This window comes from Hippoglossus stenolepis, chromosome 10, assembly GCF_022539355.2.
Source record: "Hippoglossus stenolepis isolate QCI-W04-F060 chromosome 10, HSTE1.2, whole genome shotgun sequence".
Classification (NCBI taxonomy): Eukaryota; Metazoa; Chordata; class Actinopteri; order Pleuronectiformes; family Pleuronectidae; genus Hippoglossus; species Hippoglossus stenolepis.
This window is the reverse complement of record NC_061492.1, coordinates 18,589,855-18,715,901: the sequence shown is the minus strand read 5'-3', so window position 1 is coordinate 18,715,901 and position 126,047 is coordinate 18,589,855. Positions and strand designations below refer to the sequence as shown.

The following is a 126,047-nucleotide window of genomic DNA, read 5'->3' as shown; positions in this document are numbered from 1 at the left end:
AGCTTCACATTTTTAGCAAACTTTGTGTTTTAACTAGAAAGAACATGTGACCTTGTGAGCACAGTTCTGGTTTGCCATGGGTCTTGAAAGTATGTAAGACTTTCCCTTATGGCGAGCCATTTTCATTTCCAACATATACTTCCCCTTGCAGTCAGCACAGTCTGTACAATTGTGGTGTATAAAAATGACACCATACAGTCCTATTTAGCAGAGGCACTATAGTGCAAATGTCAGTAACAAAATAATTTGCAGCAAGTCCATGCAAAACCTTTATATATGAATGTTTTCAAAATACAACAAACAATGTTTCATACTATGATACAATGATGTAATGTAACATACTTGGGGCTGTATCTAAATAAGATTTTCATTATCCCTTAATTTTTGATCAATCAATGATGGTGAGATGTCTTGAATTGTTGGTACATAGTCCCAAACCCAAAGATATCCCGTGAGTTTATTCTGATTTTAAACAAGGTCAACAACAAATGTCTGCCACTCTTTAATACTAGTGAAGTGTTAACTTTAGTAAAAGCTAGGATACCTCTCTGCCATATATTCTGCTGCTTGTAGAAGTTCATCATCAGTGAGCTCAGAAAGTCTTTGTGCCTGTGGTTTCATTTTATTTGGCAAAATATCTTCACATATTTTCCCTCCTTCGTTCCATTTGTCATGCTCTGGTTATCCCTCCTGGCACAGTGCTACTTTGCTAAAAAAATTATTTATCTGCAGAATTTATTCACAAAGATTGCTGATTTAATTTGTTGTTTTTTCCCTTTTTAAAATTTTTTATTTTCCAGAACTAACTTTGACACTAAGAAGAAAAATGAAGACCTGTCAAATGAAGGTGTTTAATATAAACACTTCTTTAACCCTTTATTTAATTTTTTGCATATTTTAATTGTCACAAACTTTTATTCATTTTGGTAGCTGTGATTTGATGACTAAGTGTCCAGAGGTCAGATTTGTGAAGACGTCAGTGAAACAACTTCCTCATCAGCTGGTTTGTGCTCACTTTTACACACTTAGTGCTCATAAGGAAAATGAACTGCTTCTCCTCCCAGTGTTGTGTAAGCTGAAATCAAGTTAGTTCAATGAATGTTTAACAAATGCATAAGCATGTTAACATTTAACCTCCATAGTCTACATTTAGTTTTCGAGGTCATATTCTTTGTCCTCACACCTATATTTCTGCTTGCAATCTGTTCCCATTGCATTCCTATGAATCAGCAGTTTGCATGTCTGAAATTTCAGCACATTTTATCTGGCAGACAGACTGAACATGTGCATGAGTCGCCCTCACTGGGCTCAAGTTAAGGTGCAGACTGAACACTCACAGTTCATAGACGTGACCCACAAAAGATTAAACGTGTCACTTTCTTTTTCTTTTTTCCACACAGCAAACAAACCTCAAGCTGTTAAAACAGTCGTAACTGTGGAAGGGTGTAGGAGGGGAGGGGATTCAGATTTCATACTGGCTGCAATGGAGGAATTACTGTATCACAAGGTGTGTTTCCATCCAGCTGTTTTTATGACCAAAGTCATAAAAACCAGTGTGGAAATGCTGTAAATTTGAAAAAAAGATAATATTGCACAAAAAACACATTTGGAAAAGTGGAATGGAAACAGATTCAGCAAATGAATAATGACGTGCAGGAATCGAGGAGCTTAAATGTCCCTCTCAAAAACGTCCGGAATGTGTAGATGAGGGGACTGAAGATTTCTTGACTTACTACTGTGCTTCGGGGTCTACTTGAGGTTTGATTGACACATCTCGATGGACCCTCTTCCTCTATAGTGGAACATTGTTACTTGACTGGAAATTGGCGACGCTCACTGCTTATCGCAATAAATCCACTAATATTCACATAGCTGTAGTGGGTGGAAATGTGCATACATTTAGTTTTTGCACAGGTCATTGGCAAAGATATGTCTTTCCTGTGTATATTCAATTAGCCCAAAATAGCCAATATAACACATGTATAACCTTTTCTTCCTTTTGATATATATATATATATATATATATATATATATGTGTGTGTGTGTGTTGCTTTGCCCCAAGCTATATACCTAAGAGTAAACAAGGACTTAAATGTGCACCTTACTGAATCAAGGTCCCATTGTGCCCTTTTATTTATTTAGATTTTTTACAGAAAAATACTAGATCCATCAATGGCCTGAACTTGGCTAGTTTTATGTTATTCAAAGAATGGTCGATCAATTCCCAGTAGATCAAAATATATTTATTTCTTAGTATTCATCCCTTTAGTTTACCCCCATGCGTACAGCAATCATTACAGATGCTGTCACAAGAACTGGCAAATGTAAAAACGTACAGTTATCCACTCGACTTGAGGTTTTTTCTCTTTAATTTCCTGTCATGATTTGAACACAAACTGGCTCACCACTACTGTCATCCTAAAGCCCAGTGGAAGAGCTGTGTTGTTGCAGCAGACAAAAGAATGGCCTCCCCTTGTGCCGGTAATTACACTGCAGAACTGTCACAGACCTGTTATTATTAAAAGAGCCAAGCATCCTCTAGTACTTTAGGGCTTATGTGAATTTTGCCAACCCCTGCACATTTCACCCCCACTCCCCTCCTTCACTTCTAGCACATTTGAAGAAAGAATAATTTGTGTGTGTGTGTGTGTGTGTGTGTGTGTGTGTGTGTGTGTGTGTGTGTGTGTGTGTGTGTGTGTGTGTGTGTGTGTGTGTGTGTGTGTGTGTGTGTGTGTGTGTGTGTGTGGGGGTGAATTGTCCCAGCACACATGGCCAAGTGTTTGTAAAGACACAAGGGACACTTCAGTTTCTGTTGTGGCCTTTCGAGCACACATTTGGTCGGGAATGATTTAAGTGTTTTCTGCCTCCGCTTGATTTCAGCACTAAAACTTGCTTGTAAGCCGATGTACAGTATGTCATGTTCAAGGTGGTTGGAGACAAATATCTCCTATGGCTTCAGCACATCATGATACAGATTTTCTTTGTGCATCTTCGGATGTTTGAAAAGACAAACAAGAGACGGCAATCGTTGAATAACCTGGTTCTTTTTAATCCCAAATTCCATCGTGTTTAAGAACTAGCTGTTTAGGGATGCAGCATTTGCCTTCCTGTTTCCATTCTAAAGTAAGCATCAGTTGGAACTACCGAGCCCTCGGGTTAAAGGCAACTCTCCAGGGTGCCGTGTCGTTTCGGCTCATCAGTGCCGCACGAGATGCGATCGTCCGGCAGGAAGGATGCAGTGCAAGAAATTGAGCTTGCACACAACACACTTCCTGTCTTCCTTTAGATGAATCAGATTAGACTCTTTTATAACAGCCAATTAATGGCATGTTTTTCCATCGTTTTACTCAGTTGTCGTGTTTTTTTTCTTTCCTTGTCCTCAGGTGGTGTCCGATGCTGCAGGCCAGGGGGTCACTATAACGGGCAGCAAGTTTTTCAACAATTGGAATTGGCCAAATGCTGTCATCTTTGCTGCCACAGTCATCACCACGATCGGTAAGAGCTTTTAGAGGTTCAGGAGTAACGCATCTAGTTCTGCTCAGATAAGGGGCTCTTCTTTTAAATTTGGTTTTGACAAATGTTTTCTGAACATTCATGTGAAAATAAGATTTCGCAATTTTGCTCTAATAGGCACAAATATGCGCTGGGCTGTCAGGCATTCGTTTAACACTGTTTTACTGTGATAAACAATATTACACTTGAATGCTGAAGAACCTTCTCCTGAAGCCCTTCTAAAATGTCTATGTGCATGAAATTATTGAATTATCTATATATAGCTGTAACAACCTCTTTTTTTTATTTAAAGGATATGGCAACATTGCCCCCAAAACGTCAGCAGGCCGTGTATTTTGCATCTTCTATGGGCTGTTCGGTGTGCCGCTGTGTCTCACCTGGATCAGTGAGCTGGGAAAGTTCTTTGGTGGCAGAGCCAAGCACTTGGGCCAGTACCTGACCAAGAAAGGGTTTTCACTGGTATGTTGATGATGACATTTTTTTATTTCTGGCAAACTTATTTTTACCTCTGGTATAAAATGTTGAGCTCAAGTAACCGTTTCTCTTTCCTTTTTCCAGAGAAAGGCTCAGTTTACCTGCACAGCCATTTTCCTCCTCTGGGGCGTGCTGGTCCATTTAGTGCTTCCACCTTTTGTGTTTATGTCCCAGGAGGGTTGGACATACATTGAAGGCTTGTACTTCTCTTTTGTCACCTTGACTACAATCGGCTTTGGAGACCTAGTAGCAGGTGAGTTGAGACATAGAAAACCTGTAGATAAAAGCAGCTTCCTTCTGATGGCCTTGAACAGACTTATTGAATCAGTCATGTAATCACATTTAAATCATGCACAAATAACAAGGGAATTATAGTTAATCTCTTTATTAAACCAGTCAGATGATAGCAGGCCAGATTTCAAATGACTCAAAACAAATGTCTTTGCTCTACAGGTGTGGAACCAAATAAAGAATACCCAACTCTGTACCGTTACTTTGTGGAGGTGTGGATTTATCTTGGGTTGGCCTGGCTGTCTTTGTTCTTCAACTGGAAAGTGCGGATGGTCATCGAAGCTCACAAGGCACTGAAGAAACGCCGTAAGCTGCGCAAGCTCTCTTTAGACGAGCTCCGTCACTACAAAGAGTCTCACAAGGCCGCCCTTCGTCTGCCACCCACTCCCAACGATGTCAACATCTTCAGCTTTCTGTCCAAGAAGCAGGAAGGCTACAACGACCTGATAAAACAGATCGGCAGCAAGAAAAAGGACAGAATTTCTGGCAGTGTCGGTAACGCCATTGATAAATCCAAAGACATCAACCGCTCCAAGAGTTGCAATGATGCTCCCATGTATAACACCATCCTCAGTCTGGACCGTTCGCCTCGACAGAAGAGACGCTACAGTTTCAGTGACCGCGTCACCGTTGCCTTTTCAAAGTCCAAGAACTACCTCCTGGGCTCAGACAACGGTTTGCTGCTAACAGAAGATCAGGTGGAGGGCGACCTAGAGCTGGACCAGGACCAAATGTACGAGAACCAACTTGATAAGGACGTCGATATTGAGAAACGAGGAGTGGGAGAATGTGGAACGGGTGGTCGAAGGACGTGGGACTCAAAAGAGTACCACCCCCTGACGTTCCAAAATGCAAACATTACTTTTATTGACGAGGAGAATTTCCTCAGCAATAACCTGGAGGAGGAGGAGGAGGAGGAGGGCGATGATGATGGTGATGGTGATTCCAAAGCAAAACTATCGATCACGACATGTGACGAAAACATTGAAACGAATTCCAAGGAGGAGCATAGCTCTGAATCCGAAGGCTCCGTGTTCACTAGTGACGGTTCAGAACACAGCCACTCGTACGAGACACTTGTAGAGGAATATGCAAAGGAAGAAAATGTAGACTCTTAAAACTTAAGTCAACACAACGTACTGTTCATCTGTCGTTGACTAGTTTGGCATTGAAGTATATGAATTCTAATGTGAGCCATTTGAATGGATATCAGATGTCCCATTGCAACTTCAGGGGGTCTGATAATGACACTGCCAAGATCAAATTTCAAATCGATGATTTCTTGAATATTCACGTCATATTGCCTGATTGTTTTTTTTTTAAGTTGAGCTTCCTGTAAACTCTTGAACAACTGATGTCTAACATCTTCATTACAGAACACGACATGTAATCCCATGAGTATTAACCATCTGCTCTATTTCTGTGTTTTATACAGTTTGAGAAATGATACGCTACACATTTTAGTGCTATTGACCACCAGTGCTTTTTTTTTTTTTTTTTTTACTCAATGGCTGATAAGGAATTATATGTGGAAATGTATTTTTTTTCCCGTAGTTTCTTAAATACATATTCACCATATTGGTGTTTTTAATATTTATTCAAATGAAGGACAATGTAGCTTTTTATTTAAAAGAGAAAAATCGACATGGGTTTATATGTCTCCGATTGCACAATTCCACCAAAAAAGGACGGTTCAATGTCCACTCCATTACAGATTGTCTTAAAACCTGAGCCAAACATTTGTCCTTGAAGTAAATGTTCTAGAATGGTTAATGTGCCAATCCCCATTTTTTTCCCTTTGAGATTTATTTGTATTTAGTGAAGTCCTTGATAACTTGTTGTGTCTGTGATTGCTGTTTTTTGACTGTATGGGACAGATTTGTGACTGCACTAGAGGTCATCAGTTATGCGAAGGTCACATGTGAGGAAAATTAGAAACTCATCATTTCATTAAGTTTTATGGTTAAATCTGAATGATTCCACCAGAAACATGGTTTAAACTGAGGTTTTGTTTTTTCTTTCTTCTTTCCAAACTTGTCGACATACTTTGCACTCTCGTTTGCTGATTGTCAAATCTGTAGCGTCTAGCTTCTTTTACCACGGTAGTGCACGATGTCAATGAAATGACAATATTCCCCCTTCTCTCCCTCTCTCTCTCTAGCACCCTTTCATTTCATTGTGTTTGCCATGTAAACGTTGGCTGGAAGCCCATCGATGGGTGGCCACAAACACAGCTCAGCTGGCCTTGCTACTTGTTTGCCTTCGGGGGGCTCACACTGGCATGTATGACTGAAGTGCCGCCCACGACTGGTAGCCAAGGTTAACCTGTAACCGATCAATGGTCCTTTTGACGTACGTTTTGTCATAAGACAACATCGGCAGTATTGGCGCTGTCAATTATTGTATTACCCTTTTTCGTTTCGCGTGAATACAACTGTACTCTCAACACACCAAAATCGAACGTCCGTTGCATTTCAGTCTTTTTTTCAGACCCTGCTAACCCACTGCCTTTTTTGCGCGTAATAAACTTGCACACAATAACTTTTTAACATTGTTACTTTGAATGGCAGTGAGGCAGTGTCAGACAAGGACACGCTGAATTTTAACCAGTTTCCTCATTCATACCAGATTCAGTTGGAATTTATATTCTAAATATATTCCAATATTTGTAGATTTCTGTAAACATGTGGCACCGTTTTGACTCCTAACTCTGCCTAAAGTCCACTGCATAGCAGAGGACATGAAGTACAATAAAACATCTGTTGAATGTACTTTGCAGTGACTCACTGAAGAGGTGTAATCTTTCACGCTCAGTGTTTTTCTTTCGCCTCTCCCTTCTCTTTGTGTATTTCATTACAGGGACATCTTTATTTTTGTGGTTTCCATTTCCCCCCTTTTCATTTCAGTTTTTTCTGGATGTCTCAGTGCTGCATTGGGATGCAGCCACGGTACTTTATCTGGACTGAAAGCATGTCTCTAGATCATTGACTAAGAACAGGTTAGGCTGGTTTAACCCATTGTCCCTAGTTGTGTTGTTTTCTTGTTAATGTTGCTCCATTGTGTAAAAACTCCACTATAGTTGTGTTTTTTATGATTAAATTATTCATGTTTGTATATTAATTCCAAACAAAACTGTATATTTCATGTAAAATAAACGTTTAATAAAACTTGATTTTGTGATCATTGCATTATACTAATATTATGAATATGTAATGCATGAAATTTAGTTTGTCAGTGTCTTTCCGAAGCTTTGTAAAGAAACCCTGATGTTAAACATGAGACAAAGATCATGATAACAAAGATCTAGCATCTGCTTGTTAGTGTTGTCACTGTCAGCATGCTGATGTTAGCATTAAGCTCAAAGAACCAGGAGTTGACATTTGAGAGGAGTTTATAAGGCAGCGAGGGAGGGTCTTATAGATGATGCTCTTGAGTTGTGTTATGGGAAAGTAGGATCAACTATGTTTAGAGTTGAACCCTGCGGGACTTAAAGTCAGGATATTGGCCTCTGCTGCATCTGTTTTAGCCATTCTACTGTGAGCGCTGGAGTAAGCTGGAAAAAACTTTATTATATTGGAGCAGATCCAATTTTGTGATACTCCATTACTTTATATAATCAAATGTATAAAGATAACTCAAGGATGTAAATGCTCTATATGCTTACATACATATTATACTGTATATAGAATGACTATTTACCTGCAAGCAGAAAAAAAGTGACTGTACAAGGAACAGTATTTCAGTCTTTGTATATTTAGAATTTAATTGTTTTTTATACTTTTACATGTACTTGTATAATGTTAATCCTACTTGTAGCAGTCTTACAATATTTGTGTTTTAGATGAATCAAAAAAAAGGATAGTGCATTTGATCCAGTTATTCCATCGTTTAAGATATTCCAGTTCTTAATATCTGACTCTACAGGAGATTCTATCCATTTCTAGAACATTGTTCACAATTTACTTCCAGTTGTTGAATGAAGGAAGATTTAAGGTTATAACCAGTTCCTTGTTTTCTGTTTCTGAAACAGAGAATTGAATTGTTAATACACAGGTAGCATGATAACAACTCACCTGCTGGTTTCCTGTAAATATTCTTAACTAAACTATTCATTCAGTTTACGTAGTGAATGAACTTGTTACCCTGGTGACACCGGACATTGCTCATTATGCACACACACTTCAAGGTCATGCTGTCAGGAAAGTAAACCACACTGGAGCAGGACGCACACAAAAACCCAGATATAACAACAACTGATATAAGCAAACTGAATAATGCGTGATATATTTAAAAACACAGTGAATTCCTGCATAATATGTTTTGCTGAGTCTTACCTCAGCAGATGCTCAGTTAATGCCTGGAACAAAGGTAGATTTTAATAAGTGTGGAGTCAAGGTGCTGACATTTACTGATCTGACAAGAGAACACGAGATTGGCATGTGCACTTAAGTCAGGTGTTGTTGTCGCAGATAAAAAATAGATTGCCTGAATGGATTAAGATGATTTCACCTCAGAAACACGTTGAAGTGTTTCAGGTGTTTAGGAAGAAATGAACTAGGCAGCAACATGTTGATATTTTCTTGTAATACCTAAATAGTGTTGCTGCCTTTCAATCTGGTGCCATGTTCAACACTGATTCACAATTTATAAATAGAGAAACTTTTGACTTCACATTTCCAGCATCAATGTTTGACTGGGATTTGTGGCGTTCCAGGACTTCGCCCTTATAAATGTTCAGTGTCGAGGCCTTAACTGATGATGGTTACTGAAGCGGACTGAAGACTTTGAAAATGTGCTGAGCCTGGTGGAAAGCAGAGCGTCTCCTGTTTCTGTGGGATTCCAGACGCAACTTTAATCCACCCTCATGTCTTCAAGTTCCTCACTCCAAAGTTTGATCCTTTATGTAGAGGAGATTATGAGGCTGTTGTTGTTTAATTCTAGGATAGTAAACCTCTTTTATACTGTTTGGGGTATTTTTTGTATGGATGCCATGATTCATGCTCAAATGTAAATTCCAGTACATCGCTATATTTAGAACCAATTCTAAAACAATCAGGGCAAATCATCCACATATTATAAAGAAATCTTGGGTTTGTATTTCAAGATTTTGTTAATAAAATTCAATAATCCACAACAACAAAAAAAGCACAGACCACTGGGGGGTGAAAAAGAATATATATTAGGCCCACTTTCTTTTTAAGGTCATGTCCATATGGACTGTTGTTCTCCCTGGAGGATGATTTAATGTTTCACGTCAAGAAAGGTCAAGGTCACTCGACATGCGTACCTCATGATGCTCTTACTTAGAAGCTGAACACTTTCCTGGCTTTCTATTTACACATAAGGAAGTAAACAAGTCTATATTTGACTGCTGTGACTCAGGAGGCAGTGTGGGTTACCGACTCACTAGGGCGGTGGTTTGTAGTTTGTGACTTGTATCGTAATGTGCTTTGAGTGGTTGAATTCCTCATCAGCTATGTCTCAAGTGTAGCTGGTCTTACCACACACCTGTGTGGTAAGACCAGCTACACTTGTTTGTCTGAGTTGATTTCTTCTTAAAAACATGCTCAGAATGAATATTGTACCAGCTCTGTATTAAAGTGCCTCACCTGAGAATCCTCTTCTTTCCTGTCTGAATTGAACCTTCATCACTGAGAAGAAACTTCTCCAACATTTCCTTAAAGAATTCTGACCATCAACATCTTAAAATATTACTTAGGTTAGGAAATCTCAATACAAACCATAGACTGTACATAGAGATTGACGAAATGACATCAAAACATGTTGATTGCCCCCTGGTGGCTGGTTGCAGTATAAGTCACAAACCTGCCTAGATAGGATGGGACATTGGCCAATTCAAAAAGTCCAAATGTACATTTTTCTGGTAAGTTTGGTTTGAATTACTTATTTTATTGCTATTAAAAACAGGGTCATAAATCACGATCGACGGCTGCACCTGACCCTCATCATTATGTCATCAGTCCAAGATGGCAGCACCCGTACCCAAGATATCTTGGCAACATGTTTGTACATTGGGAGGAAGTAGGGACACATCATCCATTTTTACACTGAAAAAAAAAGAATTGGTTACCAACTTTAAAGAATCACTCAAATGGCCAACTTAAGTTAAGTTTTTTTCTTTCTAATTTAAGTGGTACAAACTTTATTAATCTATGTGTTACCAAGTGAAGAAATTTTTAAGTTGGTCCAACAATTTTGGGTTTCAGTGTATATACAGTCTATGTTCCAGACTTTGTGATTATGGTTGGATCAGATTTGATTGACAAGAGTTTGGCAACAGAAGTTGTTTACCCACCAACTGCAACCAGATTCTGAGTGAAATAAAGTTAAATCCTAATTGGTCCATGGGTATATGTAACAAGGTAACAAAGGTATATTGACTGTATTTATATAGCACTTTTCTGATCTTATCAATCACTCACACACATTCATACAGCACTACTTCCTGCGCTTTTCCTTTTTATTCCATTCATACACTGTTGGCAGAGACGTCAGGGGAAATTTTGATGTTTGGTATCTTGTCCAATCACACTTCGGCATGCGGACAGGAGGAGCCGGGTATCAAACCCCCGACCTTCTGGAAATCTTACTGAAATCTTCAGATAAGATCAATCAAAACTATAAACTCGAGCAGAAAACTCAAAATAAGAATCTGATAGAGGTTTTTCAGGCATTTAGGATTCCAAAATTTGGGAACAGCAAAGTATTCTGGGCCTTTTTGGGACTTTTACTGCAGCTCTAGTTGCTGTAGCTTTTTAAAATGACTTCGCCGTCGGGCACATGATGTTCCTTTGAAAGTTTTAATAAACCATGAAATGTGTCTGAAATAACAGCTTCATTAAAGCTGCGACCACAGAAAGTTGGTCAAATGAAAAAAAAAGAAGAAATCACACAACGGCTCTAGTAGACTGTGAACTTTGGAGCAGTCGTAAAGTGCTGCCTATGTGAGGAAGGTTTTATATTTGAGGATTATTTCTATGACTTACAGGAGGTGCTGTGTGCCAAGCGTCACGTTGAACACTGGACAAGGTGGCACATAAGACTCACCCCCTCATAAAAGACACATTACTATATGAATGTCCTTGTTGTCATCAGAATAACTGGGATTTGATAGAGGCCTCGGGACAGTGGAAATGTAGTGTCTCTCTGTGATGAGCATCAAAAGGACGATTCTCAGCCAGTGTTGTCTGCTGGTCAGCTAAAAAGGGAGATACAGTATAGACTTGTCTCATGGGTGTGAATGCCCTCATACACATTTCATAATGACTACATTCAAAAAGAGAATAAGGGAGTTTTACGTCTTCACTTTAACAATTGAAAATAACACATTTTACGACCTCTGCAGCAGCCATGATCTATGTGTAGTTTCAGGGGGATTTTAAGAGCAAGAATAGACAAGGCTAAAGAGGTCAGGAGACCTTTCCTCTTTTCAGATAATAGAGCTCCTCACGATTTGGTTCTCTTCTTCCTTACTGATAGGATCTGGACACATAACCACATTTCTATGTCTTTTAAGCAATATTTCAATGTGTCCTTTTGTGCAATAAACCAGAACTTCACAGCCTATATTTATATTTTGTGTATTTATTTTATGGTTTTATATATTTTTTTATCTATGTTTACCTGATTTTTTTTTTAGATTTGGTGTATTTATTAATAATGTTGTGTTGCTCTTTCAATTTACCTGTCTGCTTTTTTTTCTATAAAAGCTGAGTCAAGAATTCCAATGTAGCTGCACTGTCTTGTACCTGTGCAAATAGCAATAAACAACTATCTATCTTGAAGCTGAATTCCACAGAAGCATTAACTGGTCACATATTGTTACAGAACAGTGAGAAACTTCCCTGACAGGCAGGGTTCAGAGAACAGATTTTATTTGTCACAGCTCACAAAGTTACGACTGTTAAGAGTTTGACCTTTGGATCTGTATTACCATTTTAAAGTTAACCATAAAGTCATATAAAACCCGTAAACAAAAGAATGCACATATTCTGATTGCAACAGATTAAAATGTATTTCTGGAAGATGCATATTTAACAAATTGGTTATTTTCATGCTATTTTTCAAATACTGAGTTATGAGGAAGTTCCCTTTAAAGTTCAAGTATATATTTATGTTATGCTATACAGTATTCTTAACTACCTACTCTTTGTATAAGATTTCAAAAATAAATCAACAATGTAATCGTGTAAAATATGCAAAGGGTCAGTGATTTCCACTGCATCTGAAAAGCAGAATGGAAAATTACCCTCTACTGTGATGAGCTATTGAAAACATCTGTCAACTATATATACATATACATAGCATATACCAAACACATACACATATAAACTTTGCAACTAATATGAGAGAAATCCAAAATGTTATATTTGGTTTGATTTTATCCTAAAGAAATTCTCTAATCTCTTCCTTATATAAGTGTAAGCCTGGAATCCTAATTTTTCACTTCAGGTGACCTGCAGGATTTTTTAGCCTGCGTGGGCGTATGTTTGAACATTATTTATTTGGAGAGTCCGAGTTATGTAAGTAGTAGTCCTGAAACCAGCGAGCGCGCCGGCCTCCCTCTTTCACACTGCACTACTTCCTCCAAAGTTTGTGTTCCAGATGTTGAGTGTACTTGTGAAGAGATTACAGCGAGGCAGTGTTCAGGACTGGTTGGCAAATACACTTAAACTCAGAACCTACAGAAACCAAATCATTTAAGTTCAATATTACAGTGTCTTACATGGCAATAAATGATGAAGAAAATTCTCTTCTTGATTTGATTTATTTTAATTCCACCATATGAATCTTAGGGGTGCGCTATGTTTCCTCGACTGGCTTTTAAGACGAACATCTTGATCTTGAATACCTGCAGCATAAAACTATTTTCAAAGTGCCCAAGGCCTTAAAGCTGTGACTTACACCCGGTGTACACAAATAAATCACTCCCATCTCTCTTAGTGCATCGACAACATTTCCATCCTGGGACAGAGCGATGCCAGCTCCTTGTCAACAAAGGAAAAGGGGGAACCAGATGGAGAGTAGTTTCTGTGGCCTGTGAAACGGCTGACGTAAAAACACCTCAATGAGCCCAGGATGTGGAAATGTGTGACAGGGCCCAAGGTCCTCTCTGACACCCAATTGTTTCCTGAGTTTCTGTGTCCGGCCTTCCGAAGCGGAAACTGTTGGGCAACCCCCGAAGGTGAGTTTGTATTTGTGTGTTTACATTTGCACACACAGTACAGTAAGTGTGTGTATGTGTGTGTGGGAGCGAGGTGGGATTGTTAGTGAAGATGCAGGAAGTACACTTGCAGAATGCCTGTTGCTTTTTAAAGAGCGTGTAGAAAAGGATGGGGAAAAGACACTGAGCTGTGTGGAACAATGCAGCACACAGCTACTCGTGTTGACCTCAGTCATTTGAGTTTGTTCACAGAGGACAGAAAGTAGTTACCCTGACCCTTGACCTCACCAGACTCCGCCCAATACAATACTTTCTGAGGGGTCAAGAGAGTCACATGATGCTTTTAAAGAATGGTAGTTGGTGCTCTGGGAACATTTTCACTTAACTTTTTTATCTCAGGAGAGTAATAAATCGCCTGCTGTATCCAGGGCAACAAGACCATATTAAATAGTCTATGGCCTTTTCAAAGTAGCCAGGTAGCCAGTCAGTTGTACCAAATCATTTAAAGGACAAATTTTAACTTAAACGTGCTCTGTTGCTGAGGGCATAGTTAGTTTTTGCCAATCATGACTTAACATAGTGTTGCATTCAGATTATCTTGGTACATAAAGATCATAATTATCATAGATTGGTATTAATCCCTCTAGAAAACAAAAGACCAAAATGAAAAGCAATCACAAGACTCAAAACAGACTAAGGCCAAATACCACACAGAGAAATACAGTAAATAATAAAACTTCCCCTGAAGAAGTTATGTGGGGTCATTATGTAATACTAGTCTATGTGTGAGATGTCATGACCTAGATAACATATTTGTGTTATGTGCTCATGAAATCAATCAGTGCTATAATCTATGTTACAATATTGCATTCATGCAGTGTATCCTTGAAACCATATGCAGTAAGACAACAATAAAAATGTATGTAATTGATTAGAAAACAAGGTCAAATCATATTTGTTTTCCAAATCTTCATCTAGCAACAACCAAAATAGTTCTATGAATGCAATTTGAATGAATGAGTTTGGACTTTGGATTGGGATTACAGATAATACTTCAGTGAGCTTAAAGTGCAATGACAAACAGCATAATGTTCTTGTGTTGGAACCATAGGTCGGAACAGAACACTGAAGATGAGGAGTGGTGACACATGTGACATCTGGGAGGAAGAGGAGGCCTTCCACTTGAAAAATGTTTCTCTACCGCCATCTAGCGAAAGAAACTATACCAATACACTTTTTCAAATGACTACTTTTTTAATTCACACTTGTATTTTATATATTGACCGATATTAAAATTATTAATATTATCATTGTACTTATTTATATTATATTTAATAAAAATGTAGTGCTATTGTTGCGGTTATTATTTTAATAATAATCATCATCATCATCATCATCATCATCATCATCATCATCATCATCATCATCATCATCATCATCATCATCATCATCATCATCATCAAATTACAGCATTTTTTGTTCTCATTTGTTGACAAATCTAAACCCAGTCGCTATTATTTTGAAAAGTTCCGCTCACCCTCAACCCGGAAGCAAACGAGTGTTGTGATGCTAACGATGTGTCATCGGAGCTCGGGTGGAAACTGCGCATAACAGGAGAAAGAAGAGCACCAGACTCGTACTGTTACTTCTGCGGGGGGCAGATAGAGACACGTCAGTGTGACTGCCCTTGTGAATTAGCTGTCACCGAGTTAACTCGTGCTAACGGACTCCGGGCTGCGAAGCTGCGTTGGTCGCTCCACCACTGGACTGTTAGCCAGCTGTGCTAACTGGCTGCCTCCCTGTGAGCGGACGGTCCTGACGGGACGAGCAGGGAGACATGTCCTGCAGCTTGTTGGAGTTCTGTCGGCTCCAGGAGCTCAGAACGGTCCGAGACTTTTTGTTCCACAACCAGAGAGACGAGCCGGTGGAGGAGAAGAATGAAGCAGGTACCAGTGCTGCAGATATCATGTGTTATCTCTCTGTTAGTGTTCATGTAAAGTCACTGCAACACAGCTAGCTCCCTCTTTGTACACAGACTGACAACCACTTTACCACAGAACCAATGTAAACAGAGCAACTGCTAATTACACATCTAGCTAAATAATGTTTCAGACTATTGTCAATGTGGCTGAATGTGGCAGGAATCAGTGGTTGTGACTGGATGGTGGATTTGAGTTATTTTTCTGGTTACAGGTTGCAGTTGGTGAAACCTTCCTCTTATTTCATTGCAGCTTCTGTAAATAGGATTCAAAGTAAAGTCTTTCGTGTCTGACATATACCTCAAATGCATCTTATGTGATGTTATAATATACAAGATACTGTACAATGTGATATTAGTGGCTTGTGGGGACTTGACTGATTAACATTAACATATTCAATAGTAAGATCCTGCAAGGTGGGAAAGAGCCGAGGGAAACATCTGCCTTTAATGACAATAATGTCTTTATGTATATAGCAAGTCTTGCAACAAAGTTACAAAGTACTTCACAAATACTCCAGCAGCATGACCTCACAAACTAAACACATTTTTAATTGGATTTCCCTTTTTGTTCCCTTTTTCCTCAACAGATAATCAGATGTCTTGGGAAACGTCTGACTGGGAGTCGTCATGGGACAATGGTGACAACCAAGAGGAGGAAACCACCTCCACCACAAAGGTCTGCCTTTAGCTGTATTTCATTCTAAATTCTTATTTTACCTCTTAAAGGGGACATAGCATGCAAATTCCACTTTGTTAGTGCTTCTACAGGTTAATGTGGGTATCTGGCATGTCTACCAACCCAAAAACTCTGGGAAAAAAACACTCGCGCGTTTTGTTATGGTTCCTCTAAGTCAGAAACGTCATGCTTGAGCGACTCGATTGTGCTTCCTGGGTTTTGTGTCGTAACAAGGAACTGGAAGTCTCCTACATGTCCACAACCCGCCCATGGTCTTGCCCCCCTGCTTGTGTGCTTGTAGTGGATGGGCAGAGGGGGACATTTAATTATGTGATTGGGAAAATTAAAACTCCAGGACAACAGAAGGGGAATACAAAGTATGGGATGCATATTTGATAATTTATATCATATAAAATATGTAATTTATATCGTTTAAAATCAGGGGAGAGGGGGAGGGGAGGCGGCTCATTAGCATTTAAAGGAACAGGCACTCAAAACAGGTCACTCGGTGGAGGGCTGTTTTATACAGGGTAAAAAGGGTGCTGTTTTATATGATCCTTGTGGTATTTTGACCAAAGTATGTTACAGACATTTCATTAAGACCCCAAGGAACCATATCAACTTGTGGTAAAATGGGCATGCTATGTCCCCTTTAAGAATATTCAGCTGCAGGTGTCGTTTGGTTTTTGAGAGTTGTAATTGTCACATACTTACTGTGTGTTTTGTAAGCGCATTTTCTGGTTAACTTAATTTGTTAGAACCACTACAACTAATGGATTGATACTGTTCCATGGGGGGGGTTGTTGTTAACATTGTTTGCAGAGTTTAAGGAAAAAACACTTTCCACTGACTCTCTTCTTTGCTCCGCAGGTGGAGGAGGAGACCAAGGGGCAGACTGCACCCTGGCTGCAGGACTGTGTAGTCGCCCTGTCGCCCTGCTCTGATCTGCTAGTGGTCGCCCGTGAACACAAGGCAGTCTTTCTCTCAGGTCAGATATTCTAATACACACACACACACACACACACACACACACACACACACACACACACACACACACACACACACACACACACACACAACACACACACACACACACACACACACACACCTTTATATCTAAAACCCCTTTTCCATTGGTAAAAATACCCACTAACACACACTAACATATGGCTTTTGTCTGCAATGGGAATGGATACAATCAGCATTTACACCCGGGTCAAATGACTCCACAGTAGACACAGGGTTTTACTAGCTCCGGCTCCGATCGGCAGTGATGGAAACATGACACCCAGGTGAACATACTCATTTCTGTGTCTTCTTTATTTTGGTAGTCTAGACACTGCACCTTTTCAGGCGTGATGATGTGCATCGAACCTCCGGATGTCAGCCTGTAAAATGCCATGAATGTTTGTGTACTTACTGCTTTTTACATCTTGAGAACAACGTGCAAAAACTACTCAGTTTCCGGCTCATTCATGAAGTCAAACTTGACTGACCAGGGGGAAAAAAGCAGGAAGGAAGACCGCTCTATTGGCAATGGGAGAAGAGTCAATGAGCTTTTTTTCAACGGGTTTACCCACATTTTAAAAACCTGCATATATGTACTGCTATTTTCGGTGTAAAAGAGGTGTAAGTGCACTGTGGATTTATACATTGCTGTTAATGCTTATTGGTTTCTTGCAGCAAAGTGGCGCACAGATGACAGTGGCAGAGAGGAGATGACTCTGGGTGTTTCCTGGAGTGGGACCCTCAGTACTGAAGATGGGTGAGACTAAACTCTGTTAATATGAGAGGATGAAAGGATGAAAATGCTGAAAAGAGCATATCTAAGGACGAGTTAAATCGGTAGATGGCTCTACATGGGAAGAGAAAACTAAATAATCTTTACAGCGAGGAAAGAAAAGAAATTTTAGGAGGACATGAGAAAACGGTCAGATTGAATTGCATTGAATACGTGTTATGACCATGTGGAAACAAATGATACATGAGAATGTGTGCACCATCTTTCAAGAGATAGAGAAATGAGTGCTCATTCATGTAGATATAACACTTTACTTTGTGTGTCCTCTTTCTCCAGAGAGTGTGTGAGCAGCTGCATCTGTATCCCCCTGGCAAGTCAGAAGAGGTAAAACATACTTATGTTAGTGATAGAGAAGGTTTCTGTGGAAGTGCAAATGCTTACATGCACATATACTTGTGATTACAATTCATTTTAACAGTGAATGTTTGTTTATGCTTTTCTAGGAGCTCCACAGGGCGGCCTGACTGGACATGTGTTGTCGTGGGTTTCACCTCTGGCCAAGTCCGCTTCTACACAGAGGTACCTCAACAATCAAAAGTACATTCTCAGCCAGTGAAATAAGTGTCTTATGGAACGGTTCAGTGCAGTAAAACTGATTGTGTCTCATCAGAACGGGGTTCTGCTCCTGGCCCAGCTTCTGCACGAGGACCCCGTCCTGAGACTCAAGTGTCGCACATATGAGATCCCTCGTCATCCTGGAGTAACTGAGCAGGTATAAATGTACACACTGGACACTGCTTTCAGAACTGTGTAAAAGGTTATGTTTAAATTTAGGGGGGTTATTCGCTGTTTTAGGGAGAGTTGGATGACACGCTCAATTCTCAAACCTGCACAGCAAAGTTACTGCCATCTGCCAGTTAGCTTAGCTTAGATAGTGTGGCCTGTAGATTGTGTTGTTGCGACACTTCTACACTTTTTTTTATACATGGCTCGAATTACAGGGGAACTAAGGAGAGAAAACGACATGAAGACTGAATGACTACTTGTGGGAGCTCTGAAACATTGTCTACTTTTGTAACGAGTTACAGACTGGGATTTTCTGCACAAGGAGATTCCTGAAATATATAATAATCATAAACAAATATGTCAATGTGTCTTTTTCAGTCATTAAAATACCAGTATCGATCATGTGCCTTAACTAATTAACACTTGGCTTTATCTATTACTGCTGTGGCACTGCACTTAATTCACATGCTTTAAAGTTACAACACCTCTTGAACTGTTGAAGTTGCCACGGCCGCAGTATTTGTGCGTTGTGTGTATGTCACGCAGACAAACGGGCAGACAGATGCCCATTTGCTTTTTGTGGTTAGACTGGAGATTCCTTCTTCAATTATGTGTGATAAACAATTCTACATTTTGATTTTATTTACTGGATATTTCAGGAGCTATCACTTACATCCCACCATATTCTTAAGCCAATGTGTGTTTATTGATTTTTATCCCACCACAGCATGAGGAGTTGAGCATCCTCTACCCCGTCGCTCTGGTCACCATCGATGGCTTCAGCCTCTTTCAGTCTCTGCGTGCCTGCAGGAACCAGGTGGCGAGAGGTAATGTGTGTGTGTGGGTTCATGGAACTGGGTTTTTATGTTTCCACTATGGGATCAGAGTTACAGTTATCCACTTTCAAATGTTACAATATTGTTGCATTGTGTTCACATTAAATGTGTTTTCACTTGCTGGCGGGTGGATAGTGTTTGCCACAAGGCATTCAGGTACTAAGGAGAGTACCTTCACTTCTAACACCATCACACACACGTGTACACCTTTAGTCAGCTTCTAGAGGCTTTTTATCCAAGCTGTGTTACAATTCTATGACACTAGTGCTGCAGTTTTATATTGAGCTAAACGCAACTCATGCCTGCTAGCTCCAAGAAACTAGTCTGTAATGAATACGGAAAAAAACATGTCAATTCTCTTTTATTTTGAAGTTGTTGCTTTGTGGGTCATCACCTGCTCCTTGTTCCTCCAGCTGCTGCAGCAGGTAGTGATGTCATCCAGCCTCCTCCCCTGGCCTATAAGAAGTGGGGTCTGAAGGACATGGACACCATTGTGGACCACAGTAGTGTGGGTAAGAGATTTGTGAAATGCTAACTGATTTTTGTTCACAATATTGGTTGATTGCCGTATGAGAGAAAGACTGGTGGTCATGGCTTATTCCCTCACAGAGTTTCAGTGATGTGAGGGGATTCTGAGTTGGTATTGCAGCATTTTTTCACTGTTGATATTAACTTTTCACAGTATTTTCACAATGAAATCTTGCTGGAGAAGAAGCAAACAAAGGTTTTTCATTGTATAGCATTATAATGAAGTAAAAAGTAAAAATTTACTGTATAGTTGTCATATGCTGGGAAGATTCTGATACTTGAAATAATCGAGTGTATTGTTTTGTTTGTATTGTACCATTTTCCCACTGCTCTGTTCAACCTGTCTCTGTCTGTCTCTTCTTCCTTCTCTTAGGCATCATGCCGCTGTGTGTGTTTGACCAGATGAAGAATGCATCTATCCTGGGGGGATTTACTGCTTCAGTCAAGGGCAACCCACCTGCCATGAGCCAGTATGTCACTGTGGGAGGAGGACCATACACAGGCTTTTATTATTCTGTCGAGGTGTGTATGTGCCACACTCGCGCTGTAATAACATTACATACAAACACCCTTACTTTTAATAAATTTGGCTTTTATCTGTTTCACAGGGAAGCTCCCAGCCTCTTCTCTCTCATGTGGCCATGGCTGTGGCCAGTAAACTCACCTCAGCCCTTTTCAGTGCTGCCAGGTACGTCTATATCTGTCTTTATAAGCGCGCTAACACTTTTCTTCTTTCGTCCTCAAGTCATTTAGACGTATAAAATAATAAAGCCATTTTCAAAAACAATTTCAGGAAAATGTCTGGACTTTGTTGCTTGTCTAAAAGAAGCTTAAAAGTCAAAGAAACAAAGCTAAGTGAGTGATTAATGATGCCAGTGGAGCGAGACAACAATTTTACAACCATTGTCTCCTGTGTGCACTTGATTCCTGTCTGACACACTTAGGGACAGAATCCTGGAATGTGGAGTTTTCAATGGCTCTAACAGCAAAAAGAAGCCCAATAGATATTCTTAATCAAAGCTTATTCTCCTCAGTGTCAGTGTAGCCCATAAAAGGAGGATGTTTGATTTCATCCTCCCTTAAATCTCCTTTCACCTGCTTTCCAATATATCTTTTCCCTCTCCCACCTCTCACATTTACTACTTCTCCCTTAATCTTTTTTTTTTTTTTACTTGTACTCATCATCTTACTTGTCTCCTCTTCCTCTCTCTATCATCCTCCCTGTCTTCCTCTCAGTGGGTGGCTGGGCTGGAAAAAGAACAAGAATGAAGACGATGCTCCTCAGAAACAGAAGCCCAAGGTGGAGCCAGCAACGCCTTTAACAATCAGGTACCAATCATGTTACATGTATTACACAAATGCCGCGATCATCTGTTGTGTCCTATTGATGCTGGTAATACAAAGCTTGCTGATTTAATTCCCTTGACCTGCCCTCTCTCTCTTCCAGATTTGGTCTCCCAGACTCTCGTCGCCACGGAGAGTCTATCTGTCTGTCCCCATGCAACACGCTGGCTGGGGTGACGGACGACTTTGGTCGAGTCTCACTGCTGGACCTGGCCAGGGGCATCGCCATCCGCATGTGGAAAGGTGATGCGAAACAATCAAAGACTAAGATATAATATTAATAATATTAAGGTTTTGAAAAGGCATTTTTGTAAAGAGCTGATTAGGTTAAGAAGTTTGAGCTTTTCTAGTGAAACATATTTCTGCCCATGAACATGTCATTAGCCTTAAATGCTTTCTATCAAACATTCATAGCATCTGTTCCTTCTTTAAAATATTCCACTCCATGCATTTATCTGAATCATAGTTTAACGTGTCCCTTTCATGCAAAGATAACCATTCATTAATTCAACTTAACTGCAGGTTACCGAGATGCCCAGCTGGGATGGCTGCAGGTTCCAGAGGAGCGCAGTGATCGGGAGTTCTCCCCCCCTACCTCCCTTCCAAGACGGCATGCTATGTTCCTCGTGATCTACGCCCCCCGCAGGGGAATCCTGGAGGTGTGGGGGATGCAGCAGGGGCCTCGGGTTGGAGCGTTTACTGTGGGTAAACACTGCAGGTATGAACAATGCACTTTCCAAACAGATCTGTTAACTTTTTCCTACATCTATCTCTTAGTGTCAGTATCACACACATATAATATAATGTAAAATACATTGTGTCTGTGTGTGTACGTTTGTGTACATGTACCTTCAGGCTGCTGTATGCTGGCTACCGTCTGATGGGTGTGAACAGTGTGACCAGTCAGGGCTGGCAGCTCCACACACAGCAGGTCTGTCTGCTGGATCCCGTCACAGGAGCTCTGAGGACTGTGAACATCCCCTTTCACCTGGCACTTAGGTTTGTACACAGACTGACAAACAAACACATACTGTACATTAATATTACAGACGTTGTAGATCAACAGTTTTTTAAAGGAATAGTGCCAACAATCCACTTACACCCCATCTTTCTGTGTCCATTTCAGTGACAAGAAGAGTGAGCGAGCCAAAGATATGCACCTGCTTAAGAGACTGACGGCTTTACTAAAGAGCAGACACGTGGACCCTGGTAAGAGATATGAGAGTGAGAGCTGAATGGGGATAAAGACATCGTAACTAAAGAAAATGTTGTCTGTGTGTTTACTCACCTTTTCTTTATAGATGTTTTGGAGAGCGAAGGCAAAAGTGTGCTGCTGGATATTAAACATCCTGCGATTAAAAAGCAGGTACGCCTAAAGATCAGTACATATGCATTCACACACTAATGACTGTGCTTAGTGTTCAGCAAGTGAAATTTGAACTCCATCCTTTGTGTTTCCTTTCAGGCTCTAGAGTCTCTGCTGTCAAATAAGAATGCTCCTGTCTCCTGTCTCACAAACATCACAAGCACCTTATACGACACTCTGAAGAAACAAGGTAAGAGTCATTTCATTATGTTTGAGATTTATTCTATATAGATATATAGAGATTTAATATATAGAACTATAACTCGTAAACTGGTTGACAAATGATTTGCTCCGGTAAATGCTTGAAATGTTAGTTGAATTCAAAATGTTCTCTGGTTTTAGATAAAGTTATTACGTCATAACAAACTCTTTATTTCTGGTGATTTATTTCTGTATCACAGACACTGAGGACGTGGATCCACTGTTACTCCAGCTCTGCTCTTCACAGTTGAAACTGCTGCAGCTTTACAGTGACATCCAGCAGCTGCACTCTTTTGCAGACACAGAACCCTGCTCTGACAACGTGAACACACACACGCACACACTTGGTCAATGGTATTCACACAAATTGTATAGGGCTGATGATTGACAAGTTTGTTGACAGACTGGCCGCCAGGAGTGCTGGAGAGGTGCCACGCCCACAACATGAGGATAGCCATAGTATCACAAGCAGCCAAACTTTGAAGAGACATTGCTTAATAAGGCGTATTAAATATTGAGGTAATACATTTTTATCTGTCGGACTGTGTCCTGTTGAGCCACAAATCACTGCAGATGTAACCAGTGTTATCCTTGGATCTCAAGACTTTATCTCATGCAGTAGCGCACAATCAAAAATAAAATACCGTCCCATACCAACAGCCTACATTGCGTTCTAGTTCCTTATAAATTTGTGACTTAAATCTTACATAATTTCGTAATTTTGTTCTTGTGGATTTATAACTTTATAACTTCATGTTAATTTCTCATAAATTTGCGACTAATGTTTGCAATTCATAGTTTTTCTTCAGAATATTAACCCACTACCTGGGGTAGCTAGGCTTTTTTTCTTTAGCCACAATGTAATATACTAAATTATAGTAATACAACTAATACAATGTAAATTATGTCAGTATTTTTATTGGTGGTCACCTCATTCTATTTCCTCCCAATTCTTTTATTATCACATATATTTTTGTGATCCCACAGGATTCCCTAGAAGGCATGAATGAGGAACTGTCCCGTGTTGGTCCCACTCTGCAACGCTACGCCCAGTTCACCTCTAGACCCAGTGTGAGTTTTGCCCAGGACTCCCCTGACTCACCCCTCACTGCTCAAGCCTTTCTCTCCCAGATGGAGTGCAGCGAGGACGGGCAGTTGAAGGTGAACCGCGGGGCTGAAGCTGAATGGAATCAGCTAGGTATGACAACATAAGTATCCACATTCTATGCCTTGACTCTTACCCAGTTATCCTTATAGAAATACACACCAAGTAGAGAAACTGATCGAAATAATCTTTACTCTTCAGAAAAATCTGTGACTTTAGGGAAGGAGTGAGGACACCACATGAATTCAACCTGAGGGCTTTGCTCTTTTGTGTCTTTGCAGGAAACTTTCTGTTCTGGGGTTGTCTGTCTGGAAAAAGTCCAATACACAAAGTCTGTGACACACTGCAGCAGGCTGGCATCAGTCCACAGCAGCTACTGGTAAGATGGAGGAAAAGACTGACTGATAGAAAAATGTTTTATAAGTGAATGAAATCATTTTAGAACATTGGAAGTTGGTGAATATACTTTGCACGTTTGGAGGTCTTCTGAAATATCCAATTCCAATCTGCCATAAAAAAAGATGTTGGTAATTTATAGTGATAATCTGTAGATTCAGTTCAGTAGGCTCATCTCCCTCATCAATCAAATGTTATTATACACAATATTATAATAATCACATTAATAAAAAGGTTTAAAATGTAAATATACACTGGTGATATGTATCATTTCTTAAATTTGTATTGGATTGTGCATCTTCACATTGCCTTCTATTTGTCAGGTTGTGCACGTTGTGAATAGTTGAAGGTATCACCCTGAATAAAACAATATAACAATGTGAACAGCTCCAATCCAGAACATGCATCATCATTTTTTTCATTCTAAATTAATGTATTTTTCATGTGTTTTTTTCTTTATTTCATTTGTACCTATCCTGTTTCTCTTCCTGTCAGGCTTTGCTGCTGAGTGTGTGGTTGCTGAGGGAGAAGGAGGTGCTACAGAAAACAGAGGAAACAGTTAGAAACCTTCACACACTACTCATCGCCCTCAGCAACATAAAAGGTTGGGACTGTTTTCTTATCCTGTGTGCGGGACACTCTAAGTCTCAGCTTGGTTTAGGTTACAATTCATTACAACCAATGAAAGGCAATAAAAAGGGATAAGGAGAGAGTTTCTAATTGTTCTTCTTTTCCTTAGGTGCAGTTGAGGAGTCGTGGGACCCCCAGTCCGTCTCCCCCTGGTGGCAGCAAGTCCGCACCACGTGTATCCAGTCCCACAATGCTGCCGCTGCTCTGCTGGCTGCCTTCGTTGCTCACCGCGCTGCCAAGGCTAGCATCACCAACCACGCTGACACCAAGGTACAACACACACACACACACACACAGAGCTCCCTCTGCAGGCAAAAATAGGAAAACTCCCCCTTTAAAATGATCCTGCACTACAACAACAACCAGTCAAACATTTTCAACCATTAACACCATTGTGTATGTGCGTGTCAGTTGCATTCAGAGTGGGAGGCGGTGTCCCTGGAGCTGGAGCAGTGGGTGGTGTGTGTTCGGCAGCTGGAGGACGTGCTCGTGCTGCAGACGCTGCTGTTGGTGCCCCCTCCTCAGGGAGCGGCGGCGGGTGCTGCATCACAGTGTTCCATCAAAACGCTGTTGGAGGGAGGCACTGGTAGGATGTAAACAAGAAATATTTCATGTTGTCGCCAAGAAGCATTAAGCTACCATGCCTGCCCACGGTGCATCGCTGGCCCCTCCACCCACTTTATGCACCTGATGCAATCTGGCAAAATTAGTAAATATAAAGAAAACCTCACACAAAAAACACAGCAACCTCTCACAAAAATGAATTGTAAACCCTAACCCCCTAACCCTAACCCTAACCCTAACATTCTTTTAATGAAATGGAAATATCACTATTTCAAATATTGCTCATTGTTATGTTTTTTTAAGATCAGAGGTCAAATGTGTCTGCCCAACAATAATTTCCTGGATGTGGGGCTGGCTCTTTTTTTTTTCTTTCCTGCCCTCTTTATAATCTCATTATTTCTTTCTAAATTAGCTGAAATTCCTAAATTTCCCTTTTGTTCCTTCACTATTTTGTCTTTTTTCCGTTTACTATTCATATTCCAGTTGTGGCTACAAGACAGATTCTCATATATTTCCTCTTTTTTTTTTCAATGCAAAGGTGGCATAGCCGACAGTGTCTCCAAGTGGGTGTTCAGGCAAAACTTGGCTCCTCAGCGGCTGAAGGAAATTCTCCAGAAGAGAGTAGACAAAGACGCGGATGACCAACTGGAGCAGAAGGAAAGAGAAGAAGGAAACGAGAAGAAGGAGCAGAGCCAAGAGGACACAGACAGGACAGCAGGTCAGGAATAGGAAACATCTGGCAGCTGCAATGAAGTCTTTACAATAACTGGTCAAAGTGTCTCCCCCTGACATATAGAAATTTAGATATTAATGACACATTTGCTCTCACGTTAACCAGCATTAACTGTGCTTTAACTGTTACTTATTTATATCCTGAAGTTAAATCCAAGTCTAACACTGTCCACTCTTTTTTTTTCCAGAGCTGTTGGTGGCGGTGTGGGAGCGGTTCCCACACTCGCTCTCCCCTGACCTGCTCTTCGCCCACTGCTGCTGGGAATATGTCGTTCAGTGGAACAAAGACCCAGAGGTACACAAACAAACAAACAGATAAATAATGTACAGTATATAATCAGACATAATTTGGTCGCGTCTCAATTTTCAAAGGCAATTTTCCGTTAGTCTAAAAACCTTTGCACATCCACAGCGATGTGATTAAATCGCACGAAAGAGTGAATAATTCAGAGGCAAATTTTGATGCACATCACTATTCACATGAAGTGTGACGTGATTAAGCAAATGAATTATAAGGATCGAAAAAATGGGAAAAGAAATATGGAAACAACATCAGGTGATGATGATCTTGTGATCCTTTTGGCAAAAAGAAGAAATACCTACCCACATACCGAGTATTGATAAAGAGAAAAACTTGATGAGTTTAACTACTCGGTCTGTCGCACAGTGTGCAAAGGCCTTTAGGAACAAGGATGACAAAGAACCTCTCACAACTGCTTCTCTTCCTAGGAGGGTCAATGCTTGTGCTCGGCTGTGGAACATTTGAAGTTGATCTCCAGTCCACACATCCAACTAGGTTAGCAGTTCAATGGCTTTTTGTTACCTGTTTGTCAACGCTTCTATTCAAGGTTATAATCAGTGTTTGAGTTTTTTTATCTATAACTGTGAAGGAATTGGTGACATTTTCTTCAGGTTTGCCTCTATAAGCTCTATATTACAAGTATTCTTGCTGATGCTCTTAAAGTGATAGGCTGCCATTGGACTTACCTGTATCATCCCCACAGGTATTTCTACAATGATGTGGAGTACTTTCATTGTCAAACGATTCTCGGCAGCGGCCTACCTCATGGAGAAGGTAAATCATGCATGTACAGTACTGCAGTGAGCCTGTTTATCTGTGGGGGGATGTCATTGAGTCTGTGAGGTACAATATAAAATGTTTGTACTTGTTTTTTTCAGGTGGGGAAAGCACCCAAAGATCGTTTATGTCGAAGGGTAAGTTTGTGTTTCAGTACGGATTCTGAAATATGATAGTATTGATAAGTTTGATAAGTGACAGATTTACGTATTCGTTGATGACGTAATTTCAGATTATGATTCATGAATGACGCGTGTGTCTCTGTGCAGGATGTGGGGATGGGAGATAAAGCCGTGACGTCTTTCCTGGGCTGCTGTGTCCAGCTGCTGCAGATCCTCATGGAGGTGACTGGAGAATTGGTTAAATATCACTCCCCTTTGACTTTTATAAATTACTATGTAAGTAAAAAGAAATCCGAGAAAAGCATGAAGAATGAGCGGCGCCTCGCATAAGCCAGCTCAAAGCATGGTCAGTGAAACGTGGTCAAAACCATCTATCTTTTTTGTGCTTCATTTTAACGTGAAGTGGAAAAAGATCAGAGGTGTTTTTGAGAATGCATTATGAAGTGTGTTGGCTTTATTGACTTGTGGTGAAAGAAAGTGAGATTTATACATTTTAAATGAATCAGTTTTTAATGTAAAGCATATACATGGTACATATTGCCTGGGCCAGCCTGGGAGTGTGTGCAGCGTGTGACGGCTGCGTCGCTGATCTGCTGCGTCTCGCATGCGTCTGTTGTTCACACAGGAAGTGTTGTATTTGTGACATATTCGACAGACATAGACATTGTGGTAAAAGGTCATTTTTTTGCCGTGATCCGCATGTGGAGGAAAGAAGTGAGATCAATGTCATCAATGTCATTGCTACTGTTGCTACTAACTTACACTGCTGCTAATTAAAACAACACTGTTACTGCTACTTCTTAAGATATTAGTACTATCATTACCACTAATAAACTATTCCTATACTTAGCATGTTTTTAATTTGTTTGGCAGCTAGCTTTCTTAAAGATCCCCTCCAGGCATCTTTTTTATCTCCTTCTCCCTCAGTGAAAATAATCCAGAATCTCTAGATAATAGACAAGATGTGTCAGGGTTGACTGGAAAATCCAGTCATTCATTCTCGGTTAATGCAACCTGGAGGTTTTCTCATCCTTTCTGGATACTGAACTCAAACTTGGCTTTCAAACTAGTTGTGATGTCACAAACTTTTCTCATGTGTTAGCATGTTAAACTGAGATTTACGTTGAGCACAGAGAAAGCAGATGAATATGAAAACTGCCTTATAGTTTCAAACTGCACATATCTCACTGCTCTGCACAACCATCCAGCTGAAGTGGCGAAAAGCAAAACCCATTTTTGACTGGAGGAGAATTATTTAAATTTGTGCATCTGCTCTATCAAGTATCTTAACTAAAAGCTGAACTGACAAAGCTTGCAACCACCTGTGATCTTCAAGTCTATCTTCTCACTTTGTCATTCATGCAGGCGGACTCGGCGGTGGAGGAGGAGTCCGTTCCCGAGCTGTCGGTGGAGGAGTCGTGGTGCGGAGCGGAGGGCCCCGCCTCCATAGCCGAGCTGGCCCTGGAGCAGAAAGGCGTCCACTACCCCCTGGTCCAACACCACTGCCTGTTAGCCTCCCTGCTTCACGCTGCCCTGACCTTCAATCTGAAAGTCAAACCACTCAATTTGTTTGACAGCAAGGTGAGGAGACAGCACCAGCACACACACAACTGACCTCTTCTCTGTGACCTCAGTCAAAAAAACTGCCTGAGCCTGAAGGGTGAATTATATTATACTTTTTTTCTTCTTTGTCCTTCTGTCTAGATATTGTTGATTTTGTCTACACTTTGAATTATTACTGAAACTAGAATGCATTCAGTGGTGGGTATACCTCCACCAACGTACCACTGTCAATCAGCACCTGTTTCACACACTCATCGGTATCAGTCCCCTAAATACGCAAGATTTTTTTCATCCCGATCCATGAATTATTGATATTAATAAATAATTCCCTGGTGAAATTCCAGGCTCAGCCCCAAACTTTAGTGGGTTCTTTCTTGGCTCATGTCCCATCGTTCAACCAAGTTTCATTACAAAAATCTGTGACCTCCTCTGCAGATGTAATTAACATGTCACTCATGACCTCATTATAGATATTAGTGTAGCTGTAATGTAATTTATGTGGAAATGCATTTTAAAAACTACCCACAGAAGACCTGCTTCATTTGTGCACCAATGTATTTATGTGTTCAAGGGTAAGAATGCCTTCTTCAGAGATCTGACGACAATCCAGCTGATGCCCAGTGGAGACATGGACCCAGGCCTGGTGTCACTACGACAGGAGGTGCGAGCGAAACTTAAACACATCACACGTCAGTTGCAAAGTTGATCCCTCCTCCCAAAGACATGATTCTGAGAAATATAATGTTCACCCTGAATAAATAATCATGCTCAAACTCACACAGTTCTGCAGGAGTGTGTGTGTGTTCCTGTACTTGCAGTATATCTTAGTGAGAACCATTTTAAGCAGAGACCCTACAGTGTGAGGACATTTTTGAAATATGAGGGCATTGTGGCTGGTCCTCACTTCTTCAAAGGACTGTTTGAGGGTTAAGACTTGTTTTTAGGGTTAGGTTAGAATTAGGTTTACGTTATGAGCTTTTACCCATGGAGTGAGGATATTTTAGTTGGTCCTCACTTTGTGACACACATTCAAACAGCTGTTAGAGGGTTTCGATTTGGTTTCAGGGTGAAGATTAGATTCAGGTAACGGGGGAAGAGGCTGGGGGAGGCTTTATGTTAAGTGATGATTGTCTTTACATTGATTTTTTTGGGGGACCATCCTGCATAATATACATTTAAGTGCAAAGGGTGAGAGGAAAACTACAAAATACATCTCATCCGTTTCCCTCTTTTTGTCTCAGTTCCTCCTGCGGGTGCTCACTGGCTGGGTGCAGGCAATAGATGATACTTCCAGCTCTGCCTCTGGCACTGGGTGCCCCCCTCTACCATCCAGTGGCCCTAAAGCTGACTGGTGGCCCTCGCTGTGTCTGGAGCTGGGCTCCCTGCTGCAGGTCAACCCCGACATCCTGCGGCGGCACCTCGTCTGTGAGCTCTATAACCAGGGTCTGGACCTCCGGGCAGAGGAGGTAAAATACAAATGTTCTGTATTTGCTGCAGACAGAAGCTACGATTAGACTGATAACTCCTGTTTGTTCGTCCAGGTGATGTTAGAAGTGGAGGATAAAGACGTGCTGGGCTCTCAGCTGTTGGTGCTGACTGGACAGAGACTGAGCTTCATGCTGCTGCACAGCCAGAGTCAGACGCAGGCTGCTATGGAGCTTCTGGCCCGCCTTCCCCCCACCCTCTGCACATGGCTCAAGGCTATGGTGAGACACCCAGCTCCATGACCTCTGATGTTTCATCCTGTTACTGTATCCACAGACCCAGCATTTGTCATTATGTTGACCCTTGTCTGAACTAGGATTACCTTGGTAGTCTGCGTTACAGGTGTTACATTGTGTACATGGTTAATAATCAGTTACTAGTTATCAATGCTCAATCTGACACTGCAGTTATAAAGTGAAAGTGTCAGCAACAGTCACATTTACGAGTATAAATGATGACCGTTCTTTGGCACCAAATCCTCATCGGTCAACTCTCCTCTCGTCATGTGTTAGGACTACAGTACATTACTCTGTGATGTGGCTCTGCTGCAGCACGGAGCAGATACTTTAAAACCAAAACATCAGCCTAAGTTTTGATAACTATTACTTTAAATTTTTTAACTAATGAATGTGAGCACTATCACGATACACAAAAGTGCACCAAATGCTCTGTAAAAATAGAACCAGACGAGTGGGCGATGTTGTGTAATTGGTATGTGTCTAAACACTGTACTGTCGACTACAGCAACCCTAGATATCAATTCAAAGCAGTTTTGCACTAATAGCTCTAACTGCCTGTTTAACTATGTATGAGTTATCATTCTTTATTTTGTTTGTACTGCAGGACCCCAGTGAGCTGCGCTGCCCCCTGGTCCCTTTGTCCCAGAGCAGTCGGCTGGTCGGTCGTCTCATTGAAATCCTGCCCGAGAACCACGCCCAGTACAGCCTGGCCCTGCACCTTCTGGAGGCCGTAGAGGCTCTGACCACTGAGGACTGACCCTATGGGGGGAGGAAGGGGGGAGACCGACTCCACCACCACAAATTTACAGATTGTGGTGAAGCTTACTCACGTGCAGTATTTAAGAGACTGTCGACACAGGGAAAGAAGAAATGCGTCCTCATGTTCTTTGGTCATTGTCACAGAGGTTTTGTCATGCAGCTCATGTTAATGTGCTTTTAAGTTTTTTAACCCAGAATTTTTGGGCATTTAACATAAATTAAATTGAGAACTTGTGTAATTGAAGTGTTATTAAGAATGTCTACATGTTTGTCACTTTTGCTTCATTTCACAACAATGCGACTTAAAAATCGGTGTCCTTTGGGTCATATCAGAGTTCTGTGTGACATTTCTCCTTCCTTCTTCCCTCTCACAGACAAGAGATGTATCATAAAGAAATATGGACCTTTATTTTTTATTTATAATATAGAGACAGTACTGTACTAGCTGTGCCTGTACACCGCCTTTTCTGTAGTCCTTACGTCCAGCTGCTCCCACTGGGCTAATCCAACGCAGAATAAAGAGGTTTCTAAAACTGCAGATGTTCGTTCCTCGCTGCTCATTTCATTCAACCCCAACACGTACCACACAAAACTCCATTTGTTAATTATCATACAAAGATATCATCCTTTCTGGACTATATATTCTGTGCTGCTGTCACATAGTGACACTCCGGTCAATTCCTTCTATACATTTACACATTGAAGAAAAAAAAACAGAGTGCGCAGAAAGGCATCCTCCAGACAGTGTTTTCAGTTCCACATCATATATACAGTAAATAACCCTTTACATGTTGTATCAGAGTGCTTCAAATCAAATGTGCAGTCGAGACCTTCATGCCACAGCCAGGTGACCAGGAAATCTTTGTTTTAAAGTTCCCACATGCTGTTCAAACAAAATAACGTGTCTGTCGATTAAAATAGTGACGCCTGAAGCACATAAGGAACAGCATGGTTAGTTATCTGATATTATCAAGCTCTGCCAGTATCGACCCTGTGCCAAGCTGCTCTCTCTCTCTCTTCAGAGTTCAAGCCTGACTGATTCGGAGTCAGGTTTCATGTCGATGGTGACAGTGGAGCGTGAACCCCGGTCTCTGTTCAGCCGTCGGGCAATGTAAACAAAATGCAGCGAAGCGAGACAGTGTTGTTGATGTTTGGAGGTCGTCGTCGTGGTGAGGACGTCTGGCAGGTCAGTGAGCCTGTGAGACGATGGCCTGGCAGCGTGGGCAAAGGCAGTCCGCCGAATCGGCTGTGTAGCGGCGGCACCGCGGGCAACGGGCAGCAGAGGTGGGCACCACAGCGATGCTATAGGGGCTGTCCTCGCGGATTACGCCACCTGACAGGACAGATACACACGTACTGAGCATGTTGGAATCACAGCATTCTCCCCATAGTGGTACAGACGTCAGACATTTAGATTTGTCAAAACAGGAGAAGCACAAGAGCCTGTATCACAAAGCAAGTTCTGCAAAGTTCGGTTGGTTCGCTGAGCCAAACACAAGTCATCCTGTAGAATAGCACTATTAGTCATCTTAATTTGAAAGAGGTCTTGTTTTGAACTCAGCTAACATCTCTCTCTCTCTCTGTACCGTCTCTCCAATCATGGCTGATTACAATTAGTGTCATTAGATAACCAGCTCGGCGTTGATGTTCCTCACCCTCCAGGTTGATGAGGAAGGTGCCGTGGCTCAGTAGTGCGTCTGGGGGCAGGTCGCGGGGCAGCTCACTGGTCAGGGTGACCTGCGCTGTCATCATCAGCTCGGCCAGCTGGGAGGAGGAGGAGGTCGGCTCCTCCTGGAGAGACTGGAAGTGAAGGAGGGTGAGATATTGTATTGTATTTATCGGATGTGTGGGCATACATATGTATTTTCACCGATCTAATTATTATTTAATTTTTTTCATTGATGCATTTATTGGTCCCAAATACTCTGGACCTTATCCCTACACACCAGAGTAAACTCACCTCCATGAGTTCAAACAGCAGACCAGGCTCGATGGCCACAGTGAGGTCGTACTGAGCTGCATTTTTGCCAGGAATGGACGACAGGAACGAGTCTCTGATGGCACACGCTCCCTCCACTACCTCCTCCAGTCCCGGCCGCCGCCACACTGAACTGCTTTTTATCCAGCCGCTCCGGAATAATGTCTCCCCTTCTGCAATGGTCAAAACAAACAGTTTCTTTCTGTCAGGAAGCAGATGCGACACATCCACATGGACGGTACAGTCATGCACAGACGTAGGAGTAACTGCACAACACAAAGCATCAGGCACATACTGTCATGTCCGGGTGCGTGTAGGTACACTTCTTCAGCTAGATGTGGCAGGATGGGGGATATGGATCTGGTAACTCCGTCCAGAACTTCCTCTAAAACAGTCTGACACGATCTTCTGCCCAGCGAGTTCCCTGGGTCGCAGTACAACCTAATTCAGAGATACAGTATGTCTGAGTATGGTGTTTTTTTCCTATCTTGATTCAAGAGCGTGGGCTTTCACTCGAAACCCTGTGCTCCCACACTAAAAAAAGCCTTGCTTGCTTTTGCACTCAGATATCATGCACTCCAGCTCCAGCTCTTCTCCTTGCTCTCCCGCTGCTTCTGTACAAGTCTGCGAGGGCGGGACAGTTTAATTTGTCATCACTACTCCTGGCATTCTATTGGCTGAGGAATCCATGCACAAAAAGGAGAAATCCCTCAGCAGACGTTTCACGCTTGAACAGAAGCAGCGTGAGGACAAGAGTTGAAGCTAGAGTGCAGGCAATCTGAGAGCACAATGAGTACAAGCAGAGCTATTTGAGTGCGTACACAGGGTTTTGTGTGAAAGCATTATAAGATTTGAACAGTCCCGCTCTCAAACTGAAAGACCACACTCGATAGGGAAAAAAACCCATGAGGTTAAAAGATGGTTTAACATTTTAAAGCTATTGGCAGAAAAAGCGTGTGTGGATGTTATGTTGTGGTCAGTTTTCACCTGTCTTTGATGATGCTGAAGTAAAAACTGGAGAGGTCTCTGGTGATGAACGCCTGGAGGACACGGATGACCCTGCCAGCGTCAAACTCACTGTAGGCGTCTGTAACCTGCGCACACAGACACACACACACCAGCAACCGTCAGTCACTGGGTCAAACTGTGGACACACAATAAAATGCTTCTATCCGCACCTTCATGCTGAATTCACGGAGCAGGTGCAGCATGTACTGGTCGATGAAGTGCATCTCTTTGGAGTCCACAGTCTGAGACAGCGGGTCGAAGCCGTGCAGGTTCCCAAGCAGGAACTTCAGAGTGTTTCTTAACTGGGAGAGAGATACAGAGGGACAGAGAGGGAATGAAGAAACAGAGAGAACCACTCGGGGAAAAGAACCCTACAACCTTCACTCCCTGTTGCTGTGGTACCTTGCTGATGCTCTCTCTGGCTGAGTTGAGGGCAGTGGGTCCGATCTGGACCTCAGAGAAGATGTTGGACTCCGCCACCCACCAACGCAACACATCTGCCCCGTAGGCCGGCAGGTCCTTAGGAAGACAAAAGAGAAACACAAGACTGGTCGAATCCATTTTGTTCAATGTTCTTCATCTCTCCCATCGTCATCTCACCTTCCCTCCATTAATGACCACATCAGGATCCACAAAGTTGCCCAGAGACTTGGACATCTTCTCTCCCTTCTCATTGACAGCAAAGCCATGGACCACCAGAGACCTGCACACACACAAACACATCAGCGTCGCATATCAGCAAAATGATTTCACTTACGACGAATGCGTTTTAAAAAAGGTATTTGGTGCATTGTTTGTTTCTTGCCACAACTGTCACTTTAACATCAGGGAACAGCTCATTAACAATGTGTTTGACTAGGTTATATTTTATATTAAGAAAAAGCATTTTCAGCTTTTTGCAAATAAACAAAGTTATAATAATATTGTTACTAAATTAATTTTAGTGACTGAACAGATGCACAGAAGACTTTTAGATGTCAATGAATGAAATTTCAAATGTAAGTGTGAAGTAGAATTAAATTAACGTTAGCTAATTAATACCTGCCAATACATAGGACCGTAATAACACCTAATATTTTAACATGTGTAAAAGTTCAGATAATTGAATTTAGAATTTTTAGGAGCTCATGGAGACCCTGTTATACTTTGTAGGCAGATCATTGTCCACCAGAGTTCAACTCAATACAGCAGATTCAGACTGCTTATTAAAGAGTAAACACTAAAATATCACATCGACATAAGTATTCAAAGCCTTTGCTATGACACCATCTCCACATGGATCACAGTACATATACACAGTCACAGGATGGGCCACTCACTTGTAAGGGGCCTTGTTGCTGACAGCTATACTGGTGAGCAGTGACGACTGAAACCAGCCTCCAATCTGGTCCTTTCCCTCCACGTACGCATCTGCCCTGGAGTCTGACTCTGGAGGAGGAAGCAGAGACATAAGAGATTAATAATTAGTTCTGCACTCGCTCTACACAAAACAGGTGAAGCAAATGGTTAGCATTTGGGAAGAGTGTCTAGAAAAAAAAGAGACGAGGCAATATTAGTGAGGAAATAACCAAAACAGCCTTTTTTTAAAACTCTGAATGGTTATAGGTTCCATACAGACAGCCATCTAACATAGAAGTGGTGCAGCCATGGCATCACGGGCTTTCAACCTCATCCACCGCCAAGCCCTTCACAGAGAAAACTAATAGCAAAGAAGAAGTGCAGAGTTTGGAACATCCCTAGAAACAGAAACAAACTCCTTCAATGTTCTCGCGAGCCAGTTGCTCTGTATAAAACCTGCATGCAAAGGAGAGACAGAGAGAGAGGAGGAGAGTGAACAGAGATTCATGCTGCATTCAGCACTTTTATAATTTCCCGTTCCCATGTCTGGTGTCCTCAGATATTCCTTAAATTACATTCAAATGCTTTTGGTTTTAATTTGATGAATTGCAGCAGGATGTCTGGTTTTAGTAACCGACCATGTAACTGACATCCTAACTAGCGCTGGTACATTAGAACAGTCTTCCAACAATAATCACAACATATCCAAGAGCATCTGAAAGCAAAAAGAGGGAGCAGAAGCAGAGTGAGAAACAGCGGGAGTGAAAGCCGCAGTCGGCCTCAGTAGGTGGATGGTTCAAACAACCTGTGACCAGAGGTTTGCGGAGCTGAGCGGGGAGCCAGCTGAGATGGGACTCAGGCTCCGCAGAGTCTCCCTCCAGCTCCTCTGGAAATGAAAACACAAGCAAAAATATGTCTGCTCTGCCAAATCTGCTGGTGTCATATTGTCTGATGTGTTCAAAACAAGGGGGATCATTTTCTACTGCTCGACAGATCTGCAACATCACGTCTATTTCACTGATCACTCATTGTTTGCAGTCGTATTAGTGTTGAAGAGAAAACACCAGCGCAGTGACCCTGCTGTGCTGAGACTGCACTTCCCTCTAATCCAGGTTTGTGGTCAGCAAACTACAGCTTCTGCTTACAATACACTTTGCACAGAACCTTAATTTAATGGTGGACTATGTAAAGTTGGATTAAGAAGCTTTCTCTACAATAACACTAATTAAAGGAGGCTTGATTCAAGGAGTTTTGAAAGCCTGGAGTCATTAAAGTGAGCAGAGACTTAACTGCTGCGTCATTTAGAACCTCCCTGGTGAGGGTCAGGGGAGAGAAAGTGCAGAGGAGCAGCATGATCACATCAATACACAATCAAAGTAGTCACTTCATTGCAGAATATGAAAATTGTATAACAACAGTTTTGAGTCACACTTTCTTTAGTACGATGGAGTGTTAGGGCCATATTGAAGGACAAAGAAATGTAGATATTTTGAGAATAAGGTTGTAATATAACAAGAATAAAGTAGTCATAATATTTTGGGATAAAAAATAAACAATTCTAGGAAATGTGCTGATGAACCAAAATATGAAATATTTGTTATTTGTGAAACTTGTACTAAAGTATAACTAAACATTTTAACACAGGCGATACACTGATCTTCCGATTTCCTCCTTCTAAAATGACACGTAGCCTAATATTATGAGTTTCGTCTTGTAATATTATGACTTTTTTTATTGAAATCTCAGATTTATTTTCTCTTCAAGTAGCCATGATACTCTGTCCTACTTTAGCGAATGGAATCAACCCTGATTAAATGGAGGAAAGTGCAACAAAAACACAAAGTAAAGAAAATCCGTTGTCCTGTGTGATCTGTGGAACAGGACAGACTGAAGAGATCCCACATGTACCTTCTAGTACAGCAGCCCATGATGCTCCGCTGTCAAACCAGATGTCCAACACGTCCTCTCCACGAACATAGTCACTCACTGGACCTGCTTTACTCTGAGACACAGACACACACAGACACACACACGTGAACTGTAGTTAGAAGCAACAGGATCCATTGTGACGTCCATCAGCATGGCCCCAACTAGCTAGCGTATTAGTGGCTAGGTTAACAGACACATTAGTTCACAGTCTAGCCCTCGGAACAGTCCCTAAATTATCACGGCAAAACAAACAAAGATTAGTGACGACACGTAGATGAAATGGACTGTGCTACTTCTGAGTGTCAGGGCGTTGTTACATGTTTTAAATGAACACCTTTAAGTTGGTTTTCCCCAGCTATTGGTGAAATGGGTTAATTAAGGGGTTTAAATAAATGAATTGTGTTCGGTTAAACTTGTAATGACTATTATTGCTCTTTATGCATACATACAGGGGTTTAAGTTTATTTTGACTGAAGTTCCTGATTATCACAAATGTCAATATCTTTAAATTCCACTAAATTAATGACCAATAGTTGAAGGGAAATAGTGTTCTGCTCTTGGCAGGTTGCAAAAGCCACTGGAATAGCATTCATCAGAAGACAGTGGGATTATACTTGGTCAGTGTCAGCAGATGGGTTACTGTCACTCATTCCAACCCACACCTCGCTCCTAACACACACACTAACACACATACTCACCTTCTTGAGGACTTCGGGAGGCAGTAAAGTCTCAATAGGAAGCTCCCACCAGCAGTCACTTCCTTTTTCTTCGAAAAGCTTTGCTATGTGGGAAACTGTGTTTCTGCAGAGGCCAGAAACAGGAATTAGGTTCAGTGTACAACGTGTGTGTGTGTGTGTGTGTGTGTGTGTGTGTGTGTGTGTGTGTGTGTGTGTGTGTGTGTGTGTGTGTGTGTGTGTGTGTGTGTGTGTGTGTGTGTGTGTGTGTGTGTGTGTGTGTGTAAACATGTTTGTTTTGAGGCTTGATCTTTTACGAAGCAAGGCCATTTTGGCCGGTCCTCACAGTGTGTGTGTGTGTGTTTGTTTGAGTGTAAAATAGATTTTATGTTTGTCTATAAAATATCTCTAAAAAGAGTGTGTTCATGTGTGTGTGTCCACCTGTTAGTCAGCATGTGTGTTGTGTGTTGTGTGTTGTGTGTTGTGTGTGGGCTCACTTGTTCATGAGTGGCTCTCCGGTCTCTTTGTGGTAGAAGACGGGGATCGGGACGCCCCAGCTTCGCTGTCTGGAGATGCACCAGTACGTCCGTCTGTCCAGCATGGCCAGCAGGCTGCTCTTCGCCGACTCAGGCAAAACACGCACCTTCTGCAGCGCCTCCTGGAAACACACATGCATGCAAGTAGATGTGTTTTCTTTGGAAACAAACAAAAAATGTTTGTGTGTTTTCCTTTTTTAATAAGGCAAACAGGATCTTAATAAAAACTAGTTTTACCATGATGTGGCTGAGCAGCTCACCTTAGCTTTGTCTTTGAGCGACGCTGTGTTGATGAACCACTGTTTACTGGGCCTGATGACCACAGGCTGCTTTGTCCTCCAGTCGTACGGGTAACTGTGGACACACTGCTCCTCTTTCACCAGAGCCCCGCACTCCTTCAGCATGGAAATCACTTCACACAGGGTAGGCAGGGGAATTACATAGAGCATGGACGAGAAGAAACAGACAGACGATATAAAAAAAAAAAATTAAAAAAAATAATACTTTAAGAGCTCACAGATCCACCTGCTCTCATGGAGAGTGTTATATCCTCTTTATGCTGTTACCTTTATCTGTGCCTTCAATCATCACCGACAGATTCTGTAGCTCAGGACCTGCTGCTTCAGTGAACTTGCCATCCTCATCCACCATACACTCCTGAGGGGGAAGCAAAACATACAGTCTTACAGGTGTAACTCTGTTTAACCAAGTCCTACCAAAATCTTCACAACATAAAATAAACATAGATAAGTTATTTGACATTGATTAAACCAAATTTAAGAGAATCTTACACTTTGAGAAGCAAGAAATGTTTTCTCAAAAAACTATTTATTGATTGACATCATTGATTTTAAATGGCTACTTAACCTAACATATCTGTCTCTAGTTCACAATAATGGTTTTAAAACAACAATAGTATAAATATTCCAAAGAGAAGATTTTCTTATTTCTGAAAGGTTGAGTTTTTAAAAACAACGCACCACAGACAGTTTAAACTGCGAAGCCACACTGTAGTCGTCCATGCCGTGAGCTGGTGCTGTGTGGACCAATCCTGTTCCCTTCGCCATGGTCACATGATTGGCTGGCAACAGCGGCACTTCCTTGTCAGGAATTGTGGGATGTTTGCAGATTCCACCTTCAAGTTGGGGGCCTTAGAGGAGAAAGTCACAGGACATGTGCGTGGTTATATTTGTAACTGAAAGAACACAATAAACGCACTTAAGACTTTTGTGTGTCTCTTTGTGTAAATGTTATTTCTACCTGTGAAGGTGCCGACACTCTCCAGCTCTGTGCCCAGAAGAGCTGCGACGCTGGCTGTACGTTCAGAGGCCAACAGGAGAAGCTGAGAGTTGTCCGCCCTCTTCACCACCGAGTACCTGCAGACACAAAACAAGAAGAGGCTGCTGACTTATGACATGATTTTTCTTAACTAGGAACGTTGTTGTTCTGCTTTGCAGCTGCTATTAATCCTCAACACAAATGCAGTGTAGTAACAACCGTAGAAGTGAGAGGAAATGTTGAAACATCCTTTTCGGACACGAAAACAACCCAGAGTGGATGGAAATGTGGCACATTTGTAAAAAAAACACACTATTTAGATAAATTATTAAATGTTAAAATCTATTTCTCAAATATGAATGTTTTGAAGTTTTCTTGGTCCTCTATGATAATACAATTGGGTTTTGGACTAAACATTTAAGAGCTGTGTGAGTGTGATGAGTGAGTGCATGAATACAATCTTTTGGTGCAGGTACTTACTGAGCATTGGGCATGTAGCAAACAGCCTGATTTGCAGGAAGGGTCCAAGGCTGAGTGGTCCACACCAACACAGAGACATTCTCCAGACCTGCCGAGGCCACACATGCAGACACACACAATGAAGAACATTCTTCCACAGGTGAGAAACACAAATTTCAGAATTACCAATGTGAATGTGTTTCTATTACCTTCTTCTGCCATTTTAGGTGGTAGTGTGATCAGGGGAAATGTGGCATAAATGGCTCGGCTCACATGTTCAGGGTTGTATTCCAACTCTGCTTCTGCTAGGGCCGTCCTAAAGAGGCACAGAGACAGCAGTCAAGATAACAAGCAAAATCTTATATGTACAATCTGGTTCACACTACATAAACTAGGTATACATTGTATATCGTATTGCTTTATTTTATATTTAAAATATTTTTCAATATCTATTCACATATTTATTAGTTTATTCATTATATTTATTTTATTATTATCTCCTTTGGTGCTGTAGCATAGCAAACTTACCCAATGTAGGTAAATTAGGACTAAAGGATCATCTTATTATCTCATCATACAAGAAGTTATCAAGTATTGTAAAAGGAAAATTAAAATGTATTCAACATATCAACTCATTACCTTGATGAAGGAGACCAGAAGATTGGCTTGTAGTCCTGGTAGATGAATCCCTGCAGATAAACATAGTAGGAAAAAAATATTGATCCAGGCAGAGAAATCCAATCCAATGATGATCATCTTCTACAGCCACTGACAGTTGGAGGTAAATTTCAATTATTTACTCACTATAGTAAGTAAATGAATAATACGGTCACTAATTTTGTTAGGTCACTAATTTTTGTGAGCATAAACTCTGATGAATAGCATATGATTGGTCACCTTAGTGTGCATTTCCTGGAAGACTTTCAGCTGAGCAGCCTCATAGGCCCCATCATAAGTGTAGTAACACTGGTCCCAGTCAGCCATCACCCCCCAGCGCTGGAAAGCAGCCCTCTGACGAGCTATGGCTCCATCTGCAAACTCCCGTGCTAGCGGAGATAGAAACAGAATCTTTGAGCTACTGCAAATCTAATATTGCTCATGTTCTGGGGACTATCGGCCCTTTCTTACCTTTCTGTCTGATTTGTAGTGGTGTGAGGCCGCTGGTCCCCAGCTCCCCCAGAGCCTTCAGCTCGATGGGCAGCCCATGGCAGTCCCAGCCAGGGATGTAGTGGACCTGTCGGCCCCTCAGCATCTCAAAGCGATTACGGATGTCCTTTAGGATCTGTATCAAACAAGTTAACAATTACTTTGGCTGCTTGAGCCAATTGTAATTGTTTGTTGTACCATAACAGGAGGAAATAAATAAAATACAAAAAGTAAACACTACAAATAAAAGACCTTATTGAGTGCGTGTCCAACATGAGGGTCTCCATTGGCATACGGGGGTCCATCATGAAGGCAGAACTCCTTCTTGACCTTCCTCTCTCTCTGCCAGGAGTACAAATCTGCAAATCCACACTCCTGCAATACACACAGAGAGAGAGAGAGAGTGTCATGTATAATGTGACAAAGCAACATGATATGTTATCAATAAAGTTAGGGTTTGTGTTGTGAAAAGTAAAGTAAACACACACATCACAGAGACATAGAGGCTCTGATAAGTGAGTGACAGGCAATATTTACATTCTGCATGATCCAGACTTATGTCTGTTTCTCTTCAAAGTAAGGAGGAAGTTGAAAATCATAACCTTTTGTCAAATGCGAATTAAGCCGTATTAAAGACTGAGCCCATAATAAATGTAGGAGATGTTAGTTTATGAGCTACAGTGTCTGTCCAGCTGCCAACAGGCACTTTATAATAAACGTGTCCGTTTTTGAGCGGAGGTTCGTCAGCCTCTGCCTGGAAGTCGTACCTGCTGGATCTGCAGCTCCCGGTCCAGCAGCTTCTGTCCGGTCAGTTTCATTGGGAACTCGGTCCGGGGGAGGAGCACCGTGTCCCGGTACAGTCCCGGAGCAGAGCCGTTCTCTGACGGCTGAGCGCTGCCTTCTCCGGAGCTGACACCATGACAGCGGCTGGAGCTGAAGGGGAGAGCCGGGTGGAGGAGGCCGACTGCCCGCTGTGACCTCCGTGTCCACCTCGCCAGCGCATGGCTCACTGCCGAAACCCGGCACAGCAGCATGGAGAGGCGAAGAAGCTCTGCGGCCGCGGAACTGGGGCAAAAGCACTAAAACAGTGAGAAATGTGAGGCTGCTTCCTTGTTGTGACCGGAGTGGGCTCACCTGGCGCTGAGTTCCGCTCTCCTCACTGCTGTGTTTCTTCCGGAAGAAATAAGAGAGCGGACAACTACGGAAACCCAGCGAGGTCATTACCAATCCAACCAGTACTTTGCAAATGACATCAACTATCAAGTGTGGATGATTCCTCGTAATTACCTCATCTAAATTAAAATTAAAATTAATATTTATAATAATAATAAGTATTATAATAATAATAATAGTAATTATAATCATAGTAATTATAATCATAATAATCACCATCATCATCATCATCATCATCATCATCATCATTTACATTGACAATCAATTTCGAAGAATTTGTTTTATTTTGGAAGGATGGATGGTTTGATTTCGCTGAAACCAAAATATAAAATATTTCTTTATTCTAAACATTAATCCTTTTGACATTTTGTCATCAAATGTAAATTTGATGGTAAAATATATTTTTGTTACTTTCTGAAGATGTTGAACCATACATGAATCAGATTTCTAAAGGTAGAAACAAAAAGGCTATTTAAACCCATTACATACATTTCTTTGATTGTCTTTGTGTAATGTAACTAATGTTGGTCTTCTGTTTTAGTTATTGTCTTTTATATAGTGTTTTTGTTACTATGTTTACTATGTAAACTATCTCTAACAAAGAACTGAGGGGGAAAAGTAATCCAACCATATGCATTTTAACCGTAATACGCATGTGGTCACTGGGAGGCGCTGTTTATCTATGTTTTAGAGTAAGTACCAGCCATAGACTGTATATAAAGTACCAGCAATGTGCTTTTTCTGGAAGAATATTCACATCAAGAGTGATGACTGTATTTTCATGCTTAGGGGATATAGATACAGATGCTGAGATTCATACTGGCACATTAATATACGTCTAGACACATAAAAGTAGATGAGTTTATGCAGAAATGGTCATTCAGTTACTTTCCCTCATTATACGAATTATGGTGGACTGTCCAGTGCCCATTCAATTTAATTATCCACGTATCTCCGTCTTCAGACGGAGATACGTGGATAAAAGGAAGGAAAAAAAACACACTACGAAAAAAACATCTTATTTAATTGCAGGTATTTTAATGTAAGTTACATGTCACCAAATAAATGTATATTTCAAGAAATATAGGCAAAATATATATTTATATTTCACTTAATTCAAATATATTAATCATTTACTGAACATAAATATAATTATTTTACTAAATACGCATATATTATATAGGATATATGTATATTTGATTAAATTCAGATATATTCGTATAAACATACTTTTTTATTCCTCCACATACAGTCTAAATATATTTATATTTTACTAAATACTAATATACATTTATGTTTCCCTCAATATAAATGTATTTATATGTAACTAAATGCTGACTATTCCCTGCAGCACCTGAAGGCAGCACGGTGCAGGCTGCAGCAGGTGGTTTAAGTGGCTGATGACGTCACGGTGGGTATAAAGCCCTCAGCAGCGTCTGTAGTGTCGTTCACTGACTGATCAGAGGATTCTGCTGCTCCTACAGACAGACACACCACAGCTCCTTCTCCCGATCTAGCACCTCAGCCTCCACCCTGCAAACATGAAGACCATGTGTGTGACCCTCCTCGCAGTTCTGCTGCTGGCTCTGCTGCTCTCCTCACAGGTTCGTTTCTTCTTTCTCTCCCTTTTCCCATTTTAACGTTTTAAAGTGTACTTGTTGACTCGCTTTTGCTTTTTTGGGGACAAAACGTTCACGTTGAGAACAATTGAGTTTGAATTTGTTCTATTTAAGCTCTTGTCACAGGTCTCAATCTGTGCTGAAATGTGAACTGGTGCCCTGATTGCAATCTTTAAACCAACTTAATTCTAACGTTAAATGGTGCAGCTATATTACATTTATATTTGGTAGATTATTATTTTGTTTTCATTTCTCTACACCGGTCAGTTTCTTCTATCACTTCATGTTAGCTGAAGGATACTAATTGTAAATATGTTTGAGCTTTTGTTTGTTTGGGGATAAAATGTTTGAGAACACTTGAACCCTTCTTTTAAAGCCTCTGCCACAGGTGGCCGTCACTTGCAAATGGAGGATGACTCAGCAGTAGATTAATTTAAACTGTTACAATACAGACTCGTAGTGTGTTTTGAATTTGTTATATTTGCTTAATTATTTATCAATCTATTACTTTTGTCTCCTGATTCTCTTTTCACTATCCACTGTGCTACTGTAACAACATTTCCCTTGTAGTGGGGGCAGTAATCTACAGATCTGAAATATAATGTAGATTCACTTGCCTGTGACAGCGAAGTGTCCCCTAATATGACATATTTTTAATTCAAGAATCATGAGTTGTAAATTTAAGGTTAGATCAGTCAAATCAGTTTTTTTTAAACTTATTTAAAGATTGTTTAAAATAGTCCAGGTGACTTTAGCCTTCCTTGAGACTCGGTCATGTAGGCTGCATGACGGGCTTCTCAGCTCCTCACTATACCTGATGTACATGTGTTGTAGTTATAAATGTAACCAATTCTTTTAATGCACCCCTTACAATGTGGTAAAGCCACTGCAGTAAATTGGTTGTTCCTGTAAAATTTAAAATGTTGCCGTGTGTTTCCAGGTGGTTCTAGCCCAGAACACCACCCTCAACACGACTACCACTGAGGCCAACAACACTGGGAGTTCCCTTGGGACAGTGAACTCCACGTCCGGAGACAAGAACGCCGCAGAGAGGACCGGAGGCCTGGTGCTGCTGCTGCTGCCCGTGGCCCTGGGAGCCACTCTGCTCCACGGTTGGTCACAGTGACCGAACTGATTTATTATCTGCACTGACTGAGGGCCAAATGTTATTGAAGTATTTATAAAAAAAAAAATTTAAAAAAAATTCCCTCACACATGGGTCTTGGATTTCACCCAAGAGTGCAGCAACCAGGCACATACCCCGGCCCCTGTTCTCAGCTGGGCCCCTTCATGGACTACGTGGGGGGGAGGAACCACCATGTTGGCACTGGTGCTGTCTTTTGGGGGTGGGTGGGGGTGTTTAAAAAGGGTACCACTTCCTGTATAAATGCAGAACTAGTTGAAAAACTTTCAATTTCCATTTGCACAGGTTCTGATTCATGGATACTTGGTGCAGCCTTTAAGCCTGAAAGTGATTGTAAACCAGTTTAGAAAGTTTTTTTTAATTGCATTCTGGAAATGTGTGACAATTGTAAAAACATGATCGTGCATTTTAGATCTTGAATTTTTGTAAATTGTGTTGAATAAAGCTTTAATTTCTATGTGGTGAAATTGACTCCTTTTTTTAAATCCTTTGTTGCACATGGGGTTGAGCTTGAAAGCTTAATGTGCAGTTTCAACTTCAGTATATCAACTGGTGTTTGTCTCAATTGCACCTTGGATGGATTATAGCGCTGCTTTTAAACTAAAGCGCCTTATCTGCCATAAGTCACGTAAACGCCTCAGTGCTGGAACCCTGAGTCGATACAGTTTGACAAGAAACAAGTTTAACTACCAGTCTTAAAGCTCAAGTTGAGTTGGCACTTCAGCCGTTGGAGAATTTAAATCTAGTTATTTGGCCTCCTTGTGCTGAGTGTTGTGGCTTTTAAAACCCTGTTGAACCACCTTGATTGGAGAAATGATGACATTGCTGGATGAGGTTAAACCTTTGCATTCAAATGCTCTAAATTCCAGTGAGCCCTGTATCCTATGTACCTGATGCATGGTCTCATCAAAGGGCCTCTCTGTGAGCTGGCTGCTGGAATTCAGCTGTAACCCCCACCTGAGCATACATGCACGCTTGATCTCTGTGGGAACCACATCCCACTGATCACGTGACAAAGGCTGCATTGTCCAGCTCCTATCTGCTCCAGAGGTATAGACTCATCAGGTGACCCTGTCTCCCTCTTCACCAGGTACCTAAACCTCATTGTTTTGGAGACTACCATCTTTACTTTTCCTCTGACACTGTACTGTGTAATAGGCATAAGCCACATTCCTGTATCACAGCCATGAAATGTCAAAGGCACTAGTGTGGTCACTTGATCCAGAGAAGAGTTCTCGCTCTAGTCAACCACCAGAGTGTGACCACTCAAGCACCCTCCTGTCCACCTGAAACCTAAGCAACCAGAGTTTGGATTTAGGTGTTTGTTTGCTGGTGGGGGGAGTGAGCACATGCAAAGAATCAAATAAAGTGAGGGGGGGGGAGAGGAATGAAGGGCATGTGAAGGACACTCCAGTGCTGAGCAGCTCTCGACCTCGCTCTTCTCAAAGCGGGAATCTGCATTTCAGCACAGTTCAGACAATGAGGTTTCAGTCTCTGAAGTGCTTCAGTGTCACCATCTAAATGTCCACGCAGTTTCTTATGGCTCATCACCGCGTCATAGTTGTATCTTCACTTGAGATTAAATCTAGATATTATCTCTGACCAACAAAACCAACATCAGCATGTTACAGGCTGCTGAAAAACAGATGTACAGAGTTTCTTAAATCATACTCGAAAGGTTTCTCCTTTTATTCCTTACATTCCATTCCATGGTCAGATCAGTGGAGTAAATCTTAATATGACAGGAGAGGTTGAGTCACATAATGTGGATTTGTTGATTTTGACAGATTCAGACGTCGTGTGGGGAAGAGACGTTTTGCAGCTTAGTGGCTGCATTAAAGCAACAGGGAGCATCTTTCATGTTTTCCATTTGTTGTTAAAATGTAAAATCTTCGGTTTCGAAAGGAGCATATTGATGATTTGATGTTGGTCATCACATGATTTCCCTGCGCTTACTGAGTTTATTGTATTGATATGAAACATCATAGCGTGAATAATCGCTTCAGGGGAATTTCATATGAGCTCTGTCACCACATCCTGTGCAAACCTGAGCTATAATTCAAAGAGAATACCATGAATGTTCTGTCACTATAACACAGTCAGTGTTTCTGTTTTTCACACCAAGATTATGGTGTCAAATTATTTCAAATGTCTACTTCCAGTAGGAAGAGACAATTAACAATGCAACATCTCTGAATGAGGAACAAATGCGAGCACGAAATGGCCGTGTATCTGGTTACTGTGGCAACCATCTGTAAGCAGTGTTGGAGTGGGTGTACTTCCGTGCAGATTACAGAATAAAATGTTCTCAAATGTGGTTTCTAAACAATGCTATATTCTGCTAGATTACTCAAAGTGAGTAACTTACTTCAAATAATAAATACTGAATTATTTCGAAATTTATTATTTTTGGTTAGTACATCGCCTCACAGCAAGAAGGTTCTCGTTTCGAATCCCAGCTTGGCCGGGACCTGTTAACTGGAGACTCTAAATTGTCTGTAGGTGTAAATGTGAGTGTGAATAGTTGTCTCTGTTTGTTGGCTGTGTGATTCACTGGTGACCTGTTCAGGGTGTACCCCCCTCCCCCTCGCCTTATGTCAGCTGGGACTTGCTGTGGCTCAGGAGGTTGAGTGGGTCGTCCACTAACCAGAAAGTCGGCGGTTTGAACGCCGACTTGTATTGGACAAGATGCTTAACTCCATATTGCCCCTGGCTGCTGTGTGTGCTGCCCTGTATGAATGTGCGAGAATGGCTTTATCAATACTGCTGACCAGTTACCACTTGGGTGGGAAGCTTTGGACAGGATCACTGACTGAAACAAACAAATAAAATTTGCAGACGCATCTTTGTTGTCTGATAAACATTTGCATAAAATGAGGGTTTGTATAGTCAAGAAAATTCTGTGTATTCCTCTATTCTGTCAAATCAACTGAGATGTCATATAAAAGTATGATTAGAACAGCCCAAATTATGTATCGTTACTTTCACTGTTCCAGTATCATTTTGTGTTATTCATTAAGCACAATATTCGTGGAGTAGTAGTAGTAGTTCAAATAGCAGGCTATTTGAAAGGAGGCAGATGAGGGGGCGGAGGCCTGTTACATAAACTAGCTTTACATTTACAGTACATGCTACTTATATTACCTCTCTATAGCTTAAGGCAAAAAGAATGTATCCATCCATCTATTCACCCATCCCTCCATCCCTCCATCCCTCCCTCACTCCATTCCCTCAGGGACCTGTGTGTTATACAAGCACAGGACAACAAGCAGAGTACATCCTGAACAGGTCAGCAGCCAAACACAGACACACACAGACACACACAGACACACACACACACACACACACACACACACACACACACACACACACACACACACACACACACACACACGCGCGTGATGTTTGAATGGAATCTGAAACAGCCTTTTAAAAGAATGCCGAGCTCATGCTACCACAGGTTAATCTGTGGAAGGTGCACAAAGCCAAAGGAACCAAACTGTGTGTTTGGGAAATCCCTTCACCTGGCACCACCTGGCTGTGTCACTAATCATCTGGTTGAAAGAGAAACAGGCCGACACAACGCAGACACACACACACACGTACACACACAATTGTTGCTTGTTTTTATGTCTTTAAATAGAACACCTCCATGGTTTTTCCAGGGAAAGACACGATTTGTCATTTGTGATACAAAGTCCCCCTCTCTAACCAATATAACTATGCTCACTGTTTGGATGCCTTCTCTCCTGTGGTGACTAATCTCATTTTGCTGAGCTCTATGAAGGTCAATGTGTCGTCTGAAGGGAACTACTTTGTGAGGTGTGACGTTCTTCACGGTCAGTTGGCCATACACTCATTTATTAGTTACACTTTAGCTCAAAATAAAACAACAGCCCTGTAATAAATCCTCCCGACACAAATGTTTTATTTTGACTGACGTATTTACAGAGAGGTGTTGATTCATGGTGCTGTTAAAGTGTACTTCTTCATACATGAAGATGCCCTCTGTATTATTTAAAGCAACATTAAGTGTTTTTTATACCTTAGAATAAGAGCTCCATAATCATTGGGATGGTCGAAAAAAGGTATAATGGGAAGAATGGCATGCCTGTCAATGCCAAAGCGCCCCCTGGAGGCCTGGAACTGCACCATGTTACTCTGGTGTGCCGCGCTGGAACATTACAACCCACTTTACACAATGTTAACTATAAGAGACAACTGGCTCTCCACTCTCAGTGTGGACATCATGGCAGATCCACCTGAAGAAACCAAAGAGGACATTGTTGGAGGAAACGAAGAAGAGGAAAAAAGAAAGTGACTGAGTAAGAAACCAAACAAGAGGGAATATCGGAGCATATTTTCATTTTGTTGGCAAAAGAGGCCAAAGGATGCAGGACAGATGTCGACCTGGCGTGGTTGTCATTGGACGAATAAGTTGCTTGCAATGTCTTGTGCTGTTTTTGCTCGCCTGCTTGACGTTGGGTTGTGTAAGTGAAGTTGTCGATTCGCTAGTTTATCATCTGAAGCCAAGGCAACCCAATTGGAGTTTAAGCCGCTAAATTTGGTCATATTTGTGTAAAATCTCTCCCTTGTCAGTTGACATAGTTCTTTGGATTCTGAGGTTGCCGGTTTCTTCTCGGTCAGGTTGTCAGCTGTACAGCTGTTTGCACGGGGGAGGCTCGGACCAAAACTCTGAGTTATGACGTTGAGTTACATATCCCACCTGTAGGGGGAACCCAAGTATATACGAGAGTGAAAAGCAAGCCCTTTAATGTCTTGTAGTCCAGTGTGAAAAGAAAGCATAGGACTATAACTGGGGGACCAGTGTCTGCGATTATCCAGTACAAATTAAAGGCATGTCTTGCTGTCTTACAGGGACGATGAAGGAGAAACAGAATCATGTCATATGTGGTGGAGACATGGCTTATGTGAAGAGTCTGTGCTTTTCATTATAGCACATCCTTCGCTGTCAGCTCAAAATTTACATTTGTATAATGATCAGGAATCGGGATTAAATGACAAGCTCTGGAAAAAGGTGGAAGGGATGGAGTGAGGATGAAAGAGGGGAGAAGGGGGGACACCCTGCAAATCCACACATCCGGAGAGGAGAATGTCAAAGGAAACAAGAGCCCTGTATGTGCTCTCTGAATTCTGCTGTGTGTGTATGAGACACTGAAAACAACAGAGGTAGCTCATGAGGTGACTCATCACCCTTTATGTCAGTGACCTTTACCAAAAAATATTCATGTTACAGGAACATTAGCAGAAATGATGCAACGTTTTCTTCATGTAGCGACGCTGACCAGTGATATGGCTTTCTTTGTTACCGAAGAGCAAGAGCTTCAGCCAAATTTACATTGTAAGGATCAAATCTGCTAATGTTTTTATTTTTTATTAAACCAGCCTGATTAGATCTTTAAAAATTATATTTATAATTTAATATTTAAATAATTTACTTAGATTGACCTAGAATTTACCTAGAATACAGAAGGAGGTTATGACTACTGCAATTTTGTTAAAGACAACCCACTATATTGAAATGCAATGTATGTATTACAGGAACAAGAAAAACGCAGCGTAGGTGAATAGTATTTAATGGTTTTGTGAGTAAGTCATGTAAATAAAGCTGCTTCAGTATCAACTCAACAAATGGTCAGCATTTATAACATGCTAACTATTTTGAAGGTCTGTGCTTTAGCATACAGGGAGCAAAAAACAGCACGACATTCATTTAAACTCATTGGATTTAATAAATAATATAGTACACTTTACACTTGTGAACTTAAAAAGAAAACTTGTATTGGGATTAATTAAGTACAAGGATCAAGTATAGATTCCCTCCTGCAGGGGAAAGTGGTCAGGATTATGTTGTACAGGAGTCAGCTGAGAGCAGGTTATAATGGGCACTACTTTAGGCCAGTTTCCAGAACTGTAATTGGCTGACTGGATAAATTTCACTTGAGTTGACTCCAGCCTTTTAATGTGGATCGACACTGATGCTGTATGTCAGGGAAAGTATCTAGTCGAGCCCAAATGGTTTGAAGAGTCGGCTGGTGTTTGGTCATGGCAAGTTGTTACTCATCTCAACGCAGTGGAAACAGCCTTTTGTTCCCTTCTTCTCAGACTTACTAAACCTGCAGAGGAAATATGTCTTTACGTTTATATAACTTGAATGGCTGAACAGTTTGTCAAACTGGATTGGAGAGAGAAGTTTGAGTCAAAGTCTAGACTTGTGACATAGAGACTGACAAGAGGTCAAAAAGGGAAGGAGGCAACATGTTTTCCCTAACACAGTTGAACTGTGCCCTCCAGTGGACACATCTAGTGGACACCTGTGTCCATCGGCCATCTGTCTCTTTGTTGCTCTCTTTGCTTTGTAAATTAAAACGAGCCTTTATCTTCTGAAAATGCAGCACAGGTTAAATACCATTAAATGGTCGCAGTTTGATACCTGGCATCTCCTCCAGTTTGAATTCTGAAGTGTCCTTGAACCCCTTATTGCCTCTGATGGCTGTTCAAACAGTGTATGAATGGTGTGTGATAGAAAAGGTGCTGCATTTAGAAGCACTGTATGAATGTGTGTGTAAGAGGATGAATACAACTTGTACAGTAAAGCTCGGCCAATAAGACTAGTCAAAATGTTTAGACTGTATCACATGAATTCAGGCAAATTGAGCTAGTTGTGTTGTTTTGATGGCGTTGGATGTCAACACTTTGAGGTTTTTGGTTCACCTCTGTTTCATTTTATTTTGAAGAAGAAGACGCTTATTCATTACATTCTTAAACAGGATCACTTTGACTGTTTGGAAGAGTTTGAGGAGGAAATCGAGGACAAGGTCTTTTGTAGAAATTCCCTCACGGCATTTCTGAGATAATGGTTCACAAGAATTGGATGGATGGATAACCTGAAAAGTCACAGAGTCCAATCTGAACCGTGCATCTTCACTTGAGGTGGTTGTAATCTCCTCAAGGTTCATGTCGATGAAAATAAGGAAGGGAGCTGAATGAAACCAAAAAAATTGAAAGAATCGATTTCGCTTAAAATTGTTTTCTTAGACTTTTGACAATAAAAGCCGAGATCAGGTGTAATAACATCACCAACATACAATGAAACATACACACTTTTGATAAGTACCGCTCCATCAAAGTATATAACCGTTGCACCTTCAGACAACAGATACAGCAGCATTTGAACACCACATCCCTCCACCTGACATATGATGTATATTGTTCAATAATGAGGTTTTCATGTGCTGTAATTATTTTAATTCCATCAAGAAAACCTCAAGCTACTGTAGCATGTGATCGAGGGAGATTACCCTACTGAAAACGTCCTAAAAAGACATCGCAGAAGCAAAGAATGTCCATAACGGTCACACTGTTAGGTCATGGTGAGCCTGTACCTAGTGACTTGGTCAACAGTTGGTTCTTTGCGTCCTCAGTTAAAGTTATGCAGCTGAAGTTTGTTCCCTTTCAGTCCTTCTTGTGTCAATGCTGCTCTTGCTGGAGTCTCCATGGTCACTGATGGAGGGAAACCCAACCCTTTGCTCGATCCATTGGGCGACACTGAGCAGCTTCATGTCTTGGACGGCGGGGCCGATGAGCTGCAAACCAATGGGAAGCCCTCGTCTTGACAATGCGGTTGGCAGTGACACAGCGGGAAGACCTGGGGTAAAGAAGAGGGACGGAAGACGAAAGATCGTTCATGGGAAGACAATGATTAAGATGTTAAGGTTAGTTAGAGGTTAGGATTGGACAGGACAAGGTTTAATTGAATGCAAACACACTGGATTACACCTTAATCTGAGCTGAAATTAGGAAGTGTTGAGGTTGAATGTTGAATGTTGCGATTGGTGCCTTCAGAGAACTGCCTTTGATCAGCAAAGAAGTAGTAATTATACTTAAATCCTATTAGAGGACATGTTTTCAGTTACATTTGTGACTGTGTGTATGTTTATCCCTGCGTACAGAATACAAGTTAATGAATGAATCCTCCCAAACTTTCTACAAATGCATGAACAATGCTTCACGTTCTGCCTTAAGTTTTGGTTTTGTCTCAGTACCTGCTATGTTGGCCGGTTGGGTGAAGACATCTTCCTGTGTGCTGCGTGTTTGGTTGTCTTCCTGCGTGAAGTCCGAGTACCGGGCTGCATCGGTCAGAGTGGTGGGTGTCAGCAGCACGTCAACACCTGAGCTGAACACACGCTTGAAATCATCTGCTATCAGCCGGCGGACTTTCTGGGCCTTTACATAGTAGTGCTGGTAGCTCCTGGAAAAATCAGACTGATCGTGTCAATCAGTTCATCCTGGACGTTTTTGAAATATTACAGCATCACCACACAATATTTATGCCCCCTAAATTAAGAAATACAACTTAAATAACCAAAAGTGCTCCACTCTAGTTGTGGAGTCTCATGATGACAGAGATCTGAGGGTAGAGAAAAGGTCAAAGAGATGAAGTCCCACACTGACGGCTATAGAAACTTCCCACAATTCTCAGGTGTAATAGCAATGTCTGTGATTGGTGGTGCTCGCTGTTACCATGGAAAGGTTTACCACTACTTCAAGATAAAATCATATCGGCTACGATTGGATCGTTATATTATGTTTACCACAGATTAACCATGATTGCCCTTTCTAAAGTCACCACAACAAGGTCAAATTCAAGAAGAAGCACCGGAGGTCATTGGAAAGGGATCATTCGCAATGGTTTATGGGATGCGCATTTCCTTCACTCTTAAAATAATTCTGTTAACAGTCTTGCACTTTTGCCTTTCCAATATTTTTTTCCCCCAGAATCAAATGTTTTATGGTCTGGATTCATCTGGTAGCTGTTGGCCTGGTTGAAGGCTTAAAACAGATTTTCTGAAACGTGAATGGAAATTTACTTTCAGAACGAGAGCTGTTTAAAAGGGGGTGATCTCTATTAGGCTCTATACAGTCAGAGGTAAGTGAAGAACGATGGTGTGAGAGGGTTCAGTGTGTTTGTCTCACTGTTTAAGCAGGAAGTAGTTCCCAGAAAGAATCCTCCCTCTCACCACGTCGTTGAAGCCCTCATGTCGGGTTGACGCGTACATGGCCTCTGTTGAGCTGTTCACCTCACTACGGTGGCCTGACAGAGGAGGGACAGAAATCAATAACATTAGCTTCACCACCATCTTGTGACATGTTGCCAACACATAGGATTTGGTGTAATCTAACTCGTGATGTTTGACACACCGCAAATTGCTTCTCACCACAAATCGACCATATTGGAGGCCGGTTTCATACCATATTCAAGGCCGTCAAAACGGGCCATGTTAGACGCCACTTCCGCGCAGCACAGGACGTGGTAGCACACAATGGAGTACTGGGTGTGGGGGAGCGAGACTTGCTCCACCTTCGCCCCTGCTCTCTCAAACATGTCAGCAACTCGACTCCACTGAGCTACAGTCTCCTCAGACAGCCCCGGGGCGTGGTACTCCTGACAAGGAAGACAAGGAGCTTTATGCAACTGAGTTCATAACGGCAATTAAAAATGTTTCAATCTTCTTAATTGTAAACACCATACTGTAATATACTGTACAAGGAATTTATCTTTGTGACACATACGTCAGTTAAAAAACCCTGGATTTCATACTATCAACAGCTCTTTTTCATTAAAAATGTATACTGTGAAAGATGTTTTCTTCCACAGTTTTTTGTTTTTGTTTTTCATGTGGTCTTTCTCTGTGTATCTAAATCAGTATTTTACTTCCTGGATTTTTTCCCCCTGGTAGAATGAGGATTTAAGTTCCCTCTGACTGCTCCACTGTGAATGTGTGAGGAGCATGTGTTGCCAGTGATGCTGCGATAATACAGACAAGAGATCGAAGCTTCACGCCAGAGCCCAACTCACTTTAGGGATACCGACACAGATGTTCTTCACGTCAAAGTCTTCAGGCAGCTCGGCCAGGGATGATGGGGGAGGGATTGTTGTTGAGTCTCTAATATCAAGGCCTTGGAGGATACCTGTGCAACATTTCAAAAAAAAATCCCAGATAAGGTCAACTATTAAAAGAAAGTACTGTATCTCATATGAGCAGCTATACTGATTTATTCATGACACATATTCTCGGACAGATATAAAAGGTGCCCTGTGTAGAAAAGTAATGTTCAGTGTCTGTATCAGTGTGTATCTTTAAGATCAAACAAACATAGTGAAATGTATTTTGTTTTCCGAATGAAAGATTTGCAAATTTCCTTTTTGACATTTTCAAGTGTGCAATGAAAATACTAATGTTTGCCTGCTAGCCTTTGTGGCACACTGCTGTATCTATTGGTGTGTAACTGCTCGATTATTGCAAAACCAGGAGCATGATGACAGGATATACATGATGACTCACCAATGAAAATATTGCTCTATAGTGCTACCAGTGGCCAACAACTGACATCAAAATGCATCCTGAATGTGTCCCCAGCTCTATATGCTCATGAAGACGTATGCCATTTCTGTTCTCAAAGATCAAATGATGGTCCAGAGGGAACAAGCAGTCTGAATGGGCTGATCAATAATCAATAATAAATAGAATCAGTGAGCTGCATGAAGATCTATAATGATATAAGATTCAACTTATTTGAACAAAAATTATAAAATAGATTATTTGATAAATCAAGCACAAAAATACTTTCAATTCATTGTGAAACTGTAGCATGACATCAGCTGGTCCTTCATATGTGGCCCAGGACACATTGGCATTCACATTGTTAAAAGACTGTGTCCCAGAACACATCTGAATGTGGTCTGTGTGATGAGAACTAAGGATGTATTCAGGACACATTTGCTCTTACAGCTGACCACGTGTGATCGAATCACTCAGGATTGGTGTTAATACCAGGGTTTGAACGGTGTCAGTAAGCATAGACTGCTTATATCTGTGCACTGATGCTGCACAGATGAAAAGTTGTCCTACCTAGGACAACGGCTGCATCACTGACGCTGCGTGTCATAATGCCGGGGACGTCCATGGAGTTGACCAGAGGGATCAGACCGTGCCTGGACAGCAGACCGTAGGTCGGCTTTAGGGCCACAAGGCCACAAAATGCTCCAGGATGACGATTAGAACCACCTGTGTCTGAACCCAGAGCTCTGCGAAGTAATCACCAAAACACCTCATTTACGATTGAAAACACTATTTTGAATCAAATCTTTACGTCTGTGTTTATATATTTTTTAAACAGTTTTGCCGAACCAGTGAACATGGTTCTGTTCCCTCACAGGTAGCTGGAGAGTGAGGCCACAGCCGCAGCACTTCCTCCTGAACTTCCTCCAGTTATGACCCAGTCAGAGTCCGGTGACGCCCCTGTCTGCTCTCTGTAGGGAGCCGCGTAGCTCCAAGGGTTCCTCACTGGACCCCAAGCCCCGTCGGTACTCCCTGAACTTTGAGATAAATAAATATATAGATAAGTGTCTCTTTCTGCAGGTTTTAACGCCTGTAACAGCTTTTCTCAAGCAATAAAGAACATATACTGGGATTTGTAAGTAGCTGTTAGTAAAATAATAAAACTACGGCCTTACCCCATTGCAAACTCATCCATGTTTGTCTTCCCCACCAGAACAGCCCCTTGGTCTATGAGCTTCTGGACGACTGTAGCAGTGTATGGAGGAGTGTAGTCTGTAGCAAAAATAGAGGCAGGTTATCATTACTGGATTACATTAGCTGGTAAATATAAGATGGGGCAACTCATATTAATTTACCTCTGAGCATCCTGGAAGCACATGTGGTCCTGATATTCTCTGTGCAGTAGTTATCTTTGACTGCAAAGGGGATTCCATCCAGAGGACCTTTGGGGGCACCTGATGGGTGACAAGTTCAGACTGTAACACTTATGACTCCACTCAAGACAGAATAAAATGAACACCCATGTGTCCGCACCTTGCAGCAGTCTGGTTTCTGCTTCTTGAGCCTGCTTCAGTGCCAGCTCCTCTGTCACGGTGATGTAAGCATTGAGATGTTGAGTTTTCTTGATGCGGTTCAGACACCTTCTACACAGCTCTGTCGGGGAGATCCTTCCCTCCCTGAGCGCCAAAGACACCTGGAGAGCAATGAAACACCAGAAGTGGAATGTGACTAACTTCATTTACTCCAAAGGGATTTTTCAAAGCAGACATAGAACCCTAGTAGAAAAGAACAGATGTTATTAATACAATAAGAATCCTCGGAAGCTGACATATTCCCCTCCGGCACCCACATAAAAGAGCAGATCATTTGCTGCCATCACAGTTTTAATGCTGCTGTCAATATTTCTCTCAAGAAACCCTATAATATCAAAAGGCACCACTAAAATACCTTAACATAATTATGAAATATTATTTAAAAATAAAGTTTTATCCAGAAATGAAATGATTATGGATGGATGGACATACCGTACTTATTACTATATTCGCCCTGAATTAAATGGTATAATAATATCTATTCTATTCTATTGTCCCAGATGCCATAGCAGTGTGACAGAGAGCCATGGCAGTGTGACAGAGAGCCAGCTTGCACGATAATAACAACCCGAAACTGAAGCAGATAAATAGAATTCAGCCAACAATATGTTTCATTATTTACACCTTTGTCAAAATGTTTAACAGTGAAAAAAGCCTGATGCTGTATTTTAGTACTATTCTGTTGTACTTTTACTCCACTGGATTTATTAGACTGTTAGTTGTGAATTCGTTCACAGGTGAAGATTTTACAAAAATAGTGAGATTAAAATGATGATGTCTTGATACATATTTAACTGCCCAACATTCTCCCTGATGACGTTAAAATGCAGCCTACATGTTGACACATCAGTCATAATGACAACTATAACACTGAAGTAGGGCTGGGATAAAACAAAGTATATATCAATTGATAATGATATTGATAATATTATGATAAATGTCCTTTTTTCGGTTAAAGTCTTATTTTTGAGTGAAGGTTGTGGTTTTAAACTCTTCTTTATGACAGATAATGACAAAGACAAAGGGACAAACATTTGATCTAAAATCTGACGAAGATCAATTATGTGTTAAACCTCCTCACTGTGGGATATATATATAGAACTTTGTTATGTTGCTACTGATGACAATTGTATTGCACCCACCTCCACAATCACATAAAAAAATTACATGTTGAGTCATAATGACAAATACAACATTGAATGGTGAGATTCTGCATCACGGCTAAACCTACACTACTTTTTTAAAGCTGGTCTGTTAACACGTTTTATTTTTATTTTTTTAAACTAAACGGTATCATTGGTATTTAGATTAAAGGTCTTTGCAATGCTTCCGCCACAATGAAATGAAATTGTGTCATTGTTTCGTTACTACAGCACAGACAGGCATCATTTCAGGGCTAACGACACATGGACATACTGTAGTTCATAATTACACAGTTTGTTAGCTGTATTGGTTCTATATGCATTTAACTGAGTAATAGAGTTTCCATAAAGAAAGTATGTAGTCCAGTAATAAGATTCTAAAGCTATAATGAAACCGAAGCTAGTTGTAAAAGATACAGTGTTGAGCTGAAATCCAACACAAACAACAAACATGGAGAAGTGAGCTCAGAGAACAACTCTACTAACCTGCTTTATTGTCAGGCTGAGCATGTTGACACTGTTTCTGCTGTTAAGCCTCAAATTTAACAACAACCTTCAGTCAGCGTGCAGAAGTGACAGCAGGAAGCCGCCATGTTTGTTTTGGCGGTCACCGTCCAGCAGCGCTGGCTTTGATTGGACAGCTGTGGAGTAAGGCGCGCTCTGATTGGCTGGAGACGCTGAGCGGTGACCGAGGCGCCGGTCGAGGAAGAAGCATTTTACGGAAGAGGACGTTGTTTTGAAATGGTTATAGACGTATTACTGCAGCTATGTGAAGGAATATTAAGACCTGTTTGCACTAGAAGAAAATGTTTATAGTCAGAAGGCAGAAGTGGCTTATAACGAACTCATAAGAGTTTAATTCAGCGGCTTGCTGCACTGTTCGGTGGTGTGTTGCTGATTTACTGTCGCACCCATTTATTCGACAGTGTCCAGACCTTTAAGAGTGTAAAGATGGCTTCTGTCGGACACTGCGTGTGCAGGTGGTGGTTGTGTCGTCTCGGTAGATCACCAGCTGTTCCCAGGCTCAGCAGGTCGCTCACCACCTCCAGCACACGCAGGAACATCATGCCAGCCTGGGTCATTGACCAATATGGAGGCAATGATGTTCTACGGTTCACTAAAAACGCCAGTTTCCCCGTCATCAACTACCCCAACGAGGTCATCGTCAAAGTGTGTGCGGCAGGACTGAACCCACTGGACGTCAGCATGAGGGGTGAGTGACGTCACGGTTACACCTGCAGCTGAGGTGAACACATGATTTAATATCCACTTATGACATGTGACAAAAGCAAAACATTTTTACAAATCTTAGGTGGATCAGTTATGTGTTATATTATCTTGGCATTACATGGATATATATTAGACTTCTGTTATATTGCTATTGATGAAGGGTTGACGTATATTGAGATAATTATTCACATTGTTTTATCTCCCAGCCCCGATTGTATATCCAGGTTTAGAAACGAACATGCACCTTGATTAAAGTCTTTTTTCCCTCTGACTCCTACTCAGTCAGAGGCCGTTAGACTGATGTTTCTGCCGCTTTTCAGTTTATTTGAAATAGTTCATAGGACTTCAGCATCCTCTCCCACACAGCCAGGGCTCGTTACACCACACTGTGCTCTTCAAGGAAATAGTGCAAGAGTGTGGGGGAGGACAGAGTGGGCCAACAGCAGTGACAGTTTTTGAGGTTGTTTCATGAAAATGCAAGTTTCACACGTGGGCGTTATTTTGTCCCTACATTCATTTCATTTTTGGTGCAAACAATTAGTGACTAACATGAATATGACAACTTAAATCCGAAACGTTGTGTGGGAAACCCCCACATCATGCTCTCGCATATTACACAACATTTGGCCACCAAACAGTTCTGATGTCACACAATCATGCTGTTAAAATGAGATTTGAAATAAGCACAAAAAAATGTCCACGCTCAGACAATGAACATGTAAACAACCTTATTGTTTCAAAATCATATCTCATGTCAAACTAAAGGTCATAAACCCCTTTATTCATCTTTGATTCAGTGGGACCTGTCTTTAGGTCATTTGTTAATAATATCCACTTTAAGAAGAAACTGTTTGATTAATCAAATTACCCCAAATTCTTTTTTTTTGTGAAACTGAAACAATTGGGGCTCCTGGTAGTCTGAGTCCCACTTGCCTGGTTGGTAATGCAGCCTTGTGTTTTCAGCTAAAACTTAGAACAAGTTTACAATGTGAAATTAAATGTACTTAGAAAACAACAAAAAAAGCCTTTATTCGAGGTTTAGACTTGTTTATTTTATAAATTCTTTGTCAGAAGTAGCCCCTCTAATTTCACTGTAATGCTTTCTTTTATACAATGACAATAAATGGTGTTCTATTATATTCTATTCTATTGAGGCCATTTTTGTTCAATTGAATGACCAAAGGTAGTTTCCCAAATTTCACTTAAAACAACACCTAGCTTTAGCAAGTATAAATGGTTATTTTTCACTCTTGTTATTTTTCACTCTTGTCGATTAATTGTTTGATCAACTGATGTCGATCAAACAATTAATCAATTACCAATTTTAATCAATCAATTTTTATTTAAAATTTTTTGTTACAGCAAATAATCTCCTATAACCACCTTCCCTTTTCTCATCTGTAACTGTACTGTATAAGCTCTAATTACTAACTCTCTCCCTCTCAGGGGGCTATGGTGCCGCTACACTCTCTATGAAGAGGGACCCTCTGAATATCAAGCAGTCGGGCAGCGAGTTCCCTCTCACCCTGGGGAGGGAGGTGTCGGGGGTCATCATGGAGTGTGGCTTGGATGTGAAGTACTTCAGTGAAAGGGACGAGGTACAGTGACGCAAACCGCAAAGATGCAGCCTCAGTTACCACTCACTGAGGGAAGATAACAAGATAAAATAAAGTGAGATTAGAATCATCCATCACACGTTCATCTACAAGATTTACACACAAAAAAGATCCACTTATTTTAACAGTCAAGGATGTGAATTGGTTCTGAGATGATTCTTTCAGATTATAGTTTGTGAAAAAATATTCTGAAGATTATTTACAGACTCCAGTAAATCCTGCATCATCATCACTACAGTGCATCTTATGACCTGGTCACAGTGCGTTTTGTTACAGCTTCACTTGGCTGAGAAACAGAAGCTGATCTTGGATAATATCAGTGCACCAAAGTGAAGAGCTTAAATAATTTAATTATGAGATAATAATGATGAACAAACAATAAGCAGATTAACTGATCTTAGATGTTGTTTTTCCATATGTTCTGCTGTTTTTATCATGACTCTGTCCTTTTTTCATGTTTTTCTGTTTTTATCTTGACTGTGGGCACTGTTTCATTTTACTCTGTAAAGCACTCAGATACTTTATTGGAAAGTGCTATACACATAAAGTTATTATTATTATTGTTATTTGTTATTATTTGTATTCATTGATAATAAATCCTCCTCAGCTTTCCTCAGTCACCTCACAGTTCCTTTGTAATTATTTACATAAATATCATTATTATTCACCTATTCAGTCACTTTTATTTCAGTGTTTTACAACAAGTTTCCATCTCAGATATGATTTAAATTAATCATATTTTTAAAAGACCATGATGTACAGTCACACTTTTAGTGTGAAGGCAAACTGGGGTTTTAAATAGACCAGTTTTAGCACTTCCTGTCATCGTTTTGTGCTTTTCTAACCACATGTTTGCTGGCCAATGAGTGACTCATACTGTGATGAAGAGAGTTGAATATATTACTTTATCTCATCATCATTATATGTTTGGTAAATGAGTTTTGTGTTGTTGTGTGTCGCCTCCAGGTTTGGGCAGCGATCCCACCATGGAAACAGGGCAGCTTGGCGGAGTTTGTGGTGCTAAGTGCCAACGAGGTATTGTTCTGATCATGGACTCATACTGGGTGGATGGATGGATGGATGGATGCCATTTATTGTCATTGTATAGAGTATTAGATTGTTTTCAGCAGTGCAGATGTGCATTGACACATAGACAAAAAGGGAATTCACAAAAAGAAAAATCCCTATAAATATATTAAAATTCCAATACAAATTCCCAGAAATATACAATTTTCTATAAACATATATATATTCCTACAAAAAATGACTATAAATACTCCTAAAAAGATCACATTCAGATAAATTATTGTACTGGCAGGTATGTTTAGTAGAAGGTATTAAAAACACTTGTTACTTTTCCTGTGAATTTTCCAGTAAGTGTCATAGTTTTGCTCGTGTCTTTGTGGAAATGATCAGTTCAATGTTTTCAGTTTCTTCCTTGTAGATTGTGGCTTGTCTCAGTGACACGCTTGTTTTTTCTTTCTAAAATTAAAAGACCTGACCTGCAAGCTGCCCAACAACTTATTAAGTACGTCAAGATGAGCTATAGCTGACGCAGGGGTTATTTTGGAAAGGTGCTGATCTTATGATAAATGCCATTCTTATAAATGTGTGTTGTGCGCAGGTGTCCCACAAACCAAAGTCACTGAGCCACCCAGAGGCAGCAGCCATTCCATATGTGGCAACCACCGCCTGGTCAGCACTGGTCAACACCGGTGGTCTCAGTAAGGACAACTGTGCCAAGAAGCGGTGAGTGATAAACGCTGACACACTGCTACACACACACACACCACACACACACACCACACACACACACACACACACACACACACACACACACACACACACACACACACACACACACACACACACACACACACACACACACACACACACACACACACACACACTCCACTTGTTGTTAATCCCTCTCCACCCCAGAGAGGCTCCTTGTCTTTGATCTAGTCGATTATTTCACTCATCGCTCCGTCTCAGCTTAGCCCTTGTTGGCCCTCTCTGTAATGAGCCTCCGGGTGATGTTCTCTGCTTCTCTGGCAGCAGCTCAAACACTCCCTCACACCACCACGGACCTGACATGCTACTACATCTGACATGAATCCTAATGAGGGAGAGTCTGTGCATCCATAATTTGAAAAACACTGTTGACACAGTTTTTTATTCAACACGTCTGCTTCTCCTCTAACCCACAGGATTTTGATCCTCGGAGGATCTGGGGGCGTGGGAACCTTCGCTATACAGGTATGGATGAAGAGGTGGATGATGAAGGCCAAGCAGCATTTACGTTATTATTATGGGATGTTTTTGTAGGTGCATCAGGCTAAAGTGACCCGCTTTACATACGAAAATGAATATGTTCACCAATACTCAGTGAGAGCAGTATGAAAACTAGAAGGACACTCAGAGAGCACATTCCCCCCACGAAACAGTCCCCTAATGAAACTACATTTCAATGAACCAGATATGGATTTTTATTTGGATCTGCACCAAATTATACACGCTCACAAGTATCAGTCCCCTAAAATGCCTGATCCATGCGGCGTCGGCAGTAATGAGGGTTGTACCGGACCATTGTGGTGAAGAAGGAGCTGATCCACAAGGCAAAGCTTTGGATTTACCTGTTGATCTATGTTTTAACACTCACCTATGGTCAAGAGCTCAGTGTGATGTAACGGCTTAGAGATAGAGTGATGAGTTCAGACATCTGGAGTGTGCTCGGAGTAGAACCGCTGGTCCTTCAGGTTGAAAAGGAACAGTTGACGTGGTTCTGGAGGTTTACCAGGCAGGAGGAGGAGATCCCGGGGAAGACCCAGAACTCGCTGGAGGGACCACATATCCCATCTGACCTGGGAACACCACGGGATCCCCCAGGAAGTTAGTGGAAAGTGTGGCTAGGGACAGGGACGTCTGGGATACTCTACTTAGCCAGCTACCTCTGCGATCCGGGCTTGGATAAGTGGCAGACAATGGATGAAGGATCCATGAATCACTCTCTGAGAAATCAAGAAAAATGGCCAAAAAAATCTCCTTTATCTGCCCTCTGATCCAAATCCGCACCAAAATTTGGACAAAGAAACAAATGAAAATATGTTCTCCTTGGTGGAGGTACAAAGCAAGAACACTGATCATGACATAAAACTAACATTCAGGTCACCTCTCTGTGACCTGAGTAAAACTGCTCACATTACACAGATGTAATCACATTCAGCCGCCTACACTAACCCAGATATACTGTACATGTGCCGTCTTCTTACAACATAAATTACACAAATGTCATTAATATGCTCATATTGGATGACAGGACTATCGCTGTGTGTCCAGATGCTGAAGGCGTGGGGGGCCCATGTGACTGTTACCTGCTCCCAGGATGCCGAGCGCCTTGTAAGGGGGCTGGGGGCGGACCACGTGGTGGACTACACAGCTGGACCTGTCGAGGTGCCGCTCAGTGCACTGGAGAAGTGAGAGAATCACACACAAACACGTCTACAGGGGTTTTTCATTCATGTTGGTATTTAATTGGAGTTGGTGTCTATACTAGCTTGCCCTTGTTGTCACGGCAACCCTGTCTCCCAAGCTGTAGTAGGCTCATTAGTGTGGGAAACCTGAGCCCTTTAATTTTCTAATGAACTTAATCACATTCAGAGTGTACCTCTCTCTCTTCAGGTCTGTTCAAGTGTCCTCATCGTTCCTCACCTACATCTTCTCCTCGTTTACTTTAATTCATGATCACGCCACACTTGCGTATCTTCGCTTGTGTCGTCTGTTGTTTTCACCATCCCCCTCTCCCCCTCTTCACCTCCAGATTCAACCTGATCCTGGATAATGTCGGTGGGGACACGGAGCGTTGGGCGTTGGATCTGCTTAAGCCCTGGAGCGGCGCCAAGTATGTCACACTTGTGACACCGTTCCTCCAGAACACCGACTTGCTGGGCATTGCTGATGGCATGATGCAGACTGCTGCTACCGTGGCCACCAAGGCCCTCAAGGTATCCATGGCAGGAAAACACCGAGGCAGTTTGGTTCATTACTGTACATGTTTAACGTTGAATGAAATACTCACCATTAAGTCCAGAGCTGGAGTTGAAATGATGAACGTGCTTCTCGGATTTCCTCTTTATGCTGCTCAGTTAACCTGCCTGACTCCGGTCAGAATACCTGCACCGAGGTGAACTGTGTGTAAAAAAGCCCCCAGTCATTGTCTTTCTTAAGTGAGGGGAAAGATACAATTATATCTTTCCAGTTGCTATGGTTACAGCGTGTTTGTAGTGTGAACATGCTACGTCATACACATCTTTCTTCATTCATTCAGGTACAGGTCAGGACAATATATAATATTATCCATTATCTCTCTCTCTCTCTCTCACTCACTCACTCACTCACTCACTCACTCACTCACTCACTCACTCACACTCACACATACACATACACATACACACACATACACATACACACACACACCCACGCCTGCTAGTTGTATCCTGTCATGCCATCGCTGTGTTGACTGTGGTGAACAGCCAAGGGGAGCAGAGCTTGCAGTGCATCTGTGGTGTGTGTGTGTGTGTGTGTGTGTGTGTGTGTGTGTGTGTGTGTGTGTGTGTGTGTGTGTGTGTGTGTGTGTGTGTGTGTGTGTGTGTGTGTGTGTGTGTGTGTGTGTGTGTGTGCCACAGCTGTGCATTACCATCAATACTTTTTTCCACCTAAGTCTTAACCACAAAATCGTCGAGGTAAACTGACTAGAATATGTCTCATTGTGGTTTACAGTGGTGAGAAGAAAAGTGAACAACTCTGCTTCCTTCTTGCTTGTTTCACCTCAAGCCAAACATGTCTCCTTTTTTAATCAAGGTCCTGTAGGATTATAATAATTGCCATTATAGCTGTATAATACCAATAATACCAACATATAATCATACAGAAGATCTTAAGGACAGCTCTGTACATTTTCAAAGTAGCAAGGAAACTGTCTTCTTACATTTCCACCTGAAACAAAGTGTGCCGGAAGTACTGAGGAAAACTTCTTCCACTGAACTTTGCTCATAAAGCTGGCTCGTATTCAGCCAATAACAGCCAAAACACATAATTGTTTTGTTTAAATAGCCACAGCTAATGCTTTTTAAAGCTGCTCAGTCATTATTTTATATTCAAAGTGAATCAAAAGTAACATAAAAAGTATTTCTAGTCAAGATCAAGTTATCATCCGACTCCGACCTCTTCCTTAGTTCTGCTCAGGGTTTTAAGTATCTTTAAGCTCATTGTTTAGATTTTCTGCAACTCCACTTTATCAGCCTTGTTTTCACCAGCAGCTGTTATCAGCTATTAAAGCTGATAAACACACTGCACACGCCCAACATCAACAGCTAATTGGCCAAATAATAAACAAAATTGCTTAACAGAGAGAGAGAGAGACCGATGAATGCTGACACATGTCTGCTTCACATTTAAATAATAATGAAGGGTTATGTCAGTGGCATATTTTTGGCATTTTTATTAAGTAGATCACTCTACATTGTTGTAAGAATAATTTACTAACATTTTTTATCACATTATAATGTTAAAACACAAGGGTGGCATTATTCTGTGTTTTTCTCATTGTCAGTCAGGGCAGGGCACTGTATGTGTTTTACACATGTTCTTCAAACATGGATATGTTACCACCATCGCAGACACATCATACACACACATTGAGATGTTCTAGTCTTCGACCAAACCTCTCAAATTATAAAATTTGTTGTTGCTGTGGACTAATGTCACTGATCATGTGAATTATCGTAAACCCTGCAAGTTGGATTGCCGAAGTATGGCTGGATTTAAATTCCTCATGAACTCTTAACAAATAAGAGTGGGAGGATTAAAAGGAGACAGTCCCAGAGACACTTCTTCTCTAACTCTGCCTGCACGGAGTTTTACTCCTGTGTGGGCGCTCCATTTCTCCACTTCCCTTTCAGTATAGAAACCTTCCAGTCTCTCCTCCCTCTTCTTCCAGCCCTTAACCCGTTCTCCCTGTCCTCCTCACAAAGTGGAACCAGAGAGGATAGTGTGTCATGTACTGTGAGGCCTTAGCGGCGCCATAGAACTGTTCATTCTGTTTCCTGTTTCCATGCAAATGGCATCAGCAGCCATGTGGCCCACATACCTCCTGCTCAAATTCATTGCAACTCCCTGAATTGACGTGTGAAGGGCTTAGCTGATTTATTTGTTTTTTAAACAAGGTCACACACCATCCAATGAGAACCACAATGAGAGAGATCATTCAGACTGATGCAGCGGAGGTGTCTATTTCCTGTCGCTCCATTGTTTCAGTGTTGATAACTGGGGTTTTCTGGCAGAAGTGACAAGCTATTGGTTGGAGATTCTCTCAAGACAATAGAGGAGCAGCAGAATGATGACATCTTTGAGTAAAAAAGATTAGGAGAGGTTCTGTGGGTTTACCAAACAGGAAGCCAAAAAATTGCTGTGCACCTTCATGTACCACCACGTCATGTCTGCTCACAAAAACACACTGTACGGTTAGTAAAAGAAAAACTAGAGCGCCCACAGGTGGCTCGGTTATCGCACTGTCCTCATTTCTACATAGGCCTGAAGGAAACATGTAAGGTAACTCCTTTGTAATCCCCACACACACACACACACGCACACGCACACGCACACGCACACACAAAAGGTCAAACGTAACAAAAGACTGAGTCAAGTCCCTTTTTCTGGGAGTTGGGGAGCTGCAATGAATCCGACCCAGCTGTTAAAGGCTTAAAGGAAAAGGGCGTGTGTCTCCACCCTCATGCACCTGACACACATGGGACTGTTTGAATGTCTCTGCTGACGAATATAATTTTATGTACAGCAGCTGTAGAGAGCACACTTAGTGTCTGTGTGCATCCTGGAAGATGTGAATTGGAGAGAAGAGTCAGTTACATGAGAATATCTGTGTAGAGGTTTCTAACATTTGCTGGTAAGAAGCCACTGGTCATATGAAATAAGGCTGTAGCATGATTTCTTGTTTAGCGATGTGACTGAGACTGTTTGTCAGACCCGATCATACACTGTCAAGTTAACATCATCAAAATGAAAGTTCCTGCAGTGAAAAACATTGTAATTCGGGATTTTTTAATTCCCTGCTTTTTCTGTTTTTACATGTTCTCGCAGCACCTCGTTAAAGGAGTTCACTACCGTTGGGGATTCTTTGCACCAAGTGGCCCTGCACTGGATGAAATTAGGGAAATGGTGGATGCAGGACAGGTACTGGGTTTATTCTCTAACTGCCGATTGACTGCTGATGAATTTAAAACAGCAGAATTTAAAATGTGTGATTATTAGAAATGATTGACTGTGAATTGCATAAAAGGAATCACGAAAGCACCAGAACTATGTGTCACATTATGAATGTATTTTACATCTCACCAAATTAAATTTTACTTTTACACTATGAAATATGACGCAGTTCAGTGAGTTCACTTTTTCTTAATCTCTATGCAGACGACTCCCTCCTTATCTGAACATGCTCTTCTTTGTTTGAGATATAGAACATCACCTAGAAAAAAGTTGGTGAAATCAGAATTGACTTTAGTCTGTTAAAGGGGACATAGCATGCAAATTCCACTTTGTTAGTGCTTCTACAGGTTAATGTGGGTATCTGGCATGTCTACAACCCAAAAACTCTGGGGAAAAAACACTTGCGCGTTTTGTTATGGTTCCTCTAAGTCAGAAACGTCATGCTTGAGCGACTCGATTGAGCTTCCTGGGTTTTGTGTCGTAACAAGGCACTGGAAGTCTTCGACACAGCCAGCAGTGTGGAAGACTTCCGCAGTGTTCAGCACTACTGTAACACCTGCACACACACACACACAGCCCCCCCACTCGTTACGCCGGGTTTACACCGGACACGGAAGCGCCGCTGCGAGGCAGCGCAGCGCCGTTCTCCAGCACGCAGCCGCCTGGCTGTTCACACGGGACGAGCATTTCTCCGCGCTGGTCAGCCCCATAGACTGTATATGCGATTCTGCTTTCTCCGCTTGTTGTTGTACCCGTTGAATGTCGGGGTTCGGGGGTAAATGATGGTCTTCATAGCCCCCCCCACCCCTCTCTTTCTCTCTCTGTCTGTCTGCTTGTGTGCTTGTAGTGGATGGGCAGAGGGGGACATTTAATTATGTGATTGGGAAAATTAAAACTATGATAATTTATATCATATAAAATATGTAATTTATATCGTTTAAAATCATGGGGGGAGAGGGGGGAGGGGGGAGCTGGCTCATTAGCATTTAAAGGAACAGGCAGTCAAAACAGGTCACTCTGTGGAGGGCTGTTTTATACAGGGTAAAAAGGGTGCTGTTTTAAATGATCCTTGTGGTATTTTGACCAAAGTATGTTACAGACATTTCATTAAGACCCCAAGGAACCATATCAACTTGTGGTAAAATGGGCATGCTATGTCCCCTTTAACTCAAATTTCCGCTCACTGTGGAGAATTTGGCCTGATGGTATATTCACATTCTGCTATAAAAGCCTTCAGCTAATTTACATCCTCTGAAGATATTGAAAATAAAAACCTGTCAACTCAGCATTCCCCCCCCCTCTCTCTTTCTCAGATCCGACCTGTGGTGGAGGAGACGTTCAGATTTTCCCAGGTGCCCCAGGCCCTGGAGAAGATGGAGAAGGGTCACGCCCGAGGAAAGACTGTAGTCCAGGTCATCAACGAGGGCGATGACTCATAGCGATGGCTCTTGGACACTGTGCTTTCCTCTGAACGACTATAAAACAGATGAAATCAGTGAATGAAAAAAACTTCAGGTCCTGGGTTGTTGCATCCCCAGCTGCAAACATACATACTGTATATAAACAGTAAACATGGTCACTACAGTTATTGCTGTTCCCTTGTGGGTTTTGTAGCTTTACTGTGTATGATTACCGTCTGAGCATTTTATTAGGGACCCAAGTCGATTCACACCAGCAGAATTCAAATCTGAGAGCACCGGCGCCCTCCGGAGGCTGCTTGCAGATGTTTTTTGACTTCCTCTCTTGCAGCTGCCTGTGCTACTGCCTAGTTGTTAAAATGTTCTGTGCTCACAAACATGTTTTTGTGCCTCGATTCTCAGAGGTCCAGGTCATGCTCTCTACAGGAGATGTACATGTGCACATCAGGAACTGGACAAGGCAACAAAAGCAAGTCATGGTGCCTATGTACACAGGAGCAAAGGCAACTGGACTGTCCAACTCCTCAAGATATTTAACAAACTAGTTTGCGAGTGCATTCACTAGGGGAAGAAAAACTTTTCTGAATTAACAATTTTGGGAGAATTGGTCAGTAGTTTGAAGAAAAGAACAAATTTACTTTATTTGACCATGTAACTATAAACAGTATAAACAATCTTACAGCTGTCTCTTAATTTTTTCTAGAGCTGTAGATGGCATTGTTCAAGTTTGTCGGCTTTTCGCAGACACCTCAGGAATTTGAACTCTCGTTAATTCAGATTTCTTTTTCTCAAGGGAAAAGAATACTCTTCTGTAGCAGCAGGTTTTTAAAAGCTGAAGAAAAACACTTCTTTCAAAAAGGTTGCAGCATGGAGAAACTTTTTTTATTTTCATGTGTAACAGTTTCCTCTTTTACATTCACATATTTACAATTAACAGTGGGCAGCATCATCATTGCAGTCCTGCTTTGACATTTAAACTCTAATCTATACACTTGATGCTTATGTACAACCTAAAGAAGTAAAGAACAGTTGGTTTAAAAAGTGTAAAACCTATTAAATCCTAAAAATATATCAAAACTTTACAATAGACCTTCTTTGATCCACAGTTATTAGAAAAAGAAGACATCTTTGGAGTGTAGGCACGTCGGACTTCATATTGCAGCCATCAGTGTGAAGCATACATTCAGATTTGTCCACGATAAGACCAGAGAAACCATGCAGTAGAAAGGTACCGTAGAGTAAAGACAGGTTTGCAGCATTGGAACAGGGCGGAGTTTTCACTACATGCAGTTCTATCACACAGGCCATGATGGAGTCTTTGGTTATTGTACAGTGTTTAAAATCAAGAGGCCAAAAATGAGCAACGTATTATTTACACATTCATTCTGAAAAAGAGGAAACTATTTCATCCGCTGCTTCATGAGTGCATGTTGTTTTTTCAAAGTTAATAATATAAGAACATTGGTCCAGTCAATAGTTGCACTCCTCAATAAGAGGAGGTCCCACCCTGCAGCTGCATCACACGGCTCAGTTCCCCTGTGATGCAGCTGCAGCACAGAGCCTCTCTTCTCACAGCATCTCCACGGTCCATCTTTGGTTCAGCTTTCTCTCATCAAACGTGTTGAGGATCACCTGGTTCTTGTCATATTGTTGACCACCTGAAACCGAGACGGTAAAACACATGTTTTACATGATGAAACATGTAAGAAAGGTTTTATAAAATGCACCTCCCCAACACACCAGCAGATGGAGCTGCTGGATGAGGACATGTCGGACACAGGAACTGTGCCCCAAAGTAATAATTTTAATGTATTCCATAAAAATTTGCTCAACAATGATGATGGGTGGGGCAGTAAAGAGAAAGCTCTCTGACCTTTGACCTCCATGACCAGTTCAGGTTGGAGGTGGAAGCGCACCAGGCCGTCGGGTGTAATGTTCCACAGCTGGTTGTCCTTGCCGCGCTCCGGGGAGACACAAAGCCGACTCCCTGCCATCACCAAACTGCCTGAGGTAACCAGGAAACAGTCCTCGATCAGCTGCAGGGAGGACGGAGATGCATTAGAGGGCTGGTTTAACCAGTTATGATATTACAGCAAATAGTCTCTCAACATAATCTACAAGTGATGAAATGGTCCCTGGTTTCATGGCGTCGGTGGTAAATAACCAGTTAGTTGCATATCAGGTGCAGAAAGCAGCACAGATTGTCCCAGCAGGCAGGGTCAGTGGGGCTGTGACAGCAGGAGAGCTGCTCGTGCTCTTAAACCAGTTTGTTTCCTTCTTCTGTTGGATTCTAACAGCGAGTCATTATTTGTGTTTGTCTGAAGTTTAGTAAATCGTTCAAACTCTTAATCTTGAGTCACTTTACTGAAAGGGAAAGCTGAACATAATCTAACACTACTATTTCATTTACTGTCATAGGCACTATTAAGATATTCTGAAATGACTTCTATAGAAAGTTAAAGTGTAAACGTTGCACAATTGATATGGTGTTATATAGTTTTATATTTTGAAAACTAATTTTTACAAAATGGCTTTTAAAATGGCTTTCAACTTTCAATGGCTTTTAACTTCTCACTTTTGTTTGTTCAATCGCTTTATTTGACTAAACTATATAAATATAGTCAATTATTATTGTTATTACTATTATTATTAAATTGAATTATGTATATATAAAATAAGGTGAAATTACTTCATTTTGTGTATCAGTAGTTATTGAACATGGACATTCTAACAATACAGCAATATAACTATAATTTTCAATAATTATTTTCACTCCGTTTCATCTCTTTATTCTACAAATAAAAAAATGTCTGAAGCCAATTTTTTCTTCTATTTTTCTAAGTTAAACACAAACTCTAAATTACAGAGCGAGCGCGTGGTGAAAGCCTTACAGTATATACCACCATCCCCTTAGTGTGATGTTTCATTATAGAAAACATTTTAAACCTCCATCAAAATACACAGTGATAGTTACAGATGGCGATGCAGGATAAATGTGCATGATTCTGTGTGTAAAAAACTCAGCAGTTAAAATGTTGATATATATAGAAAAATACTACATTTAAGTGCTCAATCCAATTGCATTACTACCAACTTGTATTAAATCAGTTTTATTGATACATCCTCCTAGAAGATGAAGAACTGGACTGAAAACATAACCTCTGATATGGCGGTAACCAGTGGAATGAATGAGGTCTGTAGGGAATATAAGTGATTTCCTGTTTTGGATGTTGCATACGTCGACAAGATTCCACTACAGAGACGTGGGGTTTGTTATTCAGTACTTCTGGGTCAGGTTGTGTCTTTCCTGTGAACACAATCCGACGTGTTTGTTGGGGGAAAGTAGGTGAAAGTTCTCTTCCTTGTTGTTGCGTGTGCGAGCACCACTTATTCTTTGGCTATTGCTCAGCGCACATCTTATGACTGAGCTTGTCACTGTGGTGAGGGGGTGGAGATACTCAACTCTTCAGCACACACTACAACTGTTTGGATGTTTGGAGAATTTGGATGTGAATTGTTTGCATTCTGCAGAGCTATGTAAAAATGCTCCTGTTCACTTCTCTGTTCATAAAGTAGATTTAGATGCAACGTCCCACAAATGTGAGAGTAATTAGACAACTAGATTCCCTCAAGCTGACCCTGACCAGTGTTCTTGCAGGTTTGTGTGTTGTTGATGTAGCTCAGTACCTTGCATGTGATGTGTCCGTCCCGATAGAGCCAGACCTGCTCCACTCCTCCGGTCTCCTCCACAGCCTGAACCCTCATCAGCTTAATGTCATCCAAAGTTCCTGTCAGGGACATGATACATCCTGTCTCCCTGTTCCGCAGGCAGAAGCACATCTGCTTCTGTTGGAGGAAAACACGCACAAGCTCAATGTTTGATGTTGTTCATGAGAGTATGTATGAGACATATAAGCTCTAGAATACAGGTATTATCATTTCTTATCTCTCCCTGTGTACCTGGTGTAAAGGACGCAGGGATCCTATTTGCTGCAAGCTGCTTAACTTGCACAAGTCAGGCACTTCACCTGGCTGAAGAAGCAGCTGTCGACCACGGTAGTTACTTCTTTCATACAACACCCACCTGGAGAGAAGACGGGCAACCACCCATGTTAGTTCAGATTTATAAATCTGTATGAAAAATCCAGGATAATGTAAAACTAAAAATTAATTAAAATAACAGTCTGTGTATATTCCAAGCTGAGCTCCATGATTTACAGCTGTCATTTTTACACTCAGTGGGTTCCTCACATTTTTGACATCTTAAGTGCTCTCAACATGAACTTGTCCAGTTCTAAAAACTAAGCTAACACCATTTTTGGGAATTTCGTAAGTCCTTGTAGTATTATAATGATCTGAAGGTTCACCACAAACTCTTTGCCTTTTTTTCCCCTCAAAACATCAGTAGCTAAGACTTTGGTTTAAGTGCTTAGGTTAAAATCAATGACAAGTTTTTCTACATATATTTAAAGTATACTCATATATAACTGAAGAGTTTAATTTATAGAAAAAACATTTAATGTGTGGTTCAAAGTAGTTCAAAAAATGCTAAAATGTCTGTTTTCTAGAAGTATTTTGATCAAGACAATTTTTACATAACTATAACATATTAATGAATTCAATTTGTTGTTTGCTATTTTATGATGTTTCAACCAAGATAAGATAAAATATGTTTCTATCGCCACATAGCTAGCGTTAGGATTAAATGGCACCTTTAAAGTTAACATAAATATATCAGTAGAAATTTAAAAAGGGAGACCTACATTCCTCCCTCCACCACCAGGGAGCGTATGCGTGTGTCCAGGCCCGCCTGCAGCAGATTCACAATTCCATTACATAACACCACCCTGCGACCTCTGCAGCCGATCTTACTGAACAAGATGACGGAGGGCAGAGACGGCGCCTGGAGAGAGGAGAGAGTTCAAATCACTGATATTCTCATATCCAAATCCAAAGGGCACAAATATACATTTTCATATTCTTTTCTATATACACATATATGCTGTACTCACATGTCCAGAGGTGTGTATGGAGCGGATGGTAGAATCTGAGGACAGGAAGCCCATGGCCTCTGGGTTGGAATAGTCTCCCTCCTCCAGCACATACATGTTCTCTGTGAACTTTGCTCCTTCATAGGCCACCCAGCTGAAACACACACATACACACATAATGGTTGTCCAATCTCTGTAGGCTACGTTTTAGTTTTTTCCATTTAACTCAATGGCACATGTAATTGTCAGGCAAGACTTGGTACTCCTAGAAACTATAACTTGAGATTACTAATATAACCCAGTTGTGCAGCTTGTGTGTGAGTAGTCCCAGAACTTGGCACATTGTACGCTCGACTATGCTCATATTCAGGTTCATGATTTTAATTTGTTATTACTTGAAAAAGTTTAACAAGCTCTAATGTTCAGAAAACATCCCTTTCCTCATAGTGTTCGTTGCTACATCTCCTCTTCTCAGCCTCTGTCTGACACAGATGTTTCTAGCTACTGTCTCTTTAAGAGCCCCCTCACACTGAAGCCCTGTCTGCTCTGATTGGCCAGCTGGTCCAATCTGTTTTGATTGGTTACTCGCTTCGAGAGCGAGAAGTAAATATCCGCCTCCTCTCTCTTTCACTTTACTTGGCTTTGTTTGGGGGGCGTGCCAGACATGCCGCAGGCAGATACTTAAATTCTGTCTCTTTTGAACATTAATCAAGAAAACTTTTACAGTATTAAGTCTGCTCTTATACCATTAGGTGTTTACAGCCAACTTTAACAAGCATTAATAATTACCTGCCAACCACCACCTTACAGGACCTGGGCATAAAGTCGTCATCCAGAGCTTCTGTGTTCTCCTCCAGAGCCACCATCCTTCCCTGGAAGTCTGGCTCAGAGTAGAGCTGCACCTGTAACATACAGTAACGTAACATACACTTTAGTGACCCTGACAACAAACACAACCAGGACGACTGAAGAGAAGTGGTCTTGTCCATTTGATATAAAGCCTCGAATGGTTGGATGGTACCTTGTTTTTTGTCGATCCCATCAGCATCTCCTACAGAACAGAGAGGAAGGGAGCATTAGGAACATAGGCTCTGCACTATTGGACTTCTTGGAGAAAAATATTTAGCTGTTTCTAACATCAATTTTAAAGTTTGAACTTATCATTACACATTACACGTCTATATATAATAACATCACAAAAAAAACAAACATAATCCTGTTTGTTTAATGTCTCCGCCAACCAGTGCAGTTTAAGACGATATACATTTGTTTTTTCAGACTCATGAGGTCACTGTGACCTTTATCTTTGACCTTCGGCCACCAAAATCAAATCTATTCATCCCTGAGACCACCTGAACGTTTGTAACATATTCGAAGAAATGCTTGTTTTTGTAATTAAATGCTGAGTCGATGCAAGTTGATGTCATAAAATATATTTTTTTGTACCCTAACCCTAATTGTCCAAAATGGAAAAAAAGGGTAAATTTACTATAATAATAAGAAAATGAAAAGCAACATATTATGTAACATGTAATATTTTTGAAACTGGAACCGTTAGATGATTTTGCTTGAAAATGACTCATTGATGTTGTTTAATTGATTTTGAATTGACTGTCAATCGACTCATTGTTGCAGCTTCACCACAGATCCCTTCTTACATTGAAGACTGGCTGTATGGATGAGATCTTGAAGTTCTGGGCTCCCCAGTCGTCCGGGCTGGCATACAGGCCTTTCTCCAGCACATAGAGCTCTCCACTGAATCCAGGATTTTCAAATGCCACCCATCTGCCAGCGACACACAAAACACAACTTCCTCAGATGCACAAAACCACAGTGACTGACTAATTCAGCAGAACTCTTCTATTAGACAAAAATAAGGAATAATACTGTCACTTGACAATCACATGATGTAAAAGCAGGCCAACGTGATGTGATTCATTCTCTGATTAAATCACTGACTTGAACTGTGAATCATTAAAAGAAGAGGAAGTCTACTCCTCTAAGAGGTTGTAAAACCATTCAGCAGGCGAGGCAGAGTGAAGCAAACACTATAAAGGTGTGAAGAATGTAGACGCTCAAACATGTTGACTGACAGATAACGTGTCATATATTACAGGTGTTATTTAAGATAAAATCATTGACTTTGAATGTGACAATCTGTGCAGTATCAAAGTCCTTATATGTTTGTCATGCCACACGGAAGCCATGTCGGATCACCAGTCAAATTGGATCCTTCTTTTTGCTTAAACTTCTAATATGTACGTACAGTATATCTACAATAGTAACTGGACATTTACTGATTAAATATCATCAGTGTAAATCTTTGCCTTCCAGAGATGGAAGCCTTTGTCAAACCTGACCTTAATTTCACAAACCAATAATTATTTATAAAGGGCTGTATGTGTGGAGGCGTGTGTTGAGTGACAGAACACTTAGTCATGTCTTTGAAGTGAGGAACACAAATTCACAAACTGTAAAGCTGTGCGCAAGGCAGAGTCAAATGTTTACCTCCTTTGTTATGATTAAAAAATAATCTATTTATAATTATCTTCGCCAAGGAGGTCATGTTTCCATCAGCGTTTCTCCAGCTCTGCAGGATCCAGATCTGACACTACTCAACAATTATTATTATCATCAGATAAAGGTTTTTTTCCCCAGTTTTTTTAAAAGGGTGAGATAGGGCGTTGACTGAGGTATGCTCTCTCCGAGCGACCTTCTAGTTTTTTCATGTTTTTGTTTTATTTGAAGTCAGCAGTAGAGCGGTAAGCAGGAAGCACGAGGGAGAGAATGGGTGTGATCCCAAGCTGGATTCAAACCACGCACGGCCGTGGCTGTTAGGCGGCATTCATTGTAATTATTCAGCAACCAGGACACTCCCTTTCTTATGAATTTTAACCTTGTTATTGTTTTTCTTTCGTTTTGGACTTACACTCCGCCCATGACGTCGACGGACTGGGTCCTTATACCATGGCTGATGTCCCCCATGTTGAGGATGGGACCCAGTAGGTCGGCATGGAGCCCCAGCTGATCAAAGTTCGGCTCACTAAAGAGTTTAACATGTGGAGACTGGAAATCCTTAGGGAGAAACAAGTCACATGGTAAAACAATTAGTAAGTGAAAAGGCAGTCCTCTCATTTAAAACGTCTCACTGTCCAGGATTAAACTCTTCCATACGGGACATTTAGTTTTATATAATTCAAGTTCTTGTCGTATCAGCAGAAGAAGTTTATGGAAATATGGAAATAAACAAACAGATTTTACTTTGCACGCAGGCCGAAGGGACTGGATCCCGTCCTCAGATCCTCCCCAGTCACTGCAGTGAGGATACTCCCCCTCCTCAAGGATGTACTGCTGACCCTCAAAGTCTGCCTCCAAATAGCCCACCCAGCTGCAAGGACAAAACAAAGAAATATCATCAAATATTCATCATTAAATATGATTTAATAATGTAATAAAGCACACACACACACACACACACACACACACACACACACACACACACAGAGGTGGATTTACTCACAGACCACCGAGTATCTTTACAGAACCCACTGAAGGCAATGTTTTCTTATTCTCATCATGTTTGTCTGATTCCTCCTCTTCTGCTTCTTGCAAATTGTACACATCACCGTCCACTTCTATGCACTCTCCATCAAAGTTGGGTTTCTCAAAAACTAAAGCCTGGAACAGGGAAGGAGAGGAAGAAGAAGAAGAGTTATCATCATAGCCTTAACCCCATGCAATTGTTTTGGGCCCATTTCTTATCCAAAGGCAGAATACCACTAATTCCACGGAATACAGTATATATTACACTGTATTATAGTGTAGCTCACATTTATGCCAGCATAGCAAGAGCACAACGTAAAAAAGTTATTGGATACGGTGATACGTCTGTTTCTTTGAGCTGAAACTGGGGTAATTCCACTGCAGGGAGATTCCCAGGAAACCAAGTCAAGTCCAACTTATTATGCCTTCCGAGGGAAATACATACAGACCATAATAAATACAACATTAAAAAGAAATACCTGACAGATGATGGAGATAAAATACAGGATCACTACATAAGGACAATAAAGTCCAGTATGCAAGAACCTGTTGAGAAACTCTGGGATTTTACATGTGTTTCTTCTGAAGGAAACTGGAGATCTGTATTTAGTTCTTTTAGAACCCTGTTAACACCTGTTATTAACATCCAGGTCTGAATGCCCCCAGATGCGTCCTGAGATCTGATCACATTCGTAGTTGGCCTGGGATGCATGCAGCCTCATTATTTTAGCTGTGTGAATGCAAATGCATCCTGGGCCACATATGAAGGACCTCCTACTCAGCTGAGGTCCTCCTACCTGCTACAGTTTCACAATGGATCTAATGTAATTTCACTCTACTCTGTGTCCATCCAATATTCATTCAGCTCCTCCCAACTCCTCTCTCTCGGTCTCGCTCGCTCGTGCGGACACATTGACATCGACACAAACTGACACTGACACATTGAAGACATCTCTAAAGTCCGACTGGATGAAAACAACATAATTTGGTCTTTGCAAACACAATGTAATTATTTGCATACAGCACAGGGAAGTGAGATCCAATCACAAGTGTTTACAGGAGTCCCATTCAGGACACATTTTAATACTATTTGCAAAACAGACGAGCTCAACACTGTCCATTTGTGATTAGATCTCTCCGGACGGATGTTAATACCAGGTCTGAACGGGGCCTAGGATAGTTTGGGGTGTAAATAAAAGAGGGGTAGTACTTTGTAATCATTCAGGAATTAACTGGGAAGAGTTTGCAGTGTGGAAATTGGGAGATATCAAAACTAAATCGTATCTATGTAGTTGGCTACTACTTTTATAAGAAGGAGAGAGATAAGAAGAGATGGTGAAAGAGAAAAAGAGGAAGCATAGTGTAGTTTATATTCACCGCAGATATTCATAGATACAGGAGTTGTTATATAAAGCAAAACGAACCTTGACATCATGCGGATGCTCCACCCTTATTGCTCCCTGGAATGAAGAGACACACATTTGTAACTAAAAGACAAGCAACAAGATGACACTATACAAGAAACAATGCATGCTTCATGTGCTGTACCATTCGGAGGGGTCTGAGCGAGCCGATGAAGGGCTCGGAGAAACCCCAGCCCTCTGGGCAGGGGTACTCGCCCACCTCCAGCACTCCTACAAAACCTCCAAAGCCTGGATCGGTGTACACCAGCCAGCTACAGATACACAGCGTCAGCGTGAGACAGGGGGAAAAAGGAGAGTGAAGGTGAGCGGGTGAACATATGGAGTGTAATGAACCTTTCGTGACCTTTTTCTTCACAGTTCTTTCTGATCCTTTTACAGAGTGAAGGGACTAAAAACAGTACTTTCACTCTCTACACACCATGAGCCAGTTGACATGCTAACCATCCGTTATCAGCAGCACAAGCCCTGCGGCCTGCATTCCTTCACAGACACAAAACAGATGCTGCACACACACAGACCCTTCCCCTGCAGTCCCCTGAAAAATGACGTCTTTGTGACCTTTTTTTGATGCAAACTAGGCCACTTATTGGGCATCAGATATATAGTACTATATATGGGATGTTCCCATTATGCAACACCGTCAGCTACATATGTTCCCTGTTACTTTAAATGAGAGACATAGGTTTTCTCCTTTTTATACGTATTATGTTCTTAAATATTTAATATGTAATATATAATAAACAAATACTTAAATATCTACCTTTTTAATATTATAGAAAGTTTATTTGATACATTGTTAATATCTACTTCTACTACTCCCTCCTCTCCACCCTCTATTCCAACTAGTATACCACACCTTATCATAAGAACATATACACAAACCTCCTTTTTTTCTTTTCTTTTTTTCCTTGTCTTTCCATCCTCTCTTTTATACTTTAAACTTTAACTTTCTGGCAGAGGTAAAAAATAAAAAAATAGGGAAGAAGAAAAAATAAAAAACTTAATTCCCCTGTTTTGTTTGTTTGTTTTTTATTAAATTTTTTTTATTATGTCTTCCTTTCCTGCCCATTTAACTATTCAGTTCAGGTTTCTCAGTTCTTACTAAGCTCTACACCTGTGTGCACGCGCACGCACGCACCCACATACACATACACACACATTCTACAAAACCAAATGCACTTTCTCACACAAACAAATCTAGTCCATTTAATTTCCTTTTATCTTTTGTGTTTTTTCCTGTTGCTATAGCAGTTTATATTTTACCCAATGTTTCCCCCTCATGTTAATTCTGTCACCCTGTAATCAGGTCTATTTCATCATGTCTCACCGGTTATGTCACATTTCACCAAATAAAAAGGGATAAAAAGTGCACAGCTGAACTTACACTCCAGAATGGACCTTGATGGAGCCAGTGGTCTGAGGCATCGCATAGGAGCCGATCTCTACAACATCATCACAGTAAGATGACATCCTCCCCATCCCATTAACCTCTGTAAACAGGTCGATCCGGGCCATGCTGTAGTCCTGCACAACAGAAAGTAAATATTTAAGTGTGTGAGAAAGTTTTTAATTAGAAAAAGAACAAATAAGGATGGGAAAATGTTGTAAAGTTGCATAGCAATACATAAACTTGTATTTAACTGATACTGAAAAAAATCACAAACTTTTTATTTACTTTAAAAAAGAAACTTAACTTTTCTAAATGTCTAAATATAAGAACTCCACCCACATGTGCAAGAGCTTCATTCAATATTTGATTGATATCATAGATTTTATAAAAAAGATGAACAACGTGTCTCCACTTCCTCCCATTGTGAAAATATTGAGCTAAAACTTCCCGGATACGGCTGCAAACAACAAGTACGTAAAGTCTCAGCTGTCAATCATGGCGTTTCACCTGATTTTTTAAAGCATCAAATAACTGACTCCAACCAAACTTATTAAAAACATGAAAACCTGAACAAACATCAGTGTGACAAGAACTACCTAAAATGACAAATGAACGCGGTAACTTACCCTCACTGCCAGTCGGAGAGAACCTATGACCATGGGTGCAGTTGGAACAGGTTGACCATTCTGGTCCAGTGTTGTTGGAGTCTCCTGATCCGCCCATACATTCACTATGTGCTCTGTTGGACCTTCCTCAAGCGCTATGACACGGCCCTGGAAGCCGGGTTTCTCATAGAGAAGCCAGCTGAAGATAGATGAGGAGAGAAACTTATTAATGTTACCATGTGAATAGAAGAAGGGAAAGTTTATTGGCTACATCACTGCTGTGGAGGCTCCAGGAGATACTGTACATGCTAATGGGAACATAGAGAAAACATGGACTGGATTGGAGAACAAACGACAATCTCTTCTGGAAACAAGCTGAGGCAAAATTTTACTATTTGAGTTACGATCAGTGACACTTCCACAGTTACAAACAGAAAATCAACGACTTTAACGAGAAGACCCTTACCATCCTCTGATGACTCTGACTGAGATGACAGGGGACAGCTTCATCGTGGTGGCATCTTCTACATCACAGAAGAACTCCATCGCTTCACCTCCAAACTGAGCTTGTTCGTGTACGACAATCTGGAAATCAGGAAAATCAGGAAATGTGAAAAGACATTTCATTACAACAATTGGCTTTTTTATTCCAGTGCAAGAATGTAACAAAACAAAAAACCACATGTGTAAAGGTTATTTAATCCTACCTTTCCAGGTCTTTTGTGGATTCCTCTCACTGCGGGTGTCTGTGAGGAAAGGTAATATTTCAATTAGGAATTTTTGTATCCTGTGCTTAAAAAAAGTATTTAGCACAAAAATGACACAGTCAACCATTAATAGATTAACTTAAGCCAAGTATTTCAAACATCAGTTTTCATAGAACAATGTCATTGCTGTAAACGTGTGCTTTTTATTTCCATAATTCATTTTTGTCATTGATTGCAGTGTTTCTGTCTGTTTTATTTAAATCTGTTTGCTGTTTTCTTTGTTATCTTTGACCCTGCTTGCGTTTTTATTTAATTCGCTGCCCGTGTTGCCCAGGCCTCCCTGGCAGAAGAGACAGTGTATCTCAATGGGATCTTTCTGGTTACAGGTCAAATAAATAAAAACAAAACAAGATCAATGTTGTGGACCCCTCTGCTTGTTTCATGCACTATAAAGCACAGCCCAGTTCAGGTGATATTTTAATAGAGTTTCTTTTAAAATAATCAAATCATGGTAAATTTTTCAATCTGTTGAGCTACTCTACAATCCTTCCACATACCGAATATCATCTACAGAACTACCCCTGGAGTACAAGAATGAGGTAAAATATACATTTTGATTGGAAGAAGCCAAAGACAAAGAGAAATAAACCTTAGCGTGTTGCAGGTATTGTAGTGTACATTGTGATCATTTAAACAAACAAATATGTTTTTGCATTGTTCTACTCTATTTGCATGTTGATGCAAATATCTCATCATGATGTGACAGTGAATCTTTTGATGAGTAGATCTTGGCAAAGATTTACTGTGCAGAATTCCAGATTGAAGACATGTGCCTTTTCACGTGTCCTCACTTGTAAATGATTCATGACTTAGTTGCAACTTCATGACAAGTCAGAAAGAACAGGATATGAAACTAGGGCACATATCACCATGGAAATAAATCAGGAAATGCTTTTTTTTAAAAAGCCTAGCAAGCTAAAACCCATTCAGGCTTTGGGCTGTTATTTCTCCATTGTATCTACGGGACTCCAAATTTCAAATATATAAATACTTGCCTTTGCCTTAGTCCTTGGAAGTGTATTTTGTGAAGTCTGCTGGCTGAAGTTGGTGGTTGGAGGCAGTGCAGCGGGGTCCCTCAGGGCCACATCCACATTAGGAGCTCCTGATATCAAGGCCTGGTCCATAGCAGCACCCCCCTCAGGATTCGGTTTCATTTTAGTCATTTGTGTGGAGCCCTGGGAAGCCTCGGGTTCTTGTTTGTTCATCTTGAGGTACTTATCTAAATGATCGGGCAGCTTTATCTCCGAGAACGTTGGAAAAGGAGGAGAGGAGGAGCTAAGCGCTGACTCATTAAATGTACCATTACCACCACCACCCACAAGAGAGCCTTGATCTCCACTCGTCACGCCCTCCTTATCTGCTCTGACGCCAGGCAGAGGTGAATCAACACCGTGCGTTCCAGGAGCGGGCAGGTCTTGTTGTTTCTTGAAAGAAAATGAGCCATTTAAGGCAGAGGGTGTTTCCTCTTTGGTTTTCCTGGGGGAGCTCAGTAAGCTGGAGAGGATCGACATCCTTCCAAGCCTTGACGTTAACTTTCCAGGCTCCTCGCTTTGCAATTCTTTTCCTGCTTCAGCTTTGGACGCCTCTTTGACTCCATCTTTTTCTTCCACCTCATCAAGTGATTTCTGTTTGTCTCCAGGTGAGGGCAGGGCATTTTCTTGTCCACGTTTTTCCAGGGTCCGTCCTTTCCTGTTGGCTGCATATTGTTTTATTACCATAGCTGGTGAAGGATCCCTCGAAATGTTGCTATTTTTCCTTAAGCCAAACTGGAATTGCCCAGGATCGAATGTTCTCTCGAAATGATCTTCCTTAATGGCCGGCATGGCAAAAGGTGGCGATGGGGACTTTTTACGGATGTGCCTCTTTGGAGGTAGCGAGAAAGGAATTCCACCTTTATTAATGCTGCTGATAAACTCGTCAAAATCATCGCGCTCAGTTGATTCATCTTCACTGGCTGACGCATTTAGTCGTTTTTTGTTTTCCTTCTTCTGTTTTTGTTGATGTTCCACATCCAACCAGCTTGATGGAGATTCAGTCTTTATCTGATGACTTTGAGATGGAGATTTTGACGAACTACCGTTGAAAACCTGGAATTCCTGTTTCAAACCACGATCTGTTTTTATCTTTTCTTTCATTCCTTCATCATTCTTCTGGGCATCAGTACTAATGAGTATTTTATCTGAGACAATGTTGGACTTATCCTTTTCTTTTCCATAAACTGTTTTGCTAGCTGCATCTTTTACAAAAATGGGTTCTGCCTTTTGCTTGACATCTATCTTTGCTGTGTTTTTCAGCTTATCCTCTTTCTTCATCACTTCATTTTCATCTTGAAGACGTTCTTTAATGAGGCTTTTCTGTTTCTGTATCTTGTCACTCTTACTAACGACTGTGGAAACATTTGATGCTGACTCTGTTGATACTTTGGTCACAGTCTTTGGTTCCTGTTCTTGACTTCCATGAGCCTTAGAGTCTGTGGAGTGATCCGTGTTTTTCTCTGGTTGCTTTATCTCCACATGTTCAACTGAGGGCTTCTGGTCTTCTTGGTTTCTAACTGCAGAGTCAACGTTCATATTTACAACCTCTTTCACCAAACTCTTTGCTGAGGGATCCTTTGTTTCAGTCTTTTCTTGTGCTTCCTCAGCACGCTGAGCTTTTTTGCTTTCTACCTCCCGTTCTTGAATTTGAGTTTCTGATCTCTTCTCTGTTCTTACTGTTTCTGGTTCCTGTTGGTTGCTAACTTTAGCATTTAAACTCTTTACTGAGGAGTCCTTGGTTTCAGTATTGTCTTTGGTATCTTTAGCATCAGTACTTATAGAGTCAAGTTCTTGAGTTGTGTCTATTTTTACACCCTTGGTTTTTTCCAAAACTTGTGCTGTTTCTGGTTTTTGGTTGGAAGTTGGATGTTTGGGTTCTGTTGTTTTCCTTTTCTCTGCTTTGTCCGTCAGGTTGCAAATTTCTAAGTTAGCAGTCTCATTCAAAGTCTTTAAAGAGGAATCCTTTATTTCAGTCTGGTCTTTGGTACCTTCAGTACTAATGCTTACAGATTTGAGTCCTTGACTTGTACCTGTTTCTTGGTTCTCTTGAACTTTAGTTCCCTCTGGTTCCTGATCTATCTTTGGAACTTTGGATTCCGTCGATTTGATTTTGTCTGGTTTACTGACGCCCTCAACGTCTCCAACGACTATGGACCTCTGGACTTGTTGGATGTTAACTTCACTGTTAGCAGTCACAGGTGCAGTCTCATTCTCCAAAGTCTTTACTGATGAAGTCTTCGTTTCAGTATTGTCTTTGGTATCTTTAGCATCAGTACTTATAGAGTCAAGTTCTTGAGTTGTGTCCATTTTTACACCCTTGGTCTTTTTCAAAACTTGTGCTGTTTCTGGTTTTTGATTGGAAGTTGGATGTTTGGGTTCTGTTGTTTTCCCTTTCTCTGCTTCGTCCGTGAGGTTGCAAATTTCTAAGTTAGCAGTCTCATTCAAAGTCTTTAAAGATGAATCCTTTATTTCAGTCTGGTCTTTGGTACCTTCACTACTAATGCTTACAGATTTGAGTCCTTGACTTGTACCTGTTTCTTGGTTCTCTTGAACTTTAGTTCCCTCTGGTTCCTGATCTACCTTTGGAACTTTGGATTCCGTCGATTTGATTTTGTCTGGTTTACTGACGTCCTCAACGTCTCCAACGACTATGGACCTCTGGACTTGTTGGATGTTAACTTCACTGTTAGCAGTCACAGGTGCAGTCTCATTCTCCAAAGTCTTTACTGATGAAGTCTTCGTTTCAGTATTGTCTTTGGTATCTTTAGCATCAGTACTTATAGAGTCAAGTTCTTGAGTTGTGTCCATTTTTACACCCTTGGTCTTTTTCAAAACTTGTGCTGTTTCTGGTTTTTGATTGGAAGTTGGATGTTTGGGTTCTGTTGTTTTCCCTTTCTCTGCTTCGTCCGTGAGGTTGCAAATTTCTAAGTTAGCAGTCTCATTCAAAGTCTTTAAAGATGAATCCTTTATTTCAGTCTGTTCTTTGGTACCTTCAGTACTAATGCTTACAGATTTGAGTCCTTGACTTGTACCTATTTCTTGGTTCTCTTGAACTTTAGTTCCCTCTGGTTCCTGATCTATCTTTGGAACTTTGGATTCCGTCGATTTGATTTTGTCTGGTTTACTGACGTCCTCAACATCTCCAACGACTATGGACCTCTGGACTTGTTGGATGTTAACTTCACTGTTAGCAGTCACAGGAGCAGTCTCATTCTCCAAAGTCTTTACTGATGAAGTCTTCGTTTCAGTCTTTTCTTCAGAGTTTTTATCACTCTGATCTTTAGTGCTCAGTGTTAACAGTTCTTGAGTTGTATCCAAACTATGGCTTTCTGTTGTCTTCTCTGGAGCTTTTTGTGCCCCCGGTTTCTGTTCTAGGTTAGCGATGGCATTTGCTTTATTACTGTCAACAGTCTCATTTGAAATCTCGTCTGATAAACTCTTCTCTTTTTTATCATCTGCAGCATCCTGCGTTTCAGTGCTTACACCTGTCATTTCTAGAGTTTGACTTTCCTTCACATCATTTGCATGTTTGTCCTCCTCATTTGTGTTGTCGTTCCTCACCTCCTCTTTGGTTACAAGTAGTTTAGGCTCCTGTTCAGTTTTCACTGTTGATGTCATAATCACCTTCTCTGCTCGCTGGGTTTCCTCGCCGCCACTCTCTGCATTTTCTGTCTTTAAGATCTCACTTTCATGATTTGTATCAACCACAATGGAAGTAGCTTCATTAATTAAACTTCCTCCTTCCTCTGCCTCTGTCCTCTTCTCTTCCAGGGTATCTGTAACTACCTGTTGTCCCTCCTTTGAGTCGGGCTGTAAACACTTCTGCTCTGACGATAGATCATACGGCTTCTCTGGTTTTGTAAAATCTGTCTCAGCTTCGTCGCTGATGGCACTGCCCTTGAGCTCCTCGCTGCGACTGCTCTGTGAGTCAGTGCTTTCCACTGCTGCGTCTTTCAGTTTAGAGTCTTTCTTCTGCCTTTCAAATTTTTCTGCCAGTAAAAGAGGCTCTTTGTCCGGCTTATTTTCAACATTCTTGGGTAATTCACAAACAGTCACAGCCTCTGTTTGAATGTCCGAAGCCTTGGGTGTTTTCTTGCCAAGCTCCTCTTTACTTTTCTCCTCCACCTCAACATTTTTCACTGACTCTCTGTCTAATGTGGATCGTGGTCTGTCAATTGCAAGAATGACATTTGTGGTTTGATCCTTAAATAACTTGTTTTCCTTTTGCTGCTCTGTATTTTTCAGGTCAGCATCAACAACATCATCCTTTGGCTCAGCATCTTTCAAGGCCGATTCAGAAGGAGGACTATTTGGGGGATCAGCTATCGCTTTAAGAGAAACATTATCGGGCAAAACACCATCCCCATCAGAGTGGGTCATTATGTCACGGTGTTTGCTGTCACCCACAACAGGTTCAGCTGACGTATCAGTTACATGCTCATGAGCTGGTATTGTGTCCTGAGCCACCACAGCAGGCTGTGGCTCTTTCTCCTGAATTAAATCTGGTGTTACGTTACTTATTATCTGGGTTGTTTTTAATATGTCTACTTCTCCCTGAGAACTTTCTAGTGATCGCTGAGTTTGCTTTTCCTGTGTGGTGTTTTCACTTTGTATGTGAGATGCATTTTCAGCTGAATACTCAATTTTTACTTGCTGTCTTTCCTGGTTATCTGCCTCAGCGTTGTTTACATCAGTGACTGGTAATTGAGCTGGAATTACTTTAACGGCCTCACTGCTAGACAATAACGTGGATACTAACTCTGTTCCTGGTGTTACGTCTACCTGAGCGTTTGCTGTGATAATCGCATCATTCTTTTGTATTGGCTGGATTTCTGAAATCTCTTTGATTGCAGCACTCTCTAATTCGCTTGTCTCTTTTCCTTTCATTCTGAACGCAAAGGTACTAGACTGTGTGTCTGACGGTTTTACAACGTGTTCTTCTTCTTCTGTAGACACACTCTCGAATTTAAATCTGTCATCACTGGTACCGTCCTTCTCTGCTAACACACTATCAGATCCTTTCTCTTGGGAATCTTGAGTTTTCCCGACTTTTATTTTGTTGGAGCCTTTCAGACCCAGTGTCGGAAGTTTGCTCCCAGATATGAAGGGATCAGCTGAATCCTTCACTAGACTCTTTTGTTGTTGTTTGATGTTTTCGCTTTGTTTGGAAAACCTTGATGTGGGCAGAGGAGAGGCATGTGAGGTGGGTGTGTCTTCCTCTTCATGGCTGATGCTTCCTTTAGAAAGGTGTTTGAATGGTCTTGTTGATGACGTGCCTCCTGTTTGAAACACATACACACCGTTTTAATGCAACAGAGAAACACATGTAAAAATGCCATAAAGGAATAGTTCAACAATTTGGCTGGGCACAGTTTTTACATAGAAAGTACTTTGTAATATGTGTAGAGATGTTCAGAAACCGATAACCAGCTTCGGAAATGCCTCCTGTACTGCCCCAAAATGCCGGCTCGGACATTAACGAGTTTTTCAAAGGGTTAAACCTGAGCCAGGCTATACAACAATCTTTTGATTATTATCAGGTAAAAAAGCATTTTTAAACTTTTTTCTTTTTCCTGAACAATGTTTAATCCTCGATTGAAGTGTTTCTACAAAGCTGATCTTTTATTCACTTTCAACAGCAGAGCTAACGTGATTTAATTATGTGACAATGTCAATGTGATTGTGCAGTTTTACCTTTCGTGGGACTTTCAGGTAGAGGGGAAGGTCTGTCACTCCCAGCTCTCTCTCCATCAGGTACTTCCTGTTTGTCTGAGCTCTTCTTTGGTCTGTCTGAGTCCGTCTGACCGGATGAATTATTTTTGTGGCCGGTGGCGGCGGTTTGCATTACATCATCATTATTCTTTCTTGTTGGAGATGTAATGGGTAACCGGCTCTTTGATGACAAGGAGGCATTATTTTCCACATGGTTCTGCGGCTGTTTTTGAACTTCCAGGCTTTCACTTCTCTCGCTATAGTCTCTCGCCACGCCATTTACCAGGTTAATGTCCTCCGACTTCTCTTTAATAATCTTTGTTCCTGTCTTGTGGGTGGTTTTTGTTGGAGAAATGTCTCTCGCCTCAGGTTTCCCTCCCTTAGCTTCCTCAAAACTTGGTTTCCTGACAGCTTTGGTTGGACTGATGGAAGATTTTAGAGATTCTTTGGTTCGAGGTTGCTTTTGTAGTTTGGAGGTAACCACTGAGGCGTCGGTCACTGATGTTTTATCTGGTGTCACTGGTGATTTCACATCAGCATCTGATGATGACCTTTTAGGGATTTTGGACTTTGAAGTCTCTGCGCTTGAGGAACCGTTAGTGCTTTGGTTTTTTAATGTTGGTAACATAGAAGCCGTTTTCTCACTGCTGTGTTCCCTCGGTAGTGGAATATCACTGGAAGTTCCCACTTTTGTTGCCTCTGTGGAGACCTTGGCCTTTGTTGTGACATTTTTGGTCTTGCTTCCGGCTACAGAGGATGGGGTCTTTGCTCCACTTGCTGTGGTATGTCGACTTTCTGTCGCTGCTTTAGGCCCTTGTTTGGAGGGTGTAGCTTGATTTGTCTCTTTGCCTCTTATCCCAGACCCGGACGCTTGTGACTTTGCTTTGTACATGTCTGAAGGAGCAGAGGTGTCATCAATGTTGGAGGACTCAGAGTCTGCTTCTTCTTCACCTAGAAGTTCAGGAGTGTTTGTGTCAGTGAGCGGCGTCTCATCTGTTGTCGTGAATGGCTCTAGGTCGGCGTCCTTGAGTTCTGCATGGTCGTTGTTTTGGAGACTTGGCGCTCTGTCAGGGGAGAGGGAGACAATTTAACAGAAATATTAAAGTGCAACTTCACACAAGTTTTGTCCCAAGTGCCATATTAAAAGCAGCATTAATGTATTTTATCTAATAACAATCATATTATTTACTTTACAACTCATATATTTGAGTGTGCACCATCTCTCTAAAAAAATCATTAGAACCACAGTCTTTAAAACATACAAACACAGTACTTTACATGGAGGCATGTACTTTAGTAGAACTTTGAGGTGCTGTACTTGAGTATTTCAATTTTATACTACTAGAAAATTGCACTAGTACTACTCTACATTAATTTCCCAGTGAGATTTTACACATTAAACATATGGTATGCACAGTAAGTACAGTGCAGTTACTTTTGATACTTGAAGTACCTTTTTTATTTTCTTCAAAATAGATTAGATTTATGGTTTAATGTTGCTACTTTGATGTAAGTGGCTAGTTTGCTTTCTGGCATAGACACTTGATAAGAACAATGTGTTTGTTTGCATTAAGACTGGACACAAGGGAAAAACTAATATGTTATATTTATTTTACCTCCCAGGTAGGTAACAGGACCTTTTTCAGATCTAAGCCACAAACAATACCTACCTGGGAGCTAAAATAAATAACTGTGGAAGCCTCAACATTCTCCTCTTCTGATTTTTGTCTCTTCTGTCCAGCACCTGGTATTTTTATCAAATTTGGACGCACATGCTTTTGTATACTTTCTGGTTTTTACACATTAATTATTGTTATTTTTAACGTTACAGTCTTAATGCTAAGCTAAGCCAACCAACTGTGGCAGTAGCGATAATATTAGCATGCAGATGTGACAGTGGTGCCAATCCTGTCATCTACATTTTTTATATTTTTGCAAAGTATTTTATAAACTTTTATTTATATTGTGAAGTTTTCAGTGTTTTGGGAGAGAGTTTAAACTTGACAGGCAGAAAATGAACTAGTTAGATTGAAACAGTTAACCTTTAGCTGGGCTGAAGTTTAAACTTTTCAACCCTGCAGTAGCTCTGAAACCATAAATTAGTCCCAGTATTCAGGAATATTCCAGGCATGCATGGTCATCTCTATCCTGGTTTTGCACAGTAACTCAAAGTTTTACAAGGCATTACCATGTTCACCCCATTACTCATTCTTTATCCGTTTCAGAACCGTATCCATGTATTTGAAGTCAAACAAACGTTTGCAGGCTGTACTCACCAGTTGCCTGTCAAGTTCTGTAATGACCAACTCATTCAGGTAGTGAATATACACCATAGGTAAACACAGCAAAGAAGATCTTCTCTACTGCAATTTATTGTTTCGTAACCAACAATTACTTTTGAAGCATTTTTAAGGAGTCCATTATAGATTCGCTGTTTCTGTATGATTAGATGGGCTGGGTATGAATATTTCAGTGCCTAAGCGCAGGTTTGGTTTGTTTTGTTCTCCTCTGGTACAATGGAGCATGGGAACTCAGAGCTCAGGTTGCATGTCAGCTCAGCTCTATTTACCTCCCCGGCTTTCTGTTTCTCCCAGGATCAAATGGGCTTTAACACAATAACCGCAGAAAGGTAAAATAGACAGAAACTCACAGTTGGACTTCTGTTGTATCTGAATCCTTTGAAGCTGAATCTCTGCTGCACTCCTCTCCCGTCAGTTCGTTGTCCTCCAAACCCGGCTCTTCGCTAACGTACACCTTCTCAGCAAAAACCTTGTGCTTTGAAGGCAGATTCACAGTCTTGCGTGTGATGCGAACCTCTCTCGACTTGCGCCTCTCCGGGAGGGAACTTTCCTGTGAGTCTGTACCGGCGTCAGGCTCCTCTGGCGGCGGCGAGCTTGTTTGGAACTCCCCTCTCGAGGAGATGGCAGGTTCTGGCAGGCTGCCACTGGGCGGCAACGTCTCTGAGGGGCCGTCTGCAGTGTCCTGAGAGATGGAATCGTCCTCAGGTATTACCATGACAGGTATGGCAAAGACAGGGGGCGAGTCTGCTCTGAAGCCCTCCTCCCTTTCTGTCATTGCATCATTCTCTTTCTCCCCCTCCCTCATCACTGTCTCCTCCTCGCCCATGTGTGTTTCAACCCAGATGGCTTTGTGGAGTCCGACAGGAGAATCCCTTCTGGCTATTTCCCCGCTCTCACATGAATGGTCCCATGCTATAGGTTTAGTTTCAAGAAATATCTGACCTCTCCTCCTGTCTCTGGACTTTTCCTTCCCTTTGTCTACAGATTCTCCTTCTTCCGTTGAGGTGGAAGACTGAGAGCCTAAACGTATTCCTGTTAGCGCAGTGCTGTGCCCCCTCCCTCCAACTTTCACAGAGCTTTTCTTTGATGCTAAGCTTATAGAAGTTAAATTAGGTGACTTTGGACCCTCAGCTGTTTTGGGAAGTGGGGTTTTCCGTGTGGTCGATCTAACTGTACTGTCCTTGGTGGAAGCCTTTGCATTTGTCTGGATGCGTTCTTCTAAATTAACCTGCAGCTTCTTGTTTACTTCCTCCACCACTGACTCTGCAAAGCCTATTTCTGTGCCTGAATCAGCACTTGGATGGGTGGTAGAAGCAAGTTTCCGAGTGGCGGGAGTCACATTCCCAGAATTCCTTTCACCGCTGGCTGTGCTGATCCTGCACACATTTATCTCCCTCACACTGCTGCGGCCGCTGCTGTTACTGTCAGCGAATGGGAGATCTGCGTCATCTGTCAACAGAGAGACTGTGCTCGAGGCGCTGGGACTGGAGCATTGGCTGCGGGCATTGCCCTGCTCTGCTCCCGTCTTGGCCTCGCCATAAAGGGGCAGCTCGCTAGCTTTTCGAGAAGGGGTTGGTGTCTTTTGCCCATCCTCCTCATCCTCAGACTGCGTTGAACGCGAAGACAAGGGGGATGCTGGGGAGCGTGCATCGTTGGAGGCATCTGAATGGTGCCTGCTACTGCTCTTCTTTCTCTTGTTGAAGAAGCTGCTGAGGCGATCTAACACTCCTCGCTTCTCCTCCGAATTCTGAAAGACAGACAGACAAGAAGCAGACAGAAAGACAAATGTTGAGGTGGGGAGAGAGCAGCGAGCACATCATGTTTTCTCTGGCTTCAATATAAAAGGAGAAATGAAAATGAAAACTCCAAATATACTCTTGAGCTGATAGAAAACCAACAAGCTTATGAGACAAACAGACCTAATTTAATTCACCACACATTTCCCTGAAACTGCACTTATATATATATAAAATATGGACTACAATATTTTTTAGAAATCTCCAGGCCAGAGGCGATTTACACAAACTGGAATCCAAAGTGAATTCACATATATTTGTGCCATCATATTCAATTATACACTGCCATTAACTTAAAAAAAATAAAAGCTTGAGAACAAGAACACGATAAAGATGAACTTGTTAGAAAAAGATACAAAAGTATCTATGTGTTCATGCTCAGACTGACAAATTGCGCAGTTAGCAGACCTATGGTCACATTTACTCAAGGCTCTAGGGGAGGCATGGAACAAGGCATGTCCTAAAAAATTGTTATGTTTCATCAACCTATATTGCGAGTAGCTTTCTGGTGATGTGATGAGGGGTTATTTAAGCCACTAATGTCTGTGTTATGGTTTTAAAAATACATTTGGTGTGTATGCTGTATAGTTTCTGTTTGATCTGTCTGTTTGTTCTTTGTTTTTGTTTTTGTTTGTCTTTTTTTCTCCCCCCCGCAGTTGTTATTGGGTAACTAAGGGTTGTACAAAAAACCTTTTCCCTGGATTATAATGTCCTGTCAACAGAATTGAGACAATGAAGGGGCAGAGGGCAATGGATGAAGGCAGATGTGAAGATGTGTATGATCGGTTAAAGGCTTTAAACACGTGCGTGGATGAAAGTAAAGCTGAAGGGGGTTAAAAAATTGAAAAGTGTGGAGGTCTAAAGTATATTAGAGAGCGGCTCTGGCTGCAAGTTGTTGTCCAAACCCAACTGAGCCAGTGAGAAAATGACCACAACCCAACAGATACTCTGTTCTGTGCGCCTGATCTTTTCCCACATTACAGCCATGTGCAGTGCAAAAAATAAAAAGAAGTAACTAGCCAAGCCAATGTGACCTAACCTGACTCAAATTTGAATATCCTCGGGTCGGGTATCAACACTCTAATATATATAACAAAAAATGTTTTCGGAATTGTGCCTAAACTATGTAACAGATGGACTAGGTAAGAAATGAAAGTGACAGTGGGAATCGCCAAAAGCACGTTAAAAAAATATATATATACTTAGTATTTTTGTTCCTCTTTGAGCTTGTTTATTTTGCCAAAATACTCAGTTGTCAGGGTACTGTTTTTTCAAGTTGACAGTAAAAAAGTTTTCTTTAAGATTTTATTTTCTTATCTTTATGAAGAGAGCCTGGTGAAATCGAGAATCCCGTGTCAATAACAACATGCACTAATGACCAACTAGATATAAAACCTGTTATTGTTTAGCTCAAGGGTCACTCACCAACGCTACTAAGTGCACAAACACAATAAGAACAAATTAAGTTGAACAAGTAGGGTTCAGTGTTAAGCGGCAGCTGTCGTCAAATATAAACCACGTCTTATTGTTCCCACGAAACATATGAAACAGGATTTACTTCACAGCAAAGAAGCCCTGACACAAAGGAAGAAAATATTGTGCCACCATAACACACCTTGGAAAACCTGGCACAGTAGAGCAACAGTAACCTGAGCACATGTTAAGGCAAGAAGCATGAATCACACTTTGAAAAAAACTGTTAGAAACCACATTTAAACAAACATCAGTTACATACCATTGGGACTTCCTGGAGTCTAAGTTGAAGAATTCCTGAGGAGCAAGTGTCTGATTAATGGTTAAAATGTAAAAATCGCAGCCCAAAGAAGTTAATGAAGACATAGAATGATCCTCGGAATGATCCTTAAACTAGGAAGTCACAAATGTGCTTGTAAAGTTAAATATAAAAGCCAGTGTCCTAATTCTTCATGTGAATTACATAAAAAAAGACTCAAATGATCAGTCGTCCCTCCTGAGCAGATGAGCAGCGCTCGCTTGTGAGTTTCTCCAGAGAGTCCCAGCTCTGAACAAAGTGACTGACCTGAGGGCATGGTCATTTGCATCAAAGCAACAGTGTGGAGAGAAGCGAATATTGTGAAACGAGGATCACATGGCAAACAAGCCCAAAGAAATCCTCTCACTCCAGTGAAACTGAAGGGGTGTGGAGAGGAGTGCTGGAGACAACCCCACCCTTCAACATGCAGCGGCTGGAAAAATCAATAGGACGTCTGTTATCTACTGTGGCTTTTAGAAGAATTCAACTTGTTTCATTCAGATAGGAGCAGTACAGCGACACGGGTCAAAGGTTTTGTGCTGTAATAGTAAGTAAATACATTTGAAGGCAAATCAACCGATGTATGGGTTAAACCTGAGCATTCCCCAGGTGCTTTCTGGGCTGAAATGTGTCAGTAAAAAAAAACAGTCCCCGCACTCTCCAGCGTTGTCAAACATTCACATAATTTCACTGAGCAAACAGCAGGTACAGGCGGTCTGTGGCCGGGTTTTCCAGTTCATGTCTAAACAGAGTGAAATACACAAAAACCAAACCAAACCAAGTCCTCGCTTGGATCTAGTATCATATAGTCGAAGCTGTGACACTGTACCTGGCTGTCTTGACTCATTCACAAATCCACCGAGCAGAAGGGAAGAGGACGTTGAAAAAAATGTAATATCCTGTGTCTTGAATAGCTACTTGTCGGCCCTCAATGCCTAGCGACCACAGTAGAACAAGCTCTCCACCGAGTCGATTTACTCATAGCAATGACAAATGTCAGGTAGGTGGAGATACCGCACTGAACCTGTGAGCACGTTGGCTCACTTCCTTATCTGTCAGCAAAAGCTCTGCTCTGCATTCTCTGATATAAAAACACACAGCAACAGCGATGTTGTGATATTACTGTAAAGCGCTGCAGGGCACTGGGGTCTGAAAGGCTGCGCGACACAATGTACATGAAATGAGTTTACAGTTACTTTTTTCAGCTATAAATCTTATATAATGAGCTAATACCACCTGTCAATATCAGAAATTATCACAATAAATTCCACATAATTTTTTCTTTTAAGTTTAAAGACAGATTTTTTTACTCTTGAGTGAAGTTCGTGAGTTTAAACTCTTTTTTATGGTAAATGCCCTGTATTTATGCAGTGCCTTTCTAACCCTGATGACCACTCAAAGTGCTTCACAGAACAGTTTTACATTCATCCATTCACACACTCATTCATACAGTGCATCGATGTGCTTTCTCTATGAGAAGGGGATATTTGCGGTTTGGTATCTTGCCCAAGGACACTTCGGCCCTACTGTAAACATAATGAAAGTCAAATAAATATCAAGGTGAGCAGGTTTGACAGCTTATAAAAAGTGTAAAATGATTATCTGAGCTGGATCTTTGTAGGTAGGTACTTAAAATATAAACTTATCAACTGAACGCTGCCACACATTCTTTTACCTGTGACCTAATCGCTCTTAGCATTTGTTGAGTCCTCATATCCTATAAAAGGTGGATGAAGCTCTTACACTCCCGGTCAGCAGACTACATCAGATGCAACCATCTTGCCATCCGGTAACAGAATTTGTCATTTTTCTTCAAATATCCAAGATTTCCTGGAGCTATTAAATTTAGTAATTCATGGAATTTATATTTGGATCCAGTGTGTTTTCTTCCAGTTGTTAATCAAACTACAAAAGTACAAAGTAAAAATCATATATAATCTAATTGAGGTAAAGATATTTTAAAGTATTCTCTGTCATTTCAAATGTTGTGATGCTACCAGAAAAGTTACTATAGCAACTAGAGCTATTGGATAAATGCAGCTGCGTTTTGCCCCTGGAAACAAATACAAGTACAAAATTCAAGTACTAATCTGTAACATCTTCAGTTTTCATTTCAACTATGAGAACATATATGTGTAAAACCAACCTTGGAAAGTTTGGAGGGTGAAATCTGGCTGTTTGGATGAGTCATGTCGAAGCTGATCATGGAGGTGGAATCCAACTGAGGGTCCCAGTCCGGCTCAGTGCGGAAACTGCACTCTGTGGCAATGCTCATCTGGTCGAAGCTCCTGGTAGAGGCAGGCAGGAAACACAGAGGGGGAGACGTGGGGAGAGGGACAGGGAGGATGTTAGGTCATCGGTTATTGTTCCGCTTCTCAATGTATAAAGCTAATGTTTTTGTTATGTATTCATCAAACAGCCTGACATTAAAACTTTTGGGGATTTCCATGTCTTTGATTATTTACAGTTTCTGGTTAAAAATATAAGATAAGACAATAAAGTCAAATGATACGAGCACATGGTAGTTGCAGCATAAGTTCTTGTGTTGGTTTATAATAAAGAAGAAAAAGGATAATGAGCCGTCTCCAGTGCAAACATAAAATTAAAACTGCTGACACCTCTGATTGTTCAACATAATTGTGGCGTGGAGTTGGAAAAACACACACAGGCAGACAATATGACACCTGAGAGAGAACGCCGAGCCATGCACGCCACCCAATTAGAGGGCAGCCGAGGATTCTAGAACACGTGTGTGGCATGAGGAGGTAGAGGAGTGGCCTTTTTCTTCTCCTGCTGCCAAAGTTAGTGCGTCGCTTCAAAGCATTGACAGACACAGCAAACCCAGTCTGGACCCAACAATCACCTCCTGCGCAGCGAGCAGTGCTGTACAATAACACAGGGCATTCTGAACTGTCTGAACATGCACGGCTAAGAGGTGGTGTCACGTCATGTGAGGTGCTGTTGTCAACACAGTGCACAAAACAGAGCCTCCAGCTGTGAGTTCTGTGATGTTTTCCTCAAGATGTCAGCATTTCACTCTGCAGCTGTGGTAGAAAACAACTTCAACCTACTCCAGGATGTGAACACATAGGTGAATTATGAAAGTATATTCTTTGCATGCGCGTCTGTAATCTTACATAACCTGTTCCAGAATGTCCCCAGACCAGGACACAGGCCTGTGCAGTACTGTGTTTACCCACAAGGGGTCAGAGTTGGATTAATTTTCCAGTTGACATGACTTAGTGTTTTAGTGGGATTTGTCTGTGGTAGAAAGTGAAACCACTTCAGTTAATGGCTGTTGCACGACTGAGAAACACATTGTGACCAACATGGAGATAAACAGCCAGCCGTCTCCTTGCACACAATGACTGGGTGGTACAGATACACTAGTCTCAGTAATCAATGTACTGTAGAAAACTGGATAAGATCCATTATCTGATTCCAAACTGTGCACATTCAGATCACTGCAGCTTCAAGACGCTCAGAGAGCTCATCCATGATGTTTACATTCTTTTCACGCAGCATGACCTGTAGGATGAGTCCACCACACCTCACCTGATATGAACCTCATGCACCTTTTACATAATGCTTGATAAACAGGCCAATCATCAGACTGCGCAGTCTGCTGTACGTATGACAAACAAATCTACATGTGATCCAACACAAACAAAGCAAAGTTTTCTTTGGCCATTTGTCCTATTAAACAATTTTTCATTGATTTCATTTGTTTATATATTTGATCGGGACAGTGCTCATTAATCAACAGACAGAATATTGTAAATGAGCCAGAGTTACCGGTGTAAGCTTATTTTTATCTGTTGTCCCGATAGCCAGTTTTTAAAAGGCAACCTGACATAAAACAAAATGGCATATCTTCTATGATATATCTCGCATTATTCATCCCATCCAAACTAAGTGTACGACAAAACCATGATTAAAATACAATACAACAATATAACGCAGCACTCATACAACACAAAGCTACAAATATGCATGTAAACTAAATCACATAAGATAAAAGTTTGGTTTGTTTCAAGCCATGTCTTCAGTTTTTCTTTAAAACAGCTTTGATGATTACTATTGTTTCTTAAATTAACAGGTTAACTATTCTAATAATTGGTGTCTTTTTGCCCAAACTTGTTACATCTGTACTGCACAACAAAGTCCCCTCTGGTGATTGGCCTTGTTACGCTACCACTGCTGTCCTGATGAAGCAAGACAAAAACCTAAAAGGTGATTTAACAGTGACACCAGCATTTCATTTAACAGATAGGGGAAATGTTAGGACAGGCATTTTCTGCATGCTGAGACTCATGTCACTTTGCAATATCTAATGCAAAAGCATAACAGAGGGAAAAGACAAAAGTGGCCTATATGTGGAGGTGGTGGGCCGGCAGAGGGGGCTGAATTCCAGGGAGCAGTGGCTGTTGGTGTTTGACATCACTCTCCAGTGGAGGAGGACATGAGCCAGGAGGATAGAGGATAGAACTCCTTAGGGCTGGGCGATATGACTTCAAATCAATATCACGATCCCCCACGCATGAGGCGCGTCACTCAGCGCTGGTCAAAAGGTGACTCTGCTCCACTGCTCTTTTCTAATCACTCACACTTAGAACTGATCTTTAGAATAACCTGCTGAATTCATAATAATGTTCCTGGATAAACGAGGCTTCTGCAACAATAATGTTAAATCACTGCATTCCTTCATAATCTGCTGGAAGAACTTCTCTCCTGTCTGCAAGAGTGTGTGTGTCGCCTCGTCTCTGTCGCTATTCACACATTTTTTGGGTTATTAATGGATGGTGTCAGATCATGAATCCGGATCGTTCCGCTCACTGTTACCCTGATGTCGTGGCTGTGCACATCACATTACCTCTCGTCTTGTCTTCTTCCACTGTGTTTCAATACGTGTCTCATAAACTGTTGAGCGAATCAAACACACACAAAGTTGACGTTCCTGTACGTGTCCCAATAACTTCTGGGTAGTGTTGGTGTTTATTGTTAATGTGTAAAGTGAGCACAGGTCAGCGGGGGAATGACGAAGGAGGACATGCAGCCAAGTGATACTGCACAGAACGTAGCGGAAACCCGACAGTTCGTTAATGTGCGCATTGGGTACAGTATTAACTGAATTAACCGCCACGAGCAACATTAAGTCGGTTAGAGGTCATAATCAGACAAGTGAGGGATCTCTCTCCCAGGACAGACAGAAGTGCAACAGATGTTGAGTGTCTAACATAAATGGTGAGGTGTATCCACGTTTGAAGTATTTGTACATAAGAAAGTGTCAGAGATAAAAGGAGCGGCAATGACAATAATAATTTGTTCTAACAATGGTGGTGCATGTCAGTATGCATATTGTATATCTAAGCAATTTATTTAAATTTGCTATATAAATATACTTAACTTGACTAAGGAGAAACAGGGAGGATAAAAACTCGGGGGCACAGACAAGTCATTTCCATAGATTAGCCCTCAAGAAGCAAGCAAGGACATGTTGTCTTCAATCAATCAAACATGGGAGTATAGGAATAAAAATTACATGCGAGTCTGATCATGCTCCAACATGTATGTGGAGAGAGTGAACCTGCCGATGCTTTTCTTTCACTCTGGGTTTGTCGGTGATCGCGCTGCACTTTGCCTTGTAATGATTTCAATTTGAAGCAAACCTTGACGTAAATGTCAATACAAAAGAAAAGAAATGAACACAAACACTCCACAATCTGAGTCAGGGCTGGTCGTTTTAGGGATGGGCAGTTTTGAGTTGAGTGAGAGGGGAAAGGTGACCAAAGCCTTCTGCAACCTTTGACTCCAACACAGCCCTTAGGCTGAATTTCAAAAGAGGTTAAATGTCTGGAAGCCGTTGGGGTTACGGCTTAGATGACATCTTCTAAGAAAGTTAATTGTAGGAGAAAAATGCAGCCTATGCATCCCTGTGAAAAAAGACCACAGGAGACTAAACCCTGACCTTGTTAAATAAAAGTTGCAGAATCACATTGAGTTGAAATCCGTCTCCCTCACACTTGCTCAACGTCATAATGCAGGAACAAACCAGCTCTGACTTGTCTGAAGCCTCTGTTTGTTGCACAAAGACAAAAGCTCTACTGTTGAGAGCACACCATTTATGAGAATTTAACGAGGAATATTTGCTGTTAGGTCTTCGAGGCACGATGGCAAAGTGTCGGACGGCCGATTTGCTCACTGTGGCTGGCCTGTTATCTAACCCTTAGATTAGTAAACAGACAATTTTAGCCCCGGAATGATAGATAAGGGTTGTTTCAGTGTAGCAATGTTGCAAGTCTACATTGTCAAAACTTTCCCCCTCAGTAATGCATCTCAGTGCTGCAAATCTAAGGCACTGTGAAATAGTGTAAAGCAGCTGAAGTTAGCGGTCTGAAGTTAATGGTCAAGATTTAAATCTTGACCATTATAGGGGCAATATGGCCAAATAATATCACATTATTATTATCACCATGGAGGTTATGTTTTAACATTGTCTGTAAATTATAGCAGGATTAAGCAGAAACTACTGGATGGATTAACATGAAACTTTTTGGACAGATGCTGTATACGTCAGGAAAGAACCCGTTAAAGTTTGGTGCGGATTCAAATAAATGGATGGATTCAGGAATTTTGTTGCACTTTCTCTGCAGCTTTTCCCACAGAATTGATTAAATCTATGGCGGTTGTGGGGTTAACTGTCACTCCTGCTCTCACACGCGACAGATTCCAAATGACAGATACTGAAAGGTGAAACACACAAGTTCTTGTGTGAGACAGAACTGTATTGCATTCCACTAGCGGTTATTTTCACAACTTCAAACTATGAGGTCTGCGTGGATGATAAAAACTTTATAGGTGATAGCACGAGCCAACAGTGCACACAGATATAAAATGCAGCAACTGTACAAAACACAAAGTTAGAGATCATCTAATGTTTATTGTGAGAAGTGTAAAAACTTTATGAAACTGTGGCAGGGAATTAGAATATGGATGGCCACCAGTCTAGATAAATAATGGGAAAGACTACTTTGACATGGCCAGATAGAGCATTAGCCTTAGCTGAGGTATGTCCTCTCAAAGCGCACTTATAGTCAGTACCGAGACTGACTATAAAGTCACCAGTTAAAATCCGACAAGTGACATTTCTCATATGCAATCCCTTCTCTCAATTGCTCCCTATTTTCCATAACTGTCAACGGATCCCTTACATATGACCCCACACATAGATGACATCATCTAGTATGCAGCAAACCAAGCTATTACAAGCTACAACCTGCAAAATTCCTGAATCAAAGGAAAAACAGTCTCAAAAGAAATCACACAGAGAAAGAAAACCTTGAAATCAACATTGTGCAGAAATGGCTAAACTGAAATAAAACCACTAGAAAGACCGCCAGTTAAAAGTACAAACATACCAACATCTGCAATGAATGTTAGCATTTTCCCATTGAAATGATTCAAGGAAAAAAAATAGAAGATATATACAGTCAAAATATCTTTAAAGTCAAGTTTGTCAGATTGTAGCAACAATTATTTGTTATGAACCATATAACTATATTTCATTGAAGTATAATAATAGGATACAAATGAAAACATTTTTGCAAATGACCCTTAGGGTTTCTTGAATCTTCCGTGGAAATTTCTACCCAATCCAGAGAAAAATAAGCCATTGATGAGAAATACAAAGAATCACCAGAAATAATTAAATTTGGCTACATGAGGCATACAATTTTGATTGCCCCTTGTGGCTGGCTGCAGTATAGGTAATAAGCCCCATCTCCTCCATGTTAGCAGATAGGACATAAAATCAAACTAAAAACTCAAAGTACAAGTCAAATATGTTTATTCAAATAGGATTTATTTTATTTTAGGTAGTTAGCACACAAATGTATGTCTAAGTTTGGTTTTGACTTATTATCTGGTGCTATAAAAGCAGGATGAAATAGCTGAAACTGACTCACAATTGGTCGGTATTGGTCGGACCTCGATACTGTGGATCCACAGCACAACAAGATGGCAGTCTCCGTATTCTGGAAATTTGGCTTCATTTTTGTACAATGGAAGGAAGTAGACATTTTGTCCATCTATACAGTCTCAGTTTGTAACTATAGAGAACACACTGTAAATAGCATGGTAACCTCACTTGCCTTTTTCATCTATGTGTTATGCACATATATCTATTTATCTATCTATCTATTTACTATTCGGTAGGATGACATACAAGCATATGCATGCTGAAACATCCACCAAACCTAATCTCCTGATGGCTCTCATGCAAACCAGAGTGGTGCCACAAAGAGGGTTATCAACACACACTCATATTTCACCTCAGCAACAACAAGGCAAATTAAACAAACAGATTTCAGTTAGCTCTGCAAACCTGCAGCTCTGCGTAGATCTACTGGATAAACTCAAACAAGGGATGGAAAGATGTCAAACACTGACTCACCCTCGGTCGGGTATATGAGGGGTATAATGAGTCACTGGAGGCTGTTGATGGAAGATATCTTGTTCCTATATTTGCCTGAAGTAAGTTCTAGGGCCATATTGCCCAACAAGAAACTTGGAGCCAGCCACTGAGCTGAGAAAAACATGTCACACTCTTTGTTTCTTTACAATTTCATGTTCAGACAACACGGCAGCTGAAACAAGCCTGACATGCAACAAATAATGCACCTACAAAACAAAATACTACGATGAGCTGAAGTGATAATGACAAGATATAAATAGGATCTGAATTGGCTTCGCACTGTGCTTCCAAAACAGCAGTGCACAATAAGAGTTACTGGGAGTGCCTGAGCAACTCTTGCAGGGCCCAGTGTTTGCCAGATGCTGGGCGGGTCCGTAACAACCAGTAGGCTGCAGTCCCCACATTTCCACATGGACCAATAACCAGAGCGGTGAAAGCCAAGCCAACAAAGGTTTGGAAATATTTTCAGTGAAGACATGATGCATCGTTTGAAAAACTTGCACGGTGACTTGCAGAACAGAGCCAAGGGCATATGTTCTCCCACCTGCAGAAAGCACAGTGTAGTGGTAATAAAATGCACACAGTATATCACTGTCACAGACAGTCCCATTCAGGATCAGAGCCAGCTGTGATGTTACCACAACTACATGCAGATGGCAGAGTTACAAAGGCAGCTCACAATGCTGACATGTTGACTTTGGAAGGGGAAACAGGAACCGATATATAGTTGCATAAAGTACAAATTCTGGTAGATACTCTATGTTATTAGCAATAAGTATAATATAGTTTAGACTTAGTAATTGTCATAACATATATTTGTTACAGTCAAATTCTAACTAGGATTTTCAAAACAATAATTTTACACGCTGACAGCAAGCTTCTCTGTTTTATTTATGCTCACAAAATATTACTTGTTTCTACAGTACATGTAAGACAATACTTTCTCACTGATGAATTAAACTGCCAGGTTTATTCTTGCCTTAGGCCTCTTTTTTCTGTTTCAAAAATAAAAATGCAAAGTGGCGAGAAGAAAAGAAGTTGAAGGAACAGATTTTCAAACTGTGGCAGTAAAAACTGAGTGTCTTCACAAAGCTGGCTCCTGTGCTCATCGTGTTGCAGTATTGGTGTCGAATATTACTTAAAAATAAGAACTAAAAACCTGAGTCAGTCAACAGAGCTTGCCTAATTCCAACTGAACTGAAATGACTCATTTTCCAGTCCTGGAGGTGTGTTTCTGTCACAGTTATGCACAACTACATGGATGTGTGCTTAGGTGTACAGTATGTCTTACTGTATATTAGTTTCTGTTTGAAATATACCAATGACTTAAGCCTTGCTGCTCCTTCTTGCTGATTTTGTTTGTGGGTCTTCTGATAAAACAAAGGGTAAACCATGAGATACAGTACGTATGCTGGAGTTAACGTTACAATTTTAAATGTCTCCGTCATGCAAACACTAACATGAGAATCTATGAAAACAAAACACGAAAAAAATCATTATCCGGCTTCTGCAACTTTCCTCATAACTGCAGTTACGATGACAGATCCTATACTTCCCTCTATGGCAAACAAACATCGACACTGAGAATAAACTGAATGACTTAGTCAAATTATGAGTTAAGCAAAACAAGAGGCTCGCACACAGTCAGCAGAGCACTGGTCCCACTGTGAGTGCACACAACTCAATAACACCAGGTGCGCACACACACACACACACACACACATACACACACAAGGATTAACAGTCATAACTGTGGATTCGAGTGCCAAGATTTCACGACTCAGCTCGTAAAGAAACACATGGCCACTTCATCCCTAACTACAAACTTGGAATTTCTTTAGTCAATCTACTGAGGAAGGGGACAAATCACCCTGAATAATCGAGTCGCTGTACTAGTATCAGGCTCCATACGACACCAAGGCTTAAATGAAGGCTGATCCAACTTACTGTCCCATTTGCAGCTGATTTATCAAAGAGCAGTATGTGCACAGATATATCTACATTAACCTCTATAACAGATTCTGCATGTGCATATGAATCTGTAGGTGAGGGACAGGATTTTGGGTCTGCAAGCCTTCTGGTTCCCGTCTGAACAATCATGTTTGAGCAGCCTTTGGTTGCCAGCAGATAAACAGTCCGTGTGAAGAGCAAAAGAGGCGGAACACATTGACCGAAATGCATTGGCTATCAACATTTTAATTTATATGCATTCATATGCAGATAGCTGTTAATAGAGATTAGCTAAGATGTCATCTGGAGCTAAAACACAGACAAAAAAATTACTGTTTGTGGTTTGTGATGAAAGAAAATAGTCAGACCGTAAACAACAATAGCAATAGCTTTCAGAAGCTATTTCTTGTTTGTAACAAATCCAAAGATGTAAAAGTTATCACTTTGATACAAGATATAAGATATAATATATATATATATATATATCGATATATCTATCAGAGAACATGATGATTCTCAGGAACGTTCTATTTACTCAATAAAGAAAACATTCATACACTTTTTTTCTCATTTCTGAGCCTCCACCTGCTGACCTCATGATCTCATCACATCACCACCTCACAACTCTCCTTCGATTTTGACTACTTTTATTTTCACTCTTTCACACAGGAGCAGAACAATGTTGTTTGGCAAAAATTAGCTTTTAATTTGTTTAATTGTGGATGTGAACTGAAACAACCCATAGAGCTGTGGTGATGAGGCTCATTTATTACTCTACCTGTCACCATCACCTGGCACAACAATAAGCTGTCACTGATCGAGACAATACTCCTCTAACACAGAACACACTTTCAAATTACTGCGAGTGAGAAAACTGGTTTCCAATTTGTGCAGCTAGAAAAAAAGAAAAAAAAAAGGATTGTGATTCACCAAACCAAACCACAACTGGATCACTGATTTCCAAAATTTTCCTAAATGACTTTACACCACAGACTATAACCAGAAGGAGAGGGCTGTAATTTGTCGAGCTGTATTCAGCCGTGGCTTTTACATGTTCATGCAAAGAGCAATTGCACTGGCAAAACTACAAGGAAGACGAGGAAGAGAGCTTTATACAGAGAAAAGGGAAATTGCCCCACTCATAATTATCTTTTGATGTATGGAAACGTCGGAGTCTCCACGTCTTTAACTATGGATCCCTCCTTGTGTGTTTGCTAAGAATGAAGCAAATTGGCTTCTCTAAAGACAAGTATTTAGCCTCAGTGAGTATGACTGACACTCAAAACTGTGAGCATTTTAGCCCTCTGGAACATGTTCACCTTTTACACTGCGCTGTAGCTGCTTTCCACGTATGAAATGCATCGTTCACTGTTACAAGTAGTTTTTTTTTCAGAGAAGTGTTCGAGTCTGGACCAGCCAGCTGATAGAATGACACAAAAAGTCTGTCTGAATGTCTCGATCACATTTTTGGATCAATCCATCAAGATGGTGAGATATTTAACTGTATAAGTGGTGCTTATAGTGGTGCTAATGTTGCCAGTTTAGAGACACTACAATTATTTTGTGTTCATCCTCTGGGGACCATGAATATCTAATGCAGTTTTACAGTACGTCAATCAATCCAATTGTAGTCAAGAAAACATTTCACTCCAAACCCAAAATGGCAACCTTACGTTGCGAGAGGGAAAGTTAGAGTCATCACTCTCACTGAGATTCCTCCTCTGAAGACCAGGAACATCTGTGTATAATTCGTGCAAACATTACCTATTTGACCTATAAGACATGTCACTCTGTACCGAAAGTGTTGACCAACCAACTGATGTTTTTCCTGCAGCATTGCGACACCACTAGTATTACGAAAAATACTATGAGCAAGACTTCAGGAAAACGTTAGGAATTAGGCTAATGACAGGGGCTGTGTGTGTTTGGCATTTCTCTCCATCACCTCCTCACTTAGCTGAGGACACACCTTTCAACTATAATCACATAGAAGGAAGAGCACTGCACGTGAGGCCAAGGGCTCTTTTTTAACTGCACCTGTCAGGAACAATGCTGGGTGGCAGCAGGAAGACAAACATTTCTCTGGAACCTGTGCTTAATTAATCCGGAAAACAAAGACTCTAATCATTTGGCAAGACATTCGGTAGTTGTATAAGTGGTTATGTATCACAACAGATCACGTTTTACACAACATCCGAAGACTGAACAGCACTTCATGAACATCGCAGGGGCATGACAATAATTATAATTTTTGTTTTTGCTTTAGACTTAATGTAGAGAGAGAAAAATACTTCTCAACCTGCAAATATTTTGTCAAGCTTCACTTGTCAACTTCACAAATCCTTCTAAATGGTTAAAACTTGAAAAACCAAATTTCACTCGAGCATCGCCCTGGAGCGATGTCTCTCACAGCTCCAGAAAGTCTGTTTAACTCTACTTCAACGCCCACTTTCTCCAAATCACTCAGCAATTTCTGTTCTGGTCAGACAGCCAGCACTCGTAGTAACAATACTTAATACTTATAGATATAGTCACTCTTGAGCTGCTTTCAGACATGCACCAAACTCCAGACATACTCCTGACATTTTCCTACCAACTTTGAGTGATAAGGGCCAATGCCAGTGTCAATGTGCAGAAAAGAAAAAACACGTTTCCAGAATTTATGCATCATGTTCTGCCTCCTGCATGCACAGGCGCCACCCCTCGCCTGAATGTTCTAGACATTGTATTGCTGTTGTGTACAGGTCTGACCCGTACAATCTCCTGCTGTGTTCTTCACATGGGAAAGGCAAACTCTGGAAATAGTCTCGAACCATTTTCTGGAGTTTATGTCTACAAAAACAGCTTCATAAATCTCCCTTTTAAGGATCATGTGACAAAACCTGTTTAAGGCCCCTAAAGGTTGGACAACGGCAGTGAATCAGTCAGCACTAGATACTTATCTCAGCCCTGCACGGAGAGGCTTTTAACAAAGAGAAGAGGTAGAATGATGAAGAGCAGCCGAGCCAAAGGGAAGGAGAGAACCAGCAAATAACTAAACAATCATATAAATGTAAGACCTAGTGTGTGACTGTACTGGCTTTGATCACTACACTAACACGCTGTCTTGCCAAAAACGTGACATGCAAACTGTTTTTTTTCATCATTGATTTTATCATATTATTTGTAACTTCCTCATAATAACCAGTTCTTAACAATTCACTTAGAAAACAGGAGTAGCCCTAATGAGCCCCCCCCCCCCTTCACATTCTCTGTCACGAACCGAGTTTCTCACTGATATGCAAAACAGGATCATTCTGTTTTGAGGAACTTCATCTTCTCTGATGTGCTGCTGCCCGTCAATGACAGACTGACTGCACTTCTACTGGTTTGAGCGACAGGTGTCAGTGGAAAATGCATTAGGGTTGTAAGGTGTAGTTCACTTCTCAGTCTTAAAGTATTGTCAGCAGTGGGGCACAATAAATTTCAAGTATCGTTTTAGAGAGCTTTGTAATATTGATACCAGGTCACCATGTTATCTTTATGACACACAGCTAAGTGTAATGGGCTCTAATAAAACCTCATTGACACTCTCTTCTTCAGTAAAAAATTACATCAGGTGGATAGTCTTACATACATGTTTGACCTTTACAAAGATTCTTAGTCAGTAACATTTGAAGTACAATAATGGTGCAAGTACTATGGCTCAAATCAGTCACAATATGGATAATTACAGATAAATAAATGGTCAAAGAAATACATAATCTGCTGCTTATTGATACAATACTTATACACTAATAAGTAACTAATAAAATATTTACCATGCTTTTATTATTGTTTCAACAGATTGCTCAGACAACTAAGTGTTACCACTTCTGAATTTGACCTCCCTCCAATGTACATAGTCCAATGTCCTATGGATGAGATAAAATATAACTTTTATGTGGCAAAAAACAGACAACCTACTTCGCTAATTTCTCCAGTACTAGGAGCCGAACAAGAACATCACAATCATTTGTTAGTAGTTTAAATAGATGTGTTTGGCCATTAATGTCACTTAAAGTTCCATCTGACCATATTTGATTTAACTCATTTACAGATGATTGCAGATAATTCCCCAAAAGTCTCTTTTCTTGCACCTATAATTGTCAAAGTTCAAATATATATTCATAGGGACTGTTTACCATCTATTCATCTTTGATTATATAAATTACATTAATATCAAGATATAACCCTGTATTTGTATGATGTAATCATCTGAGAGTGGCTCTGATGCAAGTGTCTCCTCCTACGGACACCAGCTTCATATATGTTTGCAAATGAATGAGCAGCCGTGTGTTTAAAGCACTTAGCCACAGCTCACGTCAGCCAGTCGACACCTTCTCATTCCACGCCATGCATACAAACACTTTCACTTTCATAGACGGGCTGAGCCGCCACAGCCGGCCGCACCTGTCTGTGCATTCGGGCTGTTGTCCTGTGCTGTCTGTCACTTCTGCCTTGAATGTTACTGTGATAAGAAGATTTGATCGGAAGCATTTAGTGAATTTTATCTCCACCGTCATCACGTCACAAAACCGTCACTTTCCCCGCAGCAGTATCATGTAAGATAAGTTATGGCCAAAGAGAAATTTCCGTCTGCCCCCCTGCTGAATGCATATGGTGCAAACAATGCATTACTCTCCAGGAATTCACGAGTCAAGATGAAATTCCCTCCAAACTCAGGATATGAGAAACCTGTGGATATAAATACTAGTGTGCACTCACTACTTACAGGAAGTGGGGTAAGGGGAATAATTAGAAATAAATCCCACCTACAGAAACCTCTCAGGTAGAAACAGGTCTTATAGTAAAATATTATAGTCCCTGAAGGTTTGTGTATTTATGAAGAGTGTCCTTAAAGAAGACGCAGCAAAAGATGTCAACTTGCAAAAAAGAGATTCAATAGCTTTTGGTGATAAGGGCCGACGTCTGTGTCATGCTGTAAACAACAACATGGGATTTCCTCAGCTCATCTGTCAGCCCTGTGATAGACAGGTGACATTGTCCAGAGTGTAACCCACCTGTCACCCACTATCAGCTGGGATTGCAGACCCCTCCACTACCGACCGTGGGACCCCTTCAAAGGATAAGTTATATCTAATAAATGGATGTGCAATCAAGTAATTGATGAATAAAGGCCTGCGTCTTATGATTGCATTAAAGGTGTTTCACTTGTAAATTCCTGTATTGCTATGCGACCACACACTGCAAAATTGTTGACTTGTTCATTTTGGTTTTCAGTGTCCACACCCTCACCTTAGGGATTGTCTAGAAATTGTAAGAGCGGGACTCCCCTGCCTCCGTTGGTGGGTGTGACGGCTCTATCTTGTCTGCTAGATTAGATTGTTTTGGATTAGCTTCCTCGTGCTCTACTCTCAAATACTTTAGTCCACACGTTTCAGTGAAATGGATATCTTACGGTCCTTTTTGTGCTGCTGCTGCTGCTGTCACATCCCAGAGAAAAGCCCCAAACCCCTGTCATTTGAAACCTCACATCTTACAGAACAAGCATACCTGGAAGTGAAGTGATCTCATTCTCTTCCAAAACACTGATATCACCACCATCTGCCTCTGTACATCAGGTTTTAGAATAGGTGACACATGCCTGAAAGGTCTGTGTGTACACAGTACTGTCAAAACAAACAGTGGTATGAAGAGTTACAGTTATGCAAAGTGTGGCTACGATTAAAGTGACTAAACTGGAAACCAATATGTGTTTGTGTTTAGGCAGTTGAGCTTATGTTACTGGAATATTGATGAAGTCTATTTTATCAGTTATTATAGAACTAGAATGGCACTCAGAGCACAATACCTCAGCCAAGGCCCAATAGTCCCCTTATGAAATCACATTTAAATTCAATAGATCCGGAGTCTTATTTGGATCTGCACCAAACAGCACACACTCACAAATATCAGTCCCCTTTTCTTCAAGGTCCTTGAATTTGATCTTTGAGAAATTAACGAAAATTTTACAGAAATGTCCAATGTTAATGGGTTCTTTCCTGACCGTTACCACATCTTTCCACCAAATCTCAGAGTAAACCGTGCAGGAGTTTTTGGAAAATGTTGCTGACAAACAAACAAACTAACAAACAAATAGACAGGGGTGAAAACAAAACGTCTTTGGAGGTAAATAAAGGTTAGATTTACTCCCTTAACTGTTAGAAGAGCAAGAACTGAAATCTGCCAAAGCTAGCACACGCCTCACGTTGGTGCAAATTATGTAAACACACAGAGCAACCACACTGAAATTGGCTGGATACAGAGCTACTCTCCCAACTGATATTACTTTCAGAGTTGTTTCACAATAAACCACATTAGGTTTTGTCTTAGCAGGAAGTGTTTTACTAATTTTTTGGGTAATAAGGGAGTGGTAACTTTAAATTGTGATACGTTTACAGACATGTCTAGCCCCGATTTTTTGCGGACATTTTTCTGAGTTTGCCTTTCACATTATGAAGAACGCAACAGGATATTGTGCAGGTCAGATGCATTCACAATAACATGTAAATGTCCGCAGCATTCAGGTGAGGGGTGGAGGCAGGACATGAAGGAAAAAAATCTTCTGCGGAAATCACATATTTTTGTTTACAGCACAAAGACAATCTTGAATCTAGTTGTCTTTCTGATTTGACATCTTTATCGGCGTCTTCTACATGTATGACATATCTCTTTCATCCTGAGATATGTGTTTTCTCAGTTTTTTATCATTTTGCGTCTGTTGCTTGTAACAAACGTCAACACACCCACTTGCTCGCGGTGAATTGTCTGAACAGTTCAGGGAAATGTCTGAAACACCTGACTCAAACCTTTGCGTTCTTACACACATGTGCAGCTTATATGTTTCATGATAAGACACAATTTCTGAAATGGTAAAACTGCTTATAGACAGGAATGTCTGTTTTTAGCTTATCCAGGGAATTATATACCTGAAAAAGTACTATTTACCTCATTCATGCAAAACTCCATTATCTATATCACTATAGGTTGGAATGCCTTCTTGTTCATTTAGATGTTTACCCACAGTGTTGTCCATACAGTATTAAAGGGAGAGCTTCTGCAGCATTTACAGTAAAAGGCCTAATCTTTGACAGTAGCCACATTTATATAATCTCATTATACTAAATTACCAACTGAAGGTTTACGGTTATATTACAAACATGGACATGCAGCATCTACAGCTGGGTATTTAAAAGGAACAGCTTGTAATGTGGAACACTGTTGGGCAGTAGTCCCTGTAGATGTCTAATAGTCTGCTGGCTTTGTGTGCAAAGACGTTTCAAATGTTGTCTTTACAAATGGTTTTAAATGCTAGTGTGCCGCCTATTACAAACACTTACACTATGAGGTCTAGTGCAGCACTGACACTGAGGCCGACAAAATAACTGAACAAAAGCAACCCCTTCCTGGCACAACTCAACCAATAAATGGAGGATTTATCTCAGCGCTGTTGTACAGCGTTGAGTTCTCTGATTCCCTTCCAAAGAGTTAACCGCTTTGGATTCTTCTAATGTTGCATCAGTCCAGATTTGACAGTTACAATCAGTTGTCATCAAATCTAATTTGAAAGCAGCTTGCTGAAGGACTCATTCTTCCACTAAAACTAGACTAAATTGTTTTTCCTTCCACATTTTAGTCTTGTCTTAGTCAGACTTTTAGGGCGCTTTCACACCAGCCTTGTTTGGTCTGAACTGTCTGCAGGACCACAGAGGTGCATGGTCTCAGTCCAGATCAAACAAACCATGGTTCGTGAAAACATTGTTTGGGATAGTTCAGCTTTTCGGAGGAGTGGCAGGAAGTTCAGACAGCATCAAACAACAGAAGAAGAAAAAGAACCAAAGTGGCGCGCAGGATTACTTGTAGATTTGCTTCTGACAATATATAGTTTGAATGACGAGGACATTCATGCGGGGGAATTGAACTAGTGTGGAGTACTGCCCCTGATGTTGGTGATGCTGGTAGTAACACCATAATAATATTACAGTGGCAACAAAAACAACAATATCAACCGGGTAATCCATTTCCTCATTTGAAACAGAAACAAGGTCCAAACTGACACGCTGACCTCAGATGCTTTCCCGTCGACCAACCAATCAGGGTCAAGTAGGGGTCACAGTCCACGTGGATGATTACAACAGGACGCACATATCACACCAAAGTCTTAAGTCTGCTACCTCAATTGCAACGTGCAACCAAAACTAACCAGATCGGAATGGTTCAGTTCCATGGTTCCAACTTTCAGGTGTGAAAACTGACTCAAAGCTAAAAGGGTGAGTTTGACCAAATAGGACTAAATCTAACATGGACTATTCCAGCTCAGGCCAAATTTTAGGACTAAATCTCAAAATAGCTGACAAAATGAGCCCTCTGTCAGTCCTCTGTACGAGACATGTTCCCTCACATCCAGACCAGCTCAGACACTAAATCAACTTGAACAAGCCACATTAAATTGGACTGAACATGTTAATGTGTCATACCTGCACGGCAGGTTTTCCAGCCTTACGTGTTACGCCATGCCTGCCTTCCTCCTCAGCACACAACAGCATATGTCAGAGTAGGTTAACCTGACAATGTGTGACAACAACACCCGTGTCAGATGCAGAGTCTCAGCCCATCATCCGACTGGTTTGAGACAAGGAACAAAAATAAAAAGGGAACAGGGCATGCGTGGAATAAACAATTAAGAGCACTGGAAATTCCTCTGTCATTATCGTGGCCATCTGAGTTTAACCAGTTTGTTGTTTTCAATCTTTCATTTGTCCAGGGGAGAGTGAGTCAGAGAGGATATTTACTGCTTGGGAACACACAGTTCCCATCAGGGAGTTATACCCACGGCTGGTCAGTGAGCCACAGCATAGACGAGATGGGAGATCACGTGCCTTGCTCAAGGGCACCTAAGCAGAATGGGGTCAATCTGCATTTCACATTCACTCTCTTCAACTTCCCACAAAGTAAAGGCCTTATTTGTAAAATCAAAAAAACCTCTCCTGTGCCACAAAAATAGACCACGAGGGAGGACGAGTTTAACCCAGATTAACGATAATGGGGGGGGGGGGTCTCCCTTGTTTTTCCCGATAGATATCACGATAATCATCAATATTTTAGTCACTATAATCGTATAGTGAAAAGCTGGTATTGTAAAAGCCCTAGTTCTCACTGTATATACATATTTTTTTCCAAACTGGAAACCAACCCACGTGATACAGCCACAACTCAATGACATTGTGCTTAGATTTAAAAAAAAAGTGCCAGCGGGCAAAAACGTCTCTGCTGCTTCATGCTGTGAATCTGTGAAATAAGGAGAGAGGAGGAGGAGGAGGGGAGGAGGAGGAGGAGGAGGAGGGGGGGTCCAGGGACTGAGGAGAGACCAGGGTCCCATTGCTTTCTCAAACCACTTAGATAACAACAACATGAGTCAGTGTAACTACTATGATGTTCTCTGATAAGGGTTCTTAAGACCTCTGCTGCTGTTTATTGAGCTCCAGGACTTCTTCAGACGACCTGTCAGCCCTAGAAGTAGAAAAGAGATGAATAAATGAATTTGATCTCACATGGGTCGGCTGAAACTGTCCAGTTCATCAGTCTCAGGGAAAAACACGTCCCCCTCCACAGTTTTGCTCTTGGATTTCTTCCGTTTCAGCTTGAACGACAGCAGCCGTCGCTTCTTCTTATCTTTCGGGGAAACGGGCGACGCTTCTTCGGGCGGCGTGACGCCGTCTCCCGGGCTGAGGGGACCGGGGCTCGTCGGTACCGTCCCGGACATGTCTTTGTGGCCGGCGGCAGCTCCATCTCTGAGGGTCGCCGCGCGCTGGAGCTCCTTGCTCTCCTTCTCAGGTGACTTCAACTTGAACAGACTCTTGACTTTGAGCGTGCTGGACTTACTCATGGTGTGCGGAGCAGAGGGGAGCAGCGGACCATGAGGAGAGGAGAGGAGAGGAGAGGAGAGGGGTCCGACTACAGGCTGCTGCTGCTGGGGAGCGAGTGCAGCTGCGGGCGGGAGGAGGTGTGGAGCTCTGTGCAGGTGAGAGAGGTGCAGCTGCGTAAAGTTGCCCACAGGAAACACTTCCGGCCGTAACCTTCAGAATAAATCAAATAAAACTACCCTTCCGTCTTTACTTACTTTTTTATATATGTACAAAAAATACAAATAGACCAACAGTGTGTCCTCGAGTAAACTAATATATTATAACCGAGCACGTCCACGAGTGAGCAAGCAGCAAGGCTGTGTGGTCATTTATCTTTAGTTGTTTTAGGTGGAGATTAACAGAGTCCCTTATTTACAGACACAGCTGTATAGTTTGCTTCAGTTCTGCTCTCACTGTCTATATAAATCATTTCATAATGTTATATTTTATCTTGTCTTCACTCTTTTCTCATTTGCAACTTTCGTTTATTTCCGTATCTGTGCTCTAAAGCTGTCTGATCTTCAAATTACTTTTTTTTAAGTGTTTCTTGTTTGCATTTTGACAATTTCCTATTGTTTCATTTTTGACTTGTTAAGCACATTATAACTGCGTTTTGAAAGTTGATTTATAAATAAAGTATATTATTTTTTGTTTTTGTTTTGTTTTGTTAAAAGTTTAAATGTATTGGGGACAAACAAAAAAGAAAATTGCCGGTAAAAGAACAACTTAAATTTTCACAAATACTGCATGTAAAATGTTTTTTTTTATAAGCGCTGCCACTAATGATTACATCATCATGAGTTATTTAGCTATATGAACTTTATATTCATATTTTCTTGATTAATCAGCGATTCGAAATTAAAATGGTCCAGGGTCACATATTCAAATTCAAAGAGAGTTCATGCTATTAAGTCTCATATACAGGATGACATGGTAAATAATTAAACCATCATGTTTGAGATGCTTACGTTTTTTGTAATTAATATGACCATAGCCACGTCACGACCCTTAAAGAATAAGATAGTTTTAAGATAATGGATGAATGTAATCAATTTAGTCACTGTTTTTAATATGATGTCACTAAAAGGGTAAAATGTCATCACCTCAGTGTCCTGTTATCTGTCAAAATATTATTTTGTTAGAAATAAATGCAATAAAAATAATCATAAGAAGAATGCACCAAAGGTCATGACTCCTTTAACAGGGACTTTATTAACACATACACATGATATAATGCAGGAAGGCTGCAGGCATAATGAAACAGGTATGTCGTGACTGACTCTTGAGGTGCCACAAAAGCATATGAGTCACCACTGTCAGTACTAGTCATCACTACTTAGTCCGGGGGCGATGGAAACAGGTTAACCCCAACTTCAACAACAGTGTCACACAAGTGGTTGAGAATACTACACTAGAAAGCTTTTATTTTGAAAGCAAACATTTAACTCTTAGCTTGCTGCTTGATGCGGCTTGTACCACCTCACATGCCTTTCTAGTTTGATCTCCTGCAAAAGTATGTTTGTATATAAATCTATAAGATCTTAAGTGATAAAAGTTTCTCTCCATGAAAGTCAAAGATATTAGTTGTGTGGAAAATCATGATAATTAAAGTCTCTTTCTTCATTTCTAACGACAATGTGAAGGTCCTTCTCTGCGCAACAAACTTCTGTACAACTTGAAAATGATTTAACTGACAATTAAATATTGTTTTCCCCCTACAAAACATCTGTATTCATGTCTCATATATCAGTTTGTAACTACTCACTGTGACGTAGATTTGAATTGCACTGTGTGTCATGAGAATTTAAAGCAACACTGTGTAACTTCTACTGAGCAACAGCGCCCTCTGCAGCCACATGTGGTGATTTATTCTGTCATTGGGTCATGTAAATAGAAATGTAAGTGGGTCATGTGAATAAGTTGACTGGAGTCCCACTCCCTGAACTTAAACACAACTCAACGGTGGATATTACCCACAATCCTCTGCTTTCTGAACCAGAAGAGCTGCTGCTGTGACAAATACATTAAACTCTGTTCAGAATGTTTGATAATTTAAGTTTCCTCACTGAATATTGGAGATATTTTTTAGGTATTCTCAATCTTTCTAACTGATCTACCATTCTGCATTACTCATGAGCTCGCTGTGTCTGATCCTGGTCATTTATGCCGCGAGTATCAGTCAGCTCCACACTTCCCACAGGACCCACTCAACAACGTCACATAGAGCGAGGACAGGCGTTCAAAGTGAGGAGCAGGAATGAAATCTGCACCGTTCTCCATATTCCAAGTCAGTGAACATCAATCTAATTCTGACGCTGCTATTTTCAGGTTAAAAAGTTGAATAGTGTGAATATAAATGAGGTCCAACTGATGTTTGCTTCCTAAAGTAAAAGCTCAGTAGTGATGGATTTAGTCTTTATTATATCCCTACAATTTACGATCTGAAAATTACACATTAGATCTATTCTGTTTGAACCTGAAGTAATTATAAGTTATGATGCATTTTTTCCCACAGGTCTTTCATTTCAGAAAGTCTTATTATCGAGTGTACCCTATAATCACAGCTCCATCTGCTGGCCGTGTTGGGGAAAAGCAACAGTCTTGATTATTGCGTACTGTACGGTCAGGTTCATATTCACCCATTTGAACCACTAACCTGACACATAAACTTGTTTATGCAGAAAAAAACACCAAAAGACAGATTATGTGGGTGAATGTAGATGAAAGAAAAAGAAAGAGAAAACAAAGGAGAGAAAATAATAAGATGGTAATGTGATAAGGAAAAACGAATTCACGGGCATGAGAAGAAGAGAAAATTCAGCTCTTGTGCGTGGGGCGTTCAAAGACAGAAAGTAAGCGGGGGTAAGGAAACAAGCTTTCATTTGTCAGTTTGTAGACCCTGAGGATGGCACGTGTTTTTCTCCTCAGTGTGTTTGTGGCTCTTCTGATCTCTGTGGTGGCTCTGCCATTTATCACAACCAGCATTGTGTGGTTTGCAAGCTGCTGAGGTGAGTGTACAGCTTCAACCTGTGCAGCTGCTTTACCTGCTCTGCTGTTTGCAGTGGTTTTTAATTCTGCCCACACTCACCTACACACAACGCTTAGCAGGAGACTCTGGGGGCTGAGAGCGTCACTGTGATGTGAAAAAGATAAACTAGTTTCTGGAAAGTTGATCCAAGAACCGGCTGGATTTATTTCACAAACGTCCTGGACCATGAGGCAAAAAAGCTGATCCCTGGAGTCTGAAGTGGATTTTAAAAACCCATCTAACCTGCTCGGATTGGAACGTGATTCCCTCTGTCCTGGATGAACCAAACAAGCTAAGTCTCCCTATTGAAACTCTCCTGGCTTCACCGACTTCCCTTGGCCTCTAGAAAATTCACCCCTCATCTTCCCTCTACCTGGAGATTAAAGGACCACCAAAAAGAACACACATTTCCCTCACATTACCTTTTCATTGGACCCTAACTCCCCTCTCCAACAACCACACACACACACAATCTCACACTTGATCTGAACTCGAACTATACTCATCATGAACTCTTAATGGAAGCTTCTTTCATATGTTTATTTAATGGACGGTTAATTGTTCTTATTTGGAAATGAAATTGTTTGCACTGATTACTGGATATTTTGGTCAAAATTAGTTCTTTGTCTGTTTATCAATCATACCTATTTGATTTGATTGTTAACTTGATTGAATAATTCAATTGAATATATATTGATTAACCGATTTGATTGTTTGTGGTTTCTTTTTCTTTGATGCCTTTTGTAGTTAGGTAAATAAGCTATCCGGGTTAATTCTCTTATTACAGAGATATTACAATTTTTGACAGGTGAAGCAGCCCTGTCTGGCGCCCAACTCTTTTATTTTTTCAATTTAGAAAACCTACGCTACAGAGTAAACAAGGAGTGACTTAATGTGAAACGTATTGAATCTGGAATTGTGCATAGAGGTTGGCCCCTGATTTTGAAAAATCCTATATCCACCACTGTCTCCCAGTCATTCACGTGACATAATTTTTCCACATTACAACCAATAGCACTTTTTTGTATATTTAAAATTTCAGTAATGGTATCAATATCAAATTGGCAGAAATACTGATGACATGTCAAATCGCTGAGTTGATCACAAAACAACAAACTCCTCTCCGTTGAAAAATAACCTTTTAGGTGGAGGTGGCCGGAAGAGTCAATTTTGCAATTTTGCTGTAAATCAAAGCGAACAAAACATGTCTTGTGGGCGGGGTGTCCCTGCAAGCTGTTATTTTCTTAGTGGAACCATCAGATAAGGACAGTGTGTGTACATCAGTGTGTGTACATCTGTGGGTAGAAGACAAAGCTGAGTGTGAGATCAAAAGCAGGAAGCTCATTGATGTATTGTCGTCACACAGCCTCTGAGAATGGTTTTTTTTCTTTATCGTGTTCTTCTGTTAATTTTCATCGTTTTTTTCTGTGAGATAAAGCTCTCGCACTGAGTTCTTTACTTCATATGCAGCTCTGAGACAAATAAAGCTCTGGCAGCTGGAGGGGAATATTGCTTTATTTTGACACTTCCTATCCAGAAGATAAAGAAATTAAGTGATTGAAAGTCATCATTTTACAAGGTATGTATGTTCTGAAAAAACAGGCACACTACCGATTTGTTTACTATATGCAATTTTGTAATCGCACAATGTATTTTGATTCCTTTACAGTATCTTTGTTATACATTTAGTAAGAGCGGTAATTCAAACTTAAACATATAATGATCACTTTTTGAGCTTGAGATGTGCAAAGGTAATGCTGACAGGGGCAAAATACAACAGATGCTTTGTACGAAGATTTGGGAATCAGAAAAACTCAGAAGTGAAAAGTCTCGGTATCATTTTCTTGGTCTCATTGGTGCAGTGTAATGCACTCTTCGCTAGCCTGCAAAAAAGTTGATAGGAAAACCTCAGTGAGTTCACAACTCTACCAACAGCCTTTTCACAAAGAACAGGACAAGAGCACGGCTCCTCATCGTCTGCTCCACACTCGTTCCCCATTTCTATTTGAATTGATGTTAACCTCCTTTTACTCGTATACAAAGCTACGAATGATGAAGCACCTTCTTACATCAAGGACCTTTTAACTCCTTGTCAACCACCGAGAGGCCTTAGGTCCTCGGAGACTTGTTCTTAAAGTTTCTTCAGCGACTACCGGATTCTGCAAGAGTGGTTTATCTCAAATTAGAAATGCAAGCTCTGTCCACATTTTTAAATGTTTACTGAGGTCTTATTTATTTTGGCACGTTTTTTGTTACTGTAATGTAACTTTTTCTACTATCAATTTTACTATTTAATTTAATGTTTTAGTTGGATCCATCATTTTTTTGGAATATATTTTATATGAAATGTTCATGATGTTTAGTTTTTAATGTAAAAAACTTTAAGTTTCATTTATGTAAGTTGAAGTTTGAAAGCGACTGATCAATTTTAATTTGGACAGTCATTGATCACCGTTAAATACAGATTCCAACAGACAGTTTTACAGAACTGTCACTCCTGTAAAATAATTACAAAGTGCAAGTTCTAAAATTGTGTTTCTATACAAACAGCTCTTCCTTCTCATGTTGTTATCTTCCTCAAAAGATCTGCATGGGCACAGCATACATTCCTTATCAACGAGTGCAGCTGCACTGTACTATGTCTAATCTTGAAATAGTGATTTGTGAGACGTGAAAGTGCTGAAGCAAGAGACATAATCAGCAAAAGATTAAATCCTGTTTTCGAGGAAGTCAAAGTTTCTCACATGCTGTTATTTGCATGAATGAGACATAATACTGTCCATTTATATTCATCAGTTAATATATAAATTATTTCCTAATTTATTTTTCCTTAATCATTTGTATTTATTAGTAGCTTTGTAAGTGCTTGTTGACCTTGTTCTATGTCGTGTGAAACATCTCAGATCTTCACTGCTGAGATCTAATCAGCTGCTGGGATCAGACAGAGCACAGAGTGCAGCCTCCAGCAGCCGGTCTCTGCGTGCATCCTCTTGAAGGCAAAGGGTTCTGAAAGTGGGTCATTTTCAACCGGAGGAAGATCTGAACTAGAAAACTGTTTTTTATTCTGAACACAGAAGCAAACTGAGTTGTCTCCGTCAAGTGAAGGCTTTGCACTAAACTGTCAAAATGATGCACTAGAATATATTGTTTGGCAGTCGCAGGGTCAACAAACTACCACTGGGGTATTGTTTCAATGAGGATCACCCATTACAGGTCTGTTAAAGAATGAACACATTACTTATTGACCATGAAATTTCTTAATTTACCATTAACAAATAAATTGGGAATAAATCACTTTGGAATTCATAAAATAAGTTAATCCTTTATTGATCCCCATGGGGTAAAATCAAGGATTATAGTAGCACAAGTTCAGAATAAATACAGGTAAAAAAGGATAGAATAAAAAAGAATAGAATAAAAATAGATGAGAATAAAAATAGGGGGAAAGAATTATATAGGAAGAATTACAAAAACAGAATGATGCAGAAAATTACAGCAGTGCTAAAACATTGAGTTATGTACTTATATAGTTATATAAAGTTAGGAACTGTATAGGTTTTTAAGTGGCATCCTAATGTGTAATTAACCAGAATATAGCAAATATATTATTTATTTTTAATCGTCTTAATAATTAATAAAAGTTACGGCTCAGTTACTGTAACGAGGTAATGTCAGCAAAATGCGAAAACATACAAGTTACATTTACACAAATGTACTGTAATACTGGGTATTATTACTTTATTTTGTTACTTGCCAAAATACATTATTTTGAAATAATAGTCTAATGTGTAAATTAACCAGAATAAAGATGTCAAATAAATTAATTATATTTTCAATGATGTTGCTGTTTGTTGCAAATGTTTTGTCTTTTCTTCTCCAGATTAAAAACATGGCGTCGACGACTTCAGACTATGACTACTTTACGCATGTAGATGGCGACCTCTGCATCTTTGAACCGAGCCCCACGGAGGTCATCACCCAAACATACGTCCACTCCATCATCTGTGCCTTCGGACTGATTGGAAACGTCCTGGTGATCGTCACCTACATGTTCTACAAGAGAGCCAAGACCATGACGGACGTCTACCTCTACAACGTGGCCGTGGCGGACCTGATCTTTGTGGTGGCCCTGCCATTTATCAGCTACAACGAGCAGCACAGCTGGCTAATGGGCTCTGTGGCCTGCAAGATACTGAGGTCGGCCTACAGCATCAACCTCTACAGTGGCATGCTCCTGCTCGCCTGCATCAGTGGCGATCGTTACATTGCAATAGTTCAGGCCAGAAGATCCTTTGGCACCCGCTCACACACTCTGATCTACGGCCGCCTCATCTGCTCTGCTGTTTGGGTGTCTGCTGTGGCCCTGACGCTGCCCACACTCCTCTACACCCAGCGCAGTGAAGAGCCGAACATGGGGTCTGAGGGCGTCACCGTGACGTGTCAGCTGTCTTTCAGCAGGAATGAGACAGCGAAGCTGATGAAGGTGGTGGTTCCCAGCCTCCAAATGGCCGTCGGCTTCCTGCTGCCTCTGGTGGTGATGGTGTTCTGCTACTCCAGCATCATGTGCACCTTGCTGAGGGCACAGAACAGCCAGAAGCACAAGGCTGTGCGTGTGGTTTTGGCAGTCGTGGTGGTTTTCATCGTGTGCCACCTTCCCTACAACGTGACCCTGCTCACACACACCCTGTCTCTGTTTAAGGTGAGAAGTTGTGTGGTGGAAAAGATTAATCTCAGCGTTCTGGACGTCTCCAGGGTCGTAGCCTACCTCCACTGCTGTCTGAATCCCATCCTCTACGCCTTCATCGGGGTGAAGTTCAGGAGCCACTTCAGGCAAATAGTGGTGGATCTCTGGTGCTTCAGCAAAAAGTACATCTACTCTGCTCGCTCGTCACCCGGAACCTCTGATATTTGCACCTCGGGTCTCAAGTCTTCCGAGGCCTCTAACAACATGTCATCGTTCAGTGCATGATGCTGCGGCCTACAGTTAATAAGCACTGCTGATGCTACAGGAGCCTCTCGTCCAAGTTGCTACTGGGCTGTAAATGTATGATATGTAAATAGACATAAAAGCTTCTGTGCTACATTTGTTGAAAAAAAGTAACATTCAGGATATTTGAAAATTCTGAATATGATTAAAAGTGAAACTGCCAACTCACCTGGTAGTGCTGGATTGAGTCCACCAGCAGGAGTCCTCTCGCCATTTCACGTTTTATTATAACAATTATTATATCATACATATTTTATATTTTCATAATAAACTGGCATTTTTATATATGTGCAGAAAAAGAAATGCATTGACTTGAAAAGCTGCTTAGTTACTGCCTGATCTGATTTTAAGATTTAATTTGAAGAACACAGTAGCTGAGCCACAGTTGGCCTTGTTGGATGATACTCTCCAGAGAGACATTTTAACAAACAGTACAAGTTTTTTAAGCTTGTTAATGGAAAGCGTTTTTATCCTCAGATAATTTTTTAATAAAATGTACTTCTGGGTAATTTGCAAATATCTCCAGTCCTCTCCTGGGTAGTGTTGGTTCCATTTCCTCCAGTTCAACAAAGTAAATCATCTTGTAACATTTAAGGAAAACAGCTCATAAAGCAGTAAATCTGTTATTAAAAATATATATAAGAAAAGAAAAAAAAAGAAATAATAATAATTGAGTTGCACTTATATTGCATGTAACACTTTGTAGTCTGGCTTTTGTGAAACAAATTGAACTTACTTGATTCTTGTTGCTCTGGGTTTGTACCCTCATGGTTGAATACACTTATTGTAAGTCGCTTTGGATAAAAGCTTCAGCTAAATGAAATGTAATGTAATAAAAGTAGTGATAAACATTTCTGTATTCTGTAAAAGTCGTCTTTGTGGGGCATGAAGCAGATTTAAAGATTGCGAAATTGATCCGTCTGTACCCAGCAGCAGTTGAGTTTTGGGGTCATTTCCTGTGGTTGGTTCACGTTAGATGTCACTTTTTATTTTGCAAGCAGAAGCAATAAAAGTAACAGTAGATTGCTTTGTCCTGTTGGGGCCCAACAAGCTGACATCAACAATGGCTTTACTTCAGAGTAAAGAACATTGTTCACTACTGCTCTGATCCCTGAAATACAGCTGCATTTGCTCATAAGAAAAACGTAAAATGCAAAGATATTGAGCAGTGTAGGTGTATTTTTACGATCCACTTTTATTGAAGTGTAGCATGAGTCTTTTCGCTTCTTGCTCCATCTCTTCTCACTCACTGCTGGTGTCTGACAGGAAAGAGGAAAGACCACAAGCCAGCTGACAAAGAACGATTGACTTAAATCCGTTCTGCTCAGAATTCCCTCAGAATATTTATTTACACAAAAAATGTAATTTAGATGTAGTTCTGATACCATATTGATTCTGTGAATATGGCACCCACTGTATTCAGTTGGCCTATACTTTCGTTGATTTGGGGCTAAATAAAAAACGTTATTAGTTATTGCAAACACTGAGAAAGAGGAGAAAACCTGAAGTTCTGGGTATTTTTTAATGAAAAGAGCTTAGGTGATTTCCACCCTAAGGTGATTTCCACCCTAATGAGATAATAGAAATCATATCTGAAGGACAAGATGTTTTTGTGAGGTATCTTTTGCGTTTTCCTCTCTGCAACAAAATTGCAGGATTGTGCGTCATACGTATAAAAGAAACTCTTCTTTTTCATCTAAAAAACAAGTGATTACTTTTATAATTGAATCAAATTGAAGTCTTGTGCTCTCAGCTGTGGGACACTCAATGATCCACCCAACTATTGGGCCTCTTTAGCAACATTGTAAAAATACAATGTGGATAATGAAGT

At 40.9% G+C, this 126,047-nt stretch overlaps 7 protein-coding genes across 9 annotated transcripts in view; 4 read left to right on the top strand and 3 right to left on the bottom strand.

Moving 5' to 3' along the window:
- The window catches only part of kcnk5a (potassium channel, subfamily K, member 5a), a 12,705-nt gene extending 5,241 nt beyond the window's left edge, over nucleotides 1-7,464 (top strand). Inside the window, exons 2-5 of the mRNA XM_035168930.2 lie at nucleotides 3,384-3,495; nucleotides 3,806-3,972; nucleotides 4,072-4,240; nucleotides 4,441-7,464. Coding sequence (XP_035024821.2) covers nucleotides 3,384-3,495; nucleotides 3,806-3,972; nucleotides 4,072-4,240; nucleotides 4,441-5,396 — 1,404 coding nt within the window. The 3' untranslated portion in view covers nucleotides 5,397-7,464. The remainder of the gene's footprint in view (nucleotides 1-3,383; nucleotides 3,496-3,805; nucleotides 3,973-4,071; nucleotides 4,241-4,440) is intronic.
- A 7,549-nt stretch (nucleotides 7,465-15,013) lies between these two features.
- On the top strand, nucleotides 15,014-32,132 carry rab3gap2 (RAB3 GTPase activating protein subunit 2 (non-catalytic)). Of its 2 annotated transcripts, none has more exons than XM_035167637.1 (35): nucleotides 15,014-15,408; nucleotides 16,031-16,119; nucleotides 16,990-17,107; nucleotides 17,803-17,884; nucleotides 18,197-18,244; nucleotides 18,364-18,439; nucleotides 18,531-18,632; nucleotides 19,374-19,473; nucleotides 19,896-19,994; nucleotides 20,384-20,532; nucleotides 20,619-20,698; nucleotides 21,247-21,339; nucleotides 21,458-21,597; nucleotides 21,877-22,072; nucleotides 22,210-22,353; nucleotides 22,481-22,563; nucleotides 22,656-22,720; nucleotides 22,820-22,910; nucleotides 23,122-23,243; nucleotides 23,909-24,119; nucleotides 24,308-24,405; nucleotides 24,918-25,026; nucleotides 25,162-25,322; nucleotides 25,464-25,638; nucleotides 26,155-26,334; nucleotides 26,537-26,643; nucleotides 27,078-27,144; nucleotides 27,353-27,423; nucleotides 27,528-27,563; nucleotides 27,696-27,770; nucleotides 28,914-29,129; nucleotides 29,683-29,772; nucleotides 30,353-30,577; nucleotides 30,653-30,817; nucleotides 31,440-32,132. In XM_035167637.1, the coding sequence occupies exons 1-35, from the start codon at nucleotides 15,300-15,302 to the stop codon at nucleotides 31,590-31,592; spliced, it is 4,125 nt and encodes a 1,374-aa protein (XP_035023528.1). In that variant the 5' UTR covers nucleotides 15,014-15,299; the 3' UTR covers nucleotides 31,593-32,132. The 2 variants fall into 2 exon arrangements, with proteins under 2 accessions (XP_035023528.1, XP_035023527.1); XM_035167636.2 differs by having other exon boundaries at nucleotides 27,696-27,824.
- Nucleotides 31,981-43,115, bottom strand: iars2 (isoleucyl-tRNA synthetase 2, mitochondrial). 2 transcript variants are annotated; one of them, XM_035167638.2, is made up of 24 exons: nucleotides 42,708-43,115; nucleotides 42,193-42,315; nucleotides 41,923-42,076; nucleotides 41,692-41,840; nucleotides 41,434-41,483; nucleotides 41,004-41,110; nucleotides 40,816-40,903; nucleotides 40,318-40,433; nucleotides 40,038-40,207; nucleotides 39,624-39,714; nucleotides 39,318-39,469; nucleotides 39,019-39,179; nucleotides 38,546-38,648; nucleotides 37,827-37,920; nucleotides 36,724-36,804; nucleotides 35,900-36,008; nucleotides 35,181-35,283; nucleotides 34,983-35,099; nucleotides 34,751-34,882; nucleotides 34,560-34,666; nucleotides 33,868-34,013; nucleotides 33,555-33,745; nucleotides 33,250-33,394; nucleotides 31,981-32,927 (listed from the first exon to the last, which is right to left on the bottom strand). In XM_035167638.2, exons 1-24 carry the CDS (start codon nucleotides 42,972-42,974, stop codon nucleotides 32,782-32,784), a joined length of 3,102 nt encoding a protein of 1,033 aa, XP_035023529.2. In that variant the 5' UTR covers nucleotides 42,975-43,115; the 3' UTR covers nucleotides 31,981-32,781. The 2 variants fall into 2 exon arrangements, with proteins under 2 accessions (XP_035023529.2, XP_035023530.1); XM_035167639.2 differs by lacking the exon at nucleotides 36,724-36,804.
- Nucleotides 43,116-51,609: 8,494 nt separating this feature from the next.
- qrsl1 (glutaminyl-tRNA amidotransferase subunit QRSL1) lies at nucleotides 51,610-59,614 on the bottom strand. The gene is made up of 11 exons (XM_035167551.2): nucleotides 59,461-59,614; nucleotides 57,774-57,933; nucleotides 57,596-57,694; nucleotides 57,416-57,512; nucleotides 57,116-57,277; nucleotides 56,811-56,986; nucleotides 55,757-55,869; nucleotides 55,150-55,342; nucleotides 54,874-54,991; nucleotides 53,943-54,148; nucleotides 51,610-53,545 (listed from the first exon to the last, which is right to left on the bottom strand). Exons 1-11 carry the CDS (start codon nucleotides 59,482-59,484, stop codon nucleotides 53,328-53,330), a joined length of 1,566 nt encoding a protein of 521 aa, XP_035023442.2. The 5' UTR covers nucleotides 59,485-59,614; the 3' UTR covers nucleotides 51,610-53,327.
- Nucleotides 59,615-59,633: 19 nt separating this feature from the next.
- Nucleotides 59,634-71,198, top strand: rtn4ip1 (reticulon 4 interacting protein 1). The gene is made up of 9 exons (XM_035167552.2): nucleotides 59,634-60,187; nucleotides 61,651-61,802; nucleotides 62,787-62,855; nucleotides 63,445-63,569; nucleotides 64,031-64,079; nucleotides 65,160-65,296; nucleotides 65,641-65,824; nucleotides 68,976-69,068; nucleotides 70,415-71,198. Exons 1-9 carry the CDS (start codon nucleotides 59,926-59,928, stop codon nucleotides 70,538-70,540), a joined length of 1,197 nt encoding a protein of 398 aa, XP_035023443.1. The 5' UTR covers nucleotides 59,634-59,925; the 3' UTR covers nucleotides 70,541-71,198.
- A 181-nt stretch (nucleotides 71,199-71,379) lies between these two features.
- On the bottom strand, nucleotides 71,380-116,321 carry crybg1a (crystallin beta-gamma domain containing 1a). Its single transcript, XM_047341572.1, has 23 exons — nucleotides 115,848-116,321; nucleotides 97,999-98,140; nucleotides 92,636-94,032; nucleotides 89,968-91,049; nucleotides 84,235-89,552; nucleotides 83,180-83,218; nucleotides 82,939-83,057; nucleotides 82,494-82,671; nucleotides 81,862-82,001; nucleotides 80,602-80,728; nucleotides 80,478-80,513; nucleotides 79,031-79,188; nucleotides 78,772-78,898; nucleotides 78,440-78,585; nucleotides 77,169-77,295; nucleotides 76,532-76,561; nucleotides 76,300-76,412; nucleotides 75,532-75,664; nucleotides 75,283-75,422; nucleotides 74,480-74,603; nucleotides 74,207-74,365; nucleotides 72,393-72,555; nucleotides 71,380-72,177 (listed from the first exon to the last, which is right to left on the bottom strand). The coding sequence occupies exons 1-23, from the start codon at nucleotides 116,180-116,182 to the stop codon at nucleotides 72,089-72,091; spliced, it is 10,422 nt and encodes a 3,473-aa protein (XP_047197528.1). The 5' UTR covers nucleotides 116,183-116,321; the 3' UTR covers nucleotides 71,380-72,088.
- A 4,279-nt stretch (nucleotides 116,322-120,600) lies between these two features.
- ccr6b (chemokine (C-C motif) receptor 6b) lies at nucleotides 120,601-124,943 on the top strand. The gene is made up of 2 exons (XM_035168375.2): nucleotides 120,601-120,808; nucleotides 123,110-124,943. Exon 2 carries the CDS (start codon nucleotides 123,119-123,121, stop codon nucleotides 124,196-124,198), a length of 1,080 nt encoding a protein of 359 aa, XP_035024266.1. The 5' UTR covers nucleotides 120,601-120,808; nucleotides 123,110-123,118; the 3' UTR covers nucleotides 124,199-124,943.
- The last annotated feature ends 1,104 nt before the right edge of the window (nucleotides 124,944-126,047 follow it).

Coding starts and splice junctions, on each gene's coding strand:
- rab3gap2 (XM_035167636.2), top strand. CDS start 15,300: ATGTCCTGCAGCTTGTTGGAGTTCTGTCGGCTCCAGGAGCTCAGAACG. Junction 17,108..17,802: donor CAAGGCAGTCTTTCTCTCAG/GTCAGATATTCT, acceptor GGTTTCTTGCAG/CAAAGTGGCGCACAGATGAC. Junction 18,245..18,363: donor CCCCTGGCAAGTCAGAAGAG/GTAAAACATACT, acceptor ATGCTTTTCTAG/GAGCTCCACAGGGCGGCCTG.
- iars2 (XM_035167638.2), bottom strand. CDS start 42,974: ATGCTGCTGTGCCGGGTTTCGGCAGTGAGCCATGCGCTGGCGAGGTGG. Junction 42,316..42,707: donor GGGAGCTGCAGATCCAGCAG/GTACGACTTCCA, acceptor TGTGTATTGCAG/GAGTGTGGATTTGCAGATTT. Junction 41,111..41,433: donor TTCTGGTCTCCTTCATCAAG/GTAATGAGTTGA, acceptor GTGCCTCTTTAG/GACGGCCCTAGCAGAAGCAG.
- qrsl1 (XM_035167551.2), bottom strand. CDS start 59,484: ATGCTCAGCCTGACAATAAAGCAG. Junction 57,513..57,595: donor TGCTTCCAGGATGCTCAGAG/GTAAATTAATAT, acceptor TTTTTGCTACAG/ACTACACTCCTCCATACACT. Junction 54,992..55,149: donor TTTTGACGGCCTTGAATATG/GTATGAAACCGG, acceptor CTCCTCTGTCAG/GCCACCGTAGTGAGGTGAAC.
- rtn4ip1 (XM_035167552.2), top strand. CDS start 59,926: ATGGCTTCTGTCGGACACTGCGTGTGCAGGTGGTGGTTGTGTCGTCTC. Junction 60,188..61,650: donor ACTGGACGTCAGCATGAGGG/GTGAGTGACGTC, acceptor TCTCCCTCTCAG/GGGGCTATGGTGCCGCTACA. Junction 69,069..70,414: donor AAATGGTGGATGCAGGACAG/GTACTGGGTTTA, acceptor TCTCTTTCTCAG/ATCCGACCTGTGGTGGAGGA.
- crybg1a (XM_047341572.1), bottom strand. CDS start 116,182: ATGAGTAAGTCCAGCACGCTCAAAGTCAAGAGTCTGTTCAAGTTGAAG. Junction 76,562..77,168: donor CCATACAGCCAGTCTTCAAT/GTAAGAAGGGAT, acceptor TCTGTTCTGTAG/GAGATGCTGATGGGATCGAC. Junction 75,665..76,299: donor TGTAAGGTGGTGGTTGGCAG/GTAATTATTAAT, acceptor TGTGTGTTTCAG/CTGGGTGGCCTATGAAGGAG.
- ccr6b (XM_035168375.2), top strand. CDS start 123,119: ATGGCGTCGACGACTTCAGACTATGACTACTTTACGCATGTAGATGGC.